The 144,179-nt window shown below is 39.0% G+C and overlaps 3 protein-coding genes and 1 long non-coding RNA gene across 23 annotated transcripts; 2 read left to right on the top strand and 2 right to left on the bottom strand.

Annotated features, from left to right (window-relative positions):
- The first annotated feature begins 10,660 nt into the window (after nucleotides 1-10,660).
- Nucleotides 10,661-27,688, top strand: HNRNPA3 (heterogeneous nuclear ribonucleoprotein A3). 16 transcript variants are annotated; one of them, XR_010431895.1, is made up of 14 exons: nucleotides 11,309-12,260; nucleotides 14,463-14,574; nucleotides 15,056-15,079; nucleotides 18,481-18,603; nucleotides 18,693-18,839; nucleotides 18,922-19,132; nucleotides 19,371-19,460; nucleotides 19,521-19,628; nucleotides 19,761-19,841; nucleotides 20,558-20,704; nucleotides 21,491-21,616; nucleotides 21,702-21,773; nucleotides 24,833-24,907; nucleotides 27,431-27,688. XR_010431895.1 is itself a non-coding variant. In XM_064660755.1 (13 exons), exons 2-12 carry the CDS (start codon nucleotides 14,509-14,511, stop codon nucleotides 21,752-21,754), a joined length of 1,173 nt encoding a protein of 390 aa, XP_064516825.1. In that variant the 5' UTR covers nucleotides 10,661-10,771; nucleotides 14,463-14,508; the 3' UTR covers nucleotides 21,755-21,773; nucleotides 21,860-24,280. The 16 variants fall into 16 exon arrangements, 14 of the variants coding, with proteins under 14 accessions (XP_064516825.1, XP_064516823.1, XP_064516830.1 ...); XR_010431894.1 differs by having other exon boundaries at nucleotides 27,041-27,688; XM_064660755.1 differs by lacking the exons at nucleotides 11,309-12,260; nucleotides 24,833-24,907; nucleotides 27,431-27,688 and adding exons at nucleotides 10,661-10,771; nucleotides 21,860-24,280 and having other exon boundaries at nucleotides 15,059-15,079.
- A 2,470-nt stretch (nucleotides 27,689-30,158) lies between these two features.
- Nucleotides 30,159-54,636, bottom strand: NFE2L2 (NFE2 like bZIP transcription factor 2). 4 transcript variants are annotated; one of them, XM_064660744.1, is made up of 5 exons: nucleotides 54,497-54,636; nucleotides 35,553-35,822; nucleotides 35,293-35,388; nucleotides 34,425-34,604; nucleotides 30,159-32,406 (listed from the first exon to the last, which is right to left on the bottom strand). In XM_064660744.1, the coding sequence occupies exons 1-5, from the start codon at nucleotides 54,524-54,526 to the stop codon at nucleotides 31,198-31,200; spliced, it is 1,785 nt and encodes a 594-aa protein (XP_064516814.1). In that variant the 5' UTR covers nucleotides 54,527-54,636; the 3' UTR covers nucleotides 30,159-31,197. The 4 variants fall into 4 exon arrangements, with proteins under 4 accessions (XP_064516814.1, XP_064516816.1, XP_064516818.1 ...); XM_064660746.1 differs by lacking the exon at nucleotides 54,497-54,636 and adding an exon at nucleotides 54,137-54,303; XM_064660748.1 differs by lacking the exon at nucleotides 54,497-54,636 and adding an exon at nucleotides 53,868-53,888.
- A 23,181-nt stretch (nucleotides 54,637-77,817) lies between these two features.
- Nucleotides 77,818-79,545, bottom strand: LOC135417110 (uncharacterized). Its single transcript, XR_010431897.1, has 2 exons — nucleotides 79,313-79,545; nucleotides 77,818-78,066 (listed from the first exon to the last, which is right to left on the bottom strand). It is a non-coding gene; the product is annotated as an uncharacterized LOC135417110 (long non-coding RNA).
- A 117-nt stretch (nucleotides 79,546-79,662) lies between these two features.
- Nucleotides 79,663-134,667, top strand: AGPS (alkylglycerone phosphate synthase). 2 transcript variants are annotated; one of them, XM_064660742.1, is made up of 21 exons: nucleotides 79,663-79,890; nucleotides 91,856-91,945; nucleotides 95,782-95,872; nucleotides 100,077-100,197; nucleotides 100,279-100,353; nucleotides 101,969-102,040; nucleotides 103,870-103,949; nucleotides 106,103-106,183; nucleotides 107,268-107,393; nucleotides 109,451-109,559; nucleotides 109,990-110,117; nucleotides 112,663-112,714; nucleotides 114,950-115,026; nucleotides 117,114-117,226; nucleotides 118,811-118,880; nucleotides 119,823-119,884; nucleotides 121,665-121,754; nucleotides 122,191-122,290; nucleotides 123,082-123,147; nucleotides 124,005-124,062; nucleotides 131,268-134,667. In XM_064660742.1, exons 1-21 carry the CDS (start codon nucleotides 79,697-79,699, stop codon nucleotides 131,387-131,389), a joined length of 1,977 nt encoding a protein of 658 aa, XP_064516812.1. In that variant the 5' UTR covers nucleotides 79,663-79,696; the 3' UTR covers nucleotides 131,390-134,667. The 2 variants fall into 2 exon arrangements, with proteins under 2 accessions (XP_064516812.1, XP_064516813.1); XM_064660743.1 differs by lacking the exon at nucleotides 123,082-123,147 and having other exon boundaries at nucleotides 79,665-79,890.
- Nucleotides 134,668-144,179: the final 9,512 nt, after the last annotated feature.

Genomic DNA, 144,179 nt, shown 5'->3' with positions numbered 1-144,179 from the left:
GACACCTTTTCACCATATATACTCCACAGGATAAACACTGCCAACATCAACTAATCATAATGTTAAGAATGTGGTAGGTTTGCCTTGTTCCAAAGTTATTTTGAGGTCATTTTGGTAGTTCTGCAAATAGTCAGTGGGGCAGCACTTTGAAACTGAGTCAATTCCACAGAATTCAGGACAGGCAGCAATGGGGGACGAAGGATCATAAATTGGAGAAAACCCACCAGTTTTAGTGAATGCAGCAGAGAAGCTTCTAACAGCTGCAGTATAATAAAGAAGTGTTAGAGTTAATCCACTGCTATCTGTCTTTATTTTGCTAACCCAGTCGAGTGGACACCACAGCATTGAGACTACATTAATCAAAATTTGGAATGACCTGCTTTTCATTGCAAACTGCAGTTATCTTTCTTTACTGATTGGCCTTGACCTGTCAGCTGCATTTGGTACTGCTGACCCTGGGGGTTCTCTCCAAGAGCCTGGAGTACCACGAAAGGTTGTCTGACTGTTCTTGCCTGGTTTAATTCATATTCTACTCAACATGCCCATTTTATTTCCAGTAGAAATTGTTCATTTAATTGCATTGTAAGTTTTATGGGGTATGCCCCAGGCTGCATTCTTTATGCCAAGCTTCTCACTATTTATCTGGGGGGGGGGGGGGTGTGACTCACTAACCAAGCTAAACCAGGCTTCATAATGCCAGTAATTTTCACTGCTTTAAATCGCATACAAAGCCATTTTGGGAATAACACAAAATGTATATGTCATCACCTGAGGTTGATCTGACAAATGCATTGTTTTTAAGTGAATACTTTCAAGTCAGGTTCATCCTCTTTCTAGGAATTTAGCAATCCTGTCTTCACTGTTAGTATATGCTATTCTAATAAGAGCCCCTAAGTACAGCTTTGTATCTAAGGACCCCAAAGTTGGTTGGATGACAGCCTTAGCACTAAAAACCCAAAGAGTTCATAGTCAAGAATTCACTATTTTTTCAGATAATACTACTGTAGTGATGTCAAAAGTGTGCAATAGAACTGATATATTACATCAGTATCATGGTCATTATGAAACTGAAAAATTTAGATCCATCATGCAGGAATAATCTGGATCCCAGTCATCCAACCAGTTTTGTAAAGAATGACTCCTTCTTTACCAAGGGCCAACTGTAGGGGTATGCCATGCCATGCAATTATAATAACTATTTATTAACATTGCATTAAATTTATTTTGTGTTATATTAGCCATCTTATTTTAAAATAAAAGGAGAGATTGAAGAAAAAATACAAATTATAATTATAAATATAAAAATAAAATTATCATTAACTTAAATTTTTTTTACAATCTATTTTTTAAAGCAGATGATAGTAATAAAAATGAAAGATACGATCAAAAATTGTAAAAAAAAGGGGAGGTACATAAAGAGCAAGGCAGTTCACTCATGAGTAAAAGCAAAGTATAAGACAATGTCTGTTGAGAGATCGGAAAGCAAACCTGGAAACAAAACACCTCCAGATTGTGAAAAAATGTGTCCTGGAATCCAAATTTTGTGAGCTTGGACATATCAGTAGAATAATAAATGTAACCTTTGGTGGAAATCTTTTAGCCTATTACATAAATATATTTAAGTAGACTCCAGATGGACTCTGGTATTTATTCTGTTGTTCCTTGTTCTAACTTTATACTAATTTTAGCTGAATTAGCACCAATTACCTCATCTATAAGTACAATCCCCAACCATTTATACAGAAAGAAAACAAGCAGTTTGTTTCCATAACCTGTCCCCATGAAGTTCCTCAAGCCCCTTCTTTTTGATATCACTTTCCTCTGCTATACATTATATTTAGGAAGAAGAGAAAAATAAAAATAAAAAAATAAGGTATTCCTTTTGATTAGCTAGGAGCCAATGACTTTTTTCCTTGTCATGCCTCACCTTGACTTTTTTTCCCCACAACACAGTCTGCCTGTTGAGCAGTAATTGCTGGGGGAGTATTGCCAAAGTAATAAAAAATCTGCATTAATACTGTAACATTCAGCTTAACTACAATTGTAGCACATAGATTACAAAAGACGAAAAGCATACACACTTTCCACTTTTGATGAATGCCACAAATTACTCATAACAACATGTGGCACCAGAACAGAAATGAGCCAACAGCTGCAGAGATTTAAGTCATTTGTACACTGCCTGTTGTCTGGTACCTCCCCTGCTGGAAGTTACCATCTTCAGAAAACAGTAAGGAGAGGGGAATGTGGGCCTACATTTCAGATGCTGCAATTCACAATCCAACATTTTAAAACATAGCCAATCTGAATGTAGTAAAAAAACAAAAACAAACAAACAAATGAAAACAAAACAAAAAGAAAACAAAACCAAAAAAACCCTGAAACCAAAACAACCCCCCTCCACAAAACAACAAAAAATCAAACCAAACCAAACAAAGAAAACAAAAAAAAAACCCGAAAAGTATTTGAATTCAGCATTATGAAAATAGTATTTTGCTTGATTTTATTAGAAACACAGAGATTCCTGTCGTGTCCCCCCCCCCGAAGTAACAATGACCAATTATATATTAGTTGAACTTTTCAAAATACTCATAATTTTTTGTGTATTCTGTGTGTATTTATAACCCAGTTCCTCACAGAATGGTTAAAGCGCAGCTGACTGTCACAACAAAGATGGTTTACTTCTCTTCCCAAATCATCCTACCTAGACTGTGAACTCACAAGGTTGCAGTCCTACAATATTATGTAGCGAATTTCCTATGCAGTTCTCAGTGGAAACAGGAACACTCACAGAGCTGCAGGAAGAGCAGCAGTGACCAGGAGACTCTCAGGAAGGTCTGAGACAGTTTTGGAAAGGTCTGGGGAGACCTTCTGCACCGGTTGGTTTCATACAGTAGTAATTAATATGGGTTCTAGCACACTAAAACCATTTATGTAAGGCAGACAAAAAAGCAACGTGGCCCCTGCTACGAGGAACCAAAGGTTTGTGGGACAGTTATCAAGCTGAGATAATACCTAGCAGCAAACTGTAGGGACAAGCACGTTTCAAAAGAAACTATTCTATATCAAAATATTGCCTTCTCCTTGTTATTCTTCACGGAGAAGTAGTTCAGCAACATCTGTTTTGGTCCAGTAATCAGCTTTCATTAGAGTAAAGAAGCTCGCTATTGCATGTATGTACAGGAGTCTTTCTAAAACAGGTTAAAGTTTAGGTATTATTTTTACTGGAATACCACTAAAGTAAAACCCTAATAATGGGATGAAAGTTGCACAGATATTTTTCAGCTTATATACTGCCAATTCCTTCTGCATCCTAAGGCTAAAATGCACGTAAAAAAATTGGTTGGGATCTCAGATACTGATTCCACAGGAAAAAAAGAAAAGAACTTGGGTTCAAAAAATGGACTGTAGGCAGATCTTAAAATCAATATTGACAGATTTAATCCAAAGGTCAAACCAGGAAAATCTGCCTCTTGTTATTGAAGTGAACAAAACCAAAAAAGGAAGAGCTTTAGGCTGGTAGCTAATATTTCACCAGTGCTGCAGTCCATGTATAATTTAATACTCCATGACTAGCTAATAATACTCTTCTTTGTGTTCCTTTCACAAGTTTTGCAATAATGGTCAAGATTTGTAGTTTCCAGCAGTCAGTTTGGAATATTGCCTTGCTGCTCCAGGTCTGATACAGTAGTCCTAATTTTCCACTGGGATGTGCTACATAATTGCATCAGTGTGCTTTCTGAAACTCTTGCAAGGTTGTTAATCTAAAAAACCACACGAGACAGAGGCTTTGTTTGGGCACTGGACTACAGAACAGAAGGAAAAATAACTAATTAATTTAATCCCATAGCTAACTTCCCAAGTTGGAGGTAAAAGCAACAGGTGTACTGGAGGGTTAGCACACGCCCATATGAAAGGATAAAGAAGCAGCTACTTCTTGCTTAGATAAAATGGCAATTTTAACTGACAGAAAGAGCAAGCTGCATGATTTCTATATTTATGTTATAAGCACCTTTATTTTTAAATATAATCTTGTGTACTGATACACTTGAAAATTGAACAAATTCAATTTTCACTACAGCAAGTGTCTGTTGACCAAACTTAAAGAGAAACTCCGAAGTCACAGACTCCCAGGTGATACTTCTTTGAGGTGGCCCCACTGCAGTGAGGCAAACAGACCCATTTATCTGCATGTTTTTACTAACAAGCCTCAGAAATGGCACCCAGAAAGAGTATGAGTATGGATGATATCTGCAAATTACTCGTGTCTCCTTAGACTGCAGGCCTCATCCTCAGCCAACATAAAGCACAAGCAAGAATCAGACATCAGAAAAGAATCTGATTTCACAATTCTAGAGCCTTTATTTTCTTTACACATTGGGCACATTGCTAGACAGTTTAATTAAATCCCTTAAGAACTACAAAGTCAAACTATGTTTTAAGTATATTTGGCACAAGATCTTGTAACCAAGTCCTCTGACATCTGGATAATGTAGATTGATGAAATACATGTTAAATGCAGATGAAACAACTCCAATGTTATGGTTGCAAACATTACATTTCACCAAGTGACAAGTTTCAGGGGAAACTGCACAAAAAATACTTTTTTGTCATTTTTCCAAAAGCAAATTAGCAGCATTGAAAAATCTGAATTGTTCCCATTTATACAAAGTGACTTGTTTGAAAGCTAAATATTCATACATTTTTTTAAATTGGATCATTGACCTTATGTGAGATTTCTCTTGCATAATCTATTTGCCTATATTACCATCTTCTTATTAACACAAAGAAGACAATTAATAATATGTCCAATGAATTCAAACCATGTCTGTCCTGAAGGCAGAAATGGAATCGGATTATATATTGCCATAAATATTTCCACTACTCAGCATTTTTAAACTGTGTTTATTGTACATGACCTACAATATTTGGCGAACAAACATGTGCAGCCATTTCCCTGGCAAATACTCTAGCATTACAGGGCATTTTTTTAAACTAATAACACAGTTTTCCATGGAATACATCAGCTTGTACACTTGAGGTCTCTGAATGTACAAATGACTAAGTACCAGCTGCAGTTTCCTCACCTTTGGCTATATTCTCTTTGCAGTTTCAATATATTTCTCTTAATTAAGTGATTTAATCAGCCACAATGAGTAGATTGGTTCTTGACATTTTCTGCAGTTTCACTCTACTTGCCCAGCATCTCCACTGAACTCCTGGTATTGGTCAGTACAATCATTTTAAAAGGAGGGAGAAAAAACTATAAGATACTTGGCAGAAACTAATATAATCCTTATGATATGGGTTTAAACTACAACCTCTCATATTTTAGGGCTTAATATTTTATATTTAGCAATATCTGTTTCTAACTAAATACAAAATCTCTATGTTGGGAAAAAAAACACAAACTTGTATGGAACGTATTATGAAGACTCAATTTTTTTAAAATAGATACACCCTAATTCCAAATTCCTAATACCTGTTCCAAATGCAATCATTAGCATATGTGGCATTACCCTCTTGAATTTTAAATTTATTTTGGCAGCTTTTGAAAGCTGAAAGTCTTATTCACATATTTCATGCCATATATAAAGACATGTACATATGTCCTTATGTCACAGTAATCTAAAAATCTCAAATACACGTTATAAAAAGAATAAACTGTTTCTCACCAGTAACAGACCAGAAAATAATCATGTAAAAAATCAACTCAATGCATTTTGAAATATCTGACTTGCGAGGGGGTGTAACACTAAAAAGTGGAGTACAATTTACAAAGAGACTAAAACACAGCATGCCACCAAATAGCATGATCCTAGCAGCTTAGAGCATAGCACGGAGAGCAAGTCAGGAAAAGGATCATCTATGTAGCTGTGTTTTTAAAAAATCCTGTCTGTGACAGGTGTTGGCAAAGTAATTGTTAGGGTAGCTACAGTGTATACCAGATAAACAGTTAAAACTATGTTTGATATGAATTACAATCTGAAGACTGTGTGTAAATTCAATTTAGGGGGGGGGGGGGAAAGCGAGAGGTTTTCTTGTTTAGCAGTCGGAGAGCCATTCTGAGACACACAAATCCAGTGCCAGATGTGAAGCGAAGGATTGGCTGGGCACAGACCATGTGTTCGAGCCGTGCGGGTACGGAAACCCCTCCCAGAGCCAGATCTGCATTGCAGTCAAGGGAAGAACAAGATTTATTTCCTCTGCCCTACTCTCTTGCACAGATACGTACGCAAGCAGGAAATCCACCTCCTCGCCTTCGCAAAATGTATCAAATAATTCTTACTGTTTAGTTAGTTGTACAATTCCCTCTAATTAGTGTTTTGCAAATCTTAGTAACAAAGAATGAACACCACGATCAAGCATAATTACACATTATTTTTTACAATTTTGATTTCAAGAGCAGGAGATATTACCTGCTACATCCTCCATTTTTCTTCTTTCTTCTACATTTCATATTATGCAAATTTCAGAACAGCTGACTCCTCATGCACTGGCATCTCAAACGTAACGTATTAAACTTCATTTTACCTGGAGTTTTCAACTGTAAATCACATTCTTTTTTCTCCCAGCAATACATAAACTCCTTTCAGTTTGATCTATTTAAAGAAAATGTGTTTGCTAACAAAAAAATTTCTAGCACAAACAAAGAATTTTGCTTTTAAGAAAAAATTTACCCAAATTTACCGTAGAGCCTTTTCTAAATCACACAGCATAGAATGTTGGGCATAGGATTCTTTGTCTGAAGTAAGCTCCTTAAATATGACTGTTGACACTTAAACAGGGCACCTTTACACTTTGTCTAGGGCATAATTCTCCTAGTAACAGAATTCCCCCATCCTAAGACAGTAAATGTGAAAATCTTGGGCCCAAAGTTACAGAGCCAGCTGTGTTATAATGGTATCTCAGCAAGCTATTTTTCCTTCACTGCTAGTGGCTTTATTGTTTGGTTCATCCAAGTATCGTTGCTAATGCACACTTCTTCCTCTCATTTTTGTCAGAAGGGTTCAAGAAAATAAAATTTTTTAAAAAAATTCGGATACAACATAGACAAAGCAGATTATGGAATAAAATACAGTCTAATAGGTTCAGATTTAATTAGCATACAAAGAAGAGCAGAACAAAAGGGAAAAAGGAGTGTTTAGGAAACTGTTCATATTTATAGCAATCCAAAATGCAGGATTATTTTCCATATTATGTGTCTGATAAAAATGTAAAATATTGTAAAAAATAAACATTTTACATAGAGATTAATTCTTTGTAGAAAGAATTAATCCTGTGACCCTGAATGAAACTGGAATATACAAAGGCAAAGCATATTAAAAGTATTTTTAATTGAGATGCTCAAAATTGTTTGATCCCTCTCATTTTCTGGATCACAGCTCTCAGATATAGCTCTTAAAGAACAGAAGTCATGCAAATTGATCTAAGGTCTCTGACAGATGGAGTCAAGAGTTTGGTGTTATTTCCAAAATATTTGCTGGAGATTACTAAACCTGTACTAGGCTGGTAGATAAGTATGTGTGTTTTCTGTTCAAACTTGCTCATAGACTGACTGACATATTACTTCAAACACCCCTTATCAATTATTAAAATTAAAATAGGAGAGTTCACATTGAAGCAGCTGACGTGTCTGCATGCATCGAATAACTTCCACAGGAAAAAAAACCAGACAGAAAGCCTTCTCAAATCACAGCCACTAAGACCTGCAGAGACTACCAGAGTTCTGGGGCACGAGACATTTGATTGGCACAATCTGTAGTGGAAAGGGCCTTTAGGATTTGTTCTTTCTGGAGTGTGTGTGTATACAAATATATGTATGTATACATATGTGTCTGTATATATGTAGACATATATTTCTGTACATATATATAAAGAGTATTATTAACAATTATTGAAATAGAGTAAATATTGTAGCATAATTGTACTAAAAATAATTAGTTTATTAACTCTATGTATTTTTTAATTAATGAAGTAAAAGGTTTCCATGCACCATACACTGCATACAAGAATTGCATAAATATTACAAGACTTTACACTAATTTATTATCCTGTCTTTTTTTCAGCAAAGCTCAGCAATTTAAATCAAATTCAGAGACGAGAACAATTCTTTCCAAATGAAGAAGATAGCAGAAGCTGCAGTCTTGTTGTCTTATTGTGCAAGGAAGCTTGCACAATAGTCAAGTGTCTGCAGTAACACTTGTCTATGTTTAAATATACTGTATTTCTATAACCCAGAAAAAAGAACTGAATGTCAAACAAACGTTTGTCCTGAAGCTCATGCAAATGCTTTGCTTTATAGCACTCAGGCCTTGTTATCAAAATTGTAGTCTGCATCCTTCTTAAAGTATGAAACTTAAATATATGCAAATCAACTACATTTTCAAAACTATCATGACAATACTAACATTTAATTAATAATGAGTCCATTTGTTTCTGTAATCCCAGAGGTTTATAGAAAATACATTTATTTCAGTGAATTGGCTCCATTAGCATCACTACTCTAGAGACTAGAGTTCAAGAGCAATTTCATATTCACATCTTAAACTCTGTGCAACACTAGAAAACACTTTAGCCAATTTCACTAACAATATTTACCTATGCAAGGATTCACTTCACAAACAAATGCTGTATAAGAATCAAGCAATAAAAACCTCCAACAAACCCACGACAAAAAAGGACAATGAAGAGAAACCGACATTTCAGCCACAGCAAAAAGCCTTTCAAGCTGTTTTCTTTTGGTGGGTTTTTTTTTTGAACTGCTGCTTCCTTGGCTTACAAAGAGGAGACTACATGTTTGCAAACACTGCTAGTAAAAAGAAAAGCATGTCAGCCACATGCATAGATGACCAATACCACATCTGTTAGATAATGTGAAACTTCATCTGACTATGAAACTACATCAGCCAGAATAGATACAGGTGTTTTAAATGCTACATTTTCACTTACGGAAATGGGTGACCCACAATGGTAAGCAATATTCTACTAGATAACCTGATAACCTGAAAACACTTTACTAGCAGAAAATTGTTTGTTTGAAATCAAAATTATTTTTTTTTTATCTAAGCCCTCAAGCTTGTGGATACTTTTCATTTGCCACTGTGAATCTTTGTAAAATGTGCATCTCCTTCATTTACTGGTTTGTCTTTTATGTCAGCGCAGTAAGCACAGTATTATAAAATTATTACATTCTCTACAGTTGATTACACACAGGGGAGGGCGATCATGAACTGAAACGGTAGAATTCAAATGTGATCTGCCTATGGCTGTGCAACTAAATGAAACTCAAAGACAATCAGCCTTCATGACTAACAGTTAAATGCAAAATTAATTACAAACAAACTAATAAAGGCATGGAATTCTTCAAAATCAGGAAGGCAGCTCCCATGTAAACTACAGGAACCTTTGAAACTAAGAGACATATTTAGCCAGTACCATTGTCTGTCTCTTGATACTCTCACCCTGTGGGTAATGGGCAAGAGAATAAACAACATATATGAAGCATTTTATTTTAAATAAAAAATGAAATTGGGTGGTTTACTTGATAGAGAGAAGGAAGACGAGAAATTGTTGGGTTTGGCCTCAGTGCAAAGAATACCTGAAGACTGCTGAGATTTTCAATAAATTTTCTGTAAAGGCATCTACCTTCTCACAGAGATGCAGGAATGATCTAAGAACTTGTTTCAACTTCTGCACACAATAGCAGTGAGAACATTTCTAGAACTATTGGGAATTTCTCTACGTATTAGGAAAATTCTCTTTAGTTAACCAAACAGGTTTTTAAACCTTTGCATAAATAAAAGATGCCAGTCTGAAACTCAGGGTTTTTGGGGTTTGGGTTTTGTCTTTTTTTTTTTTTTTTTTTTCCCGAAACTGTAGGGTAAAATAATTAAATTAGCAGCTAACACTAAACTTCCAGTGATTTAGTAAAACCACATAAACTAGTTTACTCCTTTACACAGCACAATAAAGATATTTTTAAAGTGGCTAAGTGCCAACTCCTGCTTAGGTTAGGTCATCATACTAAAATAGTTACTGATACTGAGAGAGGATAGAGATAACCAAGACTAAAGAAACGTTGACTTTAATGGTAGGTTTTTATAATGCTGCTTCTGCTGACATAATTTTTCAGATAAGGAAAAATTTTTAATGTATGTGCTTAACTGTGCTTTATTCTACACAAAATTCTTGCAGAATACCCTCTTTTGAACTCTCCATGCTACTTTATGATGGAAAACGCCATTAAAAGGTATAGGCAATGTGTCTGAGTGGGAAAGTTCGTGAAACTTATTGCTTCGATTTGTTTTGCTATTCATCCGGAATACCAGTTCAAAGGGTGAGCGCCGAACAGGCTCTGGAGAGCCAATCTTTAGCTGCGTTCTTGCAGCATTTCCAGAATAAAAACGATACGTGGGGAAAAACAACTTCTCCTGGAAGGTCCTGGGCGCCTCAGGCACATTCTGATACTCCTGAGGAAGTCCCCCGTAAACACCGCATCTCCTCCTTCCTTCTCTTTCGCACAAAGCACGGCCGCCCCCCTCACCGCCCCCTCCGCGCCGAGCCTCAGACGCGCGGACACCGCCCTGCAGGGGCCGCACCGCCCGCAGGGCGGGGCCACGCCCGGGGGGCGGGGCCGCCCCGCGCGCCAGTCGCGGCTGCGCCGGCGCCGCCACCCCCACAGCGGGCGGGCGGAGGTTCGTGCGCGGGGCCAGCGGCCGGCGTGGGACCGACGGGGGCGAGAAGGCGCTTTCGCTGAACGCTCGGCACGGTGATATCTTATCTTTTCTCGCTTCTCGACCCCTCTGCCCATTTTTCCTCTCCTCACCTTCCCTCGCTCCCGGCCTTTTCTGCCCCCCCGGCGGGGCGCGCGGGCGGGGGAGAGGGGCGGCGGGCCCTGAGGAGAAAAACGTTAATGGCTGGAGCGCGCGCGCGGCCCGAGCCCGCCTTCCCGCCACGTGACACCCCCCCTCGCCCTCCTCCCTTTTCCCGCTCGGCTCCATATTGGCGCTGCGCGAGGCAAGTCCGGGCACAAAATGGAGGTAACGGGGAGTGGGCCTCGCCGGGCTCGGCCAAGGCGGGGGTCGAAGGAGAGGCCAGGCCAGGCCAGGCGGCTCGTCGCGCGGAGCCGGAGCAGCTCGATCTCTACCCGAGCCCTCAGGCGCAGGCGGGCGGGAGGGCGCGGAGCGAGGGTGGGGGGCACCTCACGGAGCCCCTCGCGGTTCCCGTGGCCGCCACCTCCTTGTAGCGTTCCTGGCGCGCTCCAGACCCGCTTTCCCCAGCGACGCGGCGCTTTATTCCGCAATGGCGCGGGCAGGAAAAGGGAGGGAGCGGGAGAGCGGCGCTTCCGCCGCGTGGCCCCGCGAGCTGCGGCCGCCATTTTGCAGCGCTCTGGCGTGTGGGCGAGAGCGGCCCGGCCCTCGGCCTGGGGCAGGGCTGTGAGTAGCAGAGTCCTCCGCAGCAGTCCTGGGCACATCGAAACACCTGGGCGCGGATTCAGGCGGGAGTAGGGAGAGGCGAGCCCCACACGTGCCTGTGTCATTGTTCTGCCCTCCCTGTGTTCTCCCCTCCCCCCACGTAAGTTACCCGAGTAGTGCGCCAGGGACATTTTTTCCACACTCGCTTTCCTCAGAACAGACTTTTAAAGCGTTAAGATCGTTAGGTGCAGTACGCTGCTTCTCGTAGAGGAATGCTGATACACGTTGCGACACCTCCCTAATATCTCTCACCTCTTTCTAGGGGGAGTTAACACGTGTAGCGAGCCTCTGCTGCCCGGAGAGGGTGGGGAAAGGCAAAGTACAGAGCTCTCTTCCCTATCTTCACTCCCCCAACCACACATGCACAAAAGTCACGACGTTTGGTGGCATCCAGCCATGATCTTGGTGTGCAGCACGAAGAGGCAGCCCTGTACAAACCTTGGTTCAGATATCCTGAACTTTATTGAAGCCGAGATCAAATGCAGACTGAAGCAATCATCCCTGCCCTATTTGGAGGGAAATGGTCATTATCTTCCCCCTTTTCTTTTCTTTCCTCGAAACCTTTTCTCAAAGGTTTTTTTCTCAAGTATTTCAGAGTGTGGTGAGAATAGTGCAGATTCTTTTGTGTGCTGTTTATTCCCTTCATTGCAAGATGAAACCCTATAAAATTAAGATCAGAAAACAAGAGATCACACTAGTGATCTACATCAACTACTGTTCCTACATTAAAAGCAGAGAAGAAACTGGATCCCTTAGCAAAACAGCTAAAAATAACTTTTCCATGTAAGCAATTGTTTTAGCAGCTTCAGGGTTTAACTGGAGGGGTTGATGTATTCAAAGCATTTGAACATGCTTCTGTAAAGCTTGAAAATCCATCACATAAGATACTAAGCTTTTATCTTGGCAATTTTTTTCCCAGGCAGACATTCCTGTTGGCATTGGGAATAAGCTACCAACACACCTAAAGCTGAAAATAATTTTTTCCCTGCTTTAACTTTTAGGTTTACTACAGTACACTAAGTGTGTGCATTTTAGGTCCAACTTTAGCTATTTACAGAAAAGACTGATATATCTCCATAGTATTCTCTTATTGGACAGGAAAACCTCCATCTTGGGAATGTCTGTTTTGCCTCTGTTAGCTCCTTGTCTCCTGTAAGAGATACAGCAGCATTGTAAGTTCCTTTGAGTAGTGAGACGTCTCCTAATGACTTTTTTGTCATTATAAGCTAAGAGATTTGCTCTGAGACTACTTTCATTTCTGTAGTGAAGTTGCAGTATGTAAGTATTCAATGCTAGTTAAACTAGCATTTAGTGATAGCTGTGTTCCAACTGAGCTGGTGGTGTGGCATTAGCAAGGAGACAATACTGTTCTGACCGTCATGGCCTGCAGAGACCATGCCCGGGAGCTTAATGTTGGCCAGCACTGAGCCTCACTGGGGGAAGCAGCAAGTGACAAAATTAGAGAGGGATTGCATACTTTCCATTACTTACAAAAAGTATTTAAATAAGTTTATCCCTTTCCTCCTAACAATTCCTGAAGTTGTATTTTGCCATACAGCCAGTTTATAAAAAGCCTTTGAACTGTTAATGGTCTGTTCCATACCTGCCATGTATGACTTCAAGAACTGAACAGCTCAGTTGAAGCACTTAATATCCTAATACCTCCTAAGTCAAACTGTTGTTTGATTTAATAGATTTCAAGAGGAGGTTTAATATTGTGTAGAGAGGAATTAAAGATAATACAAACACTTCGATGTTACTTAATAAAACCTTTAAAATTGTTAATGCATTAAATCATGATACTCAAGATTTCACAGTTGAGTTTAATTTAAAGCTGTATTTTAAAATGGAATTATATTAAACAATAATTTCCACTATGAATAACAGCACATATTGGTCATTAGTAGAGACCTGTCTGCCTTTCTGTATGCAGTATTTGCACGAAGAAAACTTTAAAAAAAAACCCCAACCCAAACAAACAACCCCCACAGAAACACACCTAATCTGTGATTTTAATACACCACAAGAGTAGTTTTACTGAAGTATGTTATAAAATATACAGTATTGCATTTTAGTGACTGTAATAAAGTTTCAGGAAACATCCAAAGTAGTGATGAATTGTGGTCAGATACCAATGTGCTAATACTAAGGCAAGTAACTTGAAGATCTCAAAAAATTTTAAAGAATAAAGGCTGTAGGGAACATTTTTTTGTTTAAATGTATAGGTATGGGTTCATCCACTGAGGTTATCTTGTAGAAGATGTAATTTTTGTAATGATACATACATAACTTTATATAATACAGTAATCAAATAGATAATTTGGAAGCAAAAGTAATGTAAATGTCTAGTGTTACATATTGCTGAGGATCAGATGTTAAAATTCCTGATGTTGCAAGAGACAGTCAGTAAATTCCACTGCTGATAGTGGTAAATGGTTTTCAGTGCAGAAAACATTGTAAGACATCCTTTAGTGTTCCAGGATGCTGGATTGCTGATTACAATAGGTTACCATCAGATAGTTCTTACTAGCACTATTTGCAAAATGTTAAGTGTTTTGGGGTTTAAAACCCAGAGATTTTAGATTTAGATATTTTTATATATATATTTGTATATTTATATATATATTTAGAATTTATATAGTGGTTTTGGGTATCAGAGGTGGCATTTGCTTGCCCTGTATCAGTTGTATCCGTGATAGTTATGTAAGACAGTAATAGATACAGGTTTTCTGCAGATTTTAGCATTGTACCTAGGTATTCCAACAGTTGTAAAACGAGCTTTACTAGGATAGCAGATGTTCCTTCTGCAGCTCTTCATAATCATCAGCAAATAGGCTGAGGATTTTTACCCGTTTAAATACTTGGATTTTTTTTCCTGCTTTTACCCATTTCGCCCTGTAAAGCCACACCTGTGCATTTCAGCCAGAGAAGGCCCTGTGTCACAGGAATTGGGGTAAGTGCTGACTTATCCAACCTGTTTTCTAGGTTTCCTAGATCTATAAGAAAGGCTGAGTTAGAGTACCCTTCCAAAATGGCTGCTATTAAGGAAGAGAGAGAGGTGGAAGACTACAAGAGGAAAGGAAGACGATCCTCACAGGTGAGAGGATTGTTTTTTTTATTGAAAAACACAAGTTTTAAGGGGAAACAAAAGAAAAAAACCCAAGTTACTAATTTCTATCTGATATATTAATAAATGGCTTTTTTTTTCTACCTTCTTCATCCCCGTGTTAGCAGAGTAACTTTAAATTTCAGTTTATTGCTTACAGTTTTAAGGGGTGGGGTGTTAGCATAACGGGGAAATTTTGCTTTTCTAGTTTTCTGTTAAAACAAAACCAATTAAATATATGTTTCTGATTAAAGCAAGCTGTAATTATTGAAAAATTCATGCATCCTCAGAGTATCAGCAGGAACTTGAATACTTCATATCTTCAAAGTTCTGTTTTTAGTGGGAATGAAGACAGGTTCCTTTTTTCTTTTTTCTTTTTTTTTTTTTTTTATGAAAAAATGGTTGCCTGATAGTCACTGCAAATGAAAGCGAGCTGTACTAAGTAAAAATAACTGTTTTCTTTTGCTTCTAGCAGAAATACCGTAGACTGAATAAGGTGCGTAGTATAGAGAAGATGTTGGGGCTGTTTCTGGGAGGATGGGAGCTAGTTACTTTGGGGCAGGGTGTGGAAATGGGAGGGGGGTGAAGGTCTTGATACCCTTCAGAAGGTAATTTTAAGATCAGCAAAAAGGGTGTTAAATATGTCTATATAGTTTATAACTGAGGCATTTTCTGATTGTTTATTTCGATTTGCTTGCTTTCTAACATCATTTTTTCAGGATGCCTGAATAGCTAGTTGAAACCAACTTTTTTCTGGAATGATATACTACTGCAATGTGGGAGGGCCTCTACACTTGGGTTAAGAACAAATCTTGTTAGAGTTGCATGCGTCTGGTAGCGTGTATGTAAAGTCCTTCTGGAAGGAATGTTGAAACTCTCTCACTGATTTGGACTTTAGATAGAGTGTAACTGAGGTTGCTCAGCTGCATACTTGTAGTTCACAAGCTCTTGTAGTTCACAAAAGTAGCTTGCCCTGGAATGATTTTAAAACCTATAGAGTTTGTAGAGAAACTGTTTCACAGAGAAAGGTGCTGAGGCCACAGTTGCCTGTCAGCTTTCCCGTTTCAGAAGACAGTCTAGGATTGTACTGCCTGGGGGACAGAATGGTCTCACGTTTAGCCACAGCTGCCTGTAGGTGTGGTGCCAGGCATTTTGTGGACACTTGGTTCATAGAGGTATAATGCATGGGAGGGCTCCACCTGAAACCTGTGCCTCTAGAGAGAAATACTGCAGCTCCAAAAGGCTGATTATTCAAAACCCCTGCCATAGGAAATTTCAGTTGATAGCAGCCTCGGGATAGAGGCAGTATGTATCTACAGCAGCATTGTCAAAAGGTGTCCGGATTTCTGCAAAGATTAGGATTCTAGCTGCCATCTTTTCCTCCCCTCTGATGAGAGGTACAGTTAGGTTGTGCTGAGCGTTTGGGGGTTTAGGTAGGACCTAGGAACCGGTGTTTCGACGTTGCTGGCGGGAGGAGGTGAGCGGAGGGGACCGCGCAGTCCCCTCAGCGCCGGCCTGTCCCTGCCCTCCTGCCGGGCCGGCGGGCCCCGCCCATGGCGCCACTGCGGCGCTGGGATCTGACGGCGGGGCCCCGCCCCCGGCTCCATATTGACGGCGGAGGAGACGCGGCCGCTCACAAAATGGAGGCGGTCGGGACTGCGCAGAGCCTTGGCTTTAGGGAGGAAGCCAGTAGTCGAGGCAGGAAAGAAAGTTTCCCGCCTTATCAGAGCCTATTAATGTGCTTGGAAACCCCTTAAACAGTTCCAGGGGAGAAACAGCGTCTTGGCGGCTAAATGCAGGCTGGGCGTTCTTACAGCTTAAACTCTCCGCCCCCGTAGAGGAGAGCTGCAAAATGGCGTGCTGGCCTGCGGTGTCAGCGGAGTAGGAGGCCGCCTGCTGATTTTGTTGGAGCAGTGTGGTAGTTAAACTAAGGAGGAAGGGAGAGAGGTGTTGTACAGCATTTGCTGCTCAGGAGAGACTGCTGCTATGAGTAACCTCCAGCAGAACAACCGAGAAAACAGCGCTTTGTCATATAGGACAGCACTGAAAAGCCCAGTGAGAACAAACTGTCTGGAAAAAAACTAATTCATAAGAAAATGCTGCCTTTTATTTTTGTATAGAGTGCCTATAACATAGGTGTGTCCTGAGGATAATTTCTTTCTAATGAAAGAGAGAAGCTATAACAGCAGGTGTTCTTGCTCCTGTATGAGAACAGCAGTTCATGTGCACATAATAACAATAAGCTGAGAAGGACTTCACTTTTCCTTTCAGGAGTGACCTGAAAAGTTGTGTGGTCATTCTTTGAAGGTAAAAGCAGTCTGAGTTGTTAGCTGAAAACCATCATAGCCTTGAGGGATATTAGAAAACTGTAAAAAGTTTGTCTAGTTTTTCCTTATATAGGTTTTTTGTTTTGGAGGAGTCTGAACTCTGCAGTTCCACAAAATAAATTTCCTTTAATGTATGTAAGAGACTTTGAAACACCCAGTGTTCCCAGCTTTAACATGACCCAGGTAGAAATTACATATTGTCTGTCGATTTAAAAAAAAACAGCAACAGAAAACAACACTTGGCCTAAAGCAGTTTCTGTATGCAGTGGGTGTGTTACCCTATAAAATTTTAAGTTTACATATACTTAGAAGGGAGATTTTATTTATTATACTTTTGTAGTCCAGACCACTTAGAAGACCCTAGGAAAGAAGCTTAACTTTGTAGTCCTAGTATTGTTGACTGTTAATCATTTATATAATGTTCCTGCAGTAACAAGACCATAAATAGAAAACTATAACTGAGAATGCTTGTGCTGTTTCTCACAAAGTTTAGCAGTTATGAAAGCAGGGATTTGCTTCTCAGTCAGTTTTTCATTGTCGTAGGTGTTGTTTCCTGTAGTACAACCTGAACATTATAAACCAACAATTTCCTAAAGCACTGTGTAAATCAGAAAATCTCACTCAAAGGGGTGCTTTCCTGGCTATTCCTAGCACCTTAGCAGAGCTTAAAGCACCTCAGGTTTGAAGCAAGATGTCTACACATAGAAGTCTGTGGCTGGTTTTATGTAGTTCACCTCTTACAATAACGCTGCATCTAGTTGGTTCAGTGCACTGCAGCAGAAACAGCGAAGCCTGTTGCGCATTTGTGCTGCAGAACTGAAGTCATACATAGTATAGCTGGCCAGTACCTCGTGGAGTGTTTCACATGCACAGAAGTTCATGATTGCAAAACAAGGTTTTAATTTGGTTGCCTTTTGGTAAGACTTCCCTTACAGTGGAAGAAAGTTTTAAAATAATATTTTGTAAACTCCTGTCAAAGGTGTGGGGAAATTCCCTGCCTACTAAAAAAATGCAGCACTGAAAGCAGAAACACGATTGTACTTGTAAGCCCACTTTAATCATTCTATAGAAAACTGGGCTCTAAAACTTCATTTTAAAATGTGACTGCTCATATATAGGCAATGTTGTCAAAAACTTCAATTAAACTCATTTCTGTATCCTTAAATTTTTTATAGTTCTTTGTGATTATGCTTCATGAAATGTTAGAACTTTATCCAGCAGTGCTTCTTCGCTAGTCCCTACAGAGCAATCTGCAACTCAAAGATAGGCATAAAATGAATGCACTTCCAGGGGGTGGGGAACAACCAAGTTATTTAGTATATTGAAATTCTTTTACTGTTTGCATTTGAGCACTCTTAAGGTTGTTAGTTAGTTAGTGTTTTAATTAAAATCACACCTCATTAATTGTTTATTATGCTGCTGTCTTATACCCATTAGAAGTCATTGGTTTAATGTAAATATATTCCACCTATTTGTAGGTATAATGTGCACAGATAATTTTTAGTAATTCTGTGAAATTTTAATTCTGTGATTTGTATTCAAAATATGTTTTTGATTTTTGATTTTGTAGGGCCATGAGCCGAAGGAGCCAGAGCAGTTGCGAAAGCTGTTCATTGGAGGTCTGAGCTTTGAAACAACAGATGATAGCTTGAGAGAGCACTTTGAAAAATGGGGCACACTCACGGACTGTGTGGTAAAGTGTCTAATAATAGTTGGTGGTTTTGAAAGGGTATAGGTACTTAATCTAGGACAGAGATGCAGATACCTCCTGTGTTCTTGCAGGTGATGAGAGACCCCCAGACAAAACGTTCCAGAGGCTTCGGCTTTGTGACTTACTCTTGTGTGGAGGAGGTGGATGCTGCCATGAGTGCTCGACCACATAAGGTTGATGGGCGCGTGGTTGAACCAAAGAGAGCAGTTTCGAGGGAGGTGAGTTAGTGTTTCAGTTAACCTTTTTTCCTAGTGTTTACCTAATAATGTGAAGCACTGAATGTCATTTTTGGCATTTCAGGATTCTGTAAAGCCTGGGGCACATCTCACAGTAAAGAAAATATTTGTTGGTGGAATTAAAGAAGATACAGAAGAATATAATTTAAGGGAGTACTTTGAAAAATATGGCAAGATTGAAACCATAGAAGTCATGGAAGACAGGCAGAGTGGAAAGAAAAGAGGCTTCGCTTTTGTAACTTTCGATGATCATGATACAGTTGATAAAATTGTTGGTATGTAACTCTTCATTGAGTACTACTTTTGCGGGATAAGTGTTAGTGTAAGACTTCAGAACAGCAGCATGTGGAATGAGGTGTTTGCATAGTCGGCTGCTTTACTGTTGTAAGAGATGGGGTCAGTTTCATTTTTCTTTTAATTGTGCTCATGCCTTACAGTAGCTGTCTCTGAGAGTTTTACAGCATATTATTGTGATGCGATTTTCTAACTTTGCTATTTCACAATTTTCTGTAGTTCAGAAATATCATACTATAAATGGACATAACTGTGAAGTGAAAAAAGCACTCTCAAAACAAGAGATGCAGACTGCTAGCTCTCAGAGAGGTGAGTTGTAGTTGTGCATAGTTATTTTATGTAACGGGCTTTCAATTAATGTAATTCAAGTGAAATATTTTGTAGGTCGTGGGGGTGGCTCCGGCAACTTCATGGGCCGTGGAAACTTTGGAGGCGGTGGAGGGAACTTTGGCCGAGGAGGAAACTTTGGTGGGAGAGGTAAATGACTGGAATATTTATATAGAATGTGATTTCTGGTGTGGTTTGGTTTTTTTTTATTTCCTGTGTCAGTTGGCTTAAACATTTAACATGTGTGTTCAGGAAAACATTCTCATCTGTTTTGTGTTCTAGGAGGCTATGGGGGTGGTGGTGGCGGTGGTGGGAGCAGAGGAAGCTTTGGGGGTGGTGACGGATACAATGGATTTGGTGATGGTAAGTGTATTGTTCACTTTCTTTTTCCCCACACTGTTAGAATAAGCTGTAAGTCTTGCATTCACCTTCAAAACAAAATCTGCTTTGGTGATAATGTGATAATAGTGATAATGGAAGTTAAATGTCTACATTGTAGAGCTGTGAAGAATTAGTGTTTTTTTTGTTTTCCCCACAAAATGATGGATGGATGGACAAAAGTACTCCTTTGTATTTACCCTTTAAATAATCTCATATTATGAGGTCATGAGGCAGCTGTTAAAGATTATTGAGAACTAAATGAAGATTCTGCTGTCAGTTGAAAAGACTAAAACTGAACAAAGCAATGGCCAACTATCATACCAGAAATGTTTTCAATCAGCTGTAAGAGTTTTCATGGCTCAGTAGTATCTTTTTCATTATGAAGTTTGGATGAATATCCAGAATGCATCTGAAGAGAAATGTGTACATTACCAAAGGCCAAAAAGGACAATTATCAATAGTCAGAAAGGGATGAGGGAAGTAGTATGGGATTACTTGGGTCCTGACTTTGTAAACATGGGGGATTTTTTCAGTTAAATAGCTTAGATAAAGTTGGAACCACAATGAGTATAATAAAGGGAAAATGCTGTGGGAGATTTTTATTGGGCAGTTGTGTTGGTTTGGGGTTTTTTGTTAAATGGACCTTTCCTTGCCGGTATTTGGCTTTGGTGTGTTTAGTTTGATTTTTTTATTCAAAGGTGGCAACTATGGAGGTGGTCCTGGCTATGGCAGCAGAGGAGGTTATGGTGGTGGTGGAGGACCAGGATATGGAAACCCAGGTGGTGGATATGGAGGTGGTGGAGGAGGATATGATGGCTACAATGAAGGAGGAAATTTTGGTGGTGGTAAGATGCCAACTTTAATTAGACATCTGTATTTTTTAGTCAGGTCTCATTTTACAGTGCCTGAAATATGGGGCTGGAATATGTATAAAATGGGTTGTACAAGTAGGTTTTAACATAGAATGCTATGTTGCATAAGGAGAGTTCTTTTCAGTGTGGATCAGCTTTGATACGCTGTAAAATTATGTTGCCTGGGATGTATTTTTCAAAAAGTTTCAGCTGTAGTTCTGTATGTGGAGGTAGAGTATTAAAGATTTTGACCATTTTAAATACACTGTTTTCCTCAGATACCAGTTCACATCATGTAGATCACATCTTCCTTTCCAAGGACTGTGAATATAAGTTTTTATAAGCTTTTTTTATTGTTTGCCCCAAATTTGGGAAGTCAAGCTGCAAAAGCTGCTGCATACTTTATTATACTTTCTGATGTACATTTGCAGCGTGCCCATTACACTTCTATCACTTTTTGGAGCAAATAGTTAGTATGTAATTTACATTATTGTCATACATGCAGAGTGTTGGGCAGTGGAAGAATGATGGTGAAACTCACGTGCTTTTCTTACTTTAAGGGCCTTAAATTGTGTTAACATCAAATTGCCTACTCAAATCGATAAATTTTCCAACGTTAAGGGTTTTCTGTTACATTTTGCATAAAGGTAGCATGCAAAATGCTTGAACTTCATTTGAAATAGTTTTAGACTATTACTTTCACATTGGATACTATAATTTGCAGGCTTTGTGCCCTAAGAGTTGATCAAACATGACTTTATAAATTTGTGTTTGTTTCAGGTAATTATGGTGGAAGTGGAAACTACAATGATTTTGGCAATTACAGTGGACAGCAGCAGTCTAACTATGGTCCCATGAAAGGTGGTGGTAGCTTTGGTGGCAGAAGTTCAGGCAGTCCCTATGGTGGTAAGCATGATTTTGTATAGAGAATGTTTTTTGAGTTAAAATCCCTTGTTATTCTTGTATTTCAATATACATCCTGTTTTTGTAGGTGGTTATGGATCTGGAAGTGGAAGTGGGGGCTATGGTGGTAGAAGATTCTAAAAATGCTACCAGAAAAAGGGTAGGTGTAATGTATATTTATAATGATGATTAATAATGTGCAACTGTTCACTGAGAGTAATAATTTTCTTATCCTGTATTCAACAGGCTACAGTTCTTAGCAGGAGAGAGAGCGAGGAGTTGTCAGGAAAGCTGCAGGTTACTTTGAGACAGTCGTCCCAAATGAATTAGAGGAACTGTAAAATCTGCCACAGAAGGAACGATGATCCATAGTCAGAAAAGTTACTGCAGCTTAAACAGGAAACCCTTCTTGATCAGGACTGTCATAGCCACAGTTTGCAAAAAGTGCAGCTATTGATTAATGCAATGTAGTGTCGATTAGATGTACATTCCTGAGGTCTTTCTCTGTTGTAGCTTTGTCTTTCTTTTTTCTTTTTATTTTCCCATTACATCAGGTATATTGCCCTGTAAATTGTGGTAGTGGTACCAGGAATAAACAAATCAATGATTTTTTAACTTTTCAATATTTGTGTAGTTCAGTTTTTCCACATTTAGTACAGAGAACTATAACAGAAATAAAATGTAGTTTAGGGTGTTTCCTTGTTAGTTAATAGAGAAGATTAATGCATTTCTCAATTACTATTTTGTATTAATTTAAAGTTAACAATAGAAACACCTATTGATTTGCAGTCTTAAGGGTCTAGTCTCAGTGTATATACGTAACTGTCATTGACATGACTTACATAGGCATACAGAGGGAAAACATCTGTATGTTGCATTATAGTTTGTTTAGATGTATAACTAGGATTGAGTTACTCAAATTAGTGTTTGTGAATCATAGAACTAAGCTTTACCTTAATGAAAATTTAAAATACTTTTTGGTTTGTGCATATTTTTTTAATTTGTAGTTCTGTATTAGTACTAGCGCTTCAAGAAAATAAGGCATGATAAATATTTTAACAAGACCAACTTTAGACACATGAAAGCTGTCTCCCGTCTCATTTGAGATGCATAAGGGATAACTGAAGTTGTTTAAGTCTTGGGTTAAGAGAAAAAGAAACTTGCTTTTTACCTTTATATTTATTGTAATTCCCGAGAAGTTAAGGTGGGGGGAATCAAGTGCCTGTTTCCTTGAGATATACAATGAATCTGTTTCAATAAAACTATACTTTGGGGAGGGTGGCTTGGAATTTTCATCCCCTTCCTTTGTCCCCATTTCCTTTTCCCTCACACCAGACTGCACTGTTTCAATTAAATGAGGCGTCATAGTGAGAGTAATAGGTATGTTCCTCAATAATTTAATGGCTATATACTTTCTTGCATGCACCCTAGGCAATTTTCTGGACACATTCTTCTGACTGGGAGCCAAGGGTAGCGCAGGTGTAATCACTGACAGTCCCAGGTAATGCGTTCCAAAAGCCCATTCCCCGTGGGCTCTGAAGTAGTATAGTTTGTAAGCTGTTTCCCTTGCAGATGTCTGTGCTCAGCTAAGAGCTTGAAAATAAAACACCATCTAGTTGTATTTTTCCGACTAGAAACACTTCCCACGATGTAGAATGTACAGCCTCAAGTTCCCCCAGGCAGAGTGATAGTGTGCTGCGACTGGATTTGGTGCACTGGAGTAGCAAATGTTACCAGCGCATATGGCTAGAAATGGTACTCCATTCTCACTTCTGACCTCCAAATTAAGGCACTGCAGTCTGTCCTGTCCTCATCTGATGTGAATTCTCTTGACTATTGCCAGGCCAGTGCTTGCTGTCAATTCAGACTAAGAAGAGTAGGGACCCAGTCAATAAAAGAAATACTCAGACACTTGGCAATATGTATTGGAATTACTCACACCTGTTTCACTTCTGGGTCAATGTGCAGTATAAGGTAAATGCAATTCCAGTATAGGAATGAATCTGCAAAGATGTATGAAATGGCTCAAGGCATAATCAGTCATATTAATAATGAATTATAATTTTTAAGAAGTGGTAGAAAAATGAGTGTGTTGTTTGAAAAAAAAATTAAACATATGTTATTTAAACACTGTTATTGGAGTGTATTTAGACTGCAGTACACTAAAACAAGGAACCAGTGTCAAGATGGTAGCCTCCAAAATGGATTTCAAAGTCTGCTGCTTATTTTCTGTGGAGTTTTAAAAGATCTCAAAAGTTAAAGCAAGAATTGGTGGTTTAGTGAACGCTTCTGTTGTACATATTCATTTGGGCTTGGGGTGGGGGGGAGGCTGTACTTCAATAAAGGCATTTTTTAAACAACCCATTTGGAGTTTGAAAACATGGGAAACTAAACCACAACTCACTAGGGAGTGAGACACCAAACTGCCGACTTGTTTTGTATGTTACTATGCTGTAGAAGATGTGTAGACTTGCACCTGGGGTCTGCAACTGATTGCAGGGACAACTGGAGGATGGGGTTGATGTCCCTTCTGACAATTGATCTGGTATTTCTAAATTTTTTTAGAATGTATTGACAGTGTTCTTTTTAACAGGGCCTCTTGTAGCTGTACTGTGACAACAATGTTAACTTTGAAAAATAGTGTCATAATAAACTTTATGAACAAGATCTGTATGCAACCTTTTAAGAGATGGATGTAAGTGACCGCTTTGTAGGTGGGTGGGGTAGCTTAGCTGTTGTTTGTGATGTGGAAAAGTGTAAGCCCTGAGGACAGTGATTCACCAGCTTTTCAGAACCTAGGATGTACTTCTTTGATCCATACATTGCTAAGGAGACTCGTAAGACAGGACTTCAGCAGCCTATTGAGTATGGAGAAGTCAGCCTAATAAAAGAATGACAAGGCAGCAGGAGCAACAGCTTCAACTTCCAGAAAAGTGAAGGCATAAGATACTGTGCTGATAGTGAGCAGCTTTCCCAAGGCTAGTTAAATCTGCTTATCACAGCTGAAATATCGAAGAAAGTCTAGCAAGAGTTCTTCACCTTTTGGAACCTCCTTGAGTGATAGCTACTTGAGTTGACTCAAAATCAATAGGTCTAGCATTTAGACCTGAAAGGAAGGGCAATGAGCATAGGTAAGGTTTGCCTTTAAAATTTTTCATGAATTATAAAGAGTAGCGGAAGGTTTTTTAACAAGGTAAGAGTAATTTCTTTAATTTTCAGGTTGAATGAGAAGCTGCTGCTTGACAAAATGGGGAATGTCTTGCACATCCTCTTCAGTTGAAGGTTTCTGACTGGGTAAGATTTGTAGTGTATAGTAAAACATCTGTTTAACCCTTCTTTCCTTCTAGGCTTTCCTTTGCCAGCCTTTTGATATCAAGGAAAGCCATAAGTAGTAAGGAGCAAGTATTCCAGTATATGTCATCTGGTTCCTATCCAAGAATCTTGTGTTCCTGGCAGATACAAAATTGCTGTGTGTTCCAGATCAACAAGACAAATTGTAAATGTTTTGAAATAGGCACTCTGGTTACTGTAGGGGGGTGTGCTGGGGTCGGGGGTGGGGGGAAATTGTTCTGTGCCATGTAATGGAAAGAGCCCCCAGAAAGGCAGCAACGCTGAAGCAGTTCTTCAGTTCTCAGCAGTGTGTGACCTGCTGCTGCATTCATTCTGCACCCTTCAAGAGCCGGGACTCCCCTCCTAGTGAGTGGAGCTTGGCTTACCAGGTGGGGTTGTATGTACCTGTACAAATCAAAGATCTCCCTTTTAGATTTTGTGTGCCTTCGGGCAGGGTAGTTAAGTGGAGGCCAGTACTGTCACATGATACCCTGAATCCCCAACAGCTTTTGTACAAGTGAAAACTCATGGAATCGGATTTTATGCACATTGGTTCTTAGCGCTTGGAACATGTAATATTTCCTTTTCTGCATCTTTGATCGTTACAGGTCCTTTCATATAGCAGTCCAGCATCCTTTTAAACTTCCTGATAAGTTTCTGAGCCTGTGCATCGTTTTTATGAAGTCAATTTCTATTTTAGTGTTGGCTATGCTGCAGTTATTCTGAAAATAGTCAAATAGAATCTGCATTTCAGTTTATCAGAGGCTGAGGGATATTCACAAACTGATTCAAGTATTTAAACTTTCTGTCTGCCATCTGTAAACTTCCAGAAAGCAGTTCAGGATTTAGTAATGTAAAATTAAAAGTTAATTTGGAAGTAATTTACAGAGATTTTCACAAAATCAGGAGCTACTTAATGGAAAATCTCCCAATGACTGTATATATTTTTTTAAAAAACTTTTGACAAAAGTTTTTGCTTAGCCAAGGTTGAGCCAAAATCTGAAACTGCAGCAGTACAGTCACAGTCATAGTGTATTATGCCAGTCAGCTTGTTGCAGAGGTGACAAGCTTGCTTGCTTACACCTGGAGGTTGAAAACCTGTGATTTTCCTCTGCTAGGCAGAGCTTCCCCCAGGCATTTGTGTAGCAACAGGTAACAGGGAACAGCATTAGTGTTTCACGATTACTCAGGTGAGGGCAGATGCTGTTGTGCTTGCAAGTATCTTAAGATTGTTTTAACAGAAGTAATTTTTAACAAAAACTTTCTAGTTTGTATTCTACTACTAGCCTATGTATACAGCAGAATTCTACCTTTCCTTAACATTAGAGGATCCCACATTGCTGCAGACTGGTTTTGTGCCCTGGACAGGTCTTTTTGCACTACTTAAAGAACTAAATATTCACTGTTAAAATTATTTTCACACTTTGATTCATAACACTCTTATTAGACTAATTGGCTTAGGTTCAATTATTCGTACCCTAATTTGTTCAGAAATAACTTTGTCAAAGATAAACACGTTCTTGGAGGGACTACTTGGTCAAGTGTAGCTTTGTCTAAGAGTCACTCTGAAGAGTTGAGAACGTTATTTTATAGCCACCTTTTTTCTTTACTGGCTGCTGTTGAAAATAGCAGCTGTAAATAAAGGTGGAGATCTAAAGATGCAAAGTTAATGAAGCACTGGTCCCTAAGCTGCAGTTGTACAGAAGTTTATTTGAAAACAAAGATGGTACTTCCAGGTAGTAAGGAGGGTTTCCCCAAAAGGAGGCCAGATTGATGCAGATGTGTTAAGTATGTTATTACATAACATGAAAATTGAACACAGCATCTTAACTTTTATATCTGTTTAATATTTAAAGCTCTTAGTCTTTCAAGCATTGATTGTGTGATGTACTGATGTGCTGTCTTTGGTTCCTGTGTTTAAGACATTAACATGTTTTCATATGCTGTCTGCACTGGGGTGGAATGTTCTCTTAAAAATCAGTCTGTGGTCTCTGACAAGTGCCTGTATCTTAAATTGTGTGGAGCATGTAGGATCTTGAGTATCACTGAAATTCAGATATCTGATGGATGATTCTTTTTCTGCTGTGGGTGCTACAGGTTGCCATCTCTATCTATTAGCTTTTTCCTGAGCTAAAGTAATCCAAGGATCTCCAAGTAGAAGAAAAATGGCCTTCATGTAGAAGATAATATCGCAAGACTGGAAACAGAATAAAATGGTATAATAACTGGCAAAGACTTCAAGAGCAATGGTGCTAGTGTGCTGGAATCTGAGAACTTGTGGTTAAACAAGTTAAAATAGCATAGAAATTAAAAATTTCAGTATAGTCCATAATGGATTGAAATTTGTTTAAAATATTTCAATTTTGTATCAGAATAAAGTGTATATTGTCAAATGACTTAAAATCTAAAATGCGTTGCCATCACCTTTTTTTAGCGCTGTGATGAACACAAAGCGGTCTTGAATTATTGCAACACGTTTTCTTACAGGATCATCTTTCCAACTTGGGGACTGCAAGTCAGAAAACCTTGGTTCAGCCCATCTTTTCAGCTTTACTTTTAACAGTTTTAAAACTGGATGTTTTGATCAAGAAATAAATGGTTTCCATGTGGAAAATTGTCAGCATATAAGGTCAGCATTGTGATGCTTTAGACTTGTCAGTGTTTCTAGCCACTCTCAGGTTTGGGAATATACTCTGTACCTCAGTAATAATAATAAAGGTTATAGTTTGCACTATGAAGTTTTTACATACATGAGTGGTGTGGAATTTTTTTCATTAATGTTGGATGTTTCAATGCGAGTACAGTATTCACTGTGTTCATGATGTGAATGCTGGTTTAGATGGAATGCAAGTTGTCACAGTCTGAGTTCCTTTAGCCTGATTCTTTGCCTGGTGAAATTCAAACAAGGTGTCTGCATTAACTGCAGGTTTTTTGTTGCACTTTTTGTCTTGGTAATGCTATCCTTGTATTATATTTTAGACATGGGTAGAAATGCAACAGCCCCTCTGAAGGTTGTAAGGTTGCTGTTTGGCTTTGGTTCTCACATTAGGGAACAAATTAAGGAACAAACTGAAGTGCGGGGCAAGAGTCTGTTTTATAACCACTTTGTAATTAAAGTATTTATATTGCAGTTAGAGAGAACATTTTCTCTGTGAGTCAGACATTTGATAGCCTAATTAGTGGCAGGGGGGAACCCAGGAGCTCTTTAGGTTCTCTCTGCTTTGCCATCAGACCTGTGTATTAGAGCTACTATGTATCAGTGTTGAAAGACTGTCCGGGCCAAGGCTCAGTGTGCTTTCTCCTTAATGCCTATGCTCTAAAACAGCCATCCTCAAATATGGATTAGTCCTCTTGCTTTAAATGGCAGCAGTGTCTGGTATTCCTCTAGTGCTCACCCACGTTTGGCAACTGTTAAGAGGTGCTTTTCTTCCTGAGCAGTGCTGGTGGTAAAGTCAAGAGGCACATTTAAATAACAGCAGAAGGAAAAGTATCACTCACTGCTGCAGTAGCTTTGATTTTAGCTGGTACCTGGCTGCCCTATCTAGAGCAAATAAATCTGCTTTGTCCATAAAATCGAGCCTCCCAAGTTATCACATTGTTACTGACCGTTTGCTCCAAGCAGAGGAGTGTTCCTGCATTCAGAGCACGTAAGAACTGGGCAGGGGGATGGCCTGGCGTACAGTTAACAAGGAAGGTCAGTATAACCAAGGTAAGCAGCCTCGAGGTGCAAGCTGGGTCACCTAGATTTGCATTTCCTAATATCTTCTGTAAAACTGCTTATCTTAGTACTTGCTGTAACAGGCATGGCCCCTGTCACTGCAGGGATGCTGCAAATCTGAGATGAATTTTTTTCATGACTTCCCTGTATCTGCAGTGTCAAATACAGACATTTTGTGGGGCAGAGCCTCCCCTGAAACTTTGCAGCAAGGAACACAGTATGAGAACTTCTATGAAACTTTTATGTTACTTTTCTCTTGAGGTAGGTAGGGCTGGAGCATCTGATAGACCTAGGTTTAAGTACTAAAAACATTCTTCTGGTACTAGCACTTGGCAGAACATGTGCCTTTTCAGACATAGTTAATAGGATCATGGTTCCTGGTGTTACACTGCCCCGAAGCAAACCCATCTCTGTGGGGAAGCTGTTACTGCTCTGCTTTTTCTATTCCTGCTCTACTCAGCCAAGACTGCACTGCAGAGGGATAGTGTGTGTATGTGTGTGTGTTTGCACCAGATATTGGGGAGACCTCTGCTATTCAGAATCAGTAAATGAGTTGACAGGAAGATGAATGACAAGGTGACAAAGGTTGTGGGGTAATAAAAATTAAAGCTGACTGTGAAGTTACACTGAGTGATGCTACTGTGACCAGCCCGACAATAAAAGGGCATCTGAAATTCTGTGCATCCAGTGAAAAACAAAACTACATAATTGTTGCCTCCAAACTAGTACTGCTGTTGAGGTGACAGGGCTTGGAGTCACTGAGGAGTTGTGTGAAAGCAGTGAACAGCATAGAAGAGCTGAAAAACAGGAGCCCTTCCACAGCATCCTGTGGCACAATAATACTTGTCAGGACTATGGCTTTCCGTACTTCCTAATTGCACGGGGGGTTGAGGACACTCAGAAGGTTAAAAAAAAAATTATATAGTATGGAATTAGGATAATCTAAAATTGTTCCTTTAGCTTTCATGTGCAGTCATGTGATGCTTTCTGATGGATATGCAAATCCAGCACAGTTAAAAAGTCTGGGAAATAAAAATCTCAAGACTAAACTCACCAGCAACTGTATCATTTTACTTAGCATTACTCTAACTTTGTGAATAATGAGCTAATGGAAGGCTGGATTCCTGATCTGATGTCTCTCTTTAAACTCTCCTACAGTAGTATTAAACAATTTTTGTGGATCCTACTCTACCCTTTCCCAGCATCTCTATGTCCTTCTTTTTAACAGATGTGCAAAACAACTTGGGTTTTACGATTACTTAAATGAAGTCATGCATAATACTGCAATAGACAAAATACTCCTAAAATTATATAGAGCATAAGTAGCAGGAAAAAACTCACTTCAGATTAAGCATGCCTTTTAGAAGTTTTGTAAGAAGATATGGTTTTTAATGTTCACAAACAATGTGTCTTACAAATCATGCATTTTTTGTACTGAAAAAATCCACAATGATTATGTGCAGTGAGTTCCTTTCAAGAGTAAACAAAACAATGCTATTTGTTTGCCCAATTTTTATTCTTTTATAAATCATAATTTAAACTCCACAACACTTTTCAATTCATTGAGCATTGATTCCAAACAGTGCAGTTGGCTGGCAGCTAGTATGCTGTTTTCCTTAAGCACCAAAGTAACAGCAGGGACAAGTGATGCTTGTTGATCGGAGACACAAGAGTGTATTTCTAGAAGAATTACTCTAAAATGTACAGAAGTTTTAGTTGGAAAAAGGCATAATGCTGACAATGTCTTAACTGATTTTAAATGCCTTTGGAGGGAAGATCACAAATTTAAGTAGTGTTCAAAGAGCAAAACAAAAATGTAAACTTAGCAGAGACTTGAAACTTTGTGCTACGTGATCTTTCCAAATGACAGTTTAAATTACGCTGAATGAAGCATTAGTAATGCTGACAAGGCTGTGCAATTGGTTATTGTGCATATCTGTTACATGAAGGCTTAGCCTTGGAAAACTTCTTTAGGGAAATAAACATGCATGAAGTAGAGTTTAAAAAGTTTAATGAACTGATAAAAGCGAAATCAAACACTGTCAACTTTTATACTAAATTGAAATAATATATTAAATATAAAGCAAGTATAAATGTGTAAGAAAAATGGGAAACATACTATTGCATATTTATAAAAAAGTATCAGAAGCCAACCTGTTTGTCTTGCAAGAAATTATATTTAGAAGGCTAAAATCATTTATATATATATCAAATAAATCTATGAATATAACAATAGATAGGAACAGTATATAAATATGGCATCTTTAAATATTTACATATATACGGAAACTAGTCAAAGTGGTGCTATAAGAAGGAAACATCTGTTATAAAAGTGAGATTACAAATTTTGCATACATCCATCTGCATTACACTATTAATTTTCCACTTGCATCTTCCATAAACTAATTAACAACTTTAAAATTATCATTGCATAGACTTGAAAAATATTACCTAATTCTGCATTCCACCTCACAGTAAAAACTATCAGGATAATGATACAAAAATAGTAAAGAACAGTAGCCAGCTGCACTGCCCTTCAAAGTTTAGTCCCTGACTTCTTGCTCTTAGGAACAAGAAAGACATTGCCATCTGTAGTTTGCTGCAGTGAATATTCACTAGGAGAGTAAGGCTTTCCGTCCTCATCACGTAGCATGCTGAAGACCTCGAGGTATAAGGTGGTTAGTTGCTTTTTTATTTGACGGAGGCTCCTGTCATGCTCTCCTTTTTCCTTAAGCAATTTCTCTTTCTCATCTTTTAGGTGAGTCAAGTCTTGTGTCAGTTCCACTATATTTTCCAGTTTTCTTTTACGGCAATTTTGAGCAGCCACTTTGTTCTTGCCTCTCCTCCGTATATCTCGAATAAGTGTGAGCTGGGCTTCATTGAACTGCTCCTTAGACATCATTTCATTGAAGTCCTCAACAGGGAGATTGATAATTTTTTCAACAGGAAAAGGGATCTGCAGAGCTTTTGCTCTTTGCTCATCTCTTGTGAGATGAGCTTCAAGGCGGCTTGAAGGTTTATCTTTTGTGAACGGAGCTTCGGGGTAGCCGGGAGCAGCAGGGGGTTCTTTCTTTGGTGTCTTTGTACATGGCAAACTTGGTGTTTGAGTGTTTGGCCCCATGGAAGAAAACACTTGATCCTGGAATTGCGTAGAGTGCACACTAGCATTGCTCTGCAGCACACTTCCAGGAGCACTATCCATGTCTTCCATTTCAGAATCACTACAACCCAAAGTCTTATCTCCATAGGCAGATGATTCCACAGAGTGTTCAGGCGATGCTATACTAGAACTTGCATTCAGTGAAATACCAGAGTCAGAGTCATTACATTCTGGTCCGGTCCCTGAGAGGCTGCCATTAAAAGCTTTACACAGTGAGAAGTAAGAAAGATCAATAGGTTCACTCAGAACCTCCGCAAGGGATTGACTGATAGTGTTTGTCGTTGCTGCGTCACCATTCGCCTTTGTATCGATAAAGGTGGTGTAGAAATCCTCACAGAAATCAGAGTTGGAAGGGGACGTGTCATTTAAAGAGTTCACACTCAGCTGGCTGGTGTCTTCTGGTGGCAAAATGCTGGAAAAGGGACCCTCAATACTATCCAGGAAATCAGGACCGCAGTTAACATCCTTTTTCATCACGCGTAATGAGCTGCAGTAATGACAGCTGTTGTGTGTCTCTGCTGGCTTGGTAGCAGGGCTGGTGATTGTGCTCACCTCAGCCAGGTTATCATTTTCAATGTTAAGACACTAGATGGGAAATGCAAGGGAGAAGTTGAGAAACACATCTCCAATTGATAAACTCGTTTTCTATAACCTCCAAACATTAAATATTTTAGCAATCAGCACGCACATAAAAGGGGTATTACAACGCTGCTGTAATCCAGATGACTACAGCACACTTGTACTATGGAGAGGCAATCTAGGAAGATGACAGATATAAAAACATGAGCACAAAGCAGCTTGTTCTGGACAAAGCTATTTAGATAGAGTAGAACATCTCAAACTCAGAGCAAGTTGCTGAAGAGACCCATTGCAACGCTTTAGGAAAGATGCATGGAGACCTCCTGTTCTGGTAATTGCTAGTGTGGATCCTGGAGCTGCCAGGTCTGAACTTCTCACAAGCACCACTGCTAGGAACGGCACGAGTACAGTAAATGTGAAATTCCTGAATGAGACTCAATGAGCATTACTAGCAAGCAATTACTTTTAGGACTCTTAGTTTCATGTTATGTTTCCTCAAAACCAAGAATCTTTTAGGATTTACTGAATGAAGCAGCTGTTCAGCACAGAGAAATGTAATTCTTGGTGAACTAAGAGTACTTAACATGAAACCTGGCAAACAACTTGCCTCATACTTTTAGTTAAGCTGGCTAACACCAGTGTGAGCATCAGACTGTTGCACTGATGGGCTTTCACTGGCTACAAGATCAACGTTCTTTCCAATGGGGTGGAAGTTTCTTAACTGAAGCTGAAAGAAGCAGGCCTGCTGTCCCCAAGGAATTAGGCAATTACCAAAATGATTCTGTTTCTCTTAATAACAGGACCCACACAGTGATTATTTAACCAGAGGTTGTTCAAGGCTTAAGCTAAGGTTTTCAATGTGAGAGCTCTGTTTTTCCATTTCTCTAAACTTAATTTCTAAAAGACAGTGCCCTCAGTTTAATTATCCCACCTTTTTTTCCCCAGAAAATTATTCAATTACTATTCAGAATTACTCCAAGATTCTTTTGTTTTGGTTTCTTAATGTTTTTTCACCATCACTGCTCCCTCTTCACAGTCAATTGCCTTTGCCTCTTACGTGGGGCTTTTAAGCCTACCACAGTAATAAGGTTAGGAAACTAGAAAAAAAAATTGAAAAATATAAAAAGATGAAGGAAAAAGGCAGAGTGGCAGAAAAAACACAATTCCTACAAATTTTCACTTTATTTTTTTGAAATATGATTTGGATTTACGGGCATTCCACCTAGCAATCATCTCTTGTATTGATAGCATAAAGTAGAGCAGCATAGTGCTGGAGCATGGTGACATTCTACAGTAACATATTTGAAAATAAATTTATTCTCGTTTATAGTCAAATCTAAAGAAAATATAAATAAAAATATAAGGATAGGATTAAAAAACCCCTACATATCCTCTGTATTAGCAAAGTAACTTTTTTGTTCCTTTGGAATATCGAATTTTGTACATTATATAAGTAGTTCTTACTGAACACATATAAGCAGCATTTATATAAAATATACCTGACTCTTCTATGTACCTAAATACATGTTCTATTGTCAGCTTTAAAAAACCTCTTCCTTAGATGAAATTTGAATGCAAAAGTAACTATAAATGATTCATACAATCAGACACTGCAAAAAAAAAATTTACAGTGCTTGTGAAAACAATTCCTGTTGTAGATCCGTAATTCAGAAGTCTCCATTTTTAAGCAGCTGAAATTTTAACGATGTAATAATGCTGCAATAAGTTGCATATAGAGGCAAACAATGACTTGCTAAACATAAGGAAGTTCTGTTTGAGAAGTTAGAGTGTGTTTTATTAAGGCCTATCCATAAACAACTCATTTCCTTCTTTCTACAGGTTTTTCAAGATATTATTTTTGAAAAAGTTAAAGCTTATATTGAGTTACAGGCACCCTATAGGTGTAGAATCCAACACAACAGTCGTAGTCACCATCTGTTCAGATGCTATTGTACTGCCTTCTCCAAAATACCACAGTCTTCCAAAATACCATGCTTCATTTTTCAGGTGGTTATCACACTAACCTGTAACTCTGGAAGGGACAATAATTCTTCCCAGACTTGCTCTATGTTCTGCATATTCTCTGCATCAGTGGGTGGAACTAGATCAGGTGATTCAGGTGGCGGAGTCTGATCAGAGGAAACGAAGGCTGTGTTGCTATCAATCTGAGCAGGAACCAATGACTGAAATGCAGCTGAAGAAACCTGAAATAAAATAAAATAAAATAAAAATTAAAAAGCCAAACAAAGCAACAATAACAAAAAACCCCACCACACAAAAACCCCACTCAAAAAAACAGATTTGCATTTCCAAAGCAAAAATCTAGTTTTTAGAGTTTTACCGTTTCTGCAGAACAGACAGGTATTTCCTAAGAAAAGCATTTTTGTAAACAATGGGATAATATCAAAATATTCCCATGAAAGGTGTTTTCATATTAAGGAAAGAAATGGGGAGGGGGAAAAAAATCTAGAAACTGCCTGGTGAAGGGCCTATCCTTGCACATCAAATAGTCTGGGTCAGCAGATGGAAATAAATCAACTTGAAGGCACTAATCCAGAGAGCTGTGCTGAGCTCACTGTCAGAAACTGAGCAGCCCACGACCTCTGTGTGCAGAACTTGGTGTGGCTGCACCAGCTGGCCTGACAGACCGAGCCCTGGCTGCAGGACTCGGAAGCGGGAGGAACACAGGAGTACCAACCACTCCACTCCCTCCAAACACAGCACTAGTTCAAGCCTATCACACTGCTTTATTCCAGCTGGAGCCAGCTTGAGGAGAAAACTTCAATCAGACCAAAAATTAGTATTATGCTGAAGACGAATCTCACTCAGAAAAGACACGAGACTGACCCTGTAAAAGACCACCCATGAAATTGCTGTATTGATCATATTTACCTCATTCTCATCTATAAATGGGAATGCTTCTGCCAAGAGCTGCATGCAGTCATCAAAGGACAAGGCCTCTGCTTCTGGTTTTGAAGGCTCTGTGGTCTAAATAGGAAAGTTATGAAAAAAGGTCACTGCATCTTTGAATAACTGAAGAATCTTCCATTACAGTAACACATGCAAATTAATTTTAGGCAGCCACTAGCATTATGCCTTTCTGTGAATGGAAAAAGGGTTAAACACACTCACAAACACATATTGGAGTTTACCTGTGAAAAAACAACTGGTGGCTCAGTATTTTCTGACTGAATGCACTGAGCAGGCTGCACAGGAACAAATTCACCTGTCTCTTCGTCTAATTCCAGCTGAGCCAGCAAGGCTTTCTCCTGCTCTTTTTGCAGCTGTTCTTGTCTTTCCTTTTCAAGTTTCTTCTGTTTTTCGAGCTCATACTCCTTCTGTCGTTGACTAAAATCAAAAACTTCACGTCTTGCCCCAAGGTCTATATCTTGCCTCCAAAGGATGTCAATCAAGTTCATGTCCTGTAACAGAAATGCTTTTTTTAAGCAAGTGTCCTCCCCATCAGAACTGGTTTAGAACAATAGCAAAGCTTCTAACCTCTGTGTCAAATGGGTGGACTCATGTAACTTAGTCCTATTCTCTTAATCCTACAAAATTATTGAAATAAAATATGTCTCTATATGACCTTCCTGAAGTGTGTGAACTGATGGTTTGGTTTCTGTGGCCCACACACAGGCTCATGGAAACCAAGAATTTATTGCATTTGGTAAGGTATTACACGAACTAGCTAGAGGATAAACATATTATTCTTTTTTAACTTGTAGAAAACATTAAGCTATAGAATGAATTGTGTCACATTGAGAAATTTTAGGGGAAAGAAGAGAAATTGAAAAGTTTGACCATGTTAATTTTTTTTTATGTGATCTTGTAAAACTGTAAAAGCTGACTAAAAACATGATGGCAGCTTTCTGAAGTAACTAAAATAGCCATACTGCAAAATGTATTTTAAAATATTTATGTTCCATCCTGGTATTAACCCTAAAGATCAGCAGAACAGAGCTTCAGAGTTGGAGGATAACGTGGTTTCAAAGACACCAAGTGATGTAACATCACTGTAGCACTAAACACAATTATTAAGACTATTATTGAAAAATTGTAATTTAAATCTTAGATGTTCTAGATGTGGTTGGTTTGGAGTAGCTGAACATAAACAGTGCTCAAAGGGTTTCAAATACAGTTAATCAGCTGGCCTCTGGTTCATTACAGAGTCCATCATTATCAGACAGCTAACAATGACCTTAATTTCTTGGAAATCAGCTACCCCTTGCACCCGTAGTGTTTCAGAAGACAAATTCAGTTGCTATTTATGAAAAAGCAATAGGTTAATACTACTTGCTTTGGCTACAATTACTTTTAATTTATTGCATCAGGGTTTTTTTTGGAGGCTGAGGGACAAGAGGGCTAGTGGATTGTTTTGGTTTTTTACTGTTCAAATATTCAATATTTTTACAGGCTAAAGTTGAGACTATTTTCTTTATAACACTCAAAACTTATCAATATGTATGTCTGTTGATACAGAATTTTAATACTTGGTAGCCACATTTCTCAGATGGTAAGTGCCAAGCATTTATCTGGTGCCTGGAAGTTTGGATTTTACGTCATGTTTCATTATGCTGAAAATTACCCTTTGGGGCAGCACATAAAAATAATGTTCAGTGTTGGGCATCCTCACCAGACTAACACACTACAAATAATACACCAAACAGTGCATTTCATTTAAACAGAACCTTTCTGGTTCACTTAGCAGCTCTACACCCAAGATACAATTTTTTTGCCATCATTTCAAATTAAAACATTCCCTTATCTCTAAAGGTTATTTTCAAATAAAGAAGCAAAATAACCTGAATGCCAACTCATGCTGCCATTCAAAACAATCACTTATATACAACAGTTATGGCAAAAAGCTTTAGGGAAGGTCCACATTTGAACAAACCAATTCAGTTCTCTCATTTCTTTATTAAAAATTCTGTACCATTAGCACTCATATTTACATATGGCAGGAATGATTTATACTAATAACTAAAAAAATCACTTTTTAATAAAATTGGGTAGTTACATAAAATATATGGGTGTAACACAATGCAGGCACTCCCAAATCTAAAAAAAAAAAAAACCCCAAACATTTAATATACCTTACTGGGAGAGACCAAACTCAGCTTTAATGGCCAGCAATGAAGAAGCTGAAATAATTACAGTGGCTGCCCAAGACAATGTTTGGTCTTTCCAGATTGGCAGAGTAAAATGAACTAATTAAGTTCTGCAGTAATTGGAGATATTGCAATATGGTACAGCTTCATTAAGGGCCAGTAGTTTACCAGCTGCTCACTGTCTCCTGCAGCAGCAGATCCAAAACTGTTTCCTAGTCTCTGAGCATTTGCAATATGTTCTGGATAAAACTGCAGGATCTGGATTTTAGGGCTCACTTCTGAATTATTCATCTACCAAGCAACACTAAAAATGTGAATCAAAAGATGTGTGTATATAATGCGCAAAGCTGTGAATTAAGAGAGCTGTTTTCCTCCATGAGTTGTAACAGACTGCAGCACAAAAATATCAGAATTGGTGCTCAATTTCAGTTTAAATCATGTAAAACAAAAGTGAACAGAAAAAAAGAGCTACAGAAGGCAAAACACATTTTCCTTAGGAAGAAAATTCACATAGCCTTAGTGCAAAAACTTATGGCACAGCTATTACTTCTTTCAGCCATTCTACTGGCAATATTCATTATCAAAGTTAAGTAGCTTTGGGTGCTGCCTCAGTTGTGGGATGAGATCTCTCCAAAGACACCAGCTGACCAAAGAAATTGCTGTGGCTGTACAATTGCCGTGTGCGTAGCAGTCAGTTCAGCAAGCAGGATTCTTTGTTGAATGAATATGTTTCCATACTTATCAGGATTGTCAGGATCTTGAGCTGTTGTTTGACAACTGTGACAGCATTGATTGGCTCCTGTCACTATTTTTCAAGGGACCATATTTAGGCCAATGTCTTATCTCTGGCAAAAGGCTGAGCTTTGCCAAACAGCTACCCTGGAGAGCGATGCTTCTTGGGAGCATCTTTATTTATTCTATTTAGTAGTTGTATTTGTGGCACTAAAAACCAAAAGCATGGGTTGTTTTGTTGTCTGTTGTTGGGGTTTTTTTATTATTGCCATGTAATTGGAAAGGAGCTCTCCTATTTTCACGTTGAAAAGTTCTACATAAATACAGCAATATTAGTCTTAACTTTGAATAACAATTCAAGTAATTACATCTCAGCCTTAAATAGGCTACATGGAGGAAGTGTTGTTCTGGTCAGTATGCTGATACATAGTATCAAACAGCACACTGATTTAAATATTAACCTGCCATTTAACACTTATCTATAATTTCAGCCAATGCTTTTAGTAATACTGCCCTTTTTAAGAAAAAAAATATTCTAGGCATTAGTCCAAAGCCACAGGTCAAAGTTAACGGAGCCAACATTGACCAGTGATTCATTAAGGAGTGAGTCACAACCACCAGCATAAGGTAATGGCAAAGAACTCTTAAAAAAACTTTCAGTCTAAAGCAAACATTTTGTAATACTGTTCCTTCAGCCTCCCCTCAACCTTCCTCTTTAAATTATTTCTCTGCATTGTTGAACAGCATCACACACATACACACAGGTATCCACACAGGCAGGCAGTCTAAGTTTATCACTGAAGCATTTTTCCCCTTCTACTGGGAAAGCATCCCAAAAGTAACTGTGTATTTGATGTCTGGAGTCCACGTGCACAGAGTCCTGTGAAAGACTCATCTGACCCAGGCCCTTCAGAGCCATGCTAACCACTTCCCTTAATATCACACATTTACTGCAAAGGCACTGGCCTCATGTGACAGACTCCACAAGCGCCCACTTGTTCTTTCCTCCGTTGTGCAACTCCGTGAATTGCATCAGAGGAAACGATGGCTTTGGCAGAGCCAAGAGGCTGCGGGACGAGCCAGGCCTCCCCTGGAGGAGGAAGGGCCTGCGTCCAGGAGGGATTGCAGCCACAATGCTTCCCCCTCGCCTCTAGAGCTGAACACCAACACCTACACTGAGGGGAAACACATTACAGTATTCAACATGGGTATTACTGTTGTCCAACATTTTTAACCTCTGGGAAAATAATATGGATTTAATATCTTCCCCAAGCAGACAGTAATTTAATTTTGGTTATATTTTCTTCATAACTTTGTAGGCAGAAAAAGAACTTTTCAACAGATGACATGCTTTGCTTTCCCATGATCCATGTAAGCAGGAGGTGCCTTGTACTGATGGTTTGATTTTTCTGTTCATTTAGTGATATGCTCTTCCAATCACATTGATAGCTTAGTTTGGACATATAAAGGCACTTTTAATAAGATAAACATAAATGTTAAACAATTCACATTAAGCCACCATCTGGCCCCCAATGGAAATTTTCATGTTTTGGATTTACATATCAGCATTTGCCATCTGGGCAAAGTCTGTTATACATTTTATGAGAAAATCTCTGACTACATTGTAAAGTTTGACAATTAACCCTTATTGCTCCTAAGCAAACATTTGCAGAAGGGTAAACAAGGGAAAGCGACCCTGTTTTCATGTTACTTTCACAGACTGGCTTTTGTGCTTTAAACAAAATGTTAATCTTTTGTTTTATTCCTGTCTCATATATCTGACTGGTTTTGGTGTTGTGTGGAATATAATCCATTTACAGGTAGCACTGGTAGAATGGAAACGATCCAGCAGCCCAGTGTCAGCAGAGAAACAATCTGTTATCTCAGACAGCACCTTCAACCCATTACTAGCTATCCCCTTGATACAGACCACATTGTGGGGTTTGTGCATTCACTTCTTAAAGTCCTGCCTTTTGCAACATAAACTAGGATAACACTAGCAGAACCGCTCACTAGACAAGGATTTATTTTCCTCTCCCGTGATCTGTTAGCATCTAACCCCAAAGAGACAGATGATTTCACATGCCAGCATGAGTCAGTGAAAGAGGAACAGAAACAATGGCTATTGCATCCAGCAAGGAGCTCAGACCAACATCCCATGAGGAGCAGGAAAGCACTCCCATACCTTACTCACAGAAACAGACATGGCAAAGTATCCTTCAATTCTTATTTCTTTTCCAGAAAGCAAATGAATGAACGAAAAGCACCTTACAGTGTGTAGGAAGTGTAGGAAGTGAGGATCAAGGACCTGAGATACACCAAGGCAAGAACGAAAAGGAGGCCATAAAGTAATAAAGCAAGTGCAAGAGGAGCTGGACACATCTCACCACTTAAGAAAAGCACAGTGGAAGCAACAGCTGAATGTCTTTCCCTCATTATTTGCTGGAGGAACCGATCTTGTTCAAGTAGTTTTTAAAATTATTTAAAAATCATGTAATGTTTTCAGATGATCTCTGTCATCACCATAACTAGTGGTTGGTTTTCTAAATCTTTTTCAAGGTAAATTACTTATTTACAGCTTATAATTACAGAAAAAAATCCTGGACACATAAGCCTCATGCTTGAGAGAAAGCATAGAAAGCAGATGAAGTTAGCCCAACATCAAAACTTTTTAAAAACAATTGAGAAGAATGGAGAAAAGGGAATGGCAGAAGTTATCTGCACTGCAAGGCAGAGAGTTACCATAGCAAATTTAGATGCCTGAATTTAGGGTTTGGAAGCATGACAGAACAGACAGCTGTCAAACAAAGCCATGTGACAGCAACCTGTGATTTGTGAATATACAAGGTCAAATCCCTGACTGCCCTGCGGAGCTGTCTGCTGCCCCACATTCTTCACCAAGACCTTCCAGGCAATCAGGGAGCGAACACAGTGCTTTTGAGTTTAACGGGTATCTTTTTTCTGTCTTTCATACCTGTGCCTGGTATGGTGTGACTGGACTCACACTAAACCAGTATGTTTTAACACTACACCAGCCTGCTTCTGCTCCTTGATGCCTATTTGCCCTTCCTGGCCCTAAAGTCTTTGGATGCCTGCATCAGGAAACATTTTTTAAGCCCTGGCAGGCTAAACCTAAGAAAGGACTCTTAGAGTTGAAAAGCCCTAGCTTTAAAGAACTGATGCTGCAAGACAATTTTCACTCCATGTCTACATAAATAAGACTGTTAAAATATGCTGTCCATGCTGACCATGTGTCTTTGGACATTCTGCTGCCTCCAGAGAGACAGATAAGATCAGTTCCTGAAATGTTAAGTGTGTGTAGGCCAATTTCTATTTTCTCCTAACATACATCTCATATTTCAGACTGTACCTCCCACTGTATTCCAGCATGCTCTCCTAATAAATGCCAAATTGCCAGGATCTACTCTTATAAATTAGATTAGTGGAAAAATTCCTTGGCTGGATTGTCCAGCATTCTTAAGAAAGCTTCGCTACAAACCTTGTCTGGGCATTACTCTGACAAAAATGGGGAGAGGCTCTGCCTGGCAATTCTGGATACTACTCACCCACTCTCCCAACCCTCACACCAGAAACATCTCCTCTGAGCAGTGGATGACTTATGTATTTCACCTGAAGCAGCACCTTCCAGGAATGGTTTCAACAAAGGCTACGTCTGTAAGGTCTGTAAAGCTCTCAGCATGATGGTTTTCTTAAATACACCCCATGGCAAGCAAACTTTCCAAACTGCCAGGGAAAGCATATACCTTGTATATTTCTCCAATAATAGTGAAAAACAAGTTTCTTTAAGCCTGAAGAACATAAAATGAGCAAGAATGTAACTGCAATAAAAAATAGCTGTTGTAGGCTGTTTATGGTCATTAATGTACTAACTTTATTTCAGTTCCAAAAACTGCAAAATCCTAATGCTAACAGTAAGCGAGACAGTAGCAGGTAGAGAAAAACACCTTCATCAGAAAGACGGCAAAGAAAAGAAAAAGGAACGACATAAAGCAGTTTACTTTTTCACTTTGGTAAGTTTTCTCTTTTTTCTGCAAAATCAATCAATCCCTACTTCCCTGCTACTCCTTAAAACACGGACTGTGTGCAAGAGCCTCACAGCACTCCCTTCCAGCCTGGGGCACAGCAGCAGGAGAGACATTCTCCTCTCTGGCTCATTAATCTCTGGAGTCAGAAATACATATATATATCCTTTTCCCACCACATCTGGTCTGCCTTGAGGTGACCATTTATGGTACAACCGATCAGGGGATTCTTGCTCAGTGCTGCAGATCTTTTTGCAGAAGACAGAACATGAAACAATCTCAGATACTCCAGAAGTATCTGTGCTTTCTAAATTGTTTAATCAATACATAGTGTAGATGGTAGCTTTAAAATAATAATACATTTTAATACAGAGGGGCTGAATGGGCCCAGGACTCAACAGATTTAAAAAAAAAAAAAAAAGAAATCACACACTCCCCCCAAAAAAACCCCAACCAACCAACACCTGATTTTTCCAAAGTTATCCTCTAGTATTGAGGATAGATCTATCATGCATTGTATTTGCTCCAAATTCCCCTGCTTTAGCTGAAAGGAAAAGACAGGGTAAGGTCTAACATGGTGAGCTCCTGACAGTGAATTTTTCTTGAATAAATTGAACTATGCTCATATTTTCAAGTGTTACCCTAACTGCTAAGAACAAGCCAAAAATGGCCAAGGGTGTCATGTCACTTCTTCAAATTTAGTCCTAAATCTCTTGACATCCCGGAGTGCCTTCTGGAACATCAGCATCCAAAGCAATGAGTCGTACATGTTTTCAGAACTTTGCCGTTTCACTTAGATGGGTTCTGTTCTTCTCTTTCCAGTCTTAATTATACTGTGTTAATCCAATTTTCACTTTTTCATAGTGTATTTGGGTTGTAGTGTTATGGTCCCTTCTACTCAAAGTCTGATTCTCTGTTTCAGCTTAACAGAGCTATTTGCTCTTTATCTTGCATCAGCAGCATTACAAAATTATTAAGTCAATAAGCACACAAGGTTAATATATATTCAAGTTACAATCTATTACACAAGTTGCACAATGAAATTAGGAGGCTGGCAAAAATACAGGATTGTTTTCTATGAGAGGGTTAGTCCATCTATTTGTTTTTACATGCTTGATACATCAACAAAATACTGCTGTGTTGCCTCAGCAAGTAAAGCGGGTGATTCTGTTGCGGTTGACTTTCTAGCTGTTGTCTAATCTGTAGGTGCTGCACCACATAACTCCATTTTGAAAAGTATTCAAATAGCAGCCATCTCAGATAGACCAGCTTTTCCTGAAATGAAGTCGATTTCTTAATGGCTTTATCTGTGCTTGATTTTCTTCCTCTCAAGTTAAAACTGCATCATAATACAATGGGCATTTATTGAATTTCATCATTTATACAATAAAAAAATCCCTATATGTAAACAAATAATGTAAGTAAAATACTGATCTTTTAACAGCAGGAATACAAAAGCCTTTGTGTTCCAATTTATTTTCTATATTGAACCTACAGTACTTGGAAAACAGTTACCTGTTAAATGAGTATCTTCAAGCTATCCTGCAGTAGTCAGCCAGGTATGTCCTCTGTGTGGACATTGCCACAGGATACTCATTAGTTTATCCACAAGAGGACTTGTTTATAATAACAGCTCAGTTATCTGGGAAACGTGATCCAGTCAAATTACAGCACATTCGTATGTCCAATGAAACAAATCAGGAAGCAAGAAAAGATGAACATAGGAACAGAGGAAAGAACCGAACAAAACTGCAAATGACATTTATTAGGTTGTATTAACCTTGAGTTATAACCTATTATAGCCACTATTTTGATTTCACACTTTTTAGAAAAGCACGTTTCAAACCAAACATGAAAACTGTGTATTTATTTGAGGGTAAAAATATTCTCCAGGATTATTCAGAATCTTTCTTGTACCACACATTTTCACCACACTGGGATATTACTGTAAAGCCCCCATTTCTAGCTGGCATTTTGCTGATGGCTGGGCAAGTTACAGGACAGGCACCAGATGGGTCATTACAGCCTGGACGTGGAAACTGCTGTGCTCTAGTACTACAAGAAGCACGTTTCCACAAGTTCCATCTCACTGATCTCACAAGCAACTTACTTTGTTTTTTTGTTTGTGGACAAACTACAGCAGTAAGCAACTAGAGTGTCTGGGTGGGTTACAAAGCAATGAGGTTCACCACATGTCCTGCCAGCACACATCTACCAGCCCTCCTTTAGAAGCACAGACATCTTACCTGGTAAGGCTGCACCAAGGAAATTCCACACAAATCAGCCTAGAGCACAATCTTAAGCCTAAAAGCTTAAGAATATGGTTATATTGCAGGGAATAGTGTTTGCTCCAGATATGGGCAGATCTGTGATGTGCCCACATCTGGCAGAGTACGTAGATACTCAGTTCCCACTGCAGTCTGTGGGACACAGCTGTTAAAACACCTTTGTGAGTCAGTCTTGCAATTAATGTGCTCTTTTCACATACATAATTCATATAGATAATGCTGGGAATTCAGTGTCAGTCCATAGTTCTGACTAAATAAGCAGGGTGAATTTTTTTGAGTGTTCAACTTCTAATACAATTAGAAAGATTATTTAGTTTCTAAAAGGGGAGAAAAAACCTGACCCAGAAATAAGGCCAAAATTACATTGCTGTTCAACTGGTCACCACTGGGCAGTACAGGACTATAACAGACTGGAGAAAGGGAGACCCAGAGGCACATTTTCACTGTGGTGACAGTATCTTTCCAAACAAGTAATCAATGGTTAAATGGTTTATTTGACAATATGAACAGCCTTCATTAGTGACATACTACAAAAAAGCTTCAGTCAATAATAATACCACTCATCTGTGCACTGATGACCAAAAACACTCTCCCTAAATTGACATGAAACATCACAGAAATCGTTATTTAATTTGCATGAAAGGACTTTGTATAGCTTTTCCCCTTCCTCTAGCCACACCATTATGTATGTGAGACTTGTCTTTCCATAGAATGAGGCAAGGGTAGATTTTACTCATTGTCTTAAGCACTTGTAATTCACACATTTCTCAGCAAAAAGCAAGCCTCTAAAAGTCATCAGCCCCCACAAAGGTTTCAGGAAGCTCTTCCATGTGAAGGTCCTGTAAAGTTAAACAACTAAATCAGAAAGTTCAAGAAGGGCCAATGTGTCAGGCATCCACATGTAAGTTATCATTTCTGTACACAATGACAGCTTTTACTTAAAAAAGGTAAGCCCATTGAGGAACTGAACAACAACTGGGTACAAAACTAAAGCTTTGTCTGTGTGATGCAATCCAGCCCTCACTTTTAAATTTATAAATTCCGAAAGCAAAGGGATCTAGTTCATCTTCCAAGGCATAAATCAGAGTAGGTAAATGGTTTTATACTTCTTACCAAAGTAATTGTCAATATCCTCAAAAGAACAACAAAACTGCAAAACTCAACTACCAGTAATTGTGTCCTTCCATCTAAATCAAAAGCCTCCACTGCCCACCATTTGCCTTGGGGCTTCTTCCATGTCTGTCCCCTTGGAGTATACAGGACACTCATAGCCCACACACCCAATTATCACAAGGATGTCTCTCTCAGCCTTCTGATTAAGTAGGTAGAGGTACCTAAGAAATCAAAGCAGAGGCCATTCCCTGACGTGTCCCCTCATACACTTTACCAGCACCTATGACAGCCAAAACACAACTATCTGCCACAAATAATAAGCATGTCAATATACCTTTTTCATCCACAAGCAGTAAACATACTGCAGGCATGATAATATTAAATATGAGGGGGAGGAAGGTATCCAGTTTGCAAGTATATTACAGTACACTATATTTAGCAGATCGTTTCTAAAATCAGCATTTATAGCTGATTTTTCTAGCAGAAGACATTACAGAATATTTTATTGCTTTCCAGATATAATTAGAATCAATTTGTTGAGCAAAAATGTTAAGATCACTTGTAAATTAAGAAAAATATGGAATGCAAAGAAAATGTCAGTTTTGGATCTTACGCAGTTTTCTGTTGACCAAAACACTTTTCTTCCTTGTGCCTCAGTAAATACTTAGGAAAAAATGAGATTATAGCAAATTATCAGTAAAAAAATTGCAAGATTCTAAGGTTTCTCTATAACACAGTTAATTCAGACATGGAAAGACAGATCCTGTTAGGGTAAATCACTGCCCATTGACTCAGCTATGAACTGTTAATTGTTATTACTAGTTGCATTTTATAAGACCTTGTTCATCATCTCTGCCACATACATCCACATTTCACCAAAAACTCCCATCCCAAGCTTCATTTTGAGTTTAAAATAATTCTATGGCTCTGACCTTAGTAACAGTTTTTCAGAATAATTTAAAGCACTCAACTGTTTCATTATTTAAGTGGCTTCCATTCTTCATTTTGCCAACAAAAAGAAACTCTGAGAGATGTCTAGACATGTGCACACTGTTTATCAGCTGAGCAAGGATTCCCAAGAGTGGTTGGTGCAGACTAGATTCCTGAAGTGGCAGATGATAAAGGAATCACAAATCGAGCCATAAAACATTCCACAGCACTACAACATTTCACTGAGTCACAACAACTTATACTAATTGAAGAACTGACCTGATAATATTCTAGTTCAAATACTAAAACCAAAATAGAAAGCACAGTATCAGAAGTCACTGTGCTGTAATTCTCTGTTACAACCTACACATCTATGAGACACAGAAATATGATGTGCATTTCCATAGCCAAAGAATTCAATTTAAATAATTTGGAAGACCGGCTGTTAGAAGTCACGGTTCAGTTTCAAATATAAGTTCTGTTTTTCATATTATGCTATTTCACCAGCATTATTATTTACTGACTTCCATTTTCATCCTTAGGTATCTTAAATCCTATTTGCTTCAAAAGTCTATTCAGATTTTTTTGATTTATTTTACAAATATCAGCAGGACAATCTTCCAGAAACTCCTCAGCTGACACAGATCTGCTGAAGACTCATCTACAGTAGAAGAAATTAAACCAAGTGTGAATATAATTCAGTATTATAAAACAGAAAACATGTCCATGCATCTCATGTCAAATAATTCATAGCAGATTGCATCAGGGGCTACAGTACATTTGTTTCAAGGGCACTTAATGACTGTATTATCTGCACTGGTGCAGACTTATCAGTGACTACTTCTGTCATAGTGGTGAAGACAAGCATTAGTGTAACAAGCTGGGGTGGAATACTCGTACTGACACGTCTTGTATGACCTCTGCCGCTACAGTCTCCCTGTTCTCCTTCCGGCCATGAAGCATCTGAAAAGCTCACCCATCTGAGCTGAGCTGCACCAACCTTCAGAGCCACCCACTCATCCCTGCCACCCTCTCCTGCCCATTGTTCTGCTACCCAGATGATTGTGTCATCTGGTCACATAACTGCACGCAATCTAACTGGAAATACCCTGATTTATAACAAAATTCAGTCTTCTTACCCAACAGCACATAACCCAAACAAACAGTTCCTAAGGGTAGAAAGAAGAAAGGATCAAGTGTCCACACGCAGATGCTCAGCTGCAGAGCAGACAGAAAAACCGGTCATCTTACATGGGAGCAGACCTGCATTGACCACGTGCTGCCTGGGAATTCTGAATGGGGATCTTCCAACACCCCAAGCAGTACAGGAATTGCTCCAGTCCAATTACAGCAATAGGTAGGAAGATATTAATTTTACCAAAAGGGTTCAAACAAACAAAACCCCCCAGGATCTTTCTATCATAGCTCTTTACAACTAAATGGTGGTCATGACCTGACCAGGAAGCAAATCAAAGTCATGGCAGCTTTTCACATAACTCAGCTGTTGAAAAGTCACTGCTTCAACATTTTGTAGGTATTAATTTCAAACACAGCAAATAGACACACCCTTAATCATAAAACAAACCTGCTCTTAAAGGCACGCTATCAATCAAGTTCCTTTTGAGTCAATTTCCCAAGTACGCAAACTTTGTTTTCCAAGCTGTCTCCAGAAGTGGAATTTTTGTTATACTTACAAGAGACAGCATGTAAAATCAATACAGCAAACAGCAATAAAACTTTGAAACTGCAAGAGAGAGGTGGGGACAAGGAGGGAAAAGTTGGTATCTTTACATTTCATAGCAAAGCAGAAGATACTTCCTTAAAAGGTTTTAAAGAGATGGTTTCAAACTGGTCTTACATAACTTGTTGCTGCAACATCAATCTTAAAGGAACTTTATTTTCCTTTCTCTTCTCTTTTTTAATAAAATTGCTCATAATAATACTGCAGAAGTGAGACTAAAAGTCTTAAGACTGCAAGACATGTACAAGGTTGGGTGGTGTCAACTCCCTCAGTACTGCAATAGCATTAACAACAAAGGTATACTTCTTGAAATGGTTTAGTTAACCTGTCAATTAATAGTCATTTACAGTAGCTTAAAAATAACTTTGCTAAAAATAAACACTATTTTATATTCCTTCTTCCCAGTATAAAAACTGCAACTAATCAGGCCAAATCAGAAATATGAACTGACATAATGAAAAACTTCAAGTGGATCTGTAGTGTATAAATTGCACTCACGTAAGTATTATTTCTCAGCTATACCCATCCTACTGGAGCTTTGCCAATGAATACTTGTGCTAGGGTTTAGTAATATACTACTGAGCAGGAGTTATACTCTGCTGATAAAATAATGCTAACTTGAGTAATTAGCACTCTTATTATCTCCTAATAGCTTGCTAAGATCTCTGTGAACAATGTATCAAAACACTTATTTTAGAGTGAATATTAACATAAAAATTAAAAGGCAAACACAAACCCCATGTATCAGCACATAACATTCAAAAATCAATGTGTCAGTTAAAGAAAGCAGAGCAAATACTTCACCAAGAATTCAAAATGGCAAAAGACAGATAACAGAAGATCCTTCATAGGATGAAGACAAATGCTCTTCTCCAAAGTAATAATTAAACACTTTTAAATTAAATATTAATTTGAGTAACCAAGCAGTCTGTAACAACAGCAAGTAAAGATAAATGTATGGTGCCAAATTAATATTTAATTTAAATGGATGGTTCTGAGAGACTTTGCTTCTATTTGAAATAGACACTTTGCTTCTATTTGAAATGTTGGCATATGCATGTCAAGGTAAAACTAATATTAAACGAAGAGAATCTGCTAGGGAATGTATTTTTCCATTTCCTTATTTTAAAAAGTTGTAAAGAAAAATTAAGAAATAGGTATCTAAAAATCACTGAAACAAAAAAAATACCCAGAGACAGAGCTATTCCTGCACTTGCTTCACAGAGCAGTAATACTGCTCTTATAGTTTAGAAAAACTTGAGTGCTGTAAGAGCAATTGACTTCTTGCTGCTGCCAATTAATACGTGACTGTCACTAGCCTTGTTTTTCCCATACAGAAGGCAGTTATGGGGTAGGAAAGCTGAAAGTACACAATGCCTATCTTTACTTGAAATGTATTTGCCGGTATCTGTTTCAGATAAGCCTTCCATGGTTTTCAGCAGTTTTATCCACCACAGATAGCATTGCTGGCTTCAGTTCTTACCGGCTGGTTTAATTGTTTACCTCAATAAAACAAATATGCCATAAAAGTATTACAGTTGAACAGTCTTGAGCAGCATTTCAGTTCACTGTATATCAGTCACCCTTGGATAACACAAATTCAAAGCCATGACTTCCAACTCCTCCTCCATCATTTTTCACTGGTCTATATAACAAGATTTGCATAGGTAGCAGATGAAGTGTTTTCAAAAGCCATTAAACTAGTTTATTGCTGAAAATGACTAATCTGACCACTGTGTCATATTCTTTCCCCTTCACCTAAAGCTGTATTCTGTGGTACAAAGTTTAACTTTGGTATAATATACTGTATCAGAAAACTGAACATATTTCAAACTCTTTCAAGGTCTCTAGGAATGTGCTATATTAAAATAATAGGTTACTTAGGGTTGGAATGAGATGGAGGCCAAGGCAAACTTTAACCAGGTGATTAACCTGGAGACTTTGCAGGACTTCTTGCTGGCTGCAACTCAAGCACTGCAACTCAAGCAGCAGGGGATTAATATTTAATTCATGCCCAAGAGGTTACTGCCTGGACTTGTACTGCACCAGCCTCAGCCAAGACAATCACTGCAAATACATCACGCAAAGTGGCCTAATTTTAGTGAATGGTTTAGTCATTTTAAAGCGTATCTTTATAATTGCAAGGGAGGGGAAAAAGAAGAAAGTAATGTTTGGGATACAAGAATCAATCTAATTCCTTCTTCCCGATGAACCACACATCCAGTGTTACAAGCATGGGTACACCTGGCATCATTTACTGGCATCTTCAGCTGAACTTTCTGTATTATCTCGTTCTCCCCTAAGCTCACTCTTTTTTGAACCTCCAATTGACTATTTTCACTCTCCTTAAAAAGTCTACTGCATTGCAAAAACGTTCAGTGATAAATTCCAACAGCTTTTGCTGTTTTGGGTCTTCTTGGTTGTATTAAAGACAAAATATAACAAAATTTACAACTATATATGAAAAATTCAACTATAGTTTGAATTGATTTTACTTAGAACAAATATTTCACGTAAGTCCTTCCACTTGTAGTTTTCCTCAACATCAGCTCACAAAGCCCAGCGTGTTCCACAAAGATATCACAGATTTTTTAAACAAAGGATGTTCAAGATGCTATTGCTATATTCATTTCAGTCAGGATCACAGAAATAAGCAATATCTATCAAACGGGTATTTTTCTGATTTGCAAATTTAAGAAAGTAAAAGAAACAAAAGGCTATTCAGGTGCAACAACAGATACAATAATCTGACACTTTTTCAGTAATTTCCTTGTCTTTCTGGGCTATACATAACCTGTTGCATTCTTATTCAGGATGACTATTATACCATCTCTATTTTTTTAATTAAAAAAGAAAAAGGAAAAAGTAAGAGACAAAGCCAAAATTTATTCTTGCTCACAAACGTTATTGGGAAGTGTACACAAACTTTCCTAACCACCCACACAGTGCTATAAAAATGTCTCCAGTTCTTTAAAGCACAGAGAGCATCCAGCTGTCCTCTGCTTACACTGGATATTCTTTTTTGTTACAGTTTAGTCTCTTTCAAACGTTTCCCAACAAACTTTCAAAGCCAAACTCTTCTCCAACTTCAAGTGCTAGCAACAAACTTCTTCAAAGCTCAGATTTTCTGAGACAATTAACTTGCACTTCCATCGATTTCCAGTACAATTGTAAATTCTTAGCACATTTGAAAGAGAAACTACAGAACAGGATTCATATGATGGATATTTACTACACTAACAATAACATCCAATTAGCTGTTTTCCTGAACAGATTGACATGATCAACTCCTACTAGACTACATTCATTGCAGCCAAACGTACTACATTGCATTATATCTAACACTGGCTTAAATGAAAGATATTCTTTTGTGAGTTTTGAAGGAAAGAAAGCTCTACCAGTACAGCTCGATATCACAAAGTGAACACAGAACAACTGGGAGGGTCAAAATAAATCACTTTTACTTAAGAAAGTGGTTGTGATACTCTCTCATCTACTTCCTCCAAACTTATCCATCATTTTGATAGATAACAATATGCTCAGAAATGTGGATGTTTTCTTATATTGAAATTTATCCACATAGATACATAAATGGATATTTTTACAGATACCTTGATCAGATATTCCTATTCAACAAGGTTATTAAACCTCATTATCAAAAAAAATCAACCAACTCAAAAAGCAATGACTTGTTGCCAGTCCTGAATGGTGTACTTCTTTGACTTGCCTGCAGAATCTACCTCATGTGGAAATGATAGGCTATGGGAAACAAAAAATAAATCTACTCACTTGACAATCTAATGCAGCATGTCAAGAAAAAAAAGTATGTGCAGTTCCTCATTAGAGCCCTTTACAATGAAGAGATCACAATTAGCTGAGCTGGAGACTCTTCAGGACAGTTCTCTAGGTAGAAAAACCCTAACAGATACACTTACATGGACACTCAGTTATTGTCTGTTTTGCCAGTTGTCACAATCAGTCTTACTTCAGCCTAAGTGCAACCCACAACTTCATTTCTGTGTTGGAAAGGGAATTCTTTTTCCTCTCTTATTGTTGTGAGGCTTAAAACTTAGTAAGAGAGGAACTTGTTGAGCTTTTTTTTTTTTTACAAGGTTACAAGCAACCATTTCAATAACCTCAAATTTACTGAAGAGAACAGCTACTACATCCTGCCTTTGTATGTGTGATTTGAAACATCGTGACACTTGTTCCATTGCACTTTTTTCTTGGATGGTTTGAAGTCCATGTTCCTCACATGTAAGAGGCAACATTTCATTTCACCTCTGCATGCAGAGGTGCATCCTATTTCCAGGCAGAGGTGTACAATAAGGGAATATCTTTTTCAAGAATATGGCAGGCAATAGCACTGCTAACTCCTGCAGAAGTGTGTAGCAGAAGGTGGCGACTTTATACATTCTAGTTAAGGAGTTAGATCAGTCCCAGTCCTTTACACTCACCTTTACTGCTATGAGAATTGCTACCAGGCATATAGAAACTAGAAGCTTGTCCTGCACTTGCACAAGTGCACAAATCCTTCCCCATCTGTTGGCTCACAAAATCTGAGGGGCTAAATGAAGATTGTGCTCCCTGTTGCTCATTGTGAGTGAACATTTTATGGGAAAGGATACATAACTTTTCCATTTAATAAATACAATTAAAACTATATGTCAAAGATGATGAATATTTGCCATCTAAAGAACACAATGCTTTTTCAGGCTAGGTCTGTAAGAGAAGAAGCCAGCAGCTGCTGAACTCAGGAAAACTGCAACAGATGGCTTGGTAGAAAAGGTTTGACAAAGCAGGCAAATGAGTAACAAAAATAAGGTTTTGGGAAGAGAAGTCACAGTTGATGGAGAAAGAAGGTAGAAAAGCAGGTACACAGGAATTGGTCTGTCAATGGTCCCTCAGGAATGATAATAGAAGTATCTCGATAATATAGGCAAAAACAAATTCACAGGGTATTTACATAGCACAGGCCAAGAAACTGATTTTTGCTACAGTATTTTCCAAGAAACCAAGAAGGAAGCAAAGTGGTCATGGCTATGCCACACACAGCTAGAAAAACAGATAGGCCAAGCAGAGCCTAAGACGGAAAAGCAACTGTGTCCATTAAACAGAAAAAGGTATATCCAATACTGCTAAAGTGATATTACCTGTAGGAAATACCCACTTATATAACCTGAACAATGTTAAAAGAAACTCCACGGCATAGCATATATTGTACCAACCCACACTGGAAGATCATCAAAACACAAGAGTCTTAGTTTTGGAGTATTAAAAGAATTAAAATAGATGGAGATGAAGCTTTAAGTATTACTTCTTTAAAGCTAACACTCTGTTGATAAGGTTTCCATTTAAAAGCCGAAGAAAAACAAGATTATATAAAATGAAAATGGAGTTCGATTATGTTTTCAGCTATTCGCCCCGCTCTTGTGGAACTAGTTTGCAACACAACGGTTCAGAACTTCCCCGGGCTTCGAGAGAAGAGCTTTCTGAGCCACTAAGTACAAACCACGAACACTCCCGAGCCTCCAAGAGATGTGCCCCGACAGAGCGCACGGCCGGCCCGCCCCGCCGTGCCCGAGTCCCGGAGGGGCGTTCCCAGCGGCCGGAGGTGCGAGGGGCGCACCGGCCGCAGCCCCGCACCGACAGCCGGCCCGGGCTCCTCGGGCTGCCTGTGCGGGGCTGGCCCGAACCCGAAGCCGTCCCAGGGCGCTGCGTTGTTGTGCAACAGCCCGGGGCGAGCCCGGGCTGCAGCAGCGGGACCCCGCGGTAACTCACCCGAGTGCGGAGCGGGAGCGCCCGGGCCCGTGGGGACAGCGACGCGCGGCTGCGCCCGGCTCAGCCAGCCCCTCCGGCGCCGCCCCGGCCGCTCCCTCGGGGGCGGCTCCGGCCCCTCTCGCCCTCCCGGCCCCTGCGCTGCCGAGGCTGCGGGCGCGGCTGCGGGCGGCCCTGGCTGACCCCGGCCCGGCCGCGGCGGCCCCGCCCCTACCGTGACTCAGCACGTCCGCGGGGGCGGGGCGGCCGCACGTGCTCCGCCGGGCGCGTGACGCGCGCCCCGCCCTCTCCCGGCACCGGCGGGGCTGGGCCGCGCTGCCCGCGGGGGGCGGCGGGTCCGGGGCACCCCCGGGCCGCGCTCACCTGTGCGGCGGGCGGCGGCTCGATCTCCATGGCGCGGGGCCGCGGCGCACGGGGAGGCCGGCACGGCGCGGCGGTGGCTGGCCCGACACCGCCCGCCGCTTCGCTCCGGCGCTGTTTGGGGACGGGGCCGCGCCGGGCCGGCGGCCGCCCCCCCCCGCTCCGCCCCGGCCCGGCCGCGCAGCCACTCAGCGCCCGCGGGGCCCGCGGAGGCGGTGGCTTTCCCGGCAGCGGCCGCGTCGGGAAATTCGTCCGCCCTCAGCCCCGCCGCCCGAGCCCCGATGCCGCGGCCCGCGGGCAGCCCCTGCTCCGGGTGTTCCCGGAGGGTGCGGGAGCCCCGTGCTCGGTGAGCTCGGCGCTGGAGCAGGGGGACGGCCGGGACGGCAGGACCTAGAGGGACAGCAGAGCCCCGGGATCAGCCCCGTGTGCGCTGGGCCGGGGAACCCGAGCGAGCCACCGGACCGGCCAAAACAGAAATCAGGAGGTCTGGGGCTCGGCACACACGAGTTGTTGGGAATTGGTAGCTCCGGGCGAGGTCCCTCTCAGAGCAGCTATGTCACTGGTCCTGATAACATTTTGTCAACCTTTTGGCTTTTCCAGCTCTTAAATAATGCAACACGTATTAACAGCACCACATCCACCAACACGTCCTACTCCTCAGGTGTAATAGAAAGCACGTGCCAGAACACGCCTAAAAGTAGGGGGGACGCTTTAGAGCGGACAAGCCAGGATCCCTACCCCAGTGTCAGATGCCAAATAACTGGAGTGTCTTATCTTAAAGCACCTGTTGGTATTTAGTAAATGACATTATTCAGAGCGCTAGCTGAATTCCCCTTGAAAATATAAGCAGCAGTCAAATAGTTAATCAATTCAGTGCACTGAATACAGCTTTGAAAAGGGTCTGACCACTGCCATTGTGTATGTAGCCTGGGTGACAGTATATGTCAGTATATACCTTTCAGATGATCCTTTGGTCATTTCTTGAGCCCATTTTTGAGGCTACTTTCAAAGATCTAATAGAGCCAAATAGAGGGGAATTAGGACACTACCTATTCCTTTGCAGGTGCTTTGCAGGTCTCTAACACTGGTGCACTGGGCCTGCTTTGGGTACGCACAACAACACAGCTGTTGGTGCACCTGGCAATTTAAACACAGCTGCAGTAAAAATCTCATTTTCAGTTTTGCCCTTCAAGGTACAAAAGTGTGATTTTATAACTTAAAAAATTGCACAAGTGTATAAATTTGATAAAGCTAGTAATTAAATTCCTTGCACCTTCATGTTGGAGGTGGATGTCTACCCAAAGATTTATATGAAATTGATATATCCCTTGGAAGGGAAAAGAAATTTAAGATTTCTTATATGCTTATATGGTAACTGTACTAGATATAGTGGGAGCCTTCCACAGAACCACTAAACATCTTACAGAGGTCTAAGCAGAAGATGTGCTGAATGAGGTAGGTATATTGAAGTAGCTGTTATGATGCTATGGCTTTGATTCCATGGAGGTAGAATGCACAGCGACAACGAATCATTTGCAATGGCGAACAAGCAGGAAAATTTAAAGTATATTCCTGCGTATTATTTTTGTAGTACCACTTTATTCTGTGGTCTAAAAGTGAACCCAACTGAACCCAACTGAAAGGACTCTTGTTGGAGATTCTGGAGAAACCGAAGCAGGCTGTCACAAGTTAAAAAACCTTTTGCTGCCAGCTCCTTGCAAAATATGTTTTTATTACGTACCAGCATTTGACTTTTTCAGTTTTATAAAAGAAACAGTAAGCAGACCACATTAGCACAAAATGAGTAATACACAATGTAAGTTCCTGAAAAATTGTCCTGAAGCTATAAAAGTGTCTTTTCTACATGCTTTATTTATTAAAAAGCAAAATAAAAGCAAGCATGAATCTGAGGTGTTAGGTTGTATCGTAGTGCAGAAATAGTATGCAAAGCCGAGTAGCTTCCTTGAAGCCTGGAGTGAAAAAAAAAAAAGGCAAGGACACTTCCTGGTCAGGCCAGATAAAAGAACATTGACTATATATTTCATTTGTGTTCCTTGCTTAATTTCTTTTTTCCTTTTCATGTGCTCAGGCAGACCAGCACTTAATTTTTAATCAGAAGGCAGCCATCCAAAAATCAGCTTAATAAAAATACCGCATCTCACTGCATTATCCTGCCCTACGCCACTGAGGAACAAGGTGTATTGTGCTGAGAACTTTCTGAAACAAAGTACCCACAATACTTGTGCAATATTTTTAATTTTTTTCATTAGGCAACCTGAAATACCTGAAAACACAGGTTTGTTTGTTAGTTGCCCTTTATAGATTTTTGTGTAGTAAAGCCTTGAAGAAAACGTTTTGAAGAAAAAGTTTGAAGAAACATCTTTCTAATCCTGGAGATTATGTGGGGTATAGTAACATCTCCGTATCATATACATAGAGGAATATGGCCCCACAAGTAATGCTTTAGTCTCTGCTTGTAAATATAAACTTTAGACCAAGCAAGAAAAATCCAAAATGCATTTCAATTTGGTGTATTCCTGTTGGTATACATTCATTTACCTTTTAAAACGTACATTGACAGTCATTATTGCAATATTAAAGCTTATATGCAAATGAGATAGATATAATTTTCAGGAAATTCAAAGTAGATGAAACAGTACATTCAAGAACAACCTATGGTGGTACTTTACAAAGAGTATAGAGAACTTTTTATTGCTTTAGACTTTTTGTTAATTGTAAAATTTAGAAAAGTATTAATTTGATTATCAGAATTTTTTCTGATATATTTTCATGTTCTTTTTAAAGTAATGTATGTGCTTAGCATTTTATTTTATATTGGGATAATTTTGAAACTTCATAGTGCCACCTACTGCTGAAAATAAACTTTTTTAAAACCTTGCTAGTTTGGATACATTCAAATAAAAGGGCAATGGAAGAAAATATCTGTTGGAATAACAACTTTCCAGCTTCTGAAAAATGTCAGAAACAAGTGCTGACTTGTTTCAGTCTATTTCAGTCACTGAATTCTTGAACTTTCAACCAGTGACTAATGGGAAGTGACTCTGAGGATCTGGGATTTTGACTAAAGTTTCTTTGATGTTACATTTTTAATAAGGAATTTAATTTTAAAATTTATCCCTGTGATGTCACTAGAAAAACATTGGTGAAAGGAATTAGTGAAACAAAATTTATTTTTCACTCAGTGGTAAGGTGACATCCTCTGTTTTACAGAGAGCTCTGCAGGAGATGTAGACCAAGCGCCCCAGAATCTGGATTACACGTGACACAAGCTCTGTTCCCTTCTTACATCTCAAAGTCATAGGATGGACCAGAGATCCTTGCTTAGTTGTTGGCATAAGGTGGTATGTTCTCATCCATGATGGCTGGAATTCATCTTCTCTAACCCTTACCATCTAAAAGTTAGATGAGGTTAACATGCAGTCTAAAGTACAGTAAATGGTTCTTCTCTTCATGGAGAAAACCCTGTCTCTAGTACTAAAGTACCAGTAACCAAATACCCACAACCTTTCCCCACATCCCAGATGTTAAGTATTGGTTATGATCTCATTCCCAGGAACAGTGGAAATACAAGAAGTGGTAAGACTTTGTACATGAACATGGACAAGTAAAATATAGACCCTTAATCTTTCTGAGGAAAGTTCAATTTTAAATTTGACTCAGAGGAATCAGGAATGGTTTATCTTCTGCTGCTACTTGTCTCATCCTGTAGAATCAACTGACATTGATATGCTTTGAATGCACGATTGTCAGAGTTTCTACCTTGTTCTGGCTGAATGACTTAACCTCAGAAATTAATTTCCTTTCAAGTTGAAAAATTCTTGAGAACAATGGATTAAGACAGATAAAAGATAACATAGGGATGTTTTAGCTATTGCTGAGCAGTGCTTGCACAGTGTCACGGCCTTCTCTGTTTCTCAGGCTTCCCTGACAGGGAGCTGGCTGGGGGTGCACAAGGACTTGGGAGGGGACACAGCTAGACAGTTGATCCCAACTGACCACAGGGATATTCCAGACCATATGATGTCATGCTCAGTATATGGAGCTGGGAGAAGAAGGAAGGAAGGGAGGACATTTGGAGTGATGGTGTTTCTCTTCCCAAGTCACCATTACATGTAATGAAACACGGCTTTCCTGAAGATGGCTGAACAGCTGCCTCCCAATGGGAAGCAGTGAATAAATTCTTTGTTCTGCTTTGTTTGTGTGCACGGCTTTTGCTTTCCCTATTAAAATGTCTTTATCTCAACCCACAGATTTTCTCACTTTTACCCTTCTAATTATCTCCCTGATCCCAGTGGGGGTAAGTGGACATGTGGCTGTGTGGGGCTGAGCTGCCCACAGTCCTTTTTGGTGCCCAACTTGGGGCTTAAAGGGTTTGAGGTAACAACAGGTTTGACTGGAGTTTGCTAGACTGCTATTTAGCTATTAATTTGCAAGGTGCTGTCCTTGTCATGGGGCTTGCCCTGCTGTGCATTAATCTAGTGCTTGTTAGTGCCTTTTTTTCTGGCTCTTGCTGTTTGCTGTAGGGCTTATCATCTTACCCAGCTGTGCCTGGGAGCATTTTGATAACAGACATGGCAGTGTGCCCAGGCTGGTTCATGGCCTGGGCATCACTACTGTTTCTGTGCTGCTGGGCTGGACAGGCTGCAGCTCCAGTGTCAGTTTGAATTGAAGGGATCTGACCTGTGGATAAGTGCAGGAGCAGGACAACCTGTAGTATTCATGGCTGTGGATAAGACCATGTTAGAGCAGATGTGTCTGTGGCCATGGATATGTCTATACCACAGCAGGCCCTGTGGTGGTTGTGGCCTGGGGATAAGGACACATTGGAGAAGAAACACCTCGAAGCATCTGGAGCCATGGATAAGTCCACAACACAGCAGGTACACCCCTGAAGAGACTGTGGCCCATGAGTAAGTCCACACTGGAGCAGATCCACCCCTAAGGGACTGGGGTCTGTGGATAAGTTCACACTGGAGCAGAGGCAAGGGTAAGAGTATACTGTGGTGTCCAAAGGAACCAGAGACGGAAACTATAATGTATATACCTCTAAATTGTTGTAAACTGTGATCTGAGTTGCATGTTATAGGATTGCTATAGCAGGAACCACTACCAGTGGAGAACAAGGCTTACAAGAAGTGGTCCATGTGCAGCAGTGACCCAACCTGAGCTGGCTTTGGTGCCCAGTAATTCCACACAACACACCACCTCTCCTGTCCTGAGTGACCACCAGAACAGCTGGAGTCCAACATCTTGGACTAATGAACTCAATAGGCATTTCATGAACATTTTATGGACATTTTACAGGGGTGGTTCATAGACCGAGGAAATTATATCTGTGTCTACATCAAAGGATGAGAAAGGGGAAGGTGCTTAATGAGGATCTGTTGGATAGAGTGGGATCTGAGCAGGATGTAAATGGTATGGAATAAGGTGTGGAGATTGTACTGGCTTTGACTGGGATAGAGTTTATTTTCTTCACAGTAGCTTTTATGGTGCTGTGCTTTGGATTTGTGATGAAAACAGTGTTGATAAAACACTAATGTTTGTGACTCCCATGTGATAACATTAGTCTGTGACCCTTCTCTCTATTACCTGTCTAAATATTTAAAACCAAAAGCAAACAGGCAGTGACGAGGGACGCTCTTCTGAAAGGAGTAGGGGAAGTTCTTTGCAACAGTTCTGTGTTGCTTGTCTACCCCACATTCTTGCTTTCCTTTAAAGGCCTTGCCAAAGACCTCTAGTGCCTACTCCTTTTTTGAGGGCAGTTACAATCCACCCAGTCCTTCCCTCTTGATTCACTCACTACGGACTATGGACTTCTAGTGTTAATGTGTGTCAGCCTAAATACTTAAAAGCAATGCCCACTGTGTCCCAGAAAACTAGAAAGGTTGAAAATGTGGTTCTTCCATCACAGAAAAAGACACAAACTCAAATCACAGTTGCCAAGAAAATGAATAAGCTATTTGGTGATAACATGTGCAACAAAATAGCATCATAAAAGTGAAATTATTTAAAGTACCATTCGAATCACACAGTCATCATTGATTTAGTTTCCAATTATATAGAGGTAATTGTATTAACAACCTGCCTTTCAGTTTGGTGGGAAAACAATTGAAACTTTTAATGTCTTGGCATCTGCAGATAATAAATAATACGAGCTGTGCTCCTAACCCAACTAGAATCCTAAATCTTTTTTTACCCAGGGCATACTACAATATCTGTATGTCTGATGGAAGATACTTCTATGACCTTCTGGAACCAAGACAAATCTGGAATAAGTCTAGAATAGAGTAACTAGAATTAAATATTAAAATAATTTCAAATAGATGAAAGAGCTTGTTCCAGAATTAATGACCCTGTATATATAACTATTTAAATTACAGGTTAAATTGTGTGAATAGAAATGTTTGCAGCCTGCATTGCACTGGATATATTGGGAAGAGTTTTAAAAGACATAGTTTTGTGATTCTGCTGAAGCCAGACTAACTACAAATAAACATACTACAGAGAGTCTAAAGTGCATCATGTGCTTTAGAATCACAGAATCGCAGAATTAACCAGGATAGAAAAGACCTCTGAGATCATCAAGTCCAACCTTTGACCTGACACCACCTTTTTTACTAGACCATGGCACTAAGTGCCACATCCAGTCTCTTCTTAAACACCTCCAGGGACGGTGACTCCACCACCTCCCTGGGCAGCCCATTCCAATGCCCAATCACTCTCTCTGTAAAAAACTTCTTCCTAATGTCTAACCTAAACCTCCCCTGGCAGAACACTATGTTTGGTATGCTCTTGAACTCCCCACCATCCTCTAAGTGTTGGAATACAGTTATGCCATAGCTGAGCTGACATGATGTCATGTCAGAGGACATGATGTCATGCAGGAAAGATCCTGCGTGTCTTTCCCTTTAAATTGTTAAGCACTCCCAGGAGCTCTAACAGCCTAGACATTTCTCAAATGCACACTATAATTGCTCATGGATTTTTTTTTTTGTTGCCCCTTCCATACCCAAAAAATCCAGAAAGTATGAAAGCAAGAATAATACTGAGGTCTGTTTGACTTCCATTTTCTAATGCAAGATAACACAAGCATTGGGTAGAATATCTGTCCTATCAAAGTATTTTAGCAGTATCTATACAAATAGAACTCATAGCTGAAACTGCTTTTAATCTATGATACATTCATAATCTCTTCTAGGAAATACCTTCCTTATCTTCTAACTCCTCATTCTGTATGTCCTGTGCTGTAACAAAAGTGTTTGCTAAACAGAGGAGACCCCAAGTTACTTACTGTTCTGATTTTCAAAGTGAATGGGACAAGATGGCTGCTTTACTGCCCCTTATTTTTTCTTGCCTTCTTTTTTTTTTGACATTTTCATCCTGGTAGTCCCATGACATGAGAATATAATATGTTGTTTACTCCTTCAGCCTCTTGTCATGCCCCATGTATTTTGCAGCAGGCAGTTTGTCCTCACCATGTTTAAAATCCAAGCAACCTGCTGTGTCTATTCACACAGTTCTGCAAGAGTTCATACACGTGGGGGGGATGCTCTGCATCTCCTTCACAGGGCTGTCATGCAGGCAGCCTGCTGGCTCTGTCCTGATCTGTCTGGGGGTGCTAACTTCAGGAGTGATCAGGGTTGTGAGGATGGGATCAGGCAGGAGGGCAGACACCCAGGCTGTGTCAGAATGCTTGTGCAGCCTCACTACTGGCCAGGCAGCAGAGCCAACACCTTGGCCAAGTTTACAGCCTGGCTTCCAGTGTCAATAGGTCCTCTATGTCTCAGTATGAAGGCAAGAGTCAGCAGTGCAGAAACCCTGAAGTCCTCATGTTTCTGTTGGTATTTTGCCTGTTTTTTTTTCTTTTTTTTTTTTTTCCCATCTTGCATCTCTTTCTCCTCTTCTAAATACATCGTTATGTACATGGTGTTGCCACCCATTAGCTTCGTTCCTCATCTTGTCCCCATTGGTGATGGTGAGAGGCTAACATATAGGCCTAGGGAGGAACAGTGACTGTATTTGAACAGAAAGCAATGTCAAACAGTCGCTGTGATCCTCAGCACTGCTCTGGAGGAGCAGTGTCCTTACTTTTTATCTAAACATGTGGTAGAAACAAACCTCTGGGAGTGAGTTTCTGAGAAAACAAAACATAAGCTGGTTTCTCAGAATATAAATGCAACTCTCATTTTTATGCACTCTTTTGGGACCTGCTCAGCAGCAGCAGCAGCAGCAGCTAACAAAGCAGTGTTGGTATCTCTGGCAGCCTGATAACCCTTTTTTTCTACTTTGTATTTATAAGTACCTTGTTCCAGAAAAATTCATCCATTATGAGTTCCCTTTATTCACCCTTAAAGTTTTGGACAAGTTAAACATATACACATATTTCCAAATAAATCTGACCTCCAGTCACTGATTGTTTTCCTGGCTTTTTTTCAGAACTCTTTCTCATTTATTTTTTGTCTTTTTGACAGTGTTGTGGATAGAACTGAATATTTTAGGCCAAAATGAAAAAGAAAATTACTTAACTTGATGCTGTTACAGCTCATGGGGAGTCCAAAATGACATTGCTCTTTTGCCTTGCCATATCCTGCATCTAGTTGCCAGGGGAGGAGAAGGACAATCCCATCACTCTCTTTTCCAGTTCATATTTTTCAGGCTATTTCTTCCACAGAAGTATTATTTGGATTATTTGTTCACTATTTATCAATTTGCCTTATTCTAGATCAAAACCATTACTTTCGAGTGCAATGTTTCTTTACACCCCATCTATAATCCTTTTTTCATTGGTATTTGCAGCTTTTTGAGATGTACAATTGTAAATGTCAGCAGCATTCTGAAGTTTACTTTATTATCCTGATGAAAATAATTTAAAAAAAAAAAAATCAGCCCTCACACCCATATCTATCACACCCCAAACATCTCCTCACAGTTCAATATATCATATGTCTTTGCAACATTGTATTGAGGTTCCCAGTATATACCAGAGTTTCCAGCATACTGTAAGGGTGTTTGAGAGGGAGAAGCCTATATGGGAGCTGGAGCAGCAGTTTGGTAGCTGGCAGAACGAGGCAGCTGGGCTGTAAGCAGCCTGAGAGAGCTTCCCAGGGAAATGGCTTGCTGTTGGCAGCGAGTCAGTAGTAGCAGCAGCAGGACATAAGGAAGCAGGAGACAGAGAACTGCATTTGTGACTGGCAGAAGACTGGTGTCAAATGGTCCCAACATGACCCACCCCAACCAATCCCAATCCTCATTTGGGATTCAGCTGTAGGGCTGATAAGGTTGCCACTGTTAAGAGGTAATTGTGCTTAAGGGAGTTGCCCTGTTTGTTCCTAGAAAGCCATAAAACAGTGGCATTACTTCTGCAGACCCTTTGTTACATGAGCAGCCTGGTAACCAGAACCTGCAAAGCATCCGGCCTCCAACACCTACAGCACTGGGCACGGAGCTGGGCAGTCACTGCCTGCTGTCAGGGGATGGGTGTCCACAGCAACTCACAGCTTCCCCAGCAATGCCAGCTTGAATTAATTTTTCAAGTTAAATCTTTACAAAATATGACTTGAAACCTTTAAAAAAATATACTATACTACATTTTCTGTCTTCTCTTCAGCCATTCCTTTTATAAATCTGTCTGAACAAATCACTCAAGTTTACACAGTAAGATTTTTTTAATTAGACCTTAGTGTTTGTTGATTGTAGCCCTAGAACCTTCCAGATGTTGAGCAATCACTGTGCAATATTTCTAGTACTGCTCACTAGGAACAGAAATTATGCTTAAGAGAGACTGATGCCAAGAACCACTCCTTTTTCTTGTGAAAATGTGGTTAATACATGTTTCTCAGTTCCCCACATCTATTGTGATGCTAATTTCTGTTGTAATTGCAGTAAGTGTATCATACGTGCTCCAGAAACTATAGCAGAATGCAGCTACTATACCAGTGCAGGAAACATAAATGGTTGCCTGTATTCATTCACAATTTCTTAATCAATTGATTAAGAATCTGATTTTCAATCAAGCTCTCTGTTTGCAGGGTCACAAAAGCTTTTTTTCCTAGTGTGCAGTGTGTGTTACATTAGCTCACAGACTGTTTGCAAGTGCAACAACAGCTGGAGGTGTGTTGCTTGGTGGAAACAAGTCCACTGAATGTGTATGTTTTTGCTTAGGTGAGTTGATAGCTCCCGTAGCCTGGAGTAGCCCCCATCCTATAATTAGTGATGTTCAGGACCTCTGCAAGTCTTAATAGGTTATTATGCAAACTTAACAAAAATGAGAACTTTTCAGAACAAGATTTTTGCTGCAGTTCATACATGCAATTTTTTTCTCTGCTAATACAGACAGTTACTTGGCTGTATTAGTTGGCTAGCTTTGACAAACTTAATTCCTGGGACTCTGCCTGACTTCTTTTCAAAATTTGAAGCTGTTTTTTAGGAGACTCAGCGAGAAAACACAGCACAGTGAATTTCACTAACTCTGGCTGGCTTATAATGGAAAGGTCTGTAGTTACCCCCAGGCATGAATTTGATTACATTAATAGTAAAAAATACAAAATAAATCACATGTTTTAATTCTAAATTACATTGTTTGATGTAATAAGAACTTCCCTACCAGATAAAATCTAAATTAGTCGTCTTCCAATAGTAATTCCCAGATGTCTCTGAAAAAATTGCCCTATTCTTCAACCTCCTTTCACCCCTCTGTAACTATAATGGATAATTATGTAACAGCTCGACTGTAGGGGAAGTTATTTTCTAACCTCAGGCTGGTGGTTGATTTATGCCTTGAACTGTGAACATTTATATCCATTACGAATTTTTATCGAGTCCAATCTAATTCCCTGCACAAATGTATGAATATGTATGTATAACCTTTTCCTGAATCCTGCTAAGTGCTTGGCTTCAAAGATACCATTTGCTAGCATGTTTCACAGGAGTACTACTTTTGCCAATTTTAAATTTTGCTTTCATTATTAACATCAGTGTTTGCTTGAGGCATGTATCAGTGGTAGTGATAACCACCAATATCCTTTTCCCCAGTAAGTCCCTGCTCTGAACACCTCTGAAGCCCCAGCTGGAGCCTGTGTGCCTCTGCTGGACCACAAGGTAGCAATCTCCAGTCTGCTGACATTTCCTGCTCCATCCCCCCATAGTCCAGACCTCACCTTTTACATTATGGGTTGATGACAGGCAGAGGGATGATACTTGCAGTAAATGAAAAGGTTAAAGTGTCTCTAGGACTACTATCAGTCTGCTGCACTGCGACTTTCTGAATTTGCAAGGGTCATTACAATTTAATGTCAAGGGAAGGGTTTATTTTGGGGAGAAGAAGTTGTTTTGGACTATGGGAAAGAAATGAATTTTGATTTGTGTGGGGTCAGGTCAAAGAGGTGCTTTTGTAAAACACTGGGGAGGAAGGGTTTAATCTTGGGATGGCCTGTTACAGCTACATTCTCTTGCAAAAAAATGGTAAATTATTTTGATTTGCGGGAAATTGGTTATACGTGGTAAAAGAGGATTGGATTAGGAATGATTCTGAATAGAAAAGTAAGAACTATTTTACTTAAAGAAGGGATTTCACTAATGTTTATATGAGCTGACTACTGCCATAAAACAAATAGTTGGGTTTTGATTAGAGGGAAAAGAAGATGGAACAGACTGTAGGGAAGACCATGAAAAGAAAAGAAAATATCTTCCTTTCTCCTCTCAACCCTGGACATTACTAGTGTAATCTGCATTCACAGAAATCTCAAATGCAGGTAATTTCCAGGATAGTCAAAGGGAAGAGGAAACTTTGCAAGTCAAATATTGAATAAGCACAACTTCAGTAGTCCCTGTATGAAAAGTTTGAGTGTGAGTTGTGAATTCTCGTAACACACTCTCAGTAAGGAACTATTACAGGACTGGAAAAGTTAATTTATGATAAACAGGGATATATGCAAAGCCAAAAGAGATACGTGGGGTGGTTACAACAGACAGTTGGCAATAATTTCATACAGAGAACTTTGGTGATCATACTCAGTATAGAGCATCTGTGGATTTAGCTATAAAGCTTCAAGCGTGGTGTAAATTCTTTAGTTTGGGGGTGAGTTCTGAGACAAGGTCTCTTGTTGGTTCACTTAAATATATAATGAACAGCTCTGAAGCTTTTATTTGGATTAAAATTTCCCTGGAACTCAAGGTAATTTAGATTTGAGGTCTTGGCTCTGGTCCCTTCCCAGCTTGTACTCAATATAAATTACTGTCCTAGAACTATGACATGTTCAATTTATCCTCCATTCAGATGGTTGAAAAGTGCATGCATAATTCTGTGCATGCCACACTTTCTGTAATCTACTGTGACAAATAGACCAAATGACTAAAACTGCCAGGTAATACACTTTATTTTAGTCACGATCCCACACCCAGCCTTAGTTTAAATACCAGGCATTTGAATTATTTGATTTGAATCAATGCCAAATTCAATCTTATGCAAACTCAGAAAGAGAGAGGGAAAAGAAGTCTTGGTATTAACCCAGTGATTTATGCGTGGGAACATAAAGCAATAACAAGCAGCAATTGATCCAATTGTAATGACAGGAGTGGACCACCATGAAAAATTTGACAACTTTTCGTTGGAGTTACTGTGACTGACGGGTTGGGAACAGGGAGATATTTTTTCACACAGATAATGACTACAAGAAAAGTAGACTCAGGGACCAGGATTCCCAGAATTCCACCTTCTATGAGAAACACTGGTCAAGGTCTATATGCCATGCTCCACTGACACTGACGTGAAGATCTCCATTGCACAGTACAATAGAGGATGAAAACTACTCCCATTCTGGAGATAAAAAGAGAAAATACTTATTATCACACCTGTCTGAGAGAAATATATATTTTTTCATTATCTAATTCCAAATAACTATATCAAATCAAGAGCTGTATCCAGAAATTATGAACCCTGATGTTGAGTTTTGATCTCCTGGGTCAGTCTGACTTGCCCATTAGTGCCATGAGCTTAGGTACAGGGAGGCAATGTCACCTGAACGTTCCCCAGGGAGAAAGCAGGACTGCCTAGAATTCTGTCAGCATTAGGCACCCCACAGGGATAGTGACTTCTAGGATTATTTTATACTCTGAAATATTACTATTTTTCCTAGGGCTATTTTTACTGTGTAGCAAGGCCATGTTTGCATAACCAATAGCAGAAAGACAGACAACTTTTCAGCTACACTTACTATTCCAACATTCAACTCAACCCAACAAAAGAGACTGCAGTTTTCTTTGCCCACTGGTACCCAGGGAGGCTCTGAGTGAACTTTCTCAGAAATTACACACAGAAAGGTCCAACTCCTTGTAGCTCTTTAAGCAATTTTCTCCTCAGCCACAGACCTATCCTCTAACTTGATGCCTCTCGGGGGATTTTTTTTTTCTGAATTGTCGTGCCAAACAGTTGTTTGCTGTGTTAGTTTTTTCCCAGAAAGGCACCTGTTCAATTTTAGATACTGTTCAGCCTGTTCCACATCAGTGGTCTGCACTACTCCTCTGAGAGCCCTGAGCTTTTCAAATATTTCAGGATGCCAGCTCTCTTATGTGCTTTTCCCCAGCAGCCAATTTTGCTCGGAAGCTCTTACAACTGAGCCAACTTCCATTCCTTCATAAAGGGATACCCTCTTGTTATTGCAATTCAGGAGTTCCATAAGAGACTTTTAATGTCTCCAGAGTGTTGTTGTATACAATAAAATCTTGAATTAAGCTTTACCTAACACTTGTTCATGCAATACTCATTTATTGGCAAATTGCATTTGTTTCTGCTGTTGACAAATACTTTTAGGTCTGCTGTTGACAAATACTTTTATCTCTCATAGCAAAATTACATGACCAGATTAATATAGGCCTGAATAAAATGTTATGGGCTCAGTTTGAGTAGCATCTCCAAGCCTGAATCACTAGAATGTACACTGCCATCTTGTGTTCTGAAGTTCTAGATAATATAAAAATGCACACTCTACATACAGCTTTTCACAAAATAGGAGTTGGCTATATGAGTGGAATCTGCAAGGTTATCAAAACATGTTTTCTGTAATTTTCTTTTCTTTCTTATAAAATTTAAAATAGCAAGTTTGACTGGTAACTCTGAATTCATCTGTTCTAAGAATCTGTTCCTTTTAGTTAGTGATTTGTGGGTAACCCAATTAATAATAATTTAAAAAAAAAAAAGACTACAGAGAAAATTCTGCTACAGCCAAGCCATTATCTTTTTTTTCCCAATAATAAGGTCCAGTATGGACTCCAAGGTATAGCTCTGTTGCAAGGCAGCCTCTGAGCTGGCGTGGAGTTGCCAGAGGAGTTGTATGGCAAAGGCTTCTCCTCTGCAAAAAGGAGGTGTGATAGAAAAGAGTGAGGACTTGGTTTTTTAGCTGGAATCTCTCCCTTTGGAGCAACTATAGACTGAGCATAACTACATCATTGCTGAGGCTGTTCCAGCACGCACCAGAGGACTGGTCACTTGCTTGCAAGAGGACCTAAAGTGATATTTGCTTGCAAAATGAAGAAAGTGAATGTAGCATCTCTGGTCCACAGTGTTTATTCAAAATTGGATTAAAAAAACCCCAAACAATGGCTGATCTTGGTGGATGAAATAAGTGCTGCATGCTCTTCCTCTAAAAATGATCATTCCTTCTTAACATGCTAATCAAAGAAGTATTTTTGTGCCTGCATACTTCCAATTGGTTTCACTGTATATCAGTATTTAGCTCTGCCTTTTTATTATGTTTTTATTAATTTTAGCTTCTTTCTTTGATTGTTTAATATTGCAAATGTGTAGGAGCACTCTCAAACAGAGTTAGGAACAATGGCTCTATAAAACTCCAAAGGATTTATTCCATGCAGCTGTTGTTGCCTGAAACAAGCATAAGCAAGATAGGGAAAAGGGTGCCAAAAATCAAATACTAAGCTTAGAGACACCTGGGGCAGGGCAGGAAATAGTAAAAGCATATCAAGGTAACAGATGCCAAGGTAGAATGGCAGAGAACATTAGCAGGGGAGAGAAGCACACTTGGCCTTACTCTTTCAGAAGTTTCCCTCAGGTTAGTTGCTTTCCATGCCAGAAACTTTTCTTTCCACCTGTCTGGCATTTGTTAGCCCACTTGCACATACTTTTGTACATGAACTTACAGTATTATTTGCTGTCTCTGAAAGGCAAACACTTGTGGCACCCATTATTGTCCGGTGCAGGGAGGCCCTCTGTCTCCCAAGGTTATTTTTTAATGCCTTAGATGCATAATATACCATGACACAGAGTTTAAGCAACCTCCCTTTCTTGTGAAATGAGCAGTTAGAATGATTTGAAAGGGCTTTTGCTTCTGTAACAATACTTGTATAATACTTTAGTGCTTTTTAAACTTGTCTTCAAAAAGTAACGTGTGTATTGCGGTCTGGTTGCACAACCTCCTGTTCAGTAAGAGCAGAACACTAAAACTGTTTGCACAACACATTGCAGTCAATGTTTAAGTAATGCGAAAAGCTTACTTAAAAAGGGCTTTGTCATTTCAAAATCTGGAATGCTTTGCTAAGATTGTTAATGCTATTTTATTTACTTTATCTGCCCCTAAGATTCATGCCAGCTTTTTTAGTTTTCTAGAAGAGAGTGATACTTTCGTAATTTATATTCTTCGCTGTGTTATTATCCAAGAGATTTTCAGACAGAAAAAGCTAACTGGCTACATATGAGGAATAATAAAACAGTAACTCAAATCATTATAGAATTTATGTAAAATAAAGCAGGAAACTGTTTTCTGTAATCTCTGTTCTACTGTAACCTCTGAGGGGGTGTACATGTACCTCTCTGGTGATTGAATAACACTGGCTGTAATAGTTACAGCAAAAGCAGAAGAGGGAAAACTACTGCAAACAGAGCAGGTCTGGGACGAGAACTGATGTCTTTTGTGTCCTCAGTTCCTGGAGATGTCAGCTGACAAAGCCTGTGACTGATCAGCCTCTCAATCACCCCATGCTCCAGCTTTTGAACATCTGCCAACAGTTGCCATACCGTGTTAGACTGCATAATGTCCTAGCAATGGATGAAAGTTTGTTGTTTCCATCCCCAGTTTGTTTTCCATTAGCTAGTTCATTTGGTCATTGTGGGACCTTTACTGATGCGAGAAGATGCCTGTCCATCAGCCTGCCCATGCTGGTAAATACCTACTGTCTACAAGTTAATGGTGGGAGACAAACCACTAGGGATAGTTCTAAGCACGTGAGTTGCACCTATCCCCTCTGGATGAGTTACAGTATGTTACAGCAGCACCATGTCTGAGCTGCTGGGTTAATCCTGAATGTAAATTTTGGAGAAAGTACTAGCTCAAGTTTAGACTTTCACATTCCCATCTAGGGGTATCCTCTGACCACCTAAAGTCACAGGCATTAGGCAAAATTGCAACCACTGGGCACAGCTGGGTCCAGCTAAACCACCAGTGCCCTTGGGAATATCAAAGAACTTCCAGAGAAAGGAAAGCATCAGGGAATGGCAGATAGAGTTCCACTGAACAAAACTTCAAAGCATTTATTTATGTTTTCTCCTGTAATTAAGCTCAATATTTCTAAGCTTTTCCAGGGATACAAAGCCTACCACTTTTGTTATTGCAGCCTTTGGCACTCCTGGTAGAAGTAAATTACCTGGAGGAGGAGGAGGAGGAGGAGTAAAATCCCTGGAGCACAGGCTAAACTTCCCAGAGGCCTTACTACTCAAGGATACTTGTCTGAATAAAAAGAAGATCCACCACAGAGCACAAAATAACAAGCCTTAAATTTAAAGTTTCATAGGCTTTTGGTTTATTTTTTAGCCAAGCTGCCTTTCCTTTAAAGTGTCCATCTGCAGGGTTATAAATGATAGTGAGAAAGCCTCTGCTTAGGTTTATTTTGTGTTAGCAAGAACAGTTGGCCATCTGCTGGGTAAAAGGAAGGCTGTGCTTAGGTGCATTTGGAAGCAAAGGTCACAAACAGCACATTCTAGTCCTTTGCCAATGACACATTTAGGCTGGGTCAGATCAGGAAATGCCTTGTTAATCCACCCTGCTTAGTTTACCAGCTCTCCTTAGATTAGAACTCAGTATTGTGCAACTTCAAATGGCTTTCACATAGAGATGCTGTCTATGTAAGATTTTTGCTGTCCCCATATGTGGTAGGTCAAATGAGATGATGTCACCAGGTCTCAGGGTACAGCTTCAGCCTCTGTGTTCCAGGATATGAGGCAGGGATGTCTGCAGTAGGTGAGGACTCTAGGACCCACTGCTGACCCTGTCTGGCCTATGCTGGGACTACCTGCAGGGATTTGCAGGGCTGAGGACACTGCAACAAAACTTGCTACAGAGGCACTGAATCGAATCAGCTCATCACAGGTCAGCACCCCAGAAGTCTGAGAGATGCTTGAGCAGCTGGGCTGCTGCCTCTGGAGTCTTGCTCCATCACTTAGTACATTTTGAAGAGTCCTAGGAGCAAGTACAAGGTAAGATGGAGTGAGATATAAAGGGTTGACAGGGCAAAAAAATAAAAAATTGGAAATATTTTCTTTTAATCCAGTCAAAACATAACTGTCTGAAAACTCAAGAAAGATTGACAAGGCTCAAGTGTGACTGTTTTAACACAGCCAACAGTGCCATACAAGTCAAGTAAGAGCTACGGAATGCAGGAGCACTTGGCAATTCTGGGATACATGTTATCACCAGGAAAATGAATCTCAGGCAAATAATTTTCCCTTTTTAATGCTTTTTAGAAGCTGGTTAGAAGCTGCAATGAAGTCTGTTTAGAACTATAACAAAATGTTTAGAAAATACTCGGCTGATATATAAATACACACTTTAGTTGACTACAAAATAATTGCTAAAAAGCTTTCTGTAAAAGCCACTGAAGATCCAAACCCAGTGCTTTCTGCTCTGAGAGTTGGAGAGTTTGAATGATGTACTGAGCAATAAATGAGGAGTTTAAACAACTTACTGGGGGAATAAGACAGAAATGATCTCTAGCCATTTAAGGAAAAATTCAAACACAGGAGAAAACCTCAAGTTATGGACTCAAAAATAGGCATTTTAGCTCTGTCTTTCTAACTTTCCTGTGTACCAGGAGTCTCATCCTCTCCATTCCAGCTGAAAGTTGGTATTCTAATAGGAGTAAGGCAGTTTTAATGCTCTTGGCCCGAGCTGCCTTGTACCAAAATGTCCAAGGTAAGTGCTACCATTGTCACAGCAAGACAATTGTCCTGACAATCCTTCTTCTGAATTTATTATCGTGGGTTTATTCTTCCTTCAGTCACAAGGTTGTACTATTTTCCTTAACTGCCCTCTTAAAACTAATGCATACACTGGCCAGGAGGGAGTGCTCTAGCAGGGGAGCCAACACTATTATCCCAAAGTCTTGATGTTCCAGCAAGCTTGGGAATGATTGCCCTGAGGTTTCTCACCAAGCTGCTTTCAGCTCACAAGAGCATGAGGAATCACTCAGTACCTCTTTTTATGCCTAGTCATTAGGTATATTTACAGTAGTACTTTCTCCATCAAAGCCTGGCACTGCTTTCTTTGCCCTCACTTTCTATTTTACAACTGTTCTTTTGCCTCTAAACTTCCAGTACTGCAGTGCCGAGGAGCCATGAACACAAGGACAGCTTGTTTTTTCACTTCTCAACACACAAAGAATGTTGTGTTAAACAGAAAATAAATTCTGTTTCTCTCTCATTTGAAAATGCCTACCTTCCTCAGTGACATCATTGCATGTAATGGAGCAGTAAGCTGGTCCCCTATCAAACAAAGCAAGCAGCAGAGATTAATTATCTCACAAATATTTTGGAGAATCAAGCAGTTCACCCATTTGTGCTGCTCCATTTCCCGTGTTTTCAGCTGAAAGAGCAGGCTGCTGTCTAAATTGATGGCATCCTTTTCAGCTGAGACCAGCTTAATCTATTTTGTGTTCTTCAAAAAAGGAGCTGCCTTTGTTGTCCCTTTTATGCGCCACATTTCTCTATTGAAACAAAGCACTGGTGAACAGCATTGGCCTGACAGTGCCCGGGACTGGAGTCCTCAGGTCTGGCAAGGCAGAAGCAGTAGGAGCATTTAAGGTGTCCTGCTGGTGCAAATTCCACAGGATAAACTGATGCCAGTTTTTAGTTGTATATACTTAATTAAACTTGTACAAGGAGAAAATCAAATGTGCAGACGAATTCAAATCACGTCATCATCAGGAAGGAAACAACATTTTAAAAAGTGAAAATCAACAAATAACCGGTATTTCTGAAAATGAAAAGGAGAGAGACTGCCAGGCTGCCTGCTAGTGACTCCCACTATTCAGTCTGCTCTAGCAGTCCTTGCTTACTTATAGGCAAGGTTGCTTTTTAGTGGTTCCTACGCATGACTGTCCACTTCACCCTTCTCTGGGAGGGTCTCTCTCCTCACAAAGACAGTTTAGCTGCCTCTGGAGCAGCTGCTGAACTGCTCCAGTTTACAGCCTTGCATATTCAGATAAATTGCCACTCATTTCTCTTAATATACTGTGCTGTAATTTGAAAAATCCTGAAAATTAACCATTTTACCAGCATTTCTTGTGCTAAAACTGTGTTTTAAAAACTGCAACAGATTTGCACCTGAGCAGAAATATTACTTTTACTCTTACAAATATTCTGTTCAGCTGTCCCTGACTGCCCCAGCCTAAATTAGAGTTGAATCAACATTTGTTTTGTTTCACATAATGACAGAATTAGCTACATTTGTTCAAACTTCCTTGATTTACTACCTGATCTCATTATTTAGACTTCAGTATGTCTCTTCCTTCTGTTTTTTCTTTCTCAGATGGGGTGAAACTGAAAAACTTAGATTCAGCTCCAAGGAAAAGGAGAATGAGGTATGTCAGCTGCGTGCTTCTGCCCCAAACAAAATGCAAATGGTATAGTACTGGCATAATGATAATTTATCTGCATGTAAACTATTAAATCACTCCCTTTCTGCTGTGGCTGGCCACCAGTGTGACACCACACAGTGGATGGTGCTCACCAGCCTGTGGTTAAATTCCCTGTTCACAGCTCTGTGACTCTGGTTCCTCTTTTGCTGACTGTGATTTCCTCCTTCCTGTTTCTCCATTCCTTGAGGAACAGCAGAGGTACAATACAAATATGGTACAAGGACAGAGAACATCTTATGTTCATGGCATTGGCAGTCTCCTGTTGAAGCTTTCTGTGGCACAAGCTCAAAAAAGCCACCGCTGAATGTTCAGTTTGCCTCCATTGTGTGCCATGTAATTGGGTGCTCAATCCCCCCTTGGCACAGCACAGGAAGAGACTATTAAATGCCTAATATCACCATGTGTTTTTGTTTACACTCTGCCTGATTCTCATCTAATCTTTTCTCATCATCTTTGAATGTATTCTTGAAGGTCTTCATTCTGAAAAATGAATTGTGTTTGTCCACTCTAGCTTTTCTAAGCTGTTCAGGTTACCTTATTGACTGCAAGCTGAAATAGTTGATCATCTTTTATACTTTCACTCTTTAACAGGGCAGAGCTGACTACCATGTTCAAAAACTTCTGCAGTTTTTGTATGTTTAAAGAGAGAACATGCTGCCCACTAACCTTTTCCATATAAAAAAGGTCAGCTTCAAGTTGGAGATCTCTAAATAGGAGGTTTCAGTCGTGATCCATACTCTGAAGGCTTTTGTCATCTTTTTCCTAGTTTCACTCCTATCCTTGTGTAATCTTTCAAATCCAGGCTGATCCCTGCCAATGGCTTGAGGTCCTGCAGGTTTCTCCCTAGCTCTAAGACCTGGGCCTTTCTTCTTCTGTGGCATGGCACTGAGGCTGCCTATAAGATGAGCTCATAAGCTGGTAGTGTATGGATGAATTGGTGAATGGATGCAGTGCCTTTTCCCCATGGTCTGACGCTATAAAAATGGCACAATGCCTAAGTAGGCCTTAGAGAAATTGGCTACTTTAGAAAAACATCTTGGCCCACTCAAATATCAACAAAACTCCTCCCAAAGCATGAATTACTTGGTGTTGAATGACATGTGTGTAGGCTTTCTTTTTTTTTTTTATCCTCTGGTGAAAAAATGACTAATCCAAAGGTTATTGAAAGGGCTTATGCCTTCCCCCCCTTTTGTTGCCTAAACAGCTGCTTCTGAGTTCATGATTCAGCTGTGGATGTCCCACACCCATCCTTTACCCAGGGTAGCCAAAACCCCACCTCTTCTGTAGGTGGGGTTTTTGTTCAGGGGTACAGAGCAAAAAGGTGTGCTAATACATTAGTGTCAATCACATCTGAATAGCAGCTGAACTGGAGAAAGCGAGGACATCTGAAACACCCCTTATTCAAGCAGGTGTTTCCTTCTGTTTAAACCTTGCAACTCAATGAAGAGTCTTGAAAAAAATAGTTTCTACTTTTCCATTTTTCAAGGAAGCAAAGGATTTTTTATGTTCATTTTCTCAGCTGCTAGTCATACAATACTGTTCTTCTGTTGCCCTCAGAAGCAGTGAGGTGAAGCAAGAATTATAACTCAAAGCTGTGCTACTATAAAGTGAAAAATAAACCAAAAAATCCCACAACTTTTTTTCTGCTACTTACTCAGTAAAGAAAAAGCACAGGTGTTTACTACAGCACTGCAATTCCTGCCAGCTTCCGCTGGAAATGGGAACTTTCTCATGTTTCAATAAAATTTCTTTGAAATGTTTCAAAATTCTTTTTACAGTTTAAGCTGAACACAGTACTCTACCTTCTCTTCTAGATGCATGTATGGTTGCTATTTCAGCCGCTTGTAAGTTGCTGTATCCCATCAATTAATTTTCCACATCTGATACCTACATCTCAAGGGCTCTCATGCTACATTAGGTAATTCTCAAAATCTGTTGCAGAACTTCATTCAAGGCAAGAAGATTTATCAGAAGAGTCTTTTCTTTCCACAACCTGTGTACGGGTTGCCCAAGTGTAGTGTTTGTCTTGAGCAGCAAGTTCCCTCTGTAGTCTCCCATGGAACCAATGCATAATAGAGCTCTGAGACACTTTGTCATGAAGACCTCTCTGAAAGTTTAAAGTACTTTGGCCACTTTATTTTGTATTACACTGTAAACTGTCTTTAAACTAATATGCCAGTGTTAAGAATTCTGGAAATGAGTGTCTTTGATGAGGAGTACTACATTGATCTGGCATCTCACTCATTCTTGCAGGACAGCTCATGGAACAAGCAGCCAAGCTGCTGCTTTGGCTCAACAATGCGTAGACTACTTCCAACTACCACCTTATAGATCTGCTGGTAATTTTACTGACATCATCGAGTTCTCTTTGGTGTTACAACCGTATTACTTTTAAAATTGTGTTTCCTAAGTTTTCTTCTCAGCACTCTTACTTATCAGATAGGCTTTATATGATTAAATTAGACATATTTTTTGAAAATATGCTAGTGGTTCACTTCAGGAGAGTGAGAAACAGCAACCTCACAATCCAAGAGCACACTACGTTACTGCTGCTTTTTGTGAAGATTGCCATCATTCCAAGGGAGCCAGGGATTGCATGCAGAGCACTGATAGGAACTCAGCATTCTTACTGTAAGAAAAGACCCCTCTTGCGCAAAAACAAGGTGTCACCTTTGCTTTGCGTAAGACAAGGGCTCTCTATGGTTTCCAAACCATACCACCATGTCCCTACCATTCCGAGTTAAATCTCCACCCACACACATACCTAAAAATTAATTGGGAACTTTTTTGAAATTAAGTTGTGAGGTGGTGACAAATATTGCTTATCAGATATTAGTTGAATTCAATTTTTCACTGGGAATCTCTATGACTAGGATCAAATAAATGAGCAATGGTCTCGTCATTGTTCCGTACAAGTGATTGTGATACAAAGAAACATTTTAGGAAAATCTGAAGCCCAGTTTAGCGGATTTAGTATTTATTTGCCAACATTCAGCAATGGGGAAAGTGACTTAAAGTCCCCCCAGCTATATGCAGAACTTCAGTAAATAGTCTGAATGGAAACTCAGCCGAGATCCGTGTTTGCTCCCTGCAGACTGCTTCCACAGCATCAGACAGCTAAATGTGGATATGCATCAGTTAATCCAGAAAGATGTATACAAATTATTCACAGGGGGCAAATTTAACTCCATAACCAAACTAACAAACTGCCAGAACAGCTGTTTATGTTGTAGTAATACCAAAAACCTAACCTAAGGCTGAGATCCCATTGCAACTAGTGCAATCACTGCCCTAGGAAAATTACAAGCTATTTTCTAGTCAAAGTATACAAAGGGCATAAAATCAATTAACAATAGTGAGTATAAAAGCAAAATAAACAGTAATAACACCTGGGTGGCTTTTATGTACTGCTTTTTATCAGTAGGCCTTACAGAGGTTGGTCCTACATTGTCACACAGTCCTTAGTGTATTTTCAGACCAGTCTCTCTAGGGAGATACTGTTATCCTTGGTTTATATATGGGGAGCTATGACTCCAGGAAGCACCAATATTGCACGCAAGGTAGGGAACTGAACCAAAGTCTCACTGCTTGTGCACTCCATACTGCTCCCTGGAGAACTTCCTGCTGGTTGCCTAGTGAATGGAAAGGTATCACGTTGAAGTATCAAGGGAGAAATAGGTCTCTAAGCAAGGTTCGAAAGAGGGTAAGAGCTTTATGAATTTTCATGTGATTTTATTTCATATACATAACAGATGTATGAGGAAGGAATGAACAAATAAATCAGCAATTATTGACAAAATGTCATTATGAAAATATCAGTCATCACATAGATACTAGCATTCCATTCAAGACTTCCAAAAAGCTGGCCGGTGCCAGTCAGCTGCAAAAGCTGATCATGAAAGTAGGTCCTGTGTGACAACTGAGTAGGCTTCACCAGCGGGACCTACTTCATGTCACAGAGAAAAAGGTGGAATTAATCTGAGGTCATCTAGCCCACCTCCGTGCCCTGAGCTGAACTGCTTATAATGATATAATTTCTGATAGATGTATGTTGTCTGTTCTTAACACTTTCTAACTTGGCCTCTACTTAGGCATAGTTTTTCATTTTCACTGCCATTAGAAAGCCGTCTAATGCTAATACTGAAGTTACATGTTGCAGTTTGAGCTCATTATTTCTCGCCAACCTAGCTGGGACATGAAGGGCAGGTTGATTGCTTCCTTTTGCTTCATAGCAGTCTTTTACATATTTGAAGACTGATAACCTATCTTCCTTAGTCTTTTTTAAGGGACTCAGTTTGTTCAGCCTTTTTTCATTCCCTGACGGAAAAAAAACCCCTCTTATCATCTGTTCTCCTCTAAATTTTTTCCAGTTCCCACATCTGTTCCTGAGTGGAAATCTAAAGCACTCTGGTGCATGAAGGCAAATTCCTAGTAGCAGACAGCACCCGAGGCTGGCATGAAATCTGCACCTCCCCTTAAATCCCAATTCTTTTCCCTCTTCAAAGTGATGCTACAAGGTGAATCCCAGATATTCCCACAGGGCCCAAATACAGTCAGGACTGAGTTTTTGACAGGATTGACCCAGTGATGGCTATCCCAGATACAGAAGGGGTATATTCCCAGCAGTCAGTCAGCATTCATTTCATGGCGTGGGTTTATTGGGGGAAGCAGATCATCGGGAGCCTGGAGCATCCCTTCTAGGACTCTATGGCGTGGGAAGAGCAGGCAAGTTATATAGGCAGAGGCACTTGGCTCAGCAGCCTTGCACTCACCGGGGCCTTCTGCCCCTGTCAACAGCTACGATAAAATCTGTAACTCCTGTAGGATTATCTGCCACCTCACCGACCTATTTCTTAAGTAACCCACCTATGTTATTACCATTAATTAGCATTTCATCATTAATTTAGGCAATCCTCGTCTCTAAAGGACACCTTTGTGTTCAGCGATCTAGCGGGGCTGTAATTACCCCACGAGACGTGAGATATCTCTAACGAACGCCTTTTCTCTCTCTCTCTCCGGTTTCCTCAGGCAAGCCCTGCCCTGCTGAGGCAGGAAGCTCTGGCAATACGGAGGAAGGCAGAAAAAGAGGAGCGAAGGACGGCAGGGCGGCAGAGCGGAGCGGTGCGGGAGCCGCTGGGTGCCGGCTCACCCGGCCCGGCCGTGCGGGCGGTGCCCGCCGAGCCCCTCGCGGGGAGCGCCGGGCGGCGCCTTCCGCCCGCGCGCCCTCTCACCCGGCGGCGGTCGCGGCACAACACGGAAGCGATGGCGGCCGCGGCCGGGGAGGCAGCGGGAGGCGGCGGCGGCTCCCCGTCCTCCGCCCGGCGGCGGCTGCGCATCATCTCCGGGCACCTGCGGGGCGCCCCGCGGGCCCCGGGGCGGGGAGCGCTCTCCCCGAGCCCCTGCAAGGCGCAGGGCGGCTCCGCCGGGCCGGCATCCGGCTCCATCCCGAAGAAGCGGTGGGTGCGGGCGGGGTCCCCGCGCCGGGCCGGGCGGGCTCCCGGAGCCCTCGGCGGTGGGTGCGGGTCGGGACCGGGGCAGCCCGTGCTGCGAGCGGGGGTCTCGCTCCCGCCCGGGGACGGGCGCGGGCTGCGGGGCCCGGGGAGGCCCCGCGTGGGCCGTGCGGGGGTAGCGGGGCTCGGACGGGTCGGGGCGGCGGCCGGGGGGACGAGACTGATCCCAGTCCCGGGTGAAGTGTTAACGCTGTTCACCGCTGTAGGGACTGGTGGAAACCGGAGGAAGGTGGTCTTCAGCCCCTTACCTGCTTCTGTAGTAAGTGGGTTTCTGTTAAAATGGAAAGTCGTCATGGTCACCTTAATAACTGGAGATGTGATGGAGAAGTTTTGTTTTTATGAAATACTTTTGAGGCTGCTCTAATGAGGAATGTTGAAGCACGTGTGAAGAGCAAGGTCTGTGTATGGGTTCTCAGTCCCACCCTGTTCTCAGACGTGTGAAACCTTCAGCTGATGTGAGTGCTGTCAAAGTGTACATTAGGCTCTAGCTAAAGTTTCTTAGATATGAATAATTTTAAACACATGAACTACTTTTTCATGGTTTTGCTATATGGAGTAGTAAGGAATCTGAGGTCATGTGAGACCAAGAGAAGACACACAGTCAAATTCTCTAGTTTGTTCTAGTTCTAGTTCTAATTCTCTGTTTCACAGGCTCTTGGATGTATTTTTCTACTAGATTGTTTTTAAATGATACAATTATAATACCATGGTATAGTTTCATGTAACTTATTGTGAGGCCCCCTTTCTGCTGGGGTGGACTTGTATTAATTTTGTGGCTGGTTTTTTTTTTCCCCCATTTCTCAGATGTGGATTTTCTATGTAGGCATTGGCTTGCTATCTTATAAGAGCATTTTAAGATTTAGGTTGTACACAACCTATTGCTTTCCCTTGAGCTGTGGACAGGGACTAGTATATTAGTGCAAGAGGACTGTCCAGAGACAGATTGGGCAAGCAGTTGATTAGGATAGTTGTTCTTCCTTTGAGGAAAACCCATGCAGGCCATGCTTTGCTCTCAACCTTGTCAAGAAAAGAGCAAGAAACAGCCTGAGTTATTCTAACAGGCCATCTGTGGCCCAGGGCCACAAGCAGAATCTGCCTGCTTTGGAAGGACTGGGATGTCATGCACATGTAGTCAAATCTGAACAGTTTTGAAAGCTTTTAGTTCTGATGCTCTTGCAGAAGGTGTGTCAAACAGTGCTGCTTACTGGGACAAGTGGGTCATTCCAAAGATGATGTCTTCCATATTGAGTTTTTCTTTGGTTTGAATTTAGGAAGAAATCACTGTTTCTGAAAAAATATCAGTTTAGCTAGTTTTTAGAGATTCATTTTAAATGGATTATTGTGTAATTTCTATGGCCAGTTGTTGCATCCATGAAGAGCAGGAGAGGCAAGCTTTTGTGAATATGCATGTAACCTGAAGGAAGGGTTCTTTCTCCACGAAAACACAGGCTTAGGGAATTTAACACTTGTACTTCTACAAGATATTGACATTGCTCTCCCCAGTAGGATTTTCTATAGGTTCATAATGGATTACTGTTTTTACTCAGAATAAAAATTATGTTGCTTCAAGGAACTTAGGATCGAAATGGTACAAATGCTGGGTACTTTGCTGTGGGGGTGTAAGGGAGATGCTGGAAAGCTTGGTCTGTGCCATAGGTACAACTTGTTATATTTAGAGCCCAGCCTTTTTTTATGTATAGAAACAAGAAAAACTAAAAGGGAGTTTTACCTCTGTCTTGAGGTTCCATCTGAACATCTGAGATGTGATTGAAATATGCTTAAGATGTTGCATGTGAAAATTCTGATCATTAAGTATAGCTACGATGTGAGGATCTTGGTTGAGTTTGTGTTTGAGGATAATATCAAGGTTTTGGAGTGATGGGGGATAAAGAATTCTGTTGCCTACACTGATTTGGCAAGTGATGAACACCTGAGACCTGTTCTAGTGCCTACCAGCTAATTTGGAGTTGTTTTTTGTTTGTGAGACCTAGAAGGCTGATTGAAAAATCTAGTAAAAATAACTGACGTAGAGGTAGCACATGGCTTTTATCAGCAGTGTGAGGACCATCCAAACCCAGATACTGTTTTCTTGCAGTCTTCTGCATGCTGAGTCAGCTCTTCCAGCTCTTTTGAACTATTACTTTGTTTCCTTAGCAAAGCTACAGCCAAAAGTACCTTAAGCAAAATTTTTGTTCATTACACCTGTTGCATCTTTCCTGTAGTGTTTGAAATAGTGGCAAAGCTACAGACACTACTTTAGCAGATTTAGGTGCACTCTTGTCATGTTGCATTTCTTCTGCAAGGTAGATGGCTTTCTTTGATGAGAAAAACCCTTTGTAGTACTTCAGGTCCATGATCACAGACATTTTTTTCTGGCTGCTTTTCTAATAGTCCCTAGATAGTGACCTGTAGTAACATGGCTTTCTTGTTGATGGTTCAGAGACCAAAGTGCTAAGGATCTTATCCAGACGTTATTTGTCACCAGCAAGGGGAAGAAGAGTATGTGGAATTGACTGAAAGTCTGTGGGTCTCATCAAACTGTTCCTGTTTCCAAATAAAAATGCCTCTGAACAATACATTTGCAAATTGATGTGTTTGAAAAGTAGAAAATGTATTATAATCTTTAAAATTATGATTATCGAGATGGGAAAATTCCTCAAAAGACAAGCAAATATCTACTTGTCTGAGTATCTTCTTGAGAGAAACCTTAGGTACTGTAAGAATAAAGAGATGTTACTTTGTAGTGGCATTCCTGGCTTGAATTTAATATTTTAATTGAGTGATGCAGTGAAACATGGGGATCATAGTTACACAATGTGTGTTGAAGCCTTAACAGGATAATAGGCATGCTAAAACACTTAGTAAAAAAATTGAGCTGGAAAATAACTCTTCCTTGAAATTACTTTTTCTGAACTTTCATATTAGGCTGTTGACTTTTGTTGACTGGTTATTAGTAAGCTCACTTTGCTGGTGAGACTTGAGTTAAAAACTTATTTAATCTTCAAAATAAGTGTATGTACATGAAATGTTCAACTTGTACTGCTTTGGAAACAGGTGCTACAACTCCCTAGAACACAGTTGTACCAGAGTAATTGTTAGGTATGCTGGAAGGTAAGAGTGCTGCAGAAATGGAGCATTCACTGATGTTGATCTTGTCAAAATAGGTTGTGTTATAACTTATTCAAGTCAAACTTTAAATAATTTGGTCTTTGTTAAAAGAGATAATTGATTTAGTTGAAACGTTAACTCAGTAGCCTGTAGGCTTAAAATGTTTTTCTGCCCTGGAGCAAAAGAAAGCAGGACAGGATCTTGTGATTATCCTGTCTCTTTGTGTAGAATCTGCTTTCCTGTAGGATGAAGAGAGGCTCGTGAATATCTTTTAATTATTATGGGCATACTGTTATCCAGGGTAGTTAGTTCAAGGTGTAGCCAGCTGACTGCTGTGTATGGAGTTCACAATCAGGTTGTTCAGGGTAATGTGTTAATGTCACCATACCTTCATGTAGACTTTTGCAGTTCTTGCTGTAGTTGCTGCTAATGATTATGACTTTATTAAGTAGCAACATGAATTGACTCCTAAAAAATTGGTACTACTTGAATTTAACAAGTGACATCAAAGAGCATTCATATCTTACTCCCAAAATTCACATCCATCTTTATTATAAAGACATAACTCTTTAGACAGCAGTGTTTAAGCCACACTTGATGCTGAACTGTATCCTGATACAGCTGATTTCTGAGCTTAAGGTGGTGGAAACTTAGGGCAAGGAAGGAAAGGGCTGGTGCCACTACAGAGTCTTAAGAAATCAGAAGAGTAAGAAATCATAAGAGCCTCTTGCATTGAGAAAGGTGTGGCAGTTCACAGGAGGTTCTGTGATTACATCAAAGTAGTTAATTGTTAGTTGAGGTTAATACTTGAAGTAGAGGAACAGGTAAAGATTCTCATATGGAGACGTTATTCTGATGAAAAAGTGTCATAATCTGATGGCAAATGTGACTTCATATGCAACAGCAATTCCTGTCTGACATCTAGGTCCAAGTGGTTGCATGTCAGGCAGATGAAATGTAAGAAATCTGTAAGAATTTAAGTAATACAATATTTATGGTAAGGTCATTTGATACCAAGTAAGCCAAAATGAATATATGCATTAGTTAAATTTGATTAGAAAAAAACCTAGATAAAAGTGTAAAGTATGTTTAATATGTAAAGTTCAATATGGATTATTATATGAAAGTAAGTAGCAGTTTATGGTGAAACCTGAAAGAATTTTTTAGATCAGCTTCTTGATATCTCCTGAAATCTGAACCGTTATTTACAAGAAAATGAATGTGTATATATAGTTGTTTACTTTAACTTGATGTGTTTATTTAAACTGAATAGAATTAGAATAATCTGTTAATGCAATAGACTAGAGTAATTACTTGGACTAGAAGCTACTTTGAGCTGAAGTAAAGTAAGGAGATCAGTAGTGTAAGAAGTTGCAGCCAACTAGACTTTTCTGAATTGTTAGGGTACTTCTTTGTAGAAAACAAATAATGTTGAGTATTAAAAATGAATTGTAAGCAGAATGTGATGGACAAGCATAATGCCTCTGCAGTGTTGTTATATCCAAAATTGAGTTGTTGTGTACAAGTCTTCAGGGTTGATAGTGAAGGCCAAAAAGTTTTCTTTGGCAGTTATCTCATATATATGCTACAGAGCATGCTAAAAAAACCTCTGTGGAATAGGTAAAACAATGTTGCCCAGAAACTGAACTTATTTTGCTTTTGCAGATTAATGGCAGACAATTGATTCTTTCATTAAGTTGTTTCTTTTAAGATAGCAAAGCAGATATCCTTGTTTTGCAAGTTTTCGGGAAATCCTTCTCAAAGGACTGATCTCTGGTGTTTGAAAAATCTTTAAGTGCTTATTCATTTACTGCCTGAAAGTAGCCATGTGTATGCATTTTTTGTAGTAGAGCAGTTTCTTCAAAGATAAAAATGAAGCTAGTGTCAACTGAAGTAGTAGGTGGAATACATGGAACTTCTAGTAAAGTATTCTGTTGCATAAGAATCATCATTTGACTGTGTGCTGAGAAGCGTGGTTATAATGTCTTGCTTTTCCTCAATCTTTAATTTTCCCTAATTGACTTAAGCTTTCTGTGAAAGAACACTAGAGAAACACCAATTTCCTTATTCCTTGGGGCTTTGTTTATTACAATGTGGTGAAATGAAGAGTAATGAAATAGTCAAGGCTAGGAATGAATGTAAGGAAAGTGAACATTTGTTTTGTCAGAGTAGTTTAAAGAAAGCACACTGCTTTTGAGTACCTAAGCGCTGAAGTCTTATGCCTAAAATCTTGTTGTCTGTGTTTGCTGCTTACTGTAAATTTAAACTGTAAATATCAATGCAGGTTTGTGTTGTCATATCAGATGTTCAGCAAACAGAATAGCAACTTAATCAGTGTATGTGCAGCTGCAGAGTCTTATCTCAAAGTGTGGGCTACAGAACATGAATGTGTCTAAGGTTATAAAACAGATGTTATTTGACTTCAGACTTGAAAATGATTATATTAGATTTGCTTCAGGGAAGATCCTCCAAGAGGGAAAAAGTATAAGAATGACAAACACAGTAGGTACCCTCTGCCTGCAGCATGGTGTTCTTCTCCAGATAAATGATGCTTTCACAAAGCAGTTCTTGAAGGGATTCCTGGGGTTGCATTCTCTGTCTTTATTCCAGGCACCTGATACTAATTTACTGCTGGCTTCAGAAACACTCTGTAGTGTTGCTTACTTGGTTGAGAAGTGTGACTGTATAATCCAAACAGAGAGTGCTCCAGAGGAGAGGGATCTGGTATCACCTGTGGAAAAGATTCTGAATTTCTACCTGGGGGTCTAGTTGGTGACCCAAATTCCAGCTGAGGTGGGCTTTGAGGAGTTGCTCTTTGGGTAATGTCTTGTAATGCTTTATCACCATAATATTGCCTCCGTATTACTGCACCCATGCACTGAGTTTTGCAAGAACTCTAAAACCTGGAAGACTTTGTTACAGTCGGCAAATACTGGTGCTTAAGCCCATGTGGTAGCCCTTAAAACTGCCATTTTAAACTGATTTCCTAGAATCTGCTGGTTCTTGCATCATGCAGCAGAAGTGCCTGTGAGTATTTTAGGTATATATGATTTCAATGCTGAGCATGCGCTGGTGATTGAATTGAAAATGTTGGTAGTTATCCTGAGGAAACTGATGTGAGCATCTTGACTTTGCTCTGCCTGAGCTGTATTTATCCAGCTGGGTTGAACTGCAGTTTCATCTTGCTTCTCTGAAGAAGCATTGGATACCTGTGGAGACCCTGGGCTTGTCCTTCAGTTTCCTGGGGAGAGACAAGAACTTTTTCATCCTGTCACTGTGCTGGTCACTAAAATGTGAGATTTGAACCATGCTGGCAGGTGCGGTTGTGTTGAAACAGTGAAGGTCCGAAGGCTTCTTCCTGCTTAGCTGTGTGACTGGATGCTTCAGGAGCACTAGCTCAGCTGGTGGGCCAGGGGACACCCTCCTGCCTCTCTGACTGTAAAAATCCTTATTGCACTGAGTCAAACTAATAGTTCGATGTTGGGCATTGTAATGAAAGTGAAATGTTTAAATTCACTTAAACTAGTTACACTGTGTTAATCTCTTATCATCACTGTTTCCGTGGTAACTTGTTTTCTTTCAGGTTTTCTCCCTCAGGCAATATAATTTCATGTATGTATATATAAAAATATATACACATTAAAAAAGTTAAGCAAGGTTTGACTTAGACTACTTCATACATTTCAGTAGTGTATTTCTGTCTTTTAAGTTAGAAGGCAAGAAAGAACTGGTCATTTTTTACTATCTCTGGCTAAAATATTCCATGTTTCTATTAAAAATGAGAGAGTTGGTGAGCTTGATATTTTGTTGAAGCCAATGTATTGAATAGGAAATGTGTTGTCTTTAAATAAGACAGTTTGGGTAAAATACTGAGAAACATTTAGTTTAAAACAAGAATATCAAATGTAGGTGAAAGACTTTGCTATATATATTCTTGGAAAGGAATTTGGGAAGAAAAACAGAAGGAGGTGTAAATTATATCTTGCTACATATACAACATGTGTAACATGAATATGTCACTCGACTATGTCAAACTGAGCATCTTTCTTTTTCTAGGCTGAAGCATGAAACTTCCTAACATGTTTCGATGTATTCAGATATTGTTCAGAGTTTTCAGATATTATGCGGGGTGTTCAGGTTAGGTTTCTTTCATTGTTACTTTAACATTTAGCAATCAAGTTCTTGAATTTTTGAAGAATGAGGATAGAAACTATTACAGCAAGATGTTTCAGATGGTACAAAATATTCATGTGTTAGAGGACATATAATTTGTAAGAGTTTAAGTATAGTGATGGCACATATGGGTTGCAGATCAGCATGTGTTGAAGTCCTTTGGTCTCAGAGACAGCACTGGATACACTGAGTACTTGGACGTGGAGGAAGCTTTTAATGTGTGCTTAAGTCTGCAGATGCTCAGCAGTTCTTTCTGCCCTTTATATTTGTCTGGAATATGAATTTAACAATGAGATACTGGGAATGAAAAATTTGGGAAATGTACAAGGCTATGTGGGTTGCTCAGTTGCAGCTTGGGTCATTCTTGAGAGCCCAGGTAAACATGATGCACGATGCTAATCTGACAGGCAGCTCTGATTGCTGCACTAGGGCATTAGAGGGCAGTGGGAGTGCTGCACTGGAGCTGGGCTGTGAAAAGCATTTTCTAAGGAATGGCAACTGTATAAATAATGCTGAATAAGGGCAGTATGAAAATGCCAAGGGAAGAATGCTGTTACAATATTTAAAAGACTTTGTTTTCTTGTTTGCCTTCTGTTTCTTATTATATTGTCAAATTGAAGTTTTAATTTCCAAATGTGATGTGGAAAGACAAAGAAATGTAGAGCAGGTGGGTGTTACAGTGTATTTTTCTTACTTGAAGGAGCTGTTGTAGTGAGACAGACCTAAGGAAGAGCAGCCTGGCTTCATCTTGCAGAGCTGCTTGCACTTCTTCTGAATAATACATCAACTAATATGTAACTCTCTTCCAAAAAGATCAGTTTTGAATTAGATGAGTATGACACTGATATTGCCTCAGTAGTCATGGAGGCCTGCAGATCTCCTCTGGATGTCTTGTGCTTTCCTTTGTGCTGAAGGTAATTCTCTTGAGTCTTGAGGTTCACCAGCTCTTGCCTGTGAAGAGCATACCTTTCAAATGGCATGCAAGAAGATCTGAACAGCTTGATCTTCCTGCAGTGTGTCAGTTACAAATCAGAGCTGACCGATCAGCCCTTCATTTAAAATCTGGCCTTTTTAGTCTTCTTTATTTTAGGGAGCCACATGCAGTATTTCCTCTGACTTGTTCTTAGTATGTACGCATGAAGTGCTAGAAACTGCAGTAAGTAAATCAAACCACAGTTCTTAAACTGACTGTACTCTGGTATGGTGGAACAAAAGAATAAATGTAAGATGACTCATTCCAAAAGCGGCCCTTCCTGTCTCCAGAAAGAAACCTCAGACTTGCTCAGTATAGTTTTGAATATAAAAATTAAATGCTTAAGCTTTTTGTTCTGGTATTTACCTGTCACAAGATATAATACTGCCCATTGTGTGTGGTGGTGTGGAATCTCCTGACTTTGCATTATGAGGTAGGCAAGACATTTAAGAGTCAGCTATTGTTGTACAAACATGCAAACCATTATTTCCAATTTTAATTTAGTTATTCTTATCACACCAATAACAGGAGCTGTGTTGTCTGACAGAGTAAAGCTTTGTGCACTTATTTTATTCAGAAATAGTTCAACCTGAAAATAAACTCTTTGGAGTTAAAACTCAGACTGTGTTCTGTATTTTAAAGCCTAATGAAAGTGCCAGGTAGTTTAACACCAACCTAGGAAATGAGACCTTTAGAAAAGGCAAACAACCAGGATTGCAGTCAGCTTAGCAGAAAGACCTCATATCTGGGTCTGTCTTTGGTCCCTTAATTAATAGTACCTCCCCATAATTTTTTGGGAGGTATCTGTCTCTACTGACATCAAGATTAATGATCGTTTCAAACCCGTACATTATCAGTTTATCTCATGTTACCAGTTTCTTTAAGGCCCGACCTTTTGTGTTTCCAGCTTTGCAGCTAGTTTCTCTAGCCTGTTTCAGGCATCATACTTGGCATATTTATTTTGGCACTGCTTTGCAAGAGCCAAATTTTGCCTTCCTCAAATTTTGCTTATTAATATCAAGTCTGTTCTGACTTTACAGGATTCAACCAACTCCAGAAATCAGGTGTATAGAAATACTACATTTAGTCAGCAGAGGGAGAAATCTTACCTTGAAGAGGACTGCAGTGATGGGCATTTGAGCGGAACATTTAGTTTAAAAAAACAAAATAAATGCGACTTGAGTTGGCCAATTCTGGGTCAGCTTGTTCTCAGCTGGGAACAGCTCCACTGTGTATGACTTAGTACCTTTGTGGAACTCAGTATAAATATATGCAATATTTATAAATATACCTATATAGAAATAAGTGTAAAAATAGATAAGTCTGCATAACATGCTTTAAGAACCCTTTTTGATAATCTGTCATGTCAGCATGGCAGCACAAGGCATTCCCAGGCAGTGGAACATGGGTGGATCCTTGCCCTTTCTGGAGTGAACTCTACATGTGTAAAGATCAAGTCTTTTGAGAGATGAGGCAGCCAGAGGGGCTTCTGTATCTGGACAACTGTCTGCTCAAACAGTTAATTTTGGCTTAAATTTTAGAATCCGTTCCTCAGTATGGAAGAACAACATAGACTGACTATTTCACAAAACTGTGTAGAGCTTCAGTACTCAGTAACTGATAAAGTTTGCTTTAAGTGCTAGATTTGTCAAAGGCTTGTTGAAGTGTCTGATTCCAACAACATGACCGTGGCCTTTTTTCCATTTGATTAATTAAAACCTTGCATGAAGGCAGTTTGAAGAAAATGGATTTTATTTAAGCCAGGGCTATTTAATTACAACACCGATAGTATGTCAGCAGCCTGTGTTAATATTACCTTTATAATGAAAGCCTTTGGTAATAAATCATCACACAGTTATCTTGTGTGTAATGCTGGAGCTGGGAGTGACTTGAGGCAGTGCTTTCTCTGAATCGCAAGGTCTTTCTGAAATGGTCACCTCTGATCATCTTACCCTTATATTATACAGTCAAAGAGCAAAAGCTACATTCACTGTATATAGGGGAGGGAATTTAATGATCTGTTGTCAGACTTCTTTATCTAAAGACTTTGTATTAACTAAAATTCAGTTTTTAGGTTAATAACTTCATTTGTAATGTAAATAAATGGCAAGCTTTTAAAGCAAAGTTAAATTAATGTGTAATTATTCTTAGTGTATTTCTTAAGTCTTAAATATGTTTACACTGATATACTTCTGATGACTTCATCATAATTGAGATCCTCTGATGTGGTTGTGCTTCAGTTTTTTCAGTTTTCTGCTTCTATTTTGGCAGTTGTGGGTTTGGTTTTTATATGTTCGCTTTGTTACAGTATCGTATCGAGATTGTATTTGATATGTTATTCCTGCAGTTCTTGGGGTTTGGTTTTGGCTTTCCAAAATGTTTTCAGTCCAAATGTATCGCAAAGTGCCTCATCAACTGAATGTTAAGAATGCTGTGGCATTGCAGTAGTGATGGCAAACAACTAAAATCATTATTCTCTGTCTAGAAAATAAATGCTAAATTTCTTCTGTATTCTGTAAACATTTAGATGTTACCTATTTGTGTGTTAGTATTTATGTATAGATGTAAAAACAAGCATCTTTCACACATTACTGTTGCCAATTAGAGAACATCACCATGTCACCAGTGGTTTATTCCTCTCTACCCAGAAGAAAAATAAACGAACAAAAAAGAATTCAGTCACAAGAACCCCATGCAGCACTACAGGCTGGGGCAGAGTGGCTGGAAAGCTGCCCAGTGGAAAAGGACCTGGAGGTGCTGGTCAACAGTCAGCTGAACATGAGCCAGCAGCGTGCCCAGGTGGGCAAGAAGGCCAATGGCATCCTGGCCTGTATCAGCAATAATGTGGCCAGCAGGACTAGGGAAGTGATTGTCCCCCTGTACTCAGCGCTGGTGAGGTCACACCTCAAGTTCCATGTCCAGTTCTGGGCCCCTCACGGCGAGAAAGAGAAGGGAGGTGCTGGAGTGTGTCCAGAGAAGGGCAGCGCAACTGGTGAAGGGTCTGGAGAGAAAGTCATATGAGGAGCTGCTGAGGGAACTGGGGGTGTTTAGCCTGGAGAAAAGGAGGCTCAGGGAGACCTTATTGCTCTCTACAGCTACCTGAAAGGATGTTATAGCCAGGCAGGGGTTGGCCTCTTCTCCCAGACAACTAGTGAGAGGACAAGAGGAACTGGCCTCAAGATATGTGAGAGGAGGTTCAGATTGGACATCAGGGAGAACTTCTTCACTGAAAGCACAGTCAGACACTGAAACAGGCTGCCCAGGGAGATGGTGGAGGCACCGTCCCTGGAAGTGTTCAAGAAATGACTGGATGTGGTATTTAGTGCTATGGTTTAGTTGACTTGGTGGTGTTTGGCTAGAGGTTGGACTTGATGACCTCGGAGGTCTTTTCCAACCTTAATGATTCTATGATTCTACACAGTGTGCATTCACTTAAGCTGGTGGTGGTTTTAAAGAGCATCTGGTCTTTCAAGTCATAGGATGCAATCTGAAGAAGTAATGGTTGTGGCTTCAGAATTTCTTCTAGCTCTAAGCTATGTGCTTTTGATATGTACGTAATTTCCTGAATTGCTCTCTGATAAAACTTTTTTCGAAAACCATTTTGGATCTGCAGTGTGCTAATATGCTAATATTCTCACATATTTTTCTCCCTTTAAGGCAAGAACTTTTGAAGTGGAATGGATGGGGATATAATGACTCCAAATTCATCTTCAATAAGAAGGGGCAAGCAGAATTCACAGGAAAAAGGTAAGTTGAAAATTTATGTAACTGAAGTATCTTATAGTAGTAGTTTTATTGAAAAGAATTTAAAAGCTGCACAGTACAGTTAATCCAAAGAAGGCAAAAAAGTTGCTTCATCTCACAGAATACATTATTAGTTCCGCATTTAACAGGTTTATTGAAGTCTATACACAATAGTCTAATGTAGTAAAATAGAATGTGTGGCTTATTAAAAGGTTTATTAAAAGTGTTATAAAGACAAATCAATGTGAGTCTTCTCTGTAACTTGATATACTCGTGCATTAAACGTTTCTTAGAGAATTAAATCAGACTGAGAATCTGCACCATGTTCTAAAGCTTTAGATAACACACAGCAGATCAGTGTAGTTTTGAGAATCTTTTGAGCATCAACTAGTTGCTTTATTAAACTTCTGATTTGTTTTGGGTTTCTTAACCATTATATATGGAGCTACTTCATCCTCTGAACTTAAAAACTGCTCTTTGGTTCAGTGTTCTGTAGTGACTTCACTTCTGATTAATTACCCACTGATCCTTTGTACAGCAAGCTTGTTTTTCTGAGAAATATGTTTTTTGAGAAATGACATTAAAATTAAGTCTACTTGGGGATCTCTTAATTTTGTTCCAGTGGAATTTAAACCTGTCACTTGACATCTTACTGTTTTTTGGATTTTTTTTTTCTGCCTGAGTGGAAAGTAATCTTGCAGTCTCTTTCCTGGTTTAAAAAATACATTTTCCATAAGAGTAAAAAAAAGAAGGGGGAAGAGAAGAAGAGAAATAAGTTTGAAATAAGTACTTTCCTTCATAAAAATTCCTTCCTGGTCTTTGCATTTGTGTAAACTAGCATGAACTAGCTTGCATCTAAGCTGCAGAAACCTAAGGGGGATGTTGAGCACTTCAATTGTTAATGTCTTGATTTTCGGGCCCAAATTAAAATGCAAAGCCTTCTATTAGGCAGTTTACTGTGTAATATTTAGGGAGATGCTGCACAGAAAATCAAAGCACGCTACATAGAATAAAGATAAAGGAGAAAGCATCAAGGCTACCAGTCGCTGTTCTAGAATGGGAGGAGAATGGTGGGGTTTTTCCCCTCATCTACGTTTTCTCTCTCTAACTGAGACATAGTATTAGAAATGCCTTGTTGGGCCACACCAGTATAGTTTCTATAGAATAGTTTGTCACAGTGGCAAAAGGAGAGTGTTTGAAGTGAAAATAGGAGAATAGGCACCTGCAAAGGTGTTGTAGATGCTTTGTCCTTTCAGTACCCACTTACAGATCTGTTGTCCATATATTTGTCTAATAACCTCAAGTCTGCTTGTACTGTCTTCCTGTACAGCATCTCACGGCAGCAAGTTCCAGGTTGCAGTTGTAAAGTACTTGTGTTTTGAACCAAGTATCCCATACTATGTTGCAGGAGTAGGTGAATGATAGTTCTTCAGCCTATCTACTGTGTTATCGATTATATAAGACTCAATCATATCCTCTCTTGCACTTTCCCTCCATGATTAAGAAGTCCCAGGCCCAGAGGGTGCTGTTCTCTGCACCATCTCTAGCTTCATTAGATCTTTTTAAATCTTTCTGGAGATGGGGACAAAAACTCAAGGATACACCAGTGTTCTACAGAGCAGCGAAAAGAGACGAACTGTCTTCTTTCTTATACCTGCCCAGTAGATGCATAGCACTGTTGGCTGCTGTTGTATGTTGTCAGTGAAGATATCATGTTTTTTTCTATACTGACTACCAGTTACCAAATAATGCTTTTTTTTTTTTTTTTTTTGGCTTTTGCAATTACCTTACCTTTCATCTTCTTTTGTCTGCTTAGGTTTTTTAAGATCCTAAGTTCCTATCAGCGTACTATCTGTCTCCCCAAAAGAGCTTAACATTATACACCTAGTTGGAGAGTCCACTGATGAATCCAGATTGCTGATGAAGGCATTAAGTAGAGCTGGTCCCAGTACCAGTGTGTGTGGCAAACTGCACTCCTGAGTCTGTCTTGGCCAATGATCAATAAGCTGTGCCCTTTCCTTCTTAGCTTAACCTTATCTTATCCTTCAGCTTCAAGAAGAACCTCTTCAGCACTGTAGTAATGTATTTTCTTAAATAAGTTTTGGGGTGAGCACCTGTGGAAGTATAAAGGAGTGTGGAATTTCATGTTCATTGTATCCCCTTTTTTCACTTTCTGTTTTTACACCCTGATAGAACTCCAAGGATTAGTGAAACGAGATTTCCATTTATGAAAACCATGTTGACTTTCCCTACAGACTGATTTATCATGTGTCAAATGATCTTTTTATTACAGACTCTGCCATTTCACTGGGGATAGAGGTTACTTGCTAGTCTGAGCAACTAAACCTATTTTTGGAGGAACTAAACCTATTTGGCAGGAGGAAGGTCTTTTGGGGGGCTTCTTGCACCATCAACATATATATACAGAGCTTGCTTCCTGCACAATCATGCACTGCACTCTGTGCAGTAAACTCAGTAATTCCTTCTATGCTGTGACTTCTGTCTCTGTCTTGACTTAAAAGTTTTGGGGTTTCTGATAGCTTTAGTTTGTCCTTTGAATAAGTGACTAAGGTTACCCTTGCAAACTAGCTATAGTGATAGGTTGGCATCTCCAAAAAGTAGGTCTGGAGAAGAAAACACACCAAGCTGACTTGGGTCCCTACCTTCGTTGCAAATTCTTGATGCAAATGCATTAAACTTTCATTGCTTATTGCATTTCCTTTTCATAGAATTCACATAACTTTCATGTGGGTATAATGAAACAGTAACAGCTGTCACAGGAGGAATGACTGAACCCTGTCTTCCATGCTGAACAGTCTAGCTTGAGTTAAGGTTGTGGCCTTTTATATCTAGGAATAAAGTAGGGGTTTTTGTCAGTAGAAGAGCTGGGAGTAGTTGAGATGAGGAAACAAAAGGAATTGATCTTTCTGTGTAATAGGTAACTCAGCTGTAGAGTTGGTTGCATCAACCATGAAGGACAGGGTCATGATGGGATTAACAGTGACTGAATAATCTTAGAGGGAAGACCCATTAGGCCTAATGCAGTGACCCAGGTGAAAACTATGGTAAAGATTCTCAGCTGCTGAAAGCTCTTAATCCCAAAGAAAGATGTTTTTTTTTTCTTCTCTGAGAATACTTGTGCATACATAAATATGCACAAAGTGTGTATATGTGTACAATTAATAGCAGTAGTTTCTAGCTGTTTTAAGTGTGTCCCTTTATGTGTTTTCACGTGTGGTGCATATGGTCAACAAACAGTTCCTCTGTCTCTTGTCTGCACGTCTGCATTTGTCACATGGCTAAGCTCTTGCCAAAGACTTTGTGCTGGAAGTAATTTCACACTGCTTGATGGATTCTGATGCGTTTTGGTGATAAAGGAGGACTCTCTAATACTGGTTCTTTTTTTTGCTTGAAAACATAAGGTATACTGAAATGAGTTTGTGTATCTGAGCCTGCTGTTGACATTGCAGTGTGTCTGTGCTCACGTCCTCTCTCCATAAATGGCATGTAAACTGTGGCACTGCTTTCTACACTACTGAAAGGGAGAGACCTTTCTTAAGAGTGGTGGGGTGGGATATCCATAAAGCCTTATGCCACAATTCTGAAAGAAAAGTGATACCTAAGATGCTGACAACCAATTTGATTCTGTGTGAAGTACAGAACAGTTAAATACAATAAAATGTGCAGTTGCTTGAAAAGTAAATGTGCAGAAGCTTTGCAGGCTTGTAGGTAAAGAATTTGATTTAAAACTTGTTTGTGCATACATAGAATTGAAAGAAGTGTATCTGACATACATTTATTTTAATTTAAAATGACCCTATGTAATATTGACTTTTCAGGTACAGATTAGGTGGTATGATATTACCAACTTTTAAGGAATGGATAGAAAAAACCTTTGGAGCAAGTCTGGAGCACAAAACTACCTCTAGAGTAAGTAAATAGCTGAACCAGTTCCTTTGAACATTAGTCTTGGTGATAATCAAGACCACACTGTTAAAGATGATTCAGCTGTTGCACATAATTGATTTAAATATAGTGTATTAATACCTCCAAGTTTTTTAAAAAAATATTTGATGTAGAATTACTATGTGGAACCTTTCATGCCTTAGCATGACTTGTGGTTTCAGGATAACTGGTAGTACATTTATTGGAATTAAAGTTTCCAACACAGAAGTTTTTTGTCCTTGTTGGTAACTTGCATTTCCAGACTGTAGAAACTGTTAGCCTAGAGGGACTTGTTTATGCAACATCAATTTTGTTCATGATAACAAAGACAGAAGATACAGGGAAGTTAAATTGTGATGTGTTTTCAGTGTATTAAAGGTGTTAAAGTTCTTATTTGACAATAATTCTTTTTTATATGTCTGGGTGCTGAAAACCAGCTACCGGAATACTCAGGATCAAACTGAATATTTTTTGAAAAATAACGCATTGGGAATGTTTTGGGTTTTGTAAATCATGCATATTTTTCTTTTTAGAAAGAGTATCTTATGTTAGTGTCAGGAGACCTGATTCCCTTCTTGTTAGAATTCCTTTGAAGCTTCAGGTTCCTAGAAGCTTCAGGTTCCTAGAAACTAGACAGTTGCTTAAGCAGTGTTGGAAGCAGGCTGTGCTTGTTCTGTGACTGTAGCAACGCTGCTTTGGGTAACAGTTGTACCCATTTCTTGATTGAGTTCAAGATTACCTGCTTCAAAGAAAATGCAGTCTCCTATGGCCTGAAAACTTGAATGTTTCTTCAGTCTTCTATTCATCAAGACATTCTTTCATCTGCTGTGACTTACAGGATCTCCATCTGCCAATGTATTTTGAAAAAATTCATCTTTATGTGTTTTTGTTGACCAGGGTTGGTCTTAACTGGCAGCTGCTTTAACTTGCTGTGAGCAGAAGTCTTGAGAACTGTTGTTCCCTTTCTACGTGTAGAGAAAGTATAGAAAAAAATAGAGTTGAAGGACAACTACAGATTTTTGAATAATGCCCTGATTCCATAATACGTTTTGCAAACCACCTTCATGAGATTTCTGCCAGCAGTGTTGAATGCATTTTTGTTTTGTTGTACCCCTCTGGTTCTGACGGTCTTGTGATCTGGAACAGGTTGACTGTCTTGACACAGAACAGGACTCTTTGGAGTCTCCAGTATCTATCTGGACTTCTCATAGTTAGTCTCAAATACTTCTACAGGTCCCTCATTTTCATGTCTGTTGTAGCTCTTAGTTTATATTTCAGTTTGTCATGCTATGTAGGGTGTTTGCCTTCTACTATCATCCAAGCATGAAGAAACTCTGATATAGGAACAGCAGTAGGAAAAGGACCTCTTGGTACGTTTGTCTTTCTCTTTCTCTTCCTGCTTTTATCCTGTAAGATTGGAGAGTTCCCTGTTGCATGTGACTTTTCTGTTTAACTAACAACAGTAATGTCATGCTCAGGGCTGTTATGTTTTTTCTTTTTTCAGACCAGACTTAACACTGACAGAAGTTTAGACCTAGTTCACACAGGCTTCTTGTCTAGCCTTTCAGTGCACAAGTCTTAAAATGTGTCATTCCCGTGAGAATAAATAAAGATATATTTTTGTTTGTCATTATGCATAAGATTTTTATAAATAAATATTAACTTTTTAATCTTGAAGATAAAAACTAAAGGATTAAAAAACTTGTAGAAGAGTTAAAAATCAAGATACTTAAAACTATCTGCAAGGAATTATTACAGCTTTAAGTAATTTATGTCCCACTTACAGAGAACAAAGATCTTCAAGCACTTAACATTCAACTTGAAATGATAGAAAATAGTTCTATCTGAGGAAATCCGTGAAGAAACAAAAGTTTAAAATATAAAATGTAAACACAGCTAGCAAGGATTTTTCTTAAAAGAAGTGGTTTAAAGGTCTTAATTGGTACCTATTTGTTTGTTTCTCATATTTTCCAAGTTCCTATTGAAGCTCTGTTCTTTGGGCTAGCAAAAAGCATTGTGTGAATGTACATTAATAGCAGAACAGTAAGAGCAGCAATCCAAGACCTGACTTTCATTGTGCTTATTGTGACTGGCTCCTAAAATCATGATCTCTCAGTAGTGGTGTGCGTCTCACCTAACAACACTTAATTTCAGCTTTAGGTGAAATTTCAGCTTTGTCTTTAGGTGACAAGGTGAATATATTGGAGGCAAGCCTTTTTCTCATCTGTATGACACCTTATTTCAATAACTACAACATTAGCCTTAAAGCAGGTCAGGATGGCACATATCCTCTTCCAGAAGTCCAATCCTTCTTAAAACTTTATTTTCATTACATCATGTGTCCCATATGAAAATTCTAAACCAAACATTTGGCTATCCTTTTGAACCTGTAAATTATGTTAGTTATCAGTAATGAACATCTCATGCAGCTGTTTCTTTCTGAATTATTATTGTGAGTACTCTTAATTTCTACATAACCTTGCGTAATTCCTTGTAGGTGGACACTGGTAGGCAAGTTCCATCACCATGGTTCTTTTAACTATCTGAAGACTTTCCTGTGGAAGTTTAAATCTTTCCTTCTTCAGCTTTCACAACTTTGAGACTCAACCCATTCAGAATAGATTGCTGCTGTTGTGACATATGGGATACTACTAATCTCCAATTTCCTTGCTGTTAGCTTGTTAACTGGTACTATCTTCTAAGATTTTATCTTAAGACCCGTACTGGCAAAAAGTATCACCTGTTCTGGAGGTTATGTAGAGCAAAGAAAGGCAAAACTCTGTTCCAGAAAAGCAAAAAAATTCTTTGACTCTGTGGAACATTAGTGGAAAATACTTTTTGGTGGTAGGGCTGTAAGCCAGCTCTTCGTGGCATCCCTAAGCAGCGTGTAGTCTTTCCTGGTAGCGCTATAACAAAAGCATGAGCGCGTTCCTCTCTTTGGGTTGGTGTCAGTTAATTTGCCAGCAAGGTTCTCATGAGAGAAATGTGAAAGCAATGCACTCTTTTAACTAATTTCTCTGCAACTCCAGATATTTGAAACTGTATTTAAAATTAAAGAGGTGTGGTAAAAACCCTTTCATTTCTGCTCTCAGACTTGAGGGACTTAGCTAACGGGAAGTAAGATTCTTGACCAACATTTTCTTTTGAAATAGGACTTGAAGTGAAGTTAGATTTTAGTCATAAGACAAGCTTTTTATCTAATTAAAGAACTCTTTAATTAGAGGCCATTTGTAATAGAAGACATATTCCTTTAGGGAGATTACCCATATTTGCTCCATTTTTAAGGAGAAAAAAAAAGTGGGATTTTTTTTCCTTTTTTGGAACCTTCATAGCACATAAAAGTGTTACAGTTAATGTCTGCAAAGACTGAAGTGGACTTCAGAAAAGAGTTAAGTGGCTAGGTCTGCACTTTGAGAAGCCGTAAGAGTACCAGATAAGACATCTTTTGGAAGGACCTGGGAGAATGGGTCATTAACCTTAAGCAGGGGTTCTCCCCCGGGACTTACAGAACCTTGATTCAAGGCCTGTTAGTAAGTCAAAATGTCCCATGTAGCTTCTTTGAAAGAAAAACTTTTTTCCGAGGTGTTGATCAGGACTTCTGCCTGGAGGCTTTCTGGAAACACCTGCATGTTTGTGACTCAGCATGGATTTTATGAACTTTTATGGGTGAAGTCTATTTAAAGCATGCCAGTTATGTGGTATCAGTTGTGTCTGATATCAAACTTACTTGGGCCTTGCACTGGATTCCTGATTAGGCTTTGGTCCAATTCGGATTTAACTTCCAGTACAGGACAGGAGATGGGAAAGTGGGTTAGTGAAAACTGAACACTTAAGTAAAAGAATTTGCGGAGTTGTGGTGGCTTTAGTATGTATTTTAGTGTTTTGGGAAGTCTTAAAAAAGGTATTTTGTTCAGTATGCACTCATAAGTTAGTGTATTTCTCTGAATTTGTCAGGAGGAAGAAAGGTAAGAGTGTGCTACTGAAATAAAACTTCTTGTGTGCATATAGTCAGCTGAGTACTGGGTAGGATAAGTTGGATTGGTGGTTGAAGATCTGGAGGAGAAATGATTTCTTTCTGATTTGGAATAGTTGTGTTAGGGTATCAGTGTTAGCCTGTTTTTATTTCTGTTGTATAGAAATGCTGTAAGAGTGAACCTATCTTTAATGAACTTATTTTTTTGTATTGTAGGCATCCTTAAATGTTAATGATGTACCTCCATCCATTGTAAATGAAGAATTTCTTCAGGATCTTATAGCCACTAAAATCTCATATTCCCAGGATGCAGAAGATAGGGTATTCAGAGCTCATGGTAAGAGAACTTGATTTAGGTAACTGTGCTGCTTTCGATTCTTCCTTCTTTGGACTTGTTAACTTATTGTTTGTGTTTCAGGTCACTGCCTACATGAGATATTTGTACTCAGGGAAGGAATGTTTAAGCGAATTCCTGATATAGTTGTATGGCCTGGTAAGCTTTAATTATCTTATTCTCCCTTCTGATCTGGGAGGCCATTGTTTACTAAAGTCCAGTGCTTTGTAGTCATGGGGAAGCTGTCTCTTGGTTCACTGACTTTACTCATCTTTACAGAGAAGGAGTTTTCTCATGAATGGTAATCATGATTATTTAACATCTGGACTGCAGATTGTCTGTGAAATCCCATCATTTTGTGGGGAAGTCAAATTTACTAGTAAATATAGCTGAGGCTTCTGTTAACAGATGAATTCGTGACTTAAGTAACCACAGTGTAATGTGAACTTGTATGTTCACCAAGAGTAGTTGTCTAAATGGCAATCCAAATTTTGATTTTTAAAGGCATACGTGATGGTAGAAGGGTAGTGAAATGTTTGTGTTAAAGAACTTTGTTTTATGACATGCTGTACTTCAGTAAAAACTCCTATAAGAGCACTTTACAGAGGATCATTGACTTGAAGACAGAGCAGTGCAATCTGAGTATAGTCTAGACCCACTTTAAATAGAGTAATAAATAATGCTGTTGCAGATAATCTGTAGCAGAAAATGTGCTTGTTTCTGTCTAGTAGAAGAGGACAAATACTTTTTTTACTTAAATCATGTGCCTCTGGTCACTAGGAACTACTTCATGTGCCATTCTTTAGTAGAGAACCAAAAGGTCATTCGATCTAAGTACCTGTCCGTTTCTGTTCAGCTGTATGAATCCAGTTCTTTCCTTATCTTTTATAACTTTGGTAGCTGCACTGCATTACCCAAAAGATTCTTATAAGAACTTAATCCTAGCTCAGTTTCACCTCTTTTATTTAGAGGAAAAAATCACATATGAGAAGCATACAAAGAGGCACTATAAGATGCAGTTCATTACTTGAGAACAGCTACTTGCATGACAGCACTGGTGACTATGAACAGTACTTGCCACAGCTTGTGTTTTGTGTAACTCCAAAAGCAGCTGAAACAAAGTGATTAGCTACTTTATTTAAAACTGCTCTGTATGGCAAGAGCAAAGTAGCTAGAGTTTGAAAACCATTTATTTAGTCCCACTCATTCTCTGCTATTTCTACAAACTCATGTACAAACTGTATTTGCTCTCTTTTTTGATCCTTTTATTTGTCTGTGCACAAGCATTTCTGCTTCCCTATTTGTCCAGGTACAGAATGCATTTTGAAGAACTAAATTTCACCAGCAACTCCACTTCTGAAACTGAATGTCAGCCAGGAAGAAAAGTTCAGCTTTTAGAAGAGACTTATTTCTCACTTAAAATAAATTGGACACCCTATTTTCAGTAAAAGCTCTAATCTTGATTTGATGAATTGTTAACTGTTTGGTAGCCCATCAGGCCCTGAGAATTTGTAGGAGGTCTCAATCCATGAGTAGAGCAAGACACTAAGACTGTGGTTAGTTTTTCAAATGTAGAATTGTTTGAAGTCTAAACTTTACTCTGTAACTCCTGTAGTTCTGAACTCAGCTCTTATCTAGTGCCTAACTTTGAAATGCCTTCCTTCCTGGTGGCAGAAAAGGAATTGCTGCTTATTCAGAGCGTGGTATTTTGTAATAAGCAAATAATAGTACTAACAACAACTCCTGTTTTTGTTAACTCTCTGGACTTTTTTAGTTTGCCATGAAGACGTAGTTAAAATTGTGGAATTAGCCTGCAAACACAATCTCTGCATAATACCATTTGGTGGTAAGTGTTATGAAATGTCTTATCTGTTTAAGGTCATTAGTGAAAATGTATTCTACTTCAATTTAAATATGTATTCTTAGTCATACAGTATAACAATAATTCAATAGTTAGACTTTTTTAGTAATATTTTAAATGTGTTCTTAATTTTTTTTATGATCTTGAGGTATTAAAAACAGCAATATTCAATTTAGTGGAAGTCATCAAAAGTATGTCAATGCCTTCAATATTGAATATGCAAGAGGAATGACTATATGAAGGTGAAATCTCCCTCTGTGCCTTGGAAATCTTAATTTCCTAGAAGTCAGGAGATTCAGTTATTTGTATTAGATATACCACGGTTTTGGATGCATTACTTGTGCTCTATTCCCACAACATGTATAAATTAGGGTTTTTTTGTTGTGCTGTTGAAGCTCATAGTTTCAGGGAGGGTTGTGGTCAAACACTGTACTGCAAAATAATTCTAATTTCCCTTTAGACACTTTTCAGTTTGAAAGGTAGAGACTCCTATGGCAAGAGGTTTTCAGGAAGTGTTCCACAGACAGAGTACAGGTAAAGGCCTGTACAATCTGTGTCTGTCTCAGCCTAAAGAATTAAAAGGACTTCAGGTTTTTAATTGTGGATGCTTTTTCCTCTAAACCTGCTCAAGTAGAGTTGTGAGCTACTTTATTTTGACATAGAGCTCAGGGAACACGGGATGTTGGCTTTCGTGAGCTCAGTCTGTGGGAAGGTTTTTGTCAAAAACTCTTAAATCTGTGATATAAATCTGTGTGTTTTACTCGGTACTTGCTTATGCTGTAGGAGTATAGCCTTTGTAGGAAGGATGTTTACTGTTTGAGAAGATGAGCAGGTCATTTGATGGCAATACCAGATTTGTGGAGCTGGTTCCTCCATAAAACAGGCTTACCCTTGCCAGATGCATCTGGAGAGATGCAAAACTGTTAAAAGGCACCCTTGGTACTGGTAAACTGGTATAGCTGAAAGCAGCAATATTGACTGTTTCTTGTTCACTGACCAGGATACAGAAAGATGTTCAGGTTGTTTTCCAGGTTTGTTTATAGTAAACTACAATCAGCTTGTGGAGTTATTACAATAGGAGTTGGTATTTAAGGAAATGTCACTGGAAACAAAGGTGATGGGCTTTACTGCTCTTGAGTGTTTTATTAGCTGGCACTGTCTCTGTACTTGCCATTGACTGTTCTTCTTGTAGCCTGCCGTAGATAGATCTCTTTAGCATCCTATTCTCTCTTTTCCAATGGCTTTTGCAGTCTTAGAGAAATGAAAGGCTTCTTGGCATCCTGTAAAGATACGTTAGAAAACTGGAGAAGTCTGACATTTGACTGCATCCAATTTTTTTATACATACTCCCTTTTGGTTTATTTTTTTACTTTTCGATAAGTATTAAATTCCTGTGTTAGGTAGACTTCTTAATCCAGCTTTGTAGATTGAAGTGTAGTGGCTTCCATAGTGGTATCTAAACACTATATAGAAACCATAGCTCTCTGTTTCTTCAAGGCTTTGTAAATTCTTATCCCTCCTTGTTTTAAAACGCTGTGCTGGCCTTAACAGAAGCAGCTGAGATGGTCACAGAATGTTATGGGTTTTTTACGTAGTGCTCTTAAAGCATTGTCCAGCTCCACTGCTGCCTTGATTTTGTGAAACCCAGTTTGGGAGAAGGGATGGCCCTAAAAGGCTAATCACTAGCCTCAAACAGTTCATTCAATGATCTTACTTTATTAAGTTCCATATCAGAAAGAAGGGAGAGAGGGATCGTATTGGAAGAAAAGCTACCTGAGAATGTTATGATCACAATATCATTCCCATATTTGCAGGAGGGACAAGTGTCTCTAGTGCCCTTGAATGTCCTGAAGAAGAAAAAAGAACAATTATCTCGCTGGATACATCACAAATGGTATGCCCTTCTTAATGTTTTGTTTTAATTTTTTTAAATTATCCTACAGTTACATTGGTGATCACTAGTACATTTCTTTCTTTGCCAAAATAAAGTAGGGATGGAAATATTAATCTGTACCATGCATGATTAAATTGATACTCCTTCAGCTTAAGTGATATTTCTCCGTTGTTAGCCCTGTACTGCTTCATATGACCTGTATGTATTTAATAAGAAAAAAGTCACTGCTAAGCCTTCTTATAGCAACTTTAAGTGAAAATCAGAGGAAGCCACTCATCTTCTATATTGGAACTTGCATCTGATGTTAGATGAAAGGCTAGGAGGAAGTTGCTATTGCAAATTTCACTAGTTTTTGCAGACTTTAAATTACTTAAAGCAGAGATTAGTAAGGTGACTTAATATCTATAAATCAACTTGAAGGATAAACTTTCAAGAAAAAACTCTGGGGTTTTTGTGTAGATAACATCTTGAGAACGTGAAGTTCATAGGTTTATGGCAGTCTAGAAATGAAGTTCTGTAAAATTTATTGCTAGTTTTCATCTTTCCATTATTAAGAAGCTTTATACTTTTAAACTGATAGCTTTATGGCTACATGGTAATGAGGTGCTTCAGATAGAGCTCTGTATCTTTGATGTAAGGCTCTACTGCCTCCAAATACCTGCTGAGCTTAATTCTTTTAGCCTTGAAGGTAAGACCTGGGTTTTGGCTCCATTTTCTCCACTTAGTCAGCGGTCCTTCAGTTAAACTTGTTTCTCTCTGTTTCTAGCTACAAAGTGGTATTTTCTGCAGAAGTGTTAGTTGCATATTGAAGGAAGCTCTTCTGGTGTCTGTGTGGAGTGAAATCCAAAGAGTACAGTAGTGACTCAGACCTTCATTTGAACTCATTGATTTATAGCCCAAAGCTTTGGCTTCTGTTGGGGAGTGGGAAGGAAATGTTGTTAATTCTTACTATCATGGGTTTTTTTGTCAGCTAGATATGTAAATATGCACTGAGTTAGAAAATAGACCACTTTTCAACCATCTTGAATGACTGCCAGCCAAATAAGGAAATTAAGGTGAAAAGGAGCATTGTCAGAGTTAAAACCTGTGTATGTCGGAGCAGTTAAGACGGTTGCATGAACTTTACTTTTTTAATATGTATATATATATATATGTAGGGTCTATATTAGATAAAAACTGATTTATGTAAGCATCGGAGATAATTTATACAGTTTATATTGAAACTGGAGGTGTCTAGAAGGAGCTGAAGTAGTTGGCTTTGAATAATTAGCCCATACTTCATGAGGGGTAGACAATTTTTTTTAAAGCCTAGTTTAAGTTAGAATACAAGATGTCCACATTTCTTTAATTTGAAAACTCAAGGCAGAGGGAAGTTACAGCTGTTCTCCTTCCATATAATGTTAATACACAGAATTATCAAAGGACACCAGAAGTGTACTAAAGAGGGGAAGCAGAAACTTCTATAGTGTCCTTAGTATGTTGTTAAGTTCCTTAACCATATTTATTAAGTTTCTCCTTGATGTGAATTGTCCTCATGGAGAATCATGCTTAGCGAACCGTGTAACTTGTGGTGTTTGCTACTTTTCCTGTTTAGTAGAATATGCTGATGGGACAGTGAGTGTCTTGTCAGATAACATGATGTAATCCTCAAGTATCTTAAACTTCTGAAGTATGTACCTACTGTGGTATTCTGGTGTACTGTGTCAAAATCCAAGAGCTGAACTGGAATAACTGAATGTACTCTGTTTAATCCATGCAGTATGTTGAAGAATACTTTTCTTGGTGTATTCTTAATGTCCAGATAGTCAGATTCAGGTACCTTCAATCATGTTAATTGTGGAAATTGCTGTATTGCTTAACTCCTGTTAAGAGTTTTGACTTAATTATTTCTGGCTTTTTTGCTTTGTTTCTGTAAATGTTCCTAGTATAAATAAATTAATAAGTCTCTTACTCTCTTATAGTGGTGACTTTATAGATTGAAGCCTGTTGTGTACCTGTTTGAGGGAGTGAGGAGGCTCAGCTTCCATTGCTGTAATGACTGGAGTGGTATTAGTAGTAAATTGTATGACCAAGCATGTTGATCCTAGCATTAGGGAGGGAAAGAAACAAAAATCTTGCACACTGGTTCTTACTTTTGATTGGCTTTTCAACAGAATCGGATTCTCTGGATAGATGAGAAAAACTTAACAGCTTGTGTAGAAGCTGGCATTGTTGGACAAGATCTGGAGAAACAGGTATTTTCATCTGGTTAACTGGCTAGTATTTTTTCATATTTTTCTTAGGTGTTCCTCATGTCTTTTCCAAAGCATTGAATTCTAGTTTAATCCCTGTGTGTTTCATGCAGCTGGTGTGGTAAGAATTACATGCATTGGCTATGAACCAACCTTCCCTAGTATATATATGACCAGTAAACATATAAAGCCACAAGTTCCTCTAATATGAGAGAGAACCATGAGCTAGATGAATCACCATAGACAGTACACAGAAGTGACTTTCAGTCTTTAAGTTAGAACCACTTTGTGCAACAGAACGTAGTTCATGATCCACATTATGTGGTATACTTAAATACAGCTGTCCAACATGATTGTTATCAGTTGGTCGGTGCAGATTGATTATCTCAAATGCATTAATGCAGTTATCACTTAATGTGTAACTACTTGGTCTTTGAAGCTGTCGGACAGCAAGAATTAGTGTTGTAATTCTGGGGGCATCCAGTCAACCTCAGGTGCTGTGCAGATGGCAAAGCCAAGTTAATACAGAAAAATGAGAAACCAGTGATTACTTAATGTACAGGAATGTGTGATCTGCATCACAAATAGTTGACAACGTTGCATACAGGAAGCCCAACCAGATGGCTGTGTATTAAAACACATCTCTCCTTGAGAGAATTAAGTACAGGCAATTTACTCGCATTTTCTGCAGACCCGCTGCATAGAAATTAGGATAGAAAGAACAAGAGATTAAGTGTCTTATTTATTGGCAGCATTTGTGCAAAGTTGGCACTTACTTAGTCATAACTTTTTCCATATGTATTTGAATTCGCACCTTCTTTTGAATGATAGAGGTCCTTTAAAATATGGGGCAGGAGTATATGTGGCAGGGTGATATGTGGCACAGCGTGTGCACAGCAGAATTAGAATCAATTTGCATTTTATGTACCTATCAAAGATAAAACTTGTGCTTGAATAGATTGGTGTGTGATTGGGATACTTACTTTTAAAAAAAAAGAAGGAGAACAAACCAAACAAATACAGAGTATTGACTTTGGAGTACTAAGCCAATGCAGGCTCTGTAGGATGTGTTTTTTCCTTTCTTTAGCTTGCTGAAAGTGGCTTCTGTACAGGCCATGAACCAGATTCCATGGAGTTCAGCTCACTAGGAGGATGGGTAGCAACACGAGCATCAGGCATGAAAAAAAACATCTATGGAAACATTGAAGATCTGGTAAATAGTTTTAATACTTTTTCTAGTTATTCTGTTCAGAGATTTAACTTTTATGATGAGATAATTTTCTCACAATAAGAGAAAGGAAGAGTAAATTGTGGTTCTTTGTTTTGGGATCAAATCTTGACTGAAATGCTTGTTTGCTTGCTTTTGGTATTAATGGTAATAATCCTTGTCACTGATCTAAAAGTAATTTTCATTTGGGTACTCACAGGCTAGCCTAAGGAATCGTTATCCTGTCCTGACTCTGGTGCTGTTTTCTACCAGTTTGTGCTCTCTGTTAATCCAGTGTAACAATCCTGTCAAGCTTTTGGGGTGATTCCAGAATTCCCGTGTTTTCTCCTACCTGTTGTGTGTACCTGAAGATGTCTAGTTGGACTATCTAATTCTGACAGCAAGCTAGCTCTTTCCACCTTTCTGGATCCCCCTAGGCTAGTAGTTTTTTTCAAATCAGTAGGCTGATCTAATTGACCCTGTGGATGCACAATGGTGAAATCTAATGCCACCACACAGTCTGTAGGAACCCAGAGGAAGGAAGCAATACACTGGGAATGGCCGTATTCTACTCTTGAATTTGTTTTAAGCATTGAAATGGTTCATCTTTATATTAGGTAATTTTTTTGGTTTTAAGCACACTTTTTGATTTTAAAGTCCACCTTTTCTGTTATAATAAATATATTGAAGATATTGAAGCTAAATCATCACTGTTCAGACTTTGCCTGCGTTTTTGCTTCAAACTTCCAGCTTTCTCTGGTAGTTTGTACAATAACCCTTCCACACGTGAATTTTTTCCTCTTTTCCTGCAGTACACTCTAGGTAATGTATCCCTGTCACCTCAGGCCTTTTCATCAGCTCATAGTTCAGACCTGTTTGTTCTGTGCAGAGATGTGACACTTCACGGTCAGTGACTGAGCTTGGCAGGAATTACACAGTTTTTATTCAGTAGACCTGGCTGAACTAAAACTAGTAGCACTTACAGAGTGTCATTGTTCCCCTGCTGCCTGAAGCGTTACTGAATGGTATAGTTTGGCTTGTACTGGGAGTTGTGAAGCAAAGGGCTTTTCTATTATGGAAGCATAACTTCAGGCTAAAACAGCTTCTGAAATTTTCATTGGGAGGAAATAGGATTGAAAATTGATTCAGAACAGTTCATGAGTTTCAAAATGGCACAGTGAGAATGTTTCAGGGAAGTGTTTACCTTCCGAGGAAACTTTTATATCTTGAAACAGTGTGTTATATAAGCTGCCTAAAATCCACTTACTGCAGAATCAATGGTTCATAAATTGCATATAATGAAAATTACTTAGCTACCTGTGCTTGAAAGTTTTAAAGCCATTAGTTGAAATTCAGTAGTTTTGCTTCATTTAAAGACATCACTAAAAAAAAAAAAGCTGAAACCCCACCCTTCCTTGGTATAAAATAATTGAATAGAGGATTAAAAAGCCCCCACATCTGGGCTCTATTGCATGTGCCTGAAAAAAGCTGGAAGCAAAAATATTGAAAAATATTTTTTAAAAAACAACTTTCTCACCCTACATATGTGTTAGTCTTATGACAGATTTTATATTGATAATCTGTTTCACAAAGCTTACTTCTGTCTTTCCTCCTAATGGTAATATTTCTGTAGCAATCAGTGGCTGAATTATATTAGCCTGAACAAGCAGCAGTTATAAAGCAAAACTTAAGCAAAGTTTAAACCCTCCCTTTTTTTCTCTGAAGTACTGTATATATTCTGCATTAAAATCCTGGTATTTTTAAAGTTCTATCTACACTGAGAAACAAAACAGTTTTAACTGGTGTTGCCTGCATGTAGCCAACAGCTGATATGATTTGCCAAAGAACTGGAAATGATCTGTTGTGTGGGGAACCATGCTGTGTTATAAATAATTGTTGGTAACAATCCTTGGGTTACCCAAAAGTTCTTGGGATTGCCTACAGAATGCCTAAAATCTGCAAGGCTGAACTGTATCAAGCTTAATATGTTTTGTAGAAAAGAAATATAATAAAAATCTGTGCTTAATGCTAGTATTTCTAATCATTGCATATTGTTTAAACAGGTGATTCATATAAAAATGGTAACTCCTAGAGGAATAGTAGAAAAAAACTGTCAAGTACCTCGCATGTCAACAGGACCTGATATCCATCACTTCATTATGGGATCTGAAGGTATAATTACAGTATCTTCACTTACTGCATCTTAATTCAGCTTCTGTAGTGGCTTGACTGTTTGAGCATCTTTAATGCTGTGACTTCCAGTGTGTCGATGGGTGGCATTGTGCAGACAGAATTTCTTGTGTTAGGATAATACATTGAGACCTTAATTAGGACTGTGAAGTTTAGCAGCTTTTAACAGTGGTTTAAACAGACCTGTGTAGTTAGCCTACAAGTCTAGTAACAGACATCATGATTTAGAGGATTTTTTGTAAGAATTCACCATGTAGATAGTCAGGAATAAATCCCCTACTACTGCAAACTGAATTTTTGGGATTTCAGATTTATGTTAACTTATAGCATCCTGATAAGCAGTTGTTAAGTTGGGTAACTTGCAAGAAGTTCATCCTGCAAAATTTTGCTCAGTTTTTCTTTTCTCCTGAAGGAACTCTTGGAGTGGTTACTGAAGTTACAATAAAGATTCGTCCAGTCCCTGAATACCAGAAGTATGGCTCTGTGGTCTTCCCCAACTTTGAACGAGGGGTGGCCTGCTTAAGGGAAGTGGCAAAGCAGGTAAAGAAAAGCTGGATGTTGACTTCCCTCAAGGACATGGATTCTAGCAGTAGGGGTGTGTTGATGCTTTAGTATTTCTGGCATTTGATAACCAAGAATCTGAGATAGGAATCTTGTAAGCATGTATGAAAACACAGTATATGGTACATGAGGCTTTTGGAAATGATGCAGTTGAGGATTGAGCATTTTATGAGTTTGCTTGGTATTCTGAGCCAAAATGTGGACAGGCCTTGTAATGGCTTGTTTTAGTGGGAGTCATTTGCATATTGCAGCACAAAGAATTTGGCTTTGCATCTCCTTCAACTGAGAACTTTACCCTCAGATTAATTAAGACTGTGTGAAAGGGACCAATATTTAAAGGAATTAAGTTGCAGCATACAGGTAAAAGGCAGTGAAATTTACGACTCTGAAGTGGCAATGGAACAAAAGGATATGACTTGTGTTTAGAAATCACTTCCTGGAGCACAGTGACATGTTCAGGTGAGGGGGATATTTCGAGGTGCAGTTGTGCTTACACTGTAGTATTTAAATAGAGAATAGTGTAGTCAGGTGGTTTCAGGTAGCAAAATTCATACACGGTACCCAAATTCCAAAAGCTTTTTCTCCAGACTATGCTTCCAAACAGATCTTACACTGGCGAGCCTCTTTCTCCACTGACTAACTTTTCTTTGCTCTGTGCAAAACGTATCAAGTCGTATATATGGTAGAATGTACCCTGAATTGGGGAAGTAATTTCAGAAATGTTTTAATTAATGCCAAACTAAACACAGCTTTACATTTTTTCCAGTGATTGGTCTAAATTAATGGCTTAATGTTCCAAGCCAGATGTTCAAACTGGTATGTGAATGACATGTATATGCTAGTCAGCAGCACTTGCCAGTTTTTCTGTCATGCTTCTACTGCTAGTGCTTGTCCTTCCTGTTAAAGGTACCTAAGCAGACTTTTTGGGAATGCTTAACATTTAAAGTCAATTAGGGAACTAGTGTCTTTTCCCTGTCTTAGTTAGAAGAGGGGGGGAAAAAAAGGCACGATTTGCCACTTAATGTTGCTCCATTTCTAAGCTTCTGTTGCTGCTGCTGCTGTTTCACTGCTTATTTGAGCCTGAACCACTTATTCTTCTCTTCTGTTGCCCCTTGCATCAATCTCAGTAAATATTACAGTGATTGCTATCTGAAAAGCTGTTTCTTTTATGTAGCAGTCCACTTTAATGTAAGAATAATCAACCTGCAGGTTGTGGGTGGGTTGGTCTCATTTAAAACTGCTCTTATAGCCTTCTTCTGTCAACCTGCTTGGTGGGCTTAGTTCTTCATGTTCCTTCTTCCTATTGTGTGACCAAAGATATATTAATGATATTAGGAAGGGCGAACTTGTTAAATTAAGTGAAAGATAAGTATTTCCATATCCATGTGATTAGATGATGGCTAGCTTAAAATTCAGACTTTGTCACATTCCTCTGGTCATACATTTCAGTATGATTGGACATGACCATCAGAGATTATACAATATAGGCATATGCATGAAGCTTACCTAATTGAAGGCAGCTGTTCTTACTGTTGTTGATCTCTGCACAGTGCAGAATCTAGATTAGACCCAGGTGGATTTTAATTGCAGTCTGATGGCAGAGCATTAGTGTACTAGGTCTAGCCAGGATGGATTTAACTTTCTTCATAGCAGTGTGGTGTTAGCTCTTGTATTTGTGACCAATACGGTGTTACCACTCCAGTGTTTTAGCTATAGCTGAACAGTGCATACACAGTATCAAGGCTTTCTCTGTTTCTTACTCTTCCCGCCAGCAAGTATATTGGGAGCAGACTGGAGGCCGGAAGGGAAAACAATTGAGACAAACAACCCAAATTGACCAAAAGCAGATATCATAAAAGTCATGATCATAAGTAGAACTGGAGGGGGGAGTTTCCCAGGGGTTGCCATTGCTTGAAGACTGGCTAAATATAGGTCAGCTGGTGGTAGTTGATTGCTTTTTGCATTATAATTTTGTGGGGTTTTTTCCCATTTTGCTTACCCAGCTGTCTTTATCTCAACCTGCATATTTTCCCACTTTTGCTCTTCTGATTTTTCTCCCCCATCCCACTGAGGAGAGGGGTGAGCAGCTGTGTAGCACTTAGCTGCATGCCAGGGTTAACCCTCAACAATTAGACTTTTCCAGTGGATTTGTATTTTATGTGTATCTCCAATTACACAGCAACATAAGCTTAATACACTAAACGAGTATCTTTAGTTCATATGCCAATTTAGAAAACCACTCAGAACTTGAAGGTCAAAGTTTTTTGCTGTTACTATATTGGCTTGAGGTTAAACTGAAAATTCTCAATGCATTATATCCAGCCATACCTAAGAGATGTTGCTATTCAAGTGAAAACAAGCTTATAGTCACCCCTTTTCAATTATGATGATGGCCATAGGTCTCTGGTATCAAAGTGTGCTTTCTTGTATGCTATTTTAAAGTGAAATTTTTATTGTAATGAATTTTAAACCCAACAATCATTTTATTCTTCCTCCCTCTTATTGCCCTAACTTTGCCTCCAAGAGATGTGCTCCTGCATCAATTCGCCTTGTCGACAACGCACAGTTTCAGTTTGGTAAGTATGTAGATCATCTTGGAGGAGTGTCTGTTTCCAAGGGGTTTTTAGTAGCTTAAGTCTGTTTTGAGTCATAATTCTTTTGCTCAAAACTAGATAAAGAAAGCAATAAATCCAAAGTTCAAACTCCAGATAGTGCCATAATGTGTAGTTTCAGAAAACAGAAACCTGTCTTTGTCTCTGGGGAAACAGTATCAACTAGTTGAGTCAGTAAAGAGCCATGATCTGCATATAAATACATGAGATGGGTTTTTTTGCTACATTTTCTTTCTTGACATAGTCTCCTGGTGAGTTGGAAATTCTGGAGTCACTTCTTCTATTTTGCTGTAAAGGAGCAGAGATTATAGTTTTGAAGTACAGTAGCTGAAACATTTTCTTCCTAAGGGTATTAATGAGAAGTTGGATATGAAAAAAATTAGAATGCCAGCACCTTACTTTGAAAGTAAGTGGGTTGATGCCTTTAAATTTCATGAAAGCATCACAATTGGTACACAGATTCCTTAGAAGTAATAGGTTTTTTGTAAATATTCTGATGTGGCAATGTTTGACTGGGTGGGAGAGAAGCAATGACGTGCTTGTCCAAAGTGAGCTGTCTGTTTTCAAAAGAAGCTCTGATGTAGTAAATGCTGTAATTGTGTGCAAATACAACTAAGCTGTGGGCTTTAAGTCAATGACGCTACTAGAAGTTTACTCAAGACAAAGATTTTGTGAAATTTCCTGTGGTTCAAACACCTAAATAGGACAATATCAGACATGTAGAAAAATCATTTTTTAGCATTTCTTAGGAAAACTTGTTATTTTAACTCTAGTAAATTTGACAAAAGATGTGTTCTGGCTCAAGATGCTCTCGTGGCAACCTTAAATTCCACTACCGGAAAGCTAATAGCTTGCAGAACTTGAAGGTCTTGCTGAGACCATGCTATTTTGATTGTACCCAGAAGATGAAAATGTGAAGTGTGAATGATCTTGAAAACCCCCATTTTAATGCCACTTCAACAAATCAGAATTTCCGAAACTTCTTTTAGACAGAAGCCTCAGTAATGAATCTCAGCTTCAAACGGCATTAATATGATGATGTTGAGAAAGCTGAATTTCATTTTTCAAACCAAGGAAATGGGGATTTGTTAGACCCAAGAGCCCAGCAAGCCTTGCTGCTTGCTTTGCTCACTCTTTTGTGTTACACTATTTCACTCAGACATTTCCAACAGAAGGCAGATGCATTTTTTTTTTTCTTTTTCATTGGGAAGCACAGTTTGACCAATTATAGGCTTTAAACATAGTTTCAGGTGTGTCAATATAGATTTTTCTTGTAGTCACTATTAATTAATTTTTTAGATTGTGATTTAACAAATTCATGTCCTTTTATTATCTGGTGCTTTTTTGTGTGCTTGGAGGTATATTCCTTGGTTTGTATCAGCAGAGAGAGTTCCTCTTTACTGAAGAGGAAAGTGGAGTAATCAGTTGCTGAAGTTCAAGTGTTATTCAGGAGGAAATACTTCGTGAAGTATTTTAGAAGGAAGTATCATGTAAATGATGCATAACTTTTTATGAATTGGGCTCACAGCATGTAGGCCAGATGCCAGGCTGCTAGAGTGAAGCAGTAATGGGAATTCAGAAGTTGTTTGTGACTGAAAACAATGGAACAAACAGTAAAAGACTTTCATCTCAATTAAATCCAGTCCTGAGGCATAGATGTTAATTTAACAGGCTCCAAGACACCATTTATATATCCTGGTAATTTTAGTTCCCCGTTTGTCATTAAGGAAGCAATTACTAGCTTTATGTAGAAAACTTCACACAAGTGACATAACTGTTAAGGAAAAAGTTGCTTAACTTCTAACTTGAACCATTTTTGGCTGTTTGTTTCAGTGGTTTTGGCATAACTTTAAAAAAAGGTCACTGAGTTTTGCTGAGTTTTGCAGTGTAAAAACTAATTAAGTACTCTTTTAAAAATTTTCCATGTGCCATAGGCTTGTGAAATCTAATCTAGGACAGCCTTAATTAAAGTGTCAAATATTTGTGCACAGTTGAACATATGTCTTCAAAAAAGTAATGAAACCTTTTCCTAAATCATTTTCTAAATGATTAAGACAATTCTCTTTGATTTTGATAATCAAAGTGCTCCAAGTAATTCTAGCCATTTTGACTACCAAGCCATTTTTTATTTGCCCATTGAAGTAGGAATTTTAAGAGCACTGTTTGCCTTAACACACCTTTTTCTGCTTTTTGCCAAAGGTCATGCTCTTAAACCACAAGTTGCTTCCATTTTTACATCATTTTTGGATGGACTGAAAAAATTCTACATCACAAAGGTAATTTGGGGGTTTAATACTGTTTCAAACTTTGCATGCTGTTCATAAAATTCAAGATTTTTTGCCTAACTGCTTCTAATGCAGCTGAGTTTGTTGTAACTGATACTGCAATGTGAGATATATTAACTTGACGTTCTAAAGGTGGTTTAATTCAAACTGAGATTATCTGTTTGAGGAGTTATTACATGAGAGCTGTTGTCACTGGTCATATCTGTACCTGAGATTAGTGTGCCTTTGTTTGGCAGAAAATCGGTGACAGTGGGAGACTGGAACCAATTTATCCAGCTTGTAGACCAGTGATCATCAGTTAATACTGATGAAGTGGGGATAACACTATAGTTTATTTTTCACTTCACAGGTTTTGTCAAGGCATGATCTACCATGTTATTACAATGAAACTAGAATTTTGTGAGAATCTCAAGATATTTGTCTTGATTTGCCCATATCAACTGGCTTTTTGTCTTTCTGGAATTCATTCCTTTTTAACCTAGAATTTGGTGCTGAAATACCACTTAGGCTTTTGTATTAAATAATTTGTCTTAATGTTGAGTTTTCCTCCAAATTAGCTAACTAGAGAGTTCCTACAAATATGGGTATTCAAATGTAGAAAATTGCATTATCATGGATAAGAGGAGATAAACATTCCATTCATATAACACGAACAGATATTCATATGAAGCGATATGATAATACCAAGTGTCTTCAAAGAGTGGGCTCTACTTTTGACATACAGTGGCTAGTGTTGATTCTGCAGCTTTTTCTTGGACTGCTGAAGTGGGAAATAACACGTGTCTTGGGACTTCTGTTGTTAGGGAATACCTGTTAGGTTTTGAGATGGCCCAGAAATTTTGCCTTCCACCCTGACCTACTGTAGTGCAGGAATGTCTTAAGTAGTAAAGGTTTTGGCAGCAACATTGTTGTCAGGTTGAAGCAATCCTAAGCCGGCAGTATCTACTGCTTCTGCAGTCAGCAACAAACATCACTGCTTCTTGGGATATTGTATCACAAAGGGATGTTGTATGCCAATTACAATTCTTTCAGCTCAGTAGGAGGAAAAAAACTGTGGAGCAACAAGAGAAATGCTATGTAATACTGATGCATAGATCCCAGGCTGGTGACCAATCCTTGGCTCTTATGTTAGGGCTCACTCCCCTGGTGCATATGAGCAACTGCTGCTTCAGAGAAATTCCCAGCTGGGTTGGGAGGTAGGAGTAGACAAAAGGAATAATTTTAATGATCCTGAGACTGCTATTGCAGGTGTTATTGGGACCAATATACTGAAATCCATCTTATACCTTATTTCATCTGTGAATTTGGGAATGTTCACTGATAGAAGAATGCTAGGTATTGCTAGGAACTGTAGTTCCTCCAGTGCCTCTTAAAGGCAACTATAAGGTGTTAACTGAGCATTACAGCCAAGAGATGGCAAAATAGATGAAAGGATTCATACAAAATGAAATACAAGTGGTTCTAGGACAAGAAGGGACTGTAAATAGCATCCTAAACTCCAAGGACAGAAATAAAGGTCTATTATCATTGTAGTAAAAGTATTTCTTTCTATTTATTAGCTATGCTGTTTTTGTAGGACTAGTGGGTAAGACAGGTCCTTTGTCTGGTGAGGTATATGCAGCTTTGCAGCAGTTTTCATGATGTTTTATTGGGGTACTGGGATTTTCTGTGGCACATGGCTGATACAACTATTTTTAGAGCTGTGACATTTATGGTGGTCATAGTCATCTTCCTGCTTTAATACATGAATAGTTGATAGAATATAAATGTCTCTATTGCTCAAAGCTGTTTTTTCTACAGCATAGGTAGACAGCTGTTATGTCTATTCTGCTTTTTAACAGGAAGAAAAAGGTGACAGATAATTTCTGTTATTTCAGTTGACTTGTGTCCTGTAAAGGAAAAACTTAAATGTTTTGGGAGTAAATTTTTGAAAGATGGGTTTTTTTCCCCAATCTTTCCTCTTTGTTGCAGCAACACTTACTGGCCAGGGCACATGCCATGTATTTGAAATTAAAAACCTGTTGCTTGTATTCTACCACATAGACTATGAATAATGCAAAGTTTGTCTCTCTTTGCAGTTTAAAGGATTTGATCCCAACATACTGTGTGTAGCTACCTTGCTCTTTGAGGGTGACAGAGAGAAGGTTCTTCAACATGAAAAGCAAGTCTATGATATTGCCACCAAGTTTGGGTATGCTTTTCAAAGAACTTTTTCGGTGTGAAGCTGGGAATTAACTATCCAGGAAGAAATAAGTCTACTGTATTTTTGTAGTGATTACTGTATGGATATGTTCTCAGTTTACTAGTTTGAAGTGGCAGCAATCAATTAGCTATTGAATGTTCTCTTTGATAAATAAGGCTTGCAGTAACTCTTAGGGTAACTTTACTGAAAAACTTCAGCTCTCTGTGTATTACAATACAATATTTTACTAAATATAGAATTGATGTTATTAAAATGGAAACTAGCCCTTTTAATTGCTTAGTGGCATGGAAGTGCCTTGTTTTGCAATACTAGACTCTACATTTTGACTACAGAAGGGGGAGGCAAAATCATAAGGATAATATTAAATTTTTGCAGAATTGAATTGAGCATATGAATACAAGAAGCTTGTTTGGTTAAAGGAGTGCAGTGACTTTCTGTCCCATAGGCTATGTCCTTACAAAGGAACAGAAAACACTCACTGAAGTGGCAGGCTGAGTAGTGATCAGGTAGTTTCTTTCCTTCTGCTTTGATTAAGCATGATTGATGAAAACCATCATCAAAAGTGTGATTTGTCAAGAATGTACTTTTTATTTTTAAGAAAGTTTTTGCTAATATTGGTCTCAGCTATACAAATGTACCTATAAGTATTGTTTTATCCATTTCAAGGCTATCCTTTCTGAAATTTGTGTTTTCATTGTACTTTCTTTCTATCACTTCAACCATGAATCCTTTTGTATTTTGGTGTTTCAAGATGATGGTGTATTGATAAGGGACACTTGTCTGTATTAGATCTGTTAGAAGATGGTGCTGTCTGTGCTGCTTAGTTAAGGCTATTAGTTAAGTGTTTAATGGTTTAACCTGGTTTAAAATGCTAAACCATTTAATGCTTTTATAGTCTAATGTGTCTATCCTTCTTCAGGATGTTCTATCCTTCTGGATGTCTGATTTCCCACACACACACCTTTCTGGGATTTATGGGAGCTTCTAGAAAGACTGATTAAGATACATAGCACTTTCTTATTCTTAGAAACCAATAGTTAAAAACAAAGGCTTTCATAATGATCCTTGATCGACTAGTGAAAGCAAGGCTTCCCTTTTCTTTAGTGCTATGGTTTTTGTGTTTGGGTTTTTTTTTTAATTCATTCACATCTCTTACACTTTTGGGATCTTAAGTCAGGAGTGTTGCTCTCATGACTTGGGAGCATACAAGTGCACAAATTCAACTTGCTTAGAAATGTAGTTACACATGTTCCTGTAAATTAATATCCTGGATATACTATGTCAGCTTGTGTTTCTCTGCTCTTTTGTGAGTTTTGAAGGCTGTTATTTTAAGATCACATCAAATGTTTTATGTTCATCTTTCTTCTGGTTATTGAATGAAAAGATAAATGCAAACAGTTAAAAGTCTGTTGTTTTTTTTTAGTGAAAAGACTGTACTATTTTCAACTATTGTAACACATCTTAGGCAGCTAAACTAGCACAAATGTTTAATAATCAAAGTTATTTTACAAATATTTTTGTAAATTGGTAACTACTTTGCTGGAAATTTAATTAACTTCTTGTAAATTACAGTGGCTTGGCAGCAGGAGAAGATAATGGACAGAGAGGATACATGCTGACATTTGTCATCGCGTACCTTCGGGTAGGTCAGCTTTTGTTTGTCTGCTGAAACTTCTGTTAATTAATATAACAAAATATAGAGATGTCTTTTTGAAGATGCTTTCTTTGAAATCAAAGTGCAGGTTGCCTTGGATGATATCTCGGACTTCTCCTAGAGATTGTATCTCTTCCATTTCTGCCTAGTGATTATTCATGGAACTTCATCTGCAAAATACCATAAAGACATTAATTTATATTCTTGTTAAAGAAATAGTTTCTCATAAAGGATAGAGAAAATTAGATTGAAGATCCACAGGTTGAATGGAATCAGTCTTGGAGAGCACTTGAAATACTCATATGCTCACTTGGCTTTTTACTCTTAGGAGATCTGCTTATGACTGTGGTTTGAATCAGAATTCCAACATAATAGACCTTTTGTCTAAACTGCTGCAGCTGTTCTTATGAATTTTAGTCTTACTATTTGAGATTTTTTTATTTTTCAGAATAATATGCATATCCCAAGTGTTTGATTTTATTTGTCTTTTATAGTCAGGGACAAATCACTGAATTTCCCTCTATTGCAGCAGGCTGTATGTAAAATGGGAAGATATTCGTCTTTAGTCTACCTAGATAGTAACTACATTCTAAATAAATATTTCTACTAGGTGTTATGATGGTTAGCACAGTGAAGCTCTTGGCTTGATACTATAGTTATACAAGTATTTCATTAGTGTAGACATACTGACAGTCTGACAAGTTGTCTCACTGTAGCCTTGACATCAAATATTTGTTGTCTTTGTCTTTAAAGAGCTTCCCTATTTCCATAATAATAAACTTATGTCTCTGGGACAGATGGATGGTTTTGCTAAATTAGGATTTCTGTTTTTCTCATAGAAACTAAAAAGTTGTTCAACTGTTAGCTGTGTAGCATACACTGAATGTTGATGCTGAATGTTACTGATAATTTCCTCACTCTATTTATTAGGACTTGGGCCTGGATTACTATGTAATAGGAGAATCATTTGAGACATCTGTTCCTTGGGATAGGTAAACTGTGATTACTCTTTAGAATTTCTTAAAACTTGATTTCATTCAAATTATTCCTAACTCATGTTTGCTCATGGGGATACTTAGTTTAGGCCTTGTGTCTGTTTAATGCTCCCTGATATGCCTCAAGTCTTGCACCTCTGTGTCCTTGCTAAAGTTGCTAGTAAATTACCTATCAGGATTTTGTAAATGCAATGTGTCAGGCATTCAGTAATATTTCTACATAGGTTAGCTTATCGTAACAAATTTAGAACTTGAAATTGCACACTGAATTTGCCAATTGAAATTGCAATTGGTGACAATAACTGCAGTGGGTGATGAGCAGCCATGTGTGTGGGATCAGCTGCATATTTCAAAGAGAGAAGTCTGTAGTGAAGATAATAAAAAACTTTTAAGTGTATTTAAATAAGTTTTTTCTTTCTCCAGTAATGTAGGGAAATGAAAACTGAAAAGGTAACTTTTGCCCAAGATTAAGATCTTTTTCCTAAGCTTATTTTATGTGTTAGCTGTGGTTGAGAAACATTTGACTGCAACAGAGTTTAATATACAAACTCAGTTTGGATGCTTCTGTCCATTTGGTAAGCCGGAAGTCTCTTAAGCAGGATCTAAGGTGATTTGAATCAAAGCTTTACAGCATTCAGTGCAAAGTCTGATGACTTAAACTGGCAAGCTTGTATCCTTGCTGTTGAATTTAGTGGCTGTGATAAATTCCAGACCCTGTTTGAAAATTGGCAGAGTTATATGAAGTGAGTGGAAGAAGTTTGAGGGCAATTTTAAAGCAAAAGTGCTCTTCATTTTAGTTTAGCTTTATAGATTTTGAAGCATGCTAACTGCTTAGTCACCAATTTGTTTTGCATCTCCCTCGTTTCAGAAGAGAACTAATTTTTTTCTAAAACGTAAGAAAATATTTAAAATTTTCCTCACCAAAGGAAATGCTTTGAAAACCTTTCTCTACTTTGACTCATAAGAATCATGTAACTTTCCATAAACTGATTAACTTGTTCCTTACAGATAGCAGATATTTGAATAAAATATTTAGCTGACTTGCTTATTCATTAAATAGTTTAAGTTTCTCTTGTATTCTGTTAATCTTTAAAGTAGTTTTAAATCTGTGTAAAATGTCTTAATCTGAATTGTACAGTATAGCACTACAGACCTTTGTGGGAGAGCATATTACTGAAGAAATGGTTATTTGAAAAACAGGGATTTCTTTTAGTTGCATCTTTGGTTGCACCTGGGTCTGTCCTAGAAGATTTAAAAGAAAAAAAACAGAATAAGTATGGCTTATGACAAGGTTTAATAGCTCATTGCCATATTAGAATTATAACATTTCAAGCTGGCAGACTAGTGTACAGCTGAAGAAGAATCTCCAGGTTTGGCCTTGCAGCATTAAAAGGCTTCTGAGTTCTCAAGTTTTCTACTGTATTTGTCTACTACTTTGCCAAAAATTTGAGGCTATTTTGCTAAGAAACTTAGTAAAAACATACAGAATTAGGTAACCTCCTTTTTTCTGAACACTTTTACCACCTCTTCATTATGAAAAAGAGCTTTTAAGTACTCTGTTTCAAAGTAAAGTTGCTCTTCAGAAGTGCAGAAAAAGCAGTACCAGTGGTCTTCATGAGGACTATTCTTAGAACAGAGCTAGTTCACTCTGACTTTAGAAGGTAGTCTTATGTTGTATTAGATTATGATTTTTAAAAGATTGCTGAGGTTCTTTTTTCTAGAAGTTGTATAAAATCACATATTAAAATTTTATGTTTTAATGTGTTTCCTGTTACAGGGTTTTGGACCTTTGTAGAAATGTAAAGGAAAGGATAGTAAGAGAATGCAAAGAAAAGGGTGTTCAGTTTGCTCCTCTTTCCACCTGTAGGTAAGCCAACAATCTCAACAATTTTTCTTGAATCTTTGATTAGTAAGAGAACTAAGGAAGAGGTCATTAAACTTGCTAGCTAGCAGGTAAAGTAGATCTAGTAATGATACTACAAATATTAGTAATTTTGACCTTCCTCTTGAAACTGCAAGTGGATTACATGTAAGAGTGGGGAATTCAAGTGATTAGTAGCACTTGATTAAACTTTTGCTTATATGTACAAGAGTCAAGTGTAATGACTTAAGAGCGTCAACTTTCAAAGTCTTAGCATTGAGTTGCTCGTGAATTATGACCAAAAAGGGTAAAAATGTTAAAAAAAAAAAAAAAAGATGCTACCCTTTTGAATAAGATAAGTAACCTGATGAATTGTGTAATGTCACATAGTGGTTGGCTTAATATCGTGAAGTTTTGTTTGTAATACAGTTTTCTTCAACAGGGTGACACAGACTTATGATGCAGGTGCATGTGTCTACTTCTACTTTGCCTTTAACTACAGAGGAATTAGTGATCCTATTCATGTCTATGAACAAATTGAGGTAATGTATAAAAGAACAGTAGTTACAGGAGAGAAGCTGATGTCCTGTGATATATGCTGAACCAATTGGCCAAGCTAACGGAATTTTGCAGGAGAGAGCTCAAAAACCTGTTCATAAAGCCTTGATCATTAGCAGCTAGGAAAAGAGGTATAGTACATCAAGTAGAGAAAAGACTACCAAGTGACTGTTTTAGGCATCAGTAGATGAATACTTCTGACTGAAGTATAGGAAAGCTTGACCTGGAGTTTCTTGCATGACAGAAACTTTAAACCTTAAAACCCAAATCCATGGGAACCTAGTCTTCCTTAGTTCCAGTATTTACAAAGCTACTTCTTTTTCTTAATACTCAATCTGTAAAATGAGTTGGTAAAACTTAGCACGATCATACTTTATTAATAGTGCTGCATGTAGAGCATAATGAAATGGGAGTGTCTGATGCTATTTTTGTTAGGCCCAGATAAGTGCTGGTCTAAGTCTGGTGCATTAGACCAGTTGTAAGCTGCTTGAACATTTCCAAAGAGCTCTGGAATAACTCTGCTTGACACTTTGGCTGATGAAACGTTATACTTGCCTAGTTGGGGGAAACTAGTATACTTGTTAGCTTGAAGATGTAAATTCTTAGAAGGACTATGGCCAAACTGCTTTTTGTCCTATTTTCTGTTTTGAATGCTCAAACTTCAGCACCAGAAAATTGCTAATAGGACTGTGGAGAAATAGTCAATATTTATAACTATGGAGAAATAGTCAATATTTATAACTAGGATATAATTCTTCTCATGCTTATTCTTTAGAAATTTCTCTTGAATTTGGCAAGCAAAGTTTTATCTACAAGTTCTGAGGCTCCTATGCTGTTGCGTGTAGGTCACTGAAAAATGTAATACTTGAGTGCTTATTTAATGAAACTTTACTAATACCTAGATACTACTTTTTATTGGAATTAGTTAGCAGTGTGATTACCTGGATGCATGTCTTCCATTATAGTAACTAAATTTAACCTAACAAAATGAGTTTGTTGACCAAGTATATGTGTTCTATGGCAGACTGAAAAAATCTCTAACTGCATATGTGCAGTTATGTATGTTATTCCTAAAAAAGTACACTTATTTGAAAAAAACATGTAGTGCTTGTGCTTAGAAAGGCTTTCATTGTAACAGCTTCTGATCTCTCTAACCATTCACAATCAGAGGTGGATGGCAAAGAAGATTCTAGAACTCTAAAGTGTTTGTATAATTCTTACAATAAAAAGCTAATTTTTGTTTTCTGCCGTAAACTACACCCATGAAAGGGTTGTCAGTTTTAAAGTACCTTACTGCCTCAACCAGAATCTTGGAGATCTGGGTTTAAACACTGATCTGAATAAGGATCTTGAATCATTCTGGTGTGTTTTCAGGCTTCTTTGCTGAAAGTTAATTGTCTTTCAAATGAGCATCCCAGCCACTGGACTACTTTAGTTTTAGCAAAGAATATTCTATTTGGGAGTAATATATTTGTTGTAAGTGATGCAACTTGACATATTGTGGCTTTGATAACATGTATTTAGAAAATTCTTACTTACATTTATCTGCAGACTTGATGTTTGCCTGTATTGTGTGCCCTAATTACTTCTGAGACTTTCCATACACCTGTGCGTATGACTGCAATAGCAAGCATTTCAGAAAATCAAAAACATTTTGTGCATTTTCTGTTGAATAAATACCATATCTTTCAAATTTAGAGGGCTGCTAGAGAAGAAATACTTGCCAATGGAGGAAGTCTTTCACATCACCATGGAGGTAATATTCTCAGTCTAATATTAGTTTCCTTTATATTGCTAAATATTCATGACTACGTAAAATAGTTTATAGTAGAACTTTGAAAAATATTTCACAAGCATTAAGTGAAATCACTGGGGAAGGGTCAAGGGGGAAGGACATCTCTTGGGATTCTTTCTAGAAACTTCTCACTCCTTTGCTGGTTTGATCAGTTTGTCTTAAGCAACTTCTGTTTATCTTTGTGCAGATATATAGTCAGTTATAAAGACCTCAAGTGGGAGTTCCACAGTTTTAAGACAGTTTAGAGTCCCTTGAGGCTCAGTGAATGCTGTTAGCCCAAATTCCAGAGCACTTAGGCAAAGTATCTGCATAAAGAGCTAGTGACTTTAAACTGGGCTATGTTGCAATCTAACATTGTTGCATAATTGATGTTATGTAAGTGTTGATATTACTGGCTTGTTGTCTGATAAATTCTAGTTATTCAGTTTCTTCTCGTGGAGTTTGGGGATTACTTGTCCTGTGTTGCTAACATCTTCACAAGGTATTTTGTGCTTCAATATTAAGAATCAAAGTCATGTATAAGTGATACTTCATGTACTTGATGCTTTACATATGCTTTTCCCACAAACTTTGATAGCCTAATTTGACTATATGTGTCCTTTGTAATGCTGTAACCTTGGATGTCAGGAAGACTTGTTGTGAAGTCAGTTTGATTTGTGCCCCTAGCTTCTTGAAACTGGTTAACTTGCTGCGTTTCTTCTCTCTGTTCTCTTGGGGTATTGCCTGGCCACAGATATAAGAGCAAAGAGGAAGTGTATGGTTTAAAACTAGACAAAACCTTTGTAATTCTCAAAGCTCTCTGTGGGGAAAAGTATGAAGGGCAGAAGCTGTGCTTTAAAACATGTTGCTGACTTCCTAGACTTGAAACTTTTAGGTGTGGCTGTTTTCGGGCATCTTGCTTTGTGATGGAAACACACAAAGGAGTCTGACTTAGCAGTATCAGGATGTGTAGGTGATAACATGAGTGGAAACAGTTTCAGTATTTTATGTTTGATATGCTCTTATTGTCCTCTGATTAAATCTTTAATATGGTGGTGTAGTGGACCTGTCAGTTCTTGCACGTGTGATGTGGAATTACCCACTTGATGTGCTATTGTGCTCTCCCTGCTGTGGCAGCTGTATTTTACTGTGACTAGCATTTCATCCACTAACTCACATGCAGCTGGAGCTTGTCAAACATTTGGATGTATTTGCACTCAATGTATAAAACCTTGCTTACAGCATCTGTTGAACAAGAAAAAAAAATACTATGTAGCATTTTCAAATTCTTGCACACTTGAACTTTGTAACTTCACAGCTATGGAAAACTGGATTTCTGTTCAACTTTTTATGCTCCTGTTGTATGCATGACTGCCTCTGATACTGATAAGTATTTTCTGCCTTGAATGTTTTTGTCTGGCAGTTCATTGTGTACAATATTCAAGATTAAGTTTTTCCAATGCTTAGTAGATGTGGTGCTGAGAATTAGCCTCATAGTATCAGTTTTATTTACTGACCTTGTCACTCTTAGCATTAAGACTGGTCTATTGTGTGGCGTATAAGAAAATACTGGTGCAATTCCTTTTGGTATTTATCTTGTAATTGTGATTAATAACAGTTGTTTTCACTATCTGGAAACAGACAGGCTGGTTTGTCTGCCTACAATCATACTGTGATAAATGGAGCTATTTTAGCTCTGGGTTTGTGTATCGAAGAAAACAGATGTAGTCTGGGACTTGAGGCTATGGGAAATACAAAGCCTGGTTACGTCAATCTTCATATACTCCTTTAGTGAAGAAGTGGCCATATATGACAGTCGGGGTGGTGTAAAGCTCTACATTACTTTACCTCTGGGGAAGGACGAGCTACAGGTAGACATGTGGCTACAATCCACAGCTGAGTACTGAAATCATGATACTCTTAACTTTACAAAGAGTAGCTTCAGAAGGACTTAACTTTGGAAATATCTTCCTTCCTCCCCATTTTGGTTTTCACCTTGCCTTGCCTATGTCCTACACTTAGAAAGGGATAGTGGACATTTTCAAGCACAGCTTTGATCCTTCTGCCTTCCTGGACACTGCGCATCTTCAGATTTGAGTCATGTAAGTAAGGGTTGCTAGAGCGCCATGGTTAGTGTTTAGAAACTTAGCATTTAAAAAGCACCACTAGGAATGATAATTTCTTGTAGATACGAGTTTAACTATAGATAAATAATTACTCCAATCATTTATGGCAAGCCCTAAAAACACCCATATGATGTCACACCTTTCATTCTTGAATTCTTGTTTCATTAAACATGCCTAGTTTTGTATGTGTGAAATAACATGTGCTGAGTAGGTATGACTGGCATATAAACACAACTATAACTCCTTTGGGGTACAGCACCAGAAGGGAGACGGTTGCATTTGGACCCAATCCCTTTCGTATTACCAAGCTAAGGACCCGTGTAAAACTAAAGAACGGGGTAAAAGTTAATGATACATTGATTTCCTTTCAGGGACTGTGTTAATTAAAAGTGGTTACTTAAGGAAACAATTATCAGACTGTGGGGTGGAGGAAAATAGCCCCCATTTAGCCACTTAACATAATAGAACTAATTTTCTCGTCCTTTCTAGACAGATTGACTAGAGTAAAGGTTAACCATGTAGCCCATGCTGCATAGGTTTAGCTATAGTATCAATAGCAGTTTATACAGGGGGGAAAAAAAAAAGGAAAAAAACCCCACAACACTAAAAAACCCCAATGAAATCCAAACAGACCCAAAAAACCCTGAAAAGAAAACAAAGGGAAAACCAAACAACCCTACACCTTATTTGCATTCAGGTGCATGTTTGACACTGCAGTTCTTTGGCATCAGTAAGAAGCTGTGGCTTAAGTTATACACTGCAGTAACTAACACACAAACTACAAAATCTGAAATTATAAAATTCCTTTCTGGGGGGAGTTGAACACATTCTTTTCTAATCAGGAAAAGTATTTCTACCCTTAGGTTAGGCACTGCAGACTGATCATTCTAGAGCTTGCTAGCATTAGAATTAGTTGAAACTGTGACATTTGTTAGACATGGAGTAACTTTATGTGAAATAATGTAATAACACAGTTGTATTTTCCTCCTTGGTCTGTTGAAAGTCTTAATAGAATAGTCATCTTCAGTGCCTTTTCAAAAAAAAACAACAAAAAAGCAAAGGACTTCCTGACTCATCAACACAGAAATTGAAAGTATTTAAACTAAGATACCAAGCAAAAATGTGCAAGATGATGTGGTGATGGTGTTACTGATGTAGTAGACTTGACGTACACTGGTCCAATATAATCCAGTGCTACCATGCATTAGATTAGTGCACTGACCTTTCTCAGTACTGCAGAGTTCTCCCTGGAAGAGTAATAACATGTTAATTTCTAAGAGCAGAGAGCTGTTTCCTGTAGAGACTACTAGCTTCAGGAAGAGCATGTAACAGCTGGAGAGCCCCATCCTTCTTAGGACCTGTCACTGCTGCTCCTTTTGCAAAGCTATTGTTGTGCAGTAACTGCCTCGTCAAGTTGAAAGGGCTGGAGCAGAGGAAGTCTAGAGCCAAGTGCAGTGCCACTAGAGCCTATTTCCACTGGGACCACACAATGCTATAAATTTATACTCTGCATAGGTGTAGACTTATTCCTGGACTCAGTCAGCTACATGAAAACTTTCCTTACAAGACTGTTCATGTGTGCCCTAGTACTTCATATTCCAAAAATGAGAAAAACAATTGCTGCCTGCTCTTTGCTACCTCCATTTTTAGCAGCCAGACTTTTGTAGCCATCCAGATGCATTTTTGAAAATGATCAAGTGAAAAGGGCAATGGAAGCTTGAACAACTTTGCCAGTGTAACCAGCTAAGGGCTGGACCAGCATGTATCAGAGCTGGGAAAAAGTCACTTAGCCAGTTCACGTGTTTCTCTTTCATACATGGACTAGAATGATAGGTAAAACTTAAAAATAAAATTGTTGTTGGACTGTCTAGAGTTGCTACTGAACAAGCTTCTTGGCTTTCTGATCCAAAGTACCTTGTGTGAAGTAGGCTCTCTGCCATGCCAGGGTGTTTGTACTGTATGTAATAGACTGCAGTTCAGATTGGAGATTTCTGGCTTCCTGGCAGTGAATGTTTTAAGGCATCATTCAACTGCTCAGCACACCTCAGGAACAGGCCACTTGCCACTTGTAAAATTTGAAAACTAATTCTGTTGTACTTCATATTGGATAATTAGAATCACAGAATCACAGGATGGGTCAGATTGGGAGGGACCACAGTGGTCCACTCTCCCTGCTCAAGCAGGGTCATCCTAGAGCACATTGCACAGGATTGCATCACGGGACTTCTTGAATATTTTCAGTGAGGGAGACTGTGCAACCTCTCTGGTCAGTCTGTTCCGCTGCATGGTCACCCACACAGTAAAGAAGTTCTTCTTCATGTTCAGGTGGAGCTTCCTGGGCATCAGTATCTGCCCATTGCCTCTTGCCCTATTGCTTGGCACCACTGAGAAGAGCCTGGCTCCATCATCTTGACACCCTCCCTTCAGGTGCAAGATTAAGTCTTTCCAGAGGAGAAGATATAAGAAGGGAGGGCTGTGTTTGTTTCCAGCTGGGGCAACAAGGATTGTGTGCGTAATGGTGTGTGTAGCTGAGTTGGCAAGTAGTAACTTTCTAAGCTACTAGAAATTGATTGTACAATGTTATGCTGATTTGAGAACCTTATTAATAATTTTATGATGTAGCATATAGAATCAAGTGATTTGGATTTCATGTTTTAATTGAGAAAAGCATATTTTGCTGAAAGCCTATAAGTGGTAGATGCTTGTATCAGTTCTTGTTCTGTGCACTGTCTCATGTCAGTTCTAGATAAATGGCATCATATAGGGCTAAAACTAAAAATCAACTTTCTCTAGGCTAGAAGTGGGAAGTTGGCTTTCTCTAGTCTGTGATAAGGTTTAACTGAGACCTTATTGTTAGGGAAGTTAAGGCTTCCTTGGCTCAAAGGTGTTCTTTGTCCAGTCTTAGAGTGGAGGTAAGCAACTTGGTCACTTGGAATTACTTTTATGTTCACAGTAACATCTTTTACTAGTATGGCATTTTCTTCCTCCTTTTCCCTTCTCATCCTTGAAGCTAATTGGATTGTCCTGTGAAGGAGAAGGAACAGAATATTTATAGTGCAGAACTAACCTGAAATTAAACAATATATAAATGACTTTTTTAAGGGCTGCTCTCATCTGTGTAGAGCCTTTCATTCTCTTGGTCTACTTTCTGTTTTATCTGATGGACCAGCTTAGAGTTCTGAGAGGTTGCTTCAATGCTTTTTAACTCTAATATGAAAACTTGAGTAGTTGAAAAATCCATGTATATCTTATTGACATGAACAGTAGGAGCAGAGGATCAACTTTTCTGTTATAAAGGGTTAAAATCTTTGCGTTGAGCATGTTTGTGAAGGACTGCTGGTAACTGTAGTACAGCTTTTTTTCTTTCCAGTTCACTAATCAGATGTATGTTAGATTTATTATCTCAAAAGTATAAACCATAGAAAATTTGACAAGATAGATGTGTAAATTATCACTTTGACAGAACTAATGATGCACTCCAAGCACCTTCTGTTTTCCAGCACTCGGTGAGCGACTTCATTAAATATGCAACGACTGTTTGGTGCTGCTCAGACAGTAGTTCAGTTCCTTGTGGAATTACATTATTACTGGAGGTGTAAAAGAGGCAGGCATGCTAGCTGTTGGGCATCCTGCTGTGATTCTAATGTGCTCCATCTTGTTGGAGCAGTTGTTTGCAGTCTTTTCAGGACAATTACATCCATAACCACAGAACACATTCACTGAAACTATATTACAGATAACAGTTGAGAATAGTAATGACTGTTCTTCAGCTGCTTGTGTAAGAGCCAGTGTGAGTGACTTAAGGTGACGGTCAAGCCACATCCATGATTGGGGTTTTTTTGTAGAAGTATTAAAGTTTTCTGAGGGAAAATTCAACCACATCAGCTCGCTCAGGCGGTCACATTGTAGTGATAGCATATTTACAGATGGGGATTTTTTCCTGAGCTGGGTCCACAAAATATAGCACAGTTCCTAGCACATAACAAATATAGCATGTAACAAAGTCTTTTGTCCTTCAGTTATGGTCTTTGCTCTTGACACACATGCTGCTGATAGTTGTTTTCTAGCAAAGTGCACATTTCATTCTGTCTCACATTATTTGCTTTTTCTGTTGGCATTGTGACTGGCTCATATTCCTTAAGGTATAAACAAATATACTCTGTTCTCCAGAGGTGTCCCTGTAATTTATTATTCTGATGACAGTTTGATGGTTACCCTGAAAACAGGGCACAAAAGATGGCTTGAATTTAGCTTCAGATACTCTTAAAGCCTCTGTCTCTCAAACCTTTACTATATTGTATCATACTGACAAATGAATTGTGTTTCAGGCTGACAAGTTAAATACTAGACTGTGTTTAATGAAAAAATGTCTTTAGTTTTGAATGATCTGCTAATCAGAGTTGACGATTTTGTTAATTAGCATGTGAACACTGGGCTATTTAACAGGACTATTGTGAGAATTCAGCGAAAGGAGTTCTTAAAAGACTGTTTCAGCTTTGCTTTTTATTTGTTATAGGTAGTGAATATTTTTACATGAAAAACTAAGCTCTTGTGTAATGGTATTGAGCAATTACCATCCAGCACAGAAGTTTTTGAATTAAATATTAAGCCTTCTTTGTAGGAAACGATTTTTTGCTATTTAAACCTATACTGGTTTAAGCTTGATTATTGAGTTTTGTTTTCAGTTTAAAGAGATCAAGAAATGCAGGGTTCTGCTTTTTAGTATTCTCCTCTACAGTTTCCTAGTTAAAATTAGTTTGTGGCTTTTTAAAACTTATACTGATTCCCTGTCTTAATAGAACATGTGATTGCAGCCTAAGCTTCATCTAAATTTCATGGTTTCTAAAGAAAGTAGACTGTGGAACACAGTCTTCCTCTGGGAGTATGCTGAGCTTAATGAGCTTGATAGTCTGGTGGGCTCAATAAATCAAATAAAGCAAAACATTTCTCATTTTTGAATAAAAGCATTTATCACACAGTGTTTATTCATTCATGTTTGCAAGATTGATTGGCTCCTTGAATCCTGCCATATATTGAAACACTTTGTTTTTGTTTTTCCAGTAGGCAAATTGCGGAAGCGCTGGATGAAGGAGAGCATCTCTGATGTTGGCTTGGGAATGCTGAGATCTGTTAAAGAATATGTGGACCCCAATAATATCTTTGGAAACAAAAATCTTTTATAAAGCCCTGCACAAATGATGTACTAAAAATTAAAAATTACTGTTGAAATTCCTCCACTTTCATTGTATTGATATCCCAGTAATCAAATATAACATAGATTAAACTTTAAAAACTAGTAACTTACATTGATTTTTTGCTACTCCCTTCCCCCTCCCCCCAATAAAGTGTAAACATCACTGTTAATGTTTATGGACTTTTACTTACAATGCTCTTAAACAACCCACTGGGCACAAGTACCAACCAGGAAATGCAAATTTGTTTTCCAAGTTTGGTGTAACACAGCTGACAGTATTTTCAATGCTGGATACTGCCAGATGTTTCTTACTTAAAGAATCCCCTGCAAGGAGGACAAAGACTGACAACTGTGTTTTCTACAGAAGCAGCTGCTCAACCCAGCCTCTTGCTAAAGGAGAGCTGCTAAGAGACAGATGAGAGAACACCAAGGAGTACCTCACTGTACTGAAGGATTAAGTATGTAACAGACTTGTAACCAGCAAATACTTAGAGTACAAATGTAGGCTTTGATCAAACGAGACAGTGTAAGTCAAATTACTAAAAACTCAGTAGTCTCTCGCTGTAGTACTACTTGAAAATTATACACAATTGAACTGTTCTGAGTTGTATTTGCATTGCTGGGATAATCTTAAATTAATTGTAGGTCAGTCACTAAGTTTTGTACAATGGACATTTCTCACTGTATGTTGAAAACAGGTTTGTAACAAAATTTTGCGTTCATCTGTACTTCAGTCCTAGTGTGTATGGTTTTTGATCCTGTTCTGTTTGTTTTGCACAGATGCAAAATATCTTTATCAGCTAAAAAAAAGTTTTGGCTATTCAAATGAAACTGCCCAGCACTGTCTTTTGAAACAGTCTCAACAGTTTAATAAAACACTTAAGTGGACAACCTAATGTTATCCTGGAAGTGAGATTTCCCATTTAAGTTTTGTACAGTTTCCTATGGCCTTTATGAATCATTTATTTACTTCACAAGTAGCAACAATTTTAATTGTCCATTGAACTTTATGAAAATTAAATATTTTCTTGATCAGTATCATGTGAGAGTAAGCATTTTTACATTGAAACTTGAATATTAATCAGTAAAATAAACTAAAAGAATTTGTCAGTACTCATGATCCATTTTTAAGGTGGGTTCTTTCTTAAAGCAAATTATCCAACTTTTTGATAATTAATGTAAATGCATAGGATAGAAGAAATACAGACTATCCTTTGAGGACACTGTTTCTCTAGTCAAGTGCTTCACAGCTCTGTAGTGTCAGTTTGGACACCTTTTGTATTGGTAGTGCCCTTAATGAGGAGAAAAAGATAAATTGCATTTTTGTTTTTAAACTATTTTAGAATACTGTCTAATTAGCTCTCAGTTTTGGTAATATACCAAAAAGAGTTTAAAGTGCTTGAAAAAATACTGCATACCAGACAACTCTGAACTTGTTTAAAGACTAATTTCAATGCTATAATTAAAATTACTGAAAAACATGAACACTCAAATCATCACTTTAAAAATGCATGCTGTCAAGGTATTTAAACTTTTTTATGATCTGCAGGTCATAAGGCAGAATGCTCATGTGATACTTGCAATGCAGCTACATTTATTTGGAATGTTCTTTGTCTCACAACATTTCAGCATAAAAATGTATTATTTTTTCTCTCCCCCAGAGTTCATATTTCAGCAGTAACCAAAACAATAGGTGTAGTCTCTTTTAGGAAACTGAGCCTTCACACTGTGGTTAAGTGTTCCTTAAGTAAACAAAGGTGTCTCAGCAAAGTGAATCTGCACATTTTTGTGCAGGGCACTCCCTCATCTCACCTGCTGCATGGTGGTGACCACAGGGCCACAGCTGGTGTCTTGCTGATGACTTGTATCTCTCTAAGTGGAGACCTTTCTAGGAGTTGGTAAATATGAAGGGTGTTTATGTGCCTCAGTGAAAGTTTAGGTCTAACTATGAAGAATTAATTTTGAAGGAAAGTATGTGAAGCTTTTTTGCAGAATGACAGCACAAAGAGAATTAGAACAAGTACTCATAGCATAGTTAATACTGGTCTCTTAAGATTTTGACTAAAGTACAACACAGCTCTACAACATCCTTCCCATTTTTTGATTTTCTCACTGTGGTTTGCTCATCCCTTTTTTGTATGGAATGTACACAGGTAAAAACTCCTTATACTCTCTAACCTTTAAATAGCCACGACTTCTGAAGTGATTTAAAACGCAGTAAAGATTTTTACTGTATGTCAATTGTCATATGGGAAAGTGAAATAACAGGCTATAAGGGTCCCAAAACACTGTCACTAGATAGTTCTGAGGAAAAGATTAACTACAAATGTAATGGATATTTTTTTCTACTGGCTCCCCTATTACTGTCTTCCTAAGTATTTCTCTGTCTTACGAACCAGTCAGAGCTTAGTGAAACTACAGTTGAAACATATGTATTACTGTCTTTAACTTCACTTCTAAATTCCTAGTGAGAGTAGAAAAAAATGTAATGCAATTTCAGAAGACCTAGATATACACAGATCATTCACCATTTAAATGAAATCCTACTTTCTCTGATACTACAGTTTTCCACCACTCTTCCTTCTGTATCTCTACTTTCTTTCTACAGACTTCACTTCCCGTAGCTGCAGCCTGTTCAGAGATGGAGTTTGATCCATGCAGATCACAGGTGTCGATGCCTAACACATGACTTTTGTATTTGCTTGATTATTTTGGCCATATGTAAGTTACAAACGGTTTTAATTAAGCTTGTAATTACTTCCAATTACATAGCTTCTTCTCCCTTTGAAGGAGGAAAGGTGCAGAGTGACTATGGCTTGACTGTAAAATATGTTTACATTAGAGAGACCTTTATAGAAGTTTTGAGGGAAAAGAAGCAAATCTGTTAGAAGTTGATCCAGGATCTAAATCTTGCAGTCAAAGAAAAACATGTCTTGATTTGACTTACAGTATATTGGTTAAGTTAGAGATGTCATCTTTGCCTTACAGCTGTGAACAGAGGCCAGGCCAAATAGTTCTTCCATAGCAATGTTAATTAACTGAAACAAATCTCAAAGGCAGGGATACATTAGCACTGAAATCCAGAAAACACAAATTGCTTCTCAATCTTGGAACTGTATGTTTATCAAGGTTGTAATTTAATTTTCTGCAAATAAAGCCAAACAGTGTTTGTCATTTTAGTGTGAGATTAACTGTAAAACTTCAGTTGTAATGTTAAGAGATTACAGAACCTTATATTATTAATAAAAAGAAAATTGGCCTAAACAAGTATGTGGTTTTTTTGATGAAACTAAACAAATGCATTCTACCAACTTGTCATATTGCTTCACTTTAATGTGGTGATGAACTTTTACCTAAGGAAAACTATTAGGAAAGCTTTGGCACTTGGAGAGAGAGAGAAGAAATTGAATTTGTATGCTAATTGAAAAGAGATTGAAAATGTATGCTAATAGGAGCTCTGCTTTTTTGTCCCATCTACAAAACAGGAAAGTGAGAGAATTTCACTGAAGGAAGGGCAAAACCACACCTGAACACCAAGGCTACCTGGTTCAGAAATTTCACCTCCTCAGTACTCCCTGTTTGGGCAGCACAGTGACCATATTCAACTGCTCTTGGAAAGTTCTCTTAACATAACACAGGAGCATACCTTGTCTTACTCAGCTTCCCCATATTTCAAAGACCTGTTGTATTGAGTTATTGCAACAGGCATCTCATTTCTTGCTGTTGTGCTCATGTCTTACGTAAAACCTCCGTGTTAAGGTCCTGGAATCTGCTTGAAAGTTCTGCGTGCACTAGTGCACCATTGTGAGCAGAAGTATTTCTGTTATCTGCATTATTGCCATAAAGTCTTTGTGCCTTTTAAGCCAAAATGGCTGAAATCACACAATGCCTGAAAGAGCTGTTGAACTGTCTTGTAATAGAGTCTTAACACATATTGCACAAAAACTGCAAAAGTCATAGTATGCAGGGGACAGAAGAGCTAATGATGAGTTCACCTTGTAGAACTATCACAATTTCTCAATATGATCCAAATTTTTTTGTGTGCTTGCTCACAGGAGGGAGAAAACTACCTGACAGCCAAGCATTTTATTTGTGTTTCCCTTCTATTAACAGCATTTAAATGCAGTATTTTTACTTGGATCCAGCAAGTCTCAATTTGAAGATCTTAGATGATGATATACTTGTCTCAGGATGACAGCCAGACCCCACCAGTGTTCTCTTTGTTTGTAATACATAAATTTTATAAAAAGTTGGATCTGAACTTGCAGCTGTGTAAATACTATAGGCTTCACTGTTTATGATCTTATAGTCCCAGCACTGACTTTGAATTCATATTACCTTTACCATAAATCGATGTCTTTCTTTAGGCTCTCTATTGGGATCAGAATTGGCAGGTGGCTGCTTTTTTCATGTTCATCTTTAAGGTCCGCTCTGCTCAAAGGGCAGAGGCAGTATTGCTCAAAGTACTGCTCATGTTTGCCATGCTGTCTCTGAAAAATACTAGTGCTGTCAGTTTTTAAATAAATTTTAAAAGAAGAATATTCCTTTTTAAAAATATGGGGGCTATGATATTTTAAATTGTACTGTTACTTGCAGTTTTTACCAATACAAGTTGCAATAATACATACCTTTACTGAAATGCTATGAAATGTTTCATATATGAATTTGGTTTTGCACTTTAGAAAAACAAAGCATTGATCTTTTTATGGGAAACTTTATGAATGTTTCATTTTGATTCAAAATGAAGCTAAATTTATTTCAATTGGCTGTTCATAAATTTCAGTGTAACATTCCTAGTCTCCCTTTTCTGCCTTCATGGTAGTATGCAATAGCGTCCCACCCCCTTATTGGGACATAGCAGCTTCTACATTAATGTATTTGTTGTAGTGCTATAAGGTATCATAGCAGCCTTCTAAAGGATAAAACAGCAATGGAGTTGTGTGTGTGCAGAAAGATGATGGACAAAACTTGATGATGGGACTGTAATCAAGTAAAGTTCAAGTCAATGCTTCTAGAACTTCAGATCAAAGTAGGAAATAAGTGAAAAATGTTTTGTTTGAAAATAATATTTTAAAACTATTTTTAAATTATGAAGAATGTCGAATGATTGTCCCAACTCTGCTGTTCGATATCATGTGGCTTGTCTGAGTGGCTGACCTCCCACATTACTTCTACATAGCAAAATATATCACAGGGCTGTGATAAAGCTGCTCCTTTTCAGGAGCTGGAAGGGTTGGCTCTATTCCCATGAGTGACACGGACACTCTGAGCATGTGGTTATCTGGCATTGCCGTTGCATCAGTCAGTGCTGTCTCAGCAATACGGTATTCAAAGAAGTTCAAAGACAAGGAATATCACTGATGTTGTGTACTCAAATTAAGTTTGGCAAATACTGAAAACGTAAAAGGGCACTTTGCTAAGTTCAGTTCTTGACTAGGCGCAATCCTGAGGATGTGGGAGTAATGAGAAGGCACAAACCCCGCCGCTGACCTTTCTCCCTCCCAGCCTGTGGCAGCAGCCGGCAGTGTTTCCTGTCTCGCCTTGTTCCTGCTGCTGCAGAGCAGGAAATCCTGACTGCCCAGAGGCGAGGGTTAAAAGCCCTTCTGAAACATGAAGTGACACACATGCTCACCTAGCAAATACAGAGCAGCTGGGTAAATACACGTAGAGATGAGGCCATAAAAGCTGGTCATTAAGGAAAGTAAATCTGGCTAATGTTAGAAAGCAAGATGTGGGTGAGCTGAATGGAATACTTTGATAAGTCGGTAAGCCATAAGGCAAACTGATCTTCTTAGCACTGTTGCTTCTGGAAGTGCAGGGCAAGACTATTTTTCCAGTCTTTTTTTTTTTTAATTAGGATTTTACTAATAAATGAAGGATTTGTCTTTCTCTGTTCATGCTTGTAGCTGTGGAATGCCTAAATTCGAACCTGGGCTCAGCTTTACAGGTTAGCATATTCTAGTGCAGGAACATGGGGAATAGAAACTGCTCGCTTCTTTGGGATGGTATCAGAGCTCAGTTTACACATGCAGAAGTGCCTCAAATGGATTGTAATTGTCAGCCTTCTCCTTAAGAGGTGAGATCCCTCTAAAGCATAGCATTAAAAACAGTCTGCAGGGAACAAGAACAAGCTGTGAAAAGGGGTGGGGGAGAGAGAAGGCCAAAGACAAAAGATGTTGGAAGAAGATGTTGCTCTAGCTTTACAAGCATGGAGTCTGTCCATGTTGTTACCTAGGGTGTGGCTGGGGAAGCAGGGTTTGCTGCTTTAGATGGAGGAGATGAGTGACAGCTGCCCAAGGGGCAGTGGAAAAAAGCTTTCAAGAAGGCTCCTACTCCAGTGCAGAGGTTAGCATTGCAACCTAGGACATGGAGGCTGTCCATCTGCAAAGCTTCAGCAGGCAGCACAGCCCATCAGCACGCTTAATAAAAACTGCTTTGCACAACTTCACTTGTCTGCTGTGTGACTTACTGCTAATGAAATCATGACCAGGAAGCAAAGAGAATTGCTAACGGGAAAAACAGAGCAAGGGCAGTGCAAGCCAGTGTCTTGTGTGTATGGCTAAATTACAATGAAATGAACATCTGGCAGCAACAGCCAGACAGAAGGGACCTGGTTGCTATAGAGGAATGATAACTTTCAGATGGTAACAAATCTGCTGCCTAGGTTACAATTTAGTACTTTTTTAAGGCTGATGAGAGGAAATCACTATCTCTTCATTTGTAGAGCTGTGGGCTGCTCTGCAAACACAAATAAAACATAATGTTATTTCCTGTTCTTTTCAGTAGCTCATGTAAGACTCCACTACATATCTGGGCTCGAGTAGGTGTTTACAGCTGAGTCTTTGGGCTGCCTGCACAGCGTGCTACAGTGCTTTGGGTGCTTCTGCCTGACCTCTATTGCTGCGTGATTTACATTACTAAAACCAAAATTATCCTTGCTGCTGTTGCAGAAAGAATAGGCTGATTCTCATCCACTCCTTAAAACAAAACAAAACAAAAAAACCACAAAAAACAAAAACAAAACAAAACAAACAAAAAAACCCCAAACAAACCAAAAAACATGAAGAAAGAAGAGCAAAAGGGTTGCTTTAGTTTTCTTCTATTTGTTTTAAAATCATGTGCTGACATGCTACATCTGCAGACCAGTCAGGACACAGCAAAGCTAAACCAGCTGTGAGTGGTTGGATAGGGAACCTTATTGTGAATGATACATTAGCGATGAGTTACACAAGTGCGGAGACACTGTGGTAATGAGCAAGACCGTCAGCAGCCAGAGCACAAGTACTCACCTCTGGAGTTAAATTCAGATTCCCTGAACTGAGAGCTGAGCAGGTTTATAAACACAGGGACTATAAACACAACAGGAGTAGTTGTGCTTGCATGTGTTCCCCTATGCATGCAGAGCTGTGTGTTCCATGTTGACATTTGGCATCTGATGTCATATCTGTGATGTTACTCTTCTGCCGTGAGTCTGGAGGATGGGATCTGCTCATTGCTTGCACATCAGCCCTTCAGAAACAGAAACAAGATGTTTATGCGTGCTGAATTCTCGTGAAGTTGGCTGGGGAGCCACACACCAAGACAGCAGAGGTTTGCTGGTCTCCTGCCAGGCTGGGCTGTGTGGGTGTTTGACACATGAAGAGCTTAGCTGTCTCACAAGGGCTGTTTTCATTCTTTGCATCTGCAAACTCCTGCCATTTTATTCCAGATATATTTTTCCTGCTCTGGCTGTGTGTATTCTGGTCCTGAGAGAGGCACCTTTGTCCTTCACATGATTTCCAGTCCTGCCTGAGCAAATTTCACCTGCCTCAGTCACATCACACGTGGGCACACGCCCCCCCCCCCCCCCCCCCATCCTGGCAGCCACTGGAGGATAGGTCTTAACCTCTGGGGAGGGGATAGTTAAACAAAGGAGAAAGAGGTCAGGAATCTCTGCTGATGGCTGCCCATTTGAAAGACTATTTGGCCCTTTCCCCACCTATTTCTGACACCACCTATTTCTCCCCCATCCCCAATGATAATAATAGGTCTCAGCTGTGTTTCTGTGTCAGGTGAGGGGGAGATTGGTGCACCAAGTGGGAGGTGGGGGTTGGCTGTCACCTGAGCTCCTTCTTCCCCAGCCATGGCAGGTTGGAGGGGTGTTTGGAAGGGAGTTGTCTTTGCTTGGGGAGCTGCAGTCCCTGGAGCAGGGGCTCCACAGAGCAGTGGTGCTGACCACAGCAGGCAGAGGTTAGCAGGACACTCCTCCTTGAGGTAAGAGTGAATACTTGTGAGGATGCTGGTGATTTTGTTGTTTCCTGGCCACTTGCCGATAGTAACATGGGGCTTGGAGCCAGTGTGGGTCAGGGAGGGAGAAGTGCATGGGGGGCTGCCCTTGGCTGGACAGGGTGTCCTGAGGAGACCCTGTGGTCAAAGGGGCTTGGAGGTGGCAGCAGAACAGAAAGGCCTTTCTTCCCTGGGCTGAAGTGAAGCTGCATGAAGTGCTCCCTTGGGGAGAGGCTGAGGGGAGTCCTTGGTCCAGCCTGGGATTGCCAGATCCTCCCTGGGAAAATGTGGAGCCTTGAGCATAGCTGTGTGGAGTTCAGCCTCTCTCAAGGTGCATCTGTGTGTCCATGGGGATCTCTTGGCTTTTGCTTGCATTTCAGATGTGTTGAGGCAGGGTTTAAATATGAGACCTATGAATCCTCAGTACCTTAAAGAGGCAATTTCACTTCCATGTAGTTATATTAGTTGCTTCTGATAATCTTTCTTCAATTCATGTTCTGCCCTTGTTTATAAGCAGCCAGCCCACATATATCCAACCTGACTTTGCTAATGGATCCATTTTTTTGTGTGTTGACTAATCTTGAGGTTAGCAGCTGCTCAGCTGTGGAGCAAGGCAAGTAATTGTTATTTGCCTTTGTGCTCTGAAATTAGTTGGCAATTTTCAGTTAAAAGAAGCTTAATTCAAATTTTGCTTGGTATGCTGGGGCTTCTGAAAGCAGGAGGCTTCTCTGGTGCTGCTGTGGGTCACTTGTGTGTTACGTACTCTGTGTTTGAGCTTTAAAACACCCCTATTTGTCTACCATTGCTGTTGGCTTTGAAATGTGACTGAGAAGTGTCAATGCACTTGCTTAACAGTTTTGGATGTGAAGAATGGCTCCATTTCAGTCTTTGCTACTTTTCCAAAACAATACATATGACAAAAGACAGAAACCATTCCTCTGCAGTGGAAGCTACAACAGAATTTGCTTTTAACCACTGTACTACAGTGACTTGGGTATAACCTGCCTGTAAAACTCCACAGCTGCTCTAGCTCTTTTCCTGTTGGAAGGCTGGCCATAGAATAAATTAAGAGTACAGAACTGAAACCAAGATGTGAAATTAAACTTTTATTAAAGTAAATCAGGTCCTGGATTTATTTTAAAGAGTGAGGCAATAAAAGTGAACATATAAAACCTGTAGTTTAAAATAATGTACTTTCTTTTAATGTCATTTCTCTGTTTTCAATTTTATTGGTACAACTGAGTTATATTTACTGAAGTTGCATACCAGCGTTTTTCCAACTGCGACGGTGGCTCACGTGCTTGACTTTCACTTTTGGGATGCTATGGAGAAAGAAGGGGAATATAGTTGAAAAGGGAAACCACAGAGACCTCATTACAGCTCCTTGATCCACCACCATCTGGCACCAATGCAATGCAGGGTAGCCCGGTAGCCCAGGGGTCTCCTTATTTTACCACAGGGGAGGAACTCTCAGGCCTCTTCCCCACCACAGAGTGTGCCACAGCTCCTAGGCCTCCCCAGCCCTCATGAGGAGCCAGCTGCCCCAGCTGTGAACTCTCCATCTCTGTCTTGTATATCGGTGGGGACCCACTCCCCTCCAGCGTGGCACAGGGACAAGAGGAAAACTTGCACAGGCCAGGATCCTGTCTGCTGGCATTGGGGCTGTTTAACTGTTAGATTATTAAGCCTCCTTAGTTAAGTAATGATAGTGTCCAGAGCGCTGTTTCTCTATACTTCAAGAGCAATGGTAGCAGGAGTGAAGCATTTTGATTGTATTGAATTGCTTTACCTGTTGATGTCTTTGATGTGTATTGGTTAACTTCACGGAAGATAAAATAGAGGGTCTTCCCTCTGGCTTCAAGATCTGCTGGGGTAAGGAGGGAGAACCCTCATTTCATTTCTGGATTCTTCTGAATATATCATCTTTGCACTGAAGAAACTGTAATTCCTGTAAAAGAGCATTCCAGTGTGCTCTGTGAGGAAGGCTGGAGGACAGGGAGGAGCAGGCATGTAAGTGAGCAAGGTGCATCTCATACCCAAAAAGGATCTTGTGTTTGCCATGGATGCAAAAGGAGGAATCACCTGGGTGGAACAGAAAAATTACTTAAGTAAAAGTATTTAACTCTGCTTGCTTAATTTGCTCATTCTCTGTCAGCACCCCATTTATTTGTAGAACTGTGGCCTCAGTCCTGCAGCTACTGAGCCCTTACAATCACTATTGTTGTTCAAGCCCACAGATCACCAGTCCAATTCAGTCCAGAAGACTGGTCTGGCAAGGTTAGTCACCTCTTTCATACAATAGTTGCTTTCAAAGACAAAAATCAATTTTTTACCTATTTGCAAATAGGGAAAATTTCCCTATTTCTGTGAAGTGTTGGCTAGCAAAGACTGCAGGGGTAATGCATTTTAAGACCTCATATCAGGTTTGCTCAGTGTGGATACATTACTGCACTCTTCAGAGTTTCTTGTGCAGGCTACATCAGCAGAAACAATTTCTGTGCTTCTGGTGGTGGCTTTCTTCTCTGGATGATAGTGGCATTAACTGGGTGTACAAAGGCAAAGTTGTGCAGATGTTTCCATGCAGGACAATGTTTTCCTCTGTTGTTATTTCTCCTGGCATTTAATAAATTCAAAGAAAACAATTAGTCTATTTCAACCAGTTTATAAAGCTGGAGAGAAATGGTTTAGGTTATTTCAAATGGACAAAAGATGAGATTAATTATGAAGTGTCCAAGTCAGAACTGTCTGCACTGAAGCATATCTGTGCCTGGGCTTCCTGATGCTCCCAGTGTAGACCCTTCTCTTGTCAGATTTGGGGTAAACTGCCTACTTTGTGGTGCTGTTAATTCACAACAGGGTAGTTTACACAGAGACATTAACTCTGTATAAATAAAATAGAGAATGAATTAGCAACACACTGGTTGCATTACTGAAGCTAATCTATATTAATTCTCTGTGTGTATAAAATGCTGAACTATCTATTCTGGAGCTATTTTTTTCTCAAAAATTGCAAAGTCCAGAACGAGCCTGCAAAACTCATGTTGCCCTTTGACATTTGGGAATGGGCAAGCTTATTATTTTGACAATTGGATCCCATCCTTACTTGCTCCATTGCCTCTGGCCCTTGCGCTTTGGGAAGAGAGAGATGCAAAGGATGTGTCTGCGGCAATGCTGGGGCAGAACAGAAGGGACTAATGATCTTGTGGTTTCTCTGCCGTTACCAGTGTATTGCCATTGGGAAATCACTGAGGGAGCCTGCTAATTCTATTTTATTACTGTATATTTTAAAGACTGTCCAAAAGCCCAGGGCTTTGGGACAGGTCTTCATTTTAGTTTAGTCTAAATCAAAATAAATAATAAAAGCCTCATGAAGATGTGCAGGCACTGTGAGATACTTATCCAATCTGACATGACGAAAAAATAAACTAATGATGTTTTATAGGCTCATGAAAAAAATATTTACTTGCCTCATATGACCATACCAATGAAGTTTTAAACAGATTAAAAACAAAGACAGATGCCAATGATCATACCATATGGAAAAAAAAAACAATTAAGGAAAACGCAATTATGTCAAATTTAAGCTCACCAAATCTGATTTAAATATATTGGTCTCTAAGTGCAATGTATATTTGATTCTCTTCTAAGACCAAGAAATTTTGGTATACATTTGGCAAGTCCCTAGAGATAGCTGAATAAAAATGGTACAAATGTACATTGGGTAAGATTTTGGATCAGAACATGGAGTTTGGGAATACAACTAAGTTTGAAATAAGGCTGTTTTGGTCTGAACAGTTATTTTTTTTAAAGACACATCTGAGATACCAGTGGCTGTTAGAGTAAGGTCACCAAAAAAGCAGGGCACTTGTAAAATAAGCATGTGAACCCAGCTGAATGGAGATGAATGCTATGGCGAGTATAGGTACATTTAAGTGTTGAAGTGTTTGCCCAGGAAGTATAAATGTCTAGGAAAATTGGGGATATCAGCAACTCCTCCAACTAACATAGAATCACAAAATCAATTAGGTTGGAAAGACCTCTGAGATCGAGTCCAACCCATGACTGAACACCACCATGTCAACTAGATCATGGCACTGAGTGTCTTTCTTTAAACACCTCCATGGACAGTGACTCCACCACCTACCTGAGCAGTCCATTCCTATGTATAATCACCCTTTCTGTGAAGAATTTCTTCATAATGTCCAACCTAAAACTCTGCTGGTGCAGCTCGAGACTATGTTGTCTTGTCCTACTGCGCGTTGCCTGGGAGAAGAGGCCGACTGCCACCTGGCTGCAACCTCTTTTCAGGTAGTTGAAAGGAGTGATAAGGTCACCCCTGAGCCTCCTCTTCTCTAGGCTAAACAACCCTAGCTCCCTCAGCCACTCCTCAAAGGACTTGTGCTCCAACCACTTTACCAGCTCTGTTGCCCTAATCTGGAAAAAGTCACAAAGTCCATGCTGCATGTCATAAACAATTAGTTTGGGTTGTAATATGTGTTTCTTAGATGAGAAGT

Source organism: Pseudopipra pipra, chromosome 7 (assembly GCF_036250125.1).
Source record: "Pseudopipra pipra isolate bDixPip1 chromosome 7, bDixPip1.hap1, whole genome shotgun sequence".
NCBI classification, from domain to species: domain Eukaryota; kingdom Metazoa; phylum Chordata; class Aves; order Passeriformes; family Pipridae; genus Pseudopipra; species Pseudopipra pipra.
This window is presented reverse-complemented; position numbering and strand designations above follow the sequence as displayed.

Bases quoted from the DNA above. Each gene is read 5' to 3' on its own strand.
- HNRNPA3 (XM_064660749.1), top strand. From the start codon at position 11,998: ATGGTCATTATCTTCCCCCTTTTCTTTTCTTTCCTCGAAACCTTTTCT. The intron at 15,080-18,480 runs GTGCGTAGTATA...TTGATTTTGTAG, and splicing joins AATACCGTAGACTGAATAAG to GGCCATGAGCCGAAGGAGCC. The intron at 20,705-21,490 runs GTAAGATGCCAA...TGTTTGTTTCAG, and splicing joins AGGAGGAAATTTTGGTGGTG to GTAATTATGGTGGAAGTGGA.
- NFE2L2 (XM_064660744.1), bottom strand. From the start codon at position 54,526: ATGGAGATCGAGCCGCCGCCCGCCGCACAG. The intron at 35,823-54,496 runs GTGAGCGCGGCC...TTTCTGTTACAG, and splicing joins AGCCGCCGCCCGCCGCACAG to GACATGAACTTGATTGACAT. The intron at 32,407-34,424 runs GTTAGTGTGATA...TTTCCCATCTAG, and splicing joins TGTCCCTTCCAGAGTTACAG to TGTCTTAACATTGAAAATGA.
- AGPS (XM_064660742.1), top strand. From the start codon at position 79,697: ATGGCGGCCGCGGCCGGGGAGGCAGCGGGAGGCGGCGGCGGCTCCCCG. The intron at 91,946-95,781 runs GTAAGTTGAAAA...TTGACTTTTCAG, and splicing joins GCAGAATTCACAGGAAAAAG to GTACAGATTAGGTGGTATGA. The intron at 115,027-117,113 runs GTAATTTGGGGG...CTCTCTTTGCAG, and splicing joins AAAAATTCTACATCACAAAG to TTTAAAGGATTTGATCCCAA.